The sequence below is a fragment of the Struthio camelus genome, chromosome 6 (assembly GCF_040807025.1).
Source record: "Struthio camelus isolate bStrCam1 chromosome 6, bStrCam1.hap1, whole genome shotgun sequence".
In the NCBI taxonomy this organism is placed as follows: Eukaryota; Metazoa; Chordata; class Aves; order Struthioniformes; family Struthionidae; genus Struthio; species Struthio camelus.
In genome coordinates, this window is record NC_090947.1 from 18,861,090 (window position 1) to 19,005,268 (window position 144,179).

General features: G+C 39.4%; 1 protein-coding gene across 2 annotated transcripts; it reads right to left on the reverse strand.

The window, feature by feature from the left end:
• Positions 1-4,412: 4,412 nt before the first annotated feature.
• On the reverse strand, positions 4,413-64,239 carry UBE2E3 (ubiquitin conjugating enzyme E2 E3). Of its 2 annotated transcripts, none has more exons than XM_068948390.1 (6): positions 63,986-64,239; positions 62,538-62,740; positions 60,317-60,367; positions 10,450-10,582; positions 8,475-8,622; positions 4,413-6,920 (listed from the first exon to the last, which is right to left on the reverse strand). In XM_068948390.1, exons 2-6 carry the CDS (start codon positions 62,729-62,731, stop codon positions 6,823-6,825), a joined length of 624 nt encoding a protein of 207 aa, XP_068804491.1. In that variant the 5' UTR covers positions 62,732-62,740; positions 63,986-64,239; the 3' UTR covers positions 4,413-6,822. The 2 variants fall into 2 exon arrangements, with proteins under 2 accessions (XP_068804491.1, XP_068804490.1); XM_068948389.1 differs by lacking the exon at positions 63,986-64,239 and adding an exon at positions 63,133-63,195.
• Positions 64,240-144,179: the final 79,940 nt, after the last annotated feature.

A 144,179-nucleotide genomic window follows, 5' to 3' on the forward strand; every position in this document is an offset into this window, starting at 1 on the left:
CTGCCAGGGTCGGGGTCGGTTACCTGTGAGTCCAGTGTGATGAAGCACAGCTCAGGGACTCCCATGGGAAACCCCTTCCAGTTGCCTTTACTCAAGATGAAGCAGTGAAAGTGGTTGAGTATCGTTCCAAGACAGGAATGGTTAGCAGTCTAGGGAGTCTTTAGAGAGCCAGAGAATAGCTAAGCATGCGAGGCAGTGCTCTGCTAAAAAACAGGCACCTGAAGATAGGAATGAATGGCTTGCAAATGCTAAGTAGGAACCTCCTGCATCACAGCTGCATTTTAAAAGCCCATTAAACTGAAAAATTCTCAAATATGTTATTTGACTATGCAACCTTCATGAAAATCCAGGAAATGAACCGAGCCAGAAAGATCAGCATTTGATTTGATTTGTCTTAACTTTTGGTTTTCTTCAGTGCAAAGTTTAGGGATTTTAGGTCGTTTTTCTGAACGACCACAGAACCTCATTTTTAAAATTTATTTTCCTCTGCTAGTGTATGAGTGCTTGGATCAAATATTATGCAGTAGGCAAAAAAATTGCGGTAAAGGTACGTGATTTACTAATATAAGGTACTGAACTAGGTAAAAGACATGCCAATAAACAGCATAATCTTCCTGAAGAACTACTGTGTATTTTTTTTTCACTTTGTTAGTTTAAGAAAGGTAATGCAAGTCATTTTACAGTAAAATATCAACTAAACCAATGAATGAAGCTTAAATGTTACCTTAATGTGTTTTGTTCTTCATTAAATCCATACTTGAGAAACAATTTAGCTAAGAGACCGGCAGCAATCAGAAATGAATAGAATGAAAAATGTTGCTTATATGTACTAACTAATCATTCCAACAGTGAAAAGACAGCATATGAGCTTCATAACTAACAAGGAAACACATGCAATAGCAGAAAAGAATAGAGCTTGTTAATATTTACATTCAGAAATTGACAACAAATTTAAAATAATTTGCCACTTTAGTTCCACTACCTCTAATTATGAACCGTAAGTAGTAGTATTTTATTTATTTAGCATGCAGTAAATACAGTCTCAGCTTGGTTCAAATTTTCACAAATGTAAACAGACTTAAAATGCTGGAATACATAAACACAGTCATAGACTTCTACAATTACAAGTAGCAGCCTTGCTCACTATAAGTAATACCATCACGCACCACTGTATTTTAACAGTTTCATTCAGCTTCCATTTATTGCCTCGGTATTTCCAGTCTTGTTATTGCTGACTGGCTCCTTGAATAAATGTTAAGACTGCTGATTTCTAACCCAACCATATGCTTCAGAGATATATCCAGTTGCTACATTCAGAAGAACAGCCTCCCACAGGATTTGAGATTCACCCCTGTCTGCCTATATGATATCCCAGAAAACTAATCTCTAGGATGACAGCTCATTCAGCACTCCGGGAAATGTACCCACATTGAGCTCCTCTTTAAATAATGACCTGACATTTGTTCTATAGAGGGAGACAAAGCCCAGACTGATGAAAACAGTTGGCAGCTGCTTTACTTTGTGCCATTCAGAAGCTGGATGATAATTTGTCCATCGGGACCCATCACTTCTTAGCAGGCAGACCTGTCCGGTGTACTGTGCTATTACTTTTGCTCCTGCCTCCTCCCCCTAGCAAAGACACGACATAGAGTCAATGATGAAGACAGCCAAAGCTAGAACTGACTGCGAAGAGTCATAAAGGATTTCATGATACTGAGAACTGGGAGATAAAACCACAGATGAAATTCAGTGATGACAAATACATAGCAATGGATTTAGGGAAAGAAAAATTCATTAGACTTACATAGAAGATCAACTCAGAACTAGCTATTATCACTCAGAAAAGAGATTTCAGCATTTCTGAATATAGCTCAATAAAAACATTAACTCAATATTAAGCAACGGTCAAAAAGGCAAACAGAGTATTAAGAATTACTAGGTAAACAGACTAAACCAGAAAACATGATTCCAGATGAATCATGAGTTCACCTTTTGCATACTGTGAGCAGCTCTTGTTCCCTTAAATTAGAGCAGAATTACAAAATGTACAGAGAAGGGTAACTGGGAGAGATTATATAGATGACAACTTTTTAGCCTGGAGAAAGAGATTACTGCGGGGCTGATAATAATAATAGCACATAGAATTATAAATGGGATCAAGGAGGAGAACATGCAATTATTCACTCTTTCTCAGAGTACAGAACTAAGAGGCATAATATGAAATGCTCACATAGCAGGTCAAATGAAATGATCACCTAACAAACAAGGAAGTACTTTTTCACACAGTTCATAATTAAACCGTAGAACTCACTGTCAAAGGATATTGTGGAGGGTAACAGTTTAGAATGGTTCAAAAAGATGTTTTATCTATCTTCAACAGTAAAGGTATAAAATGCTTCCTGGTACTTGGACACACTACATAAACAGACAGGACTGTCAACACACTACCCACAGGAGAACAGCAATAACAACAATGAAAGAGAGACAACTATATGTATTTCTTATCCATCCACATGGTCCCACAATATCTTACATCACTTCAGATGCAGAAACTGCACTCAGATGTAGTCACCATGAGATATATAGAGATATATAGATATATATATTCATAGTTATTCTACTTACTTTCCCCTTACTCTATTCTTAATGGGTACTTAACTTACCCATTACTCTATTCATGGCAGCTTTTATTTTTAAGGAGTCCCCCAAACTGTTGTTACTATGCTGGATGCATTCTGTGTTACTCAGCAATAGAGTTAGTCATGATAGCACTCCCCAGAGAGATGCACACAGCGAAGGGAGGGGAAGAGAAGCTGAAGCGAGTTTTCCTCTTTAAGGATAAAAAAGCCAAAAGCACCTAAGCGCTGCAAGAATTCTAGAAATTATCTACTCGTCTTCCAAGTGCATTATCTGCTTTTCCACAGGAGCTACATACAGTTGAACATGCCTACTTCTCATCAGCATTCCAGCAAGGTCAGGCTACCTGCCCAGTGGTACAAGGAACCACACTGTTGCCTCACACATGTTCTTTTTTATGATCTCTCCTGTTGTCTTGGGATCCTGTGCAACCACTTTCAGGCTAGGTGGTTAGCGAGGCAAAGGGGAGCTGCTGTTCTGGCTCAGAAGTTACAATGCGCTATAAATGCAAGGACGGCCACCACACGAAGGTTAGCGGGATAATATACACGAAGCAGTGCTGAGTTCTCTAATGCATCCGTTTCCCTGGCCATATCATGGCCTACAGAAACACAATGCTATTTTATAACTGAATCAAATCTTATTTTAGTCACGCTAGTGTCACTGCCCTTGAAGCTGTTTTATTTCAGGATGTCTGGATAGACCTTCCTTCTTTCCTATACATATCTAGTGCTGAGTTTTGCTGAAGAAAATGCAGCAAAGATGAAATTCACTCTTAAAACTGGAATCTAGCCGAAGGACTGAAAATAGCGTCATAGTTACAAACAAAAGCAGCTGCTTCATTACCCATACAGATGAAACCCTAGGGGCAGAATGTCAGTAGATTAATGCAGAAGTTGCTGTGATCTCTAGCTGCCTTCCCCACAGCTCTGCGGTGACTTAGGCAGTGCTATCAGGAAGCCACTATCCCACGTGGAGAGGACAATAGCCTGCCCTGTTGTGTGCCTCCCTGGGCCAGGGCGAGCAGGCACAAAGCCCTTTCTTGTTCCCCGGCTTGAGCTATGCAGTGCGCAGCTCACAGGACAGAGAAGAAAGAGGAAGAAGCTGCAGTGAGGCCACAAATCTGGCTCCCATGCACGAAGGTGAAGCAAGGGAGAGGCCTGATTCCACTTTCTGTAATACCTACTGCCACAAATAAGCCAATGCAGAGCAAGAACTAATGCACAGCAGAGCGGCACAGTTCCATTTTCCCCTCAAGGGAGGGAGGGAGCAGAGCATGGCCCCGAGTTGGATCAGTTCATGCTTTGTTTACGAGGCTGTGCAGATCCTTGCTATTAGTCAGGCTAGACTGCATTCTCACTGTCTCGCCCCGTACAACTTCCTTCCCTTCCCTGTAAGACTTCTAACAGTTGTTAGCCAATGTAGATCTGTAAGTGAAACCATCTCCATGTAAGGCACCCCATCCATCACTGACATCACAGAACATGAAGCAGCTCATCCAAGAACATCTGTAAATACAGAAATAAGGTTGATACATCTTTGCCTTTCCATTATATTTAAGATATTTATGTTTAATATATTTATGTTTAATATATTTATATTCACCCATCCCTTCTCATGTGATATCAGCAAGTATTTGCTCTGAATGTGCCCAGTATTCACCCTAGCATAGCCAGGAAAGAAATAATTAGAAAGCATCAGAGTCTCTTTGCAACTGGTATTTTGGACATATTTCCATCAGAGGTTTCTCCCTTCCCCATGAAAACAGACACACATTCTCATTTAACAACTAATTGATTTATTTAACAATACAAATTTCTTTCTACTGCATGGTTTAGCAGAGAGAACTTGAGAAACAAAATTAGCTTTTTTTTTAAAGTTTAAATGTTTACACAAAACAACCTTTACTTCAGGAAATATAAAATTTACACACAAAAAAAACTACATTAAAAAAGAACAGATTCATGACAAACAAACAAAAAAAAAGGATGGGAATTCAGTGTAAAGTATCCAATTGCAAGGAAGGCAAGATGGGGCAACACTAACAAGGCATCCCACTGGTACACCTAGGTATTTTAAGTTGTAGGTACAATACAAAAACAAAATACATTAAAATTAGGATTAAAATCTTTATTGTTATACCATAATATTTTATGATATAAATATCTGTAAATTCTGTAGGCAACATAGTTAACATGTGAAATACATAGTCTGCACTTCACTGGAAAGTCACTGGAGTGGTGTACGAGCACTGTGTGATATTGTAGTGCACTAACGGAGAGCAGTGAGCAGACTTTAGATGTCCAACATAGATGTGACGATAGCCTCGTTTCTTTGCCAATCTGTGCTATTTCTCACTATGTTCAATGACACAATGAGAAACTCTGGTCACCTTCAGCAGTGATTTCCAGCACTTCATCTCCTGGCATTAGACTGTTACCTGACTTAGGTGTATTCACCTGCCAGATCCCCTGTTTCTCATTCCCTTTTGCACTTTATAACCTGAACTCTAAAGCTATCTTGTAGCTATCAAGAGAGACTGGCTTCTAGGTTGAGATATTTGGGATACACAGTTCTTCAAGCCACCTTCAGCAATCTGTAGAAATATTTAAAGTAGGGCGGACAATTCATGCTCAAAGGTCATGTGATACAAAAAACCGGATCTATATAGTGATGGCTAATTTTAGATTAAAATCTTTTATCATTTTCTATTGCTTTAATATTTAAACTTAACATTCAGTTTTCATATATTAAATGCACAGAGCATCTTATTGATGGAAGTGCTACAGTATCTCCAGAAACACCAGGTGATAAGGGAGAGAGTAATGTTTAAAATTAGGCGTAATTTTAAAAATCGTTTAAAGTGATCAAAATTCTTCTGTATAATCAATATTGTGATTGGCAACCCACAAAAGTTTAAATTATAAAACTATTAGTGACTCTACTTTTTTAGCTGTATGTACTATAAAGCTGTACCTTTGTTACTTACAGATGTTACAAAATTTCCAAGGCAGAAAGGGAAAGGGGGGGAGGAAAAAGTAGTCTAAAAGTCTTACAGATTTCATTTTCACTAACAAAAGTTAATTTCCCCCACAATTGTTTTTATGTCATAAAAATCTGATTAAATTTATTCTACTCCTTTCTTTTCTGGACAGATGATACAGTGTTCAGTCATGCTTTGGAAGACCATTTTCAATGGACAATTGTAATTTTCCAGATTAGCGAGTCAGACTTGCTCTAATCAGAAACAAAAGCACCAGACTATCTATAACTTTGCCCTGGTCCTGCAGAAAAAGTTAGTAACAAAACTCAGGCAGTCCGTTATGAGAGCAGAATTGGGCCTGAGGCAACCAGCTACAATAACCTTAGGAGCAGGAATATGCGATGCTCTCGTTCCAATTTGAGAAAGAGCTGAACAGTATGAAATTTAAGGAAATAGTAAAAATGACATTTGTTCTGTAAAAGAAAACCAGAGAAAATTTAAACCATCCACAGGTGTGCATTAAACATTTAATAGCAAGCCTTTACTTATGTATATTAATTTAAAAATTACCCACAGGGATCTGTGATATAATGGCCCTACCTTGTTACTATAATTAAATTTATTCAAATATTAATTTAAAATAGGAAAACAAAGAAACTGCTCCTTGGGGAACATGTTTATTGTGTTTGAGATGATACACTGGGTGCTCTCTGAGCTACAAAGGGAAAAAGGAAATCCTTTCATTACAAACTGACAAAGGTAAAAGTTAAAACAGTTTTCACAACAGCATGTACCACATATTGGAAATAGATCTGGGTTTAATACAAATGACATAATTCCTAGTAATCTACAGCTACCTTTAATAACTTCATACAGATAATGAATTAGGCTAAAATGCACTATAATATTTGGTTGACTTCAGGAACAGTATCCTTAGTACATCACAAAATACATTTTGATATCCCAAAGAAGCAAGACTTGCAAGTAGGCATTTTAAACGTAACTAATCTACAGCTACAAATTTCTACTCTTGATAGCATTTACCTTTTTTGGGGGGCAGTATCCCAGTCTTCAAAAGGATAAAAGCAGAGTAGAATCAGTATAACATATACACAGAAGTCCGTATTGTAAAGGCTATAAAGATTTGTTGCACACTGTAAAGTTGCCTTCTGCACCTTCACACTGCACAGGTAGTTTGTCATTTATGTTGCATATCTCTTGGTCCACTGTCTGGCTATCCTGTCATGTTCTGCTCTGTTGGTCAGATACTGAGTGGCTATGCTTCCAACCAGAGGATCAGCTGTAAAAGACAGGAGAAGATACTTTAGAAACCATTCCCCAATAAAAAGGCATGATATAAAAAAAATCAAAGCTATTCCTAATATAATCTTTGTTAGGCCATCAAATGCTGTGAGATATAATGACGCTCTTATCCTACAAGACATTTCCAAGAGAAAACACACAGGGCACAATGAATAGGAAGAGATTTTAATCTGCTTTGGTAATCCGCATATTAGTATGTTAAAAGACAGGCAGATACCTATGTTCAAATGTTACAGATGCTCTTTTCAGCCAAAACTTGACAAAAAGCATGGTAAGTAGTTTTGTAAGATCACCAGCAATCCAGGCACCATTTTGTCAGGCATAATTTGCTCATGTTTTCAAACAACAGATGGTTTGAAGCTACAACTCTTCCCAAGAAGTCTTTTATTTTTTAAAGACCTAATCTGCTCAAGGAGGGTAAGCATCACCTGTACAGACAGACATGCTGCCAGCTGATGGTGATGAAACTACAGACAAGTACAATAATTCCCTTGTAAGCCGCCGCAGAAAAAAAGAACTAGTTAACTTCAAAGAAAACAAGTAGGCAGAGCCTACTTTCTAGGGCCAGCAAGCTCCACACACCTGACTCCAGGATATATCCACCAGCCACATCCTGCCTGGGGGAAACTGTACTGTAAGGTGCAGCATCTCAGTCTCAGTCCTCCTACTGTTCCCATCACAGAATACAATGAATCTTACTCAACCCTTCTTCCCAGCCAGGCACCCTGTTTTCCTCTGGAAGGACTACTAGGTGCATAGGACAACCTGGCATACTCCTGTCATGGTGCTGGGACAAGACTAGAGCACATTAGGGAGGAACAAACATTGAGAGCATCCCGGTTTTACTATATCAAGAGTCATCAACATTTTGTATCAAACGTGCCAATCTGTTCCCTCCCTGCTCCTTACCGTAAAGTCTTCTCCAAATGAATGCCATCTTAGCATTACCTCTCAGTTCCTATACTGACCATAGGCCATTAGCATTCATTGTATAATGACACTGGTCATACAGTTGCTGCTGTGAAACTTTACTGCTTCCAGTGAAGCTCCTCACCTCCCAGCAGGAATAAGGGGTTCTCTCTGAAAATGGCAAACATTGTCCCTCTCACATTTGCAAGATGAAACATTTCAATTGCTGTCTTCTTCAGAGAAGGGACTCCCTGCAGTCGCTTCCAACTTGAATGATTTATGACTCAGTGAAGTCAGAGAACTTTGTTGCATTCCTGGATATATCACTGGATATATCACTACAGCTCCTGGGATACAGACCTTCAATGGCAGCGATTTTATTTTTTCTCTTCCACACCTTGGAAAAAAATGGGCTCAACACTGTTTGCTTTCTGTTGTGCCTTTTCAGGAGTGAAAAGGGCCCTTAAATGTGGAACTGTATGCCAACACAGGAGCATTTCATCCCCAGTTCTAAAAATATTAACTTGGATTTAATCGAAATACAATCAAACATACACATTATATATCATGTCAAATAATCCAAACAAGTAAGAGGTGATGATGCTCAGGTGAAGTTCCTTACCAGGGTTGCAGTCTGTCAAAAGAGAACAAATAGACAGCAGAACCTTTGAGATAGTCAAAGCAGGGCTCCAGTTGTCTTTCAGAATATCCAGACAGATGACTCCCTGACTGTTGATGTTGCAGTGATAAATTCTGGTACGGAAAGTAACCTAGAATGACAGTGTAAGAGAGAGAACAGAAGTCATTACAAGTTGCCTTGGAATGCTGTCCCTATTCTCTGAGTAGCAGAAGTGTATGGGGCACCCTCAGTTCTGCAGAACTTCTGTGGAGGCAACTCCTCTCTGTTCATTTTCTAAAATAATTTCACTTAAAAGAAAAGTGCATATTTATTTTAGTCATGGTTACTTTTTAGGAGACCTACCACGGAAATCCTTGGTGCATAAATTACTTCCACACAGGCACTCTGTCTGGTACCCCCAGAAATTAGGACCTACTTTGTTGTTCTGTACACTATTAAATGAAGATATTGAACTGCATATCAAGAACCAGCTTACCACAAACAATACTTTATTGCATTTATTGAAGGTAAAGAAGTAGACAGAGTTAGTTCTGCATATTCAGTCTTAAAAACTGATCTTTTCCTTACTTCCAAAAGCCTGAATATAGACCCTGAGAAGTAATATTTAAAACTGGAATATCATGTTATTTTTGTTCAAATTAGCAACGAACTAAATCTTTGTAATACCTTTCATTAGGCAGGACTTATACATCTAAAACAATGGTATCATACTAACTGATGCCACCCTTGTTTTAAAATTATTTCAGACTAGTATTGGTAAACAATGAAAGTATAATTCTGCACAAATAAGAAGTCAGAAACATTTGAAGTGCCATAATTACATAAAGCAGAATAAGATGGGCAAAATTTTCTTTTTCATACTGGTGCACAGGGCAAAATATCCATGAAATGTTTTCTGAAACCACTGAAAGTTCAAAAATGGCCATGCTCTTAACCACGTGATTGCTCTAAGCCACGTGATTTTCATGGAAATTTTGTCTAAAATTCTCCATCACTTCATTGTAACAATCTTAACTCAGGGAACATTAAATTTTGTGAGTTTTGGAGGAGTGTGAAATATATAGAGGATATATCATTCTTTATGTTATAGTGCTTTAGGGAATGAAGAAAAAAGATATTGGATTTATAATAACAACACTATTGCTGCAACCACCACAAGTTGTAGGAAATATTGTGTGGTAGAACATATTTATTCTTTGTAAATGCCAGCAGTGTCCTTCTGGTGTCATGGACAAGATTTGTAATTTGGCATGGCTGCACGGGGAGGTGGGGTGGAGGGGGGGGAGGCTTAAGGAGGGAACAACCATTAGCTTCCTTGGCATCTGTTAGTAAATTATGATTTCCTAAATGTCCCTACTAATTCTGAGCCAGGAAATAAAATTTAATTTAAGATTGGTGTCATTTTATAGCTTTTGCTTAAAAATACTGTCAAACAAGGCTGCTGATCTAACCAGCTGCAAATACACTGACATTTTACAATAATGTATGTTAGCCAACTTGAAGTCACATATAACACCTTAGTTGTCTATCAAAATGAATTTATTTTTAGCCCTCTCTTATTTTGGTATCAATTACCTGAAAATATATAATACAGTATCTGGCTCATAGGAGAGAAAAGATTACTATACATATATTCTATCAGGTAGAATGAGAAGCAGCAGCCTAGAAGGTTTGTGATCTTTTCTATTAAAATTTGTTCTTTGAATCTTACTCATGATCAGAATTATCACCTCATTTATCACTTAGCAAAGCTTGGAAACCAGCACTGGTGGGGTAATCAAGAAATAAATTAGACACAGAATTTTTTTGAAATTGCTAGCCAAGATTTCAGGCCCTTTAGCTTTCAAAAGACTATAAACAAAATTGATTTTCAGAAAGTGCTGAGCACTCACCCTCTACAAGTAACATTCACTTACATGTAAAAAAATTAAAAACATAATAAAAACCTTACCCTTACCTTTGGTGGCTTGAATGGATAGTCAGATGAAAATGTGATATCCAAGAAAAAAACACCTCCTTCATATACAGAACCTGGAGGTCCAAGTATAGTAGATCTCCATTCATAAATGTTATCTCCTTTAGGACCAGCGCTGTGTAAAGAAGGAAAGAGAGAGCGAGAGAGTCAGATGCACCTTTGAGACAGGTATTTTATGGAGATATACATATACATATATACATATGTACATATGTACATATATATATACACATATTATATGTATATGTATATGTATATGTATATATTTGTTTTGTTTAACACTAACCACTTGCGTATCTTTAACATCTGCCTCATTTCCAACTGATTTCAATGGGCTCAGTCTTTTAAATAGGCATAAAAACTGGGCACTTTGCTGTCCGTGGCCTTCTATGCCTTTGAATGTATAGGAATGGAAATGATTTCCTATTGGACTGTCACTATCTGAACCATATCCCCAGCTCTGTTTTCTGGCGGATTTGGTTGCTTCTGAGCTTTGGCTGACCTGGAGCTCTGTGGTCCTCCCCCATGACACGGTTTCAATGCACAGCCGGGAGCTGCACATCGCAGCCACACTCACCTTCTCTGCACATTGCATAGATCATACCTCCATAAAAAATGTGGCCTACAAACACACTGATACACATTTATTGCCACTTTTTCATAGGCTGGAGAGTGAAATGTTAAACACTTACTCTGTGATTTCACATTTCCTGTCCACTACATGAACAGGAAAACTGGGGCTGGGAGAGACTGAACAAAGTAACCTGGAATTTTCTCAATTTCTGAGACATCATAATTAATGCTAATAGAACTCGGTGTCCGTCTATACCTCCTCACAAAAAAATCAAAGCAGAATCTTATTTCCATAAGCAAGTCTCAAGGTAAAAACTAAACTACCTTTCCACAAACTAAACTACCTTTCCACAAAAAAAGGTCCAGAATCCAAACCGCTCAGGTCCAAACTGACTGCTAGGGAAAATAGCACTGCTGAGCTCACGGAGGCACTGTGGATTCCCCACATCCCGCAGACGGCTCAGTAACCAGGCGCAGGGTAGAAGCGCCTTTCCGTCGTCCTCCACCTCAGCAGTCTCTCCAGCACTATGTACGACTTGCACACATGTGGTCCTCGCTTTTCTCCCTCTCCCTCTGTGGTCACAGGAGCTGGCACTGACGACTGTCACATCTCACTGCGTGCGAAACGGGTGACAGGGACGTACTACGCTGTAGCCAGGGAGCTTGTGGTTTCTGGCACTGCTCAGCACGCCTCAGAGCCTTCCTATAAGGCTTCCTAGTGTTAAGGCTCTTCCTATGTCATGCCACCTAATGTACTTGTCATGCATATGTCTCCAGTCTGTACCACAGCATGCTGGACGTTCACCCTTACTATGCAGCCAAACATGCGGAGACGTTCATCAGAGATGAGGAACACGAGCAGTCTGCGCTATGCATCTGCAATTCCCATGTCAAAAATTTGGCTATTTTTACACTATGGTCATATTCAAGAAACAACAAAAAGCTGATTTTCATTATGAATTCCCTTTCAGTTCATAATTTCCCAAAATGTTTTTTATTTTGTGACTCTTTCATGTACCAAGTGTTTAAACAGTTGCAGACCTTTCCTTAACAGGACAAGAATAATTATGAATTCTGGCTGACATCCTTTTTAATTAAAAACAAAAAAATTATTCGTGGAATGGCAGCTATTTTCCAAAATGAAAGTAGATAGCAGCAACGTGCTAGCCTCCAGAGAACAGCCAAAGAAGAAAAGTTAAAAGTGCTGTTAAATAAAGTTTGGGCCTAAAATCACTGCTTTTACCTTCCTATTGGCAATGCATGCACAAAAGGGGGAAGAAAAACTGCAGATAAATTTTAGAGAAATAAGGAAAATCCACAGGCAAGGAGGTCCATCTTTTATGACGCAATTAACTGTTTGTGCCCTCAGTCACGCCAGCAGGTAATTCTGCTCGTGCTCTCTAAAAGCAATTAGTGTAAGAACTGAAAATATCGAGGCAATAATGATAATATTTAAAACGCACACAGGCCACTGAAATGTTTTAATTAATTCTTGACATTCATCAAGCTTATAGCTAATTGGTATTAGGCTTGGAAACCAAATTTCTATGGAGCAATTCAATTTCAGCATTCGATGTCCTAATGACTGTTTTATAGTTTAATGCAGAGGTTAGTGTTCTTGCCTCATGTGGCAGCTACCTTTCTTTCATACACCTTTAACGGCTGGAGGCAATTCAATCAGATTAATGAAATAGCTGAATTAAATTAGTGACATATTTCAGCCCAGCGAATCAGTCACAACTAAGCGCGGCTATAGCATCTAGTCCTGCGCCAAACTATCTGGTAAGCACTCCCCAAGTCAGCACAAGGGCACCCATCAGTGAACGGCCAGCAGCTAGGTGCAATAACTCTCTGCCTGTTATTATCTACTAGCCTCTTCTATGCTACTGTTAGCAATACATAAAAGGATAAGGCTATAATGTGAGAAGGGGAATTCTTGTCCTTCTGAGAGGAAGAAAGTGTTGTGTTCAAAACGCCTGTTACCACTGAGAAAGGACTGCTGCAATATCAAAAGTAATATACAACTGTAATAATACACGCACTCAGGTAAAGGAGAAAATTGTTGAATCGAAAGGTCGGCTATTTCAGTACACCTGACGGAGGTTCGTGAAGTTACCTATTTTAACAGCTGAAGTGCTGTCTCACTTCCCAGTGGTGTAAGAGCTACCCCTGCTTCATTAACAACTTGAAAATGCCAGCAATTACCGTATTAGTGGTATGTGGAGACAAGAGATTAAAGAGCGGAGACAAGACATCACCCTCGGCTGTTACCACTGGCATATTTCCACTGCAGATCGTATTCAGCCAGCCATACCCTACTGTGTATTTTGTATACATACCAAGGCACTCTTTTTTGGAAGTAAACAAAACAGCACTTGTTTCTCTCAGAACCTCTCTAAGGCTCAGCAAAACAGATCTAGTCACGGCAGCTTCAGCTTCTGCAGTGCTTTCCACAAGGACAGGGCAGTGGGCTTGCACTGATTTGGGCAGCTGCAGAGAAGAGCAGAAAGAACAGTCCTGACTCAGCAAGCCCCGCAGTTAGGTGCCTACTGTAGCCTCGCTCAGGTCAGCGCCTGTGACTCTCCCCACCGCAGAGCACAGTGCAGGCGCTGCAGGGCGCCTCAGCGAGCGGACTGCCGCTCCTTCATGCCAACCCAGCTTGTCCGCTCCCGCGGAGGACCACGATACCCAGGGCTGAAAACCGGGAAGAGGGAAGCATTACTCTGTCTCATTTTCTATCTCATTGATGCGTTATATGCACAAATTCTACTCTTCTCATGCTGGGCGCTGAAGAGGTTGGCCCAGGAAGTGGTTCTCGAGACTGTATTTTCAAGGCTTATTCATAGAAGTTCTCCTGCTATTCAAGAGGATCACCCTCCTATTTAAAGTTGGGTGAGGACTTACATTTAAAGTGTCCTTAAATCCTTACAGTTGTGGTGAGTAACAGCCTATGAGTCTCTCTGTCTGCCACACTGGATGGAAGATCCTAGGCAGAGCACTCCCATGGGGAATGTCCAAAATTATTTTTCCTTTCCTTTGTCTTCATCATCAGAAGACCCAGCTCTTCCTGAGTTCCTTAAGGGAGTCTATGTGAAGAAAGAATCCTCCGCTATTCAATCCTTTAAAACAAAAAATCCTGACAGAGCAAAGGATCTAATGATTACTTAAATGTTCTGGCTACACAGCATATCTGTGCAGTTAATTGCGACTAGCCTGCCACTCTATTAGATTAGCTTACAAAATATCCCAAATTTAGTAAAGACACTATCTGTATAGTCTCAAAACAAGTGGAGTGGTTAATGTTTTTTAAATATGGGCTAAAAATATCTCAGACAAAATAATAAAGCAAGTCATTTGAAGTGACAAAAGTCTTCTCTACAAAATTAAGATGTTTTTACTTAATACATAAAACTGCATTGATTTTTTAAATAACCTGATAGAATAAAGCTAACTGGCTACATCTGCTTCCTAAGTAAATATTCATTATGCTGCTTCGCTGAGGGAGATATACCTGACCAAGATAAGACAAAGGACTTGCAACAGCATTCTGTCCAAGCTAGTCAGCTGAACAGATTTAATTTACAAGTGTGACTTCAGATGGCGAATTTGAGAAGACATGAGGTTAAACTCTAGGGGCCTACAGGGTCACATTAGGTTCTTTAAACCTAACACTACTGAATCCTGAGTCTCAGGTTTCATGAAGATGAAGGATGGCTTTTCCAGCACAGTGTTATAAGTGTTCACACGGAAGCAGTGGCATTTACACCACTAAGAAGTTTGACAGACTCTTGATACGGTTTGTTACAGAAATCAGAATTCAGCATTTGTTACGATCACTAAATCAAAATACATTAAAGCTGCCGTATGGAACCAGATGCAGGATGAGAAACTAGGACAAGAAATTTCCAGCCTACATGATGATAGTAGCCTGCTGCTTTCTGCACTCACTAAATACACTTCTGCTGTCAACAGCACTCATCTAAAACACAGTGCTCTAAATTCAGTGGCAGAACATAACTTCATAGTAGTGAGATTGTGATCATTAAAAAGAAAGAACGTGAAGGAAAATGTAAGTTAGCTAGATTTGATGTAAACTCTGTGTTATCCTTTATTATGAGACACAATTTGGGTCTGTGACAGGATATAACTGAGGGAAAAAATTGTATTTTTTCAGGAAGCTTCCTGACAGTGAAATCCCTCAGACTCTGAAATAATCTTATAAGAAATATGGCTGGTACCATAAAACTAAAAGTACTTGTCTACATCCCAAGATGACCATCAGGGATGCTAAATATTGACCTAAGTGTTGGGTTCCCAGAATGTGCAAATCCCAATGTATCAGAAAACTCCAACAGAGGAGTGAATGACCCCTAAATGACTAAATTCTGGACGACCAAATATTTTTCTAGGTTTTCCTTTCAAAGACCCCACCCTTAAGACTGATACTTCAGGCTCCCCAGCTAGATATCATAAAGACAGCAGCTAACAAACCACATGGGATACATGGAGTGAAAGCTATGCAGGAAAAACAGCCTCCCACCCTCTCTAAACGTTTATCTCAAGATTCAGCAAAAGTAAAATTCCCAAAGCTCTTCACAGACCACTCAACCACAATGACTCTGCCGCAATGGTTAATTATAATTTATACAGCAAAGTAAATAAAGGCAGTGCTTTACAAAAGCAGTAAGATAACTTTTTCTGTTTTTCTTAATTCAACTGTAGGTACTAAGGAAAGGAACAATTAATGTCTGCACTTAAATATGTTCCACAATTATATACTTGAAAAATCCGGATCATAAAGTTACATACCGAGTTTTGCAAAATCCGCAACACAGCTTCAGGAATCAAATTTTACAAATCCTGCTGTAAAAAAGGCACTCAGCACACTGCCAGCACGAAAGGCTTTGTTTTAGACAGTGAAGTCTCAGTTAATGTTCTTGGATGGTGTTCTAGGCTGGCATGATGTTCTAGGTTGTTCCAGGTTAGCCACTAGAGACTAACAGGGCTGCAACATATCCTATTAGCATATACAGCTCAGGAAAATACACAGATCCTATCTGCAATGAGTCTGCTACCTGCCTCATCACCCAAGCATTGATGAACTCATCTCTAGTGGAAGGAGAAAACTCCAGGCTCACATGCAGAGGGCTCTTCTGCATGGGGAAGTTGGTGCAGGGGCAGGGACTCACCACACCAACCATGCTGCGTACCTAGCGTGGATGTTGGTATTTGTATCGCAGACCTCCTAAAAAAATCAGTGTAAAGAGATCAGCAACTCTCTGAGGCCCAGTCAGCATCTAAATACTATTTCCAAGAAAATACTATTTTGAAGAAAATTTGACCTCTTTTTCCAGTTTTGGAGGCCCTCTCTTGTACTTTTGGTTCCAGTCCTCAAGAAACAAAATGAACATTAATTAAAAAAACATACTTTTGTGACTTTCAGCCCAGAGGCCTTGAAAAACAAACAATCATGGACAGTGATGTCCTTTTTCTTTATTTTTCAATGCCTAGTTTACATGGCTCTCTGGAGTACTTACTCTTGATATCCATATTATTAGTGCCAGTGCCTAAGTGTCTATACTTACACAATGTGAGTGGTAAGGTCTCCATACACAGAAAGTATACTGTTATCACTGGCAAAAGCCTCAAATGTAGCCCTAATTTTTGGATTATAGCATTTTCCTGGGGCAGGATACATGTGGGTTGTCTACAGCAATACATCAAGTTCATGCTGAAAATGCTTTTTGATAAGGTACTTGCTATTATTGAGGTTTCCAGGTTATGTGCAATTTCTTACAAGGAAGAAGTTTCAGCCTATTGTGTTCTTTATATAGCTATAACTGTTATTATTTTATCTGCCATCTGTTTGGTGAAAAAGAAAGGTTATTTACTGCTTCTAAAACATCCATAAAGGCTGTATGTAATTGAAGATACATGGAGTCTACAGACCTCTGCTTCTGTCACTTCCTTAAGTCTATCATGCCCTTAAGACTGAAATCTAGAAATTACTGTTGAAAAAAGCCTATTTTTAACTCATGGATCCCCTGATAATTCAGCCAGTTGTGAAGTGGTACAGGACTTGTGCCTGGGGCCATGGTTTGCTGCAACAGTAAATCCAGCTTGAATTCCTACTACTAGATCAAAAACAGCACGTCTGCTCAAAGCAAGTGCTGATCCAATATAAACCAACTTTGCTAAATCATACATGTTCCAAAAATGTCAATGAATTAGCTCTGTAACACCAGGCTTTATGCTTAATCAGGTACCGTTTTTCCTCTTGCAGCTAGCATAAAGAGGGCATAAGCTTCACATTGCATGGTCCAGCTTAGAAATGTAATCACGTGATCATATTTGATTCATGTCAAATTGTACCATTAGGGGTATCTAATAGTGTACAGATCCAGTATTAATCACCCTAAAACGAAAGATTCCAGACTGTAGTGTTTTAGACAATTAAAACCTCCAGGACTAAGCTTGTCTTCAGTAGAAGAATATACACTAAAGAAAGCTAGATAACTTAAATCATTTGATAATGCTGTAATATGTAGATACCCCAAGTAATGAATTTTGTAAAGCTGCTCTTTTTTCCACTGCCAAAAGCCCCATTAACTAAGTTTATTGCTACGATAGCTGAACTTTACTTTCCTATTTGTAGTCACATTAGTTCCTAGGACCTTTTTTGCTCTTGTTAGCAATTTCCGTCCATTTTCCAGAACAAACATACCCAATTCATGGAGGCGGAATTTCTGCATTTTTTTCTTTTGAAAAATAACTATCCCCAGAATGTAGTTTGGTAAACTGCAACACGAAATACTGAAGTTAAGCCGGATAAAAAAAACTTGTTAGATCAGATTTTGTCCATGCTCTTGACAGAGGAGTTGTAAATAAATATACACGACCCAGGCAATACACAGAAAGTTTACCAAACATGACTTGTTCTTGAAAAAAGAGAAATCACAGGACTCAAAGGCATGAATAAAGCTCTTGCTAAACACTAGATTTATTTTAAAATATCTTGAACTCTGCAATCAATTTCCTTCCACATGCAAACACTAAAAAAACTATCCTTTTACACGCTCCCTATTAAAAACCAACCAAACTACAGTAAAGTAAAGGAAAACACTTCCTGCTACTTCAACATGTGTTCACAATAACACATTCATAATTTAGGATAAAATAACAGACTAGTTCTTGTGTTTCCTTGTCATCACAACTGAAACACTAGTAGCACTAGTGGCAAAATGGCTGCTATTTTCTTGCTATCGGCATAAAGCTCAATTTGTACTAAGGCCAAATCACTTTGTCACTAAAAGAAATATGTCTGCCAGGTATACAGTTCACTTTTTCCTTCCACTCAAAATTGCTTATTGAGGTACCTGTACGTAGCAACCAGGCAAGTTCTGAATTTCCTTCCATGAGAGAGGATCCTTCTCAACTCGCTAACACAAAAAACTCATTTGGGATACACGCACATTTTTTTCCTTTGGTATGTTATATATTGATGGTAGCAATCCCTACTGGAAGAATCACGCAGTACCTGAGGAGGCATAGCTTAAGGTGCCTGCCTACAGCCCCACCATATCTTCCAAAGGCAAGGAGATGAGAGCACTGCCTGGTGTTGCTGTAAAGTGTTATAATTTGTGAGGACAATAATGGGACAATTCAAATCCATGCAGAAGAAAATATCTGGAGATCTATGGAATATCTAAAAGTTCATATAATTACCTCCACAGTACTTACAATTATCATTAATTTTATTCTGAAAACTATCTATGGTTCTTATTATTGTACACTCTGCTTGTTTTATATTCTTTAACAGGTGTGTCATCAAAACCTCTCTGATAAAATGAAATTACACCCGTTTTGCAGATGGAAAACTGAGACAGTCAGACACAGGATGGCTGTCTAATGAGTCAGACACAGGATGGCTGTCTAATGTCACGCTGAAAACCTGGGCCATAGAGCATGAGTAGAAGGTAACTCTCCCAAACCAAAGGCCATCAACCTACCCACTGGCCTGAGATTACACTATAAGTATCTCATTCAATAGTTCTGAGGCATCCACATATTTCACAATGTCCCTTTTTATGTCAACAAAGAAATCTATTATTCCCAAAGCCCTTTTACATATACACTAGAGATAGAGGAAGAAAGAACAGTTAAAACAATCAGTCTCACTAAATGCATCTAATTAACGTAAAAATACAACTGGCTTTACAAAAGTAGTTAACTTACGAAGATTCATGCCTATGAACAATAACTGGGCTCAAAATAATTCTGCCTAGAAAACAGTGTTTTTCAACACACAAAACCATTAGTTTATTAGAGAACCGCCACAGACCAACAATTCAAGCCTAAAGGCAGACTCAACGATTAAACTAGCACATGGTGTTAGTGTCATGGAGATGCTTTTCTCTTATGTCATAAAGGGAGAAAAGGCAATTTAGTGAACGCAGTTTATTCAGAGACTTCATGAAGGACCAAGAAAGACAGAATTGCTGGTAAGTCACTTTCACTAACAAGCAAGCACAGCCACCTGTCAAGGCGATGAACACCCAAAGCTCTTGGTGTTAGCGCAAAGGAACCTTTTCCTCCTGGGACGTCAAGGATTAGGTGTCTCTACTACTTCACAGGAATGTAGCTAAAAGTTGCCTTCCTCCCCCCCCCCCCCCCCCCCCCAAAAAAATCACCTTTTAACTTCAGCAATAAAGTTACAACTTGGCCACATGGAAAGAGAGAAAAAGTTAAGCTAAAATCAGCAAGTCAGGCAGCACTGCCTACATTGAAACACATTAATACTCTGAATGAGATGCATCCACTTAGGGATTTAATGGTCTTTAACACATGCATATTAGTTTCATGCTTTTACTTGTTACATACTAACTTCCTGAATGTCACCCTATAGCCGTACTCTTAAAATAGCAAGCACTGAGTATTTCACCCTCAAAAGAACTCCATATTTTCATCATTTAAGTCAATTCTCAGTTCAGTCTTCTTGGTCATCTAGAATACACTTTCTTTCAAATGTAATTCTATTATTCCTTTTAAATACTTCCTCCCTCTTGCCTCCATTCATTTCCACATCAAAGACTTAGCAGGGATACAGCCTAACAAAACAGAAAAGTCTCATGCCACAGTTCATTTTTTTGGATGGTTACCTTGAAGCCATAAAAGTCTGATGGAAATCTCTATAACTAGTAAAAGGCTAGATTTTTCAAAAATAGAATTTAAGTTTCCAGACATTCCCCACCTCCACCTATGCCTCAGTGGAGCTCATTAACTCAGTCTTTATAATGGTAAAAGAAGCTTAATTAATTGTTTCTGGAAGACTTTTTAGGGGTAAGAGCTCGTGCTTGTACAATGCAATCTTCACAAACAGATTGCGTAGGAATTCTGAAGAAAAGTCTTCCACCTTTTTTGTATCCACTTAAGTGCCAACTAGTTTAGCCGATACGCAAAGTGATGGGAATTTCATCAATGCCTGACCTCCGTACCATCAAAAATCTGCCTGTTACAGTTCTGCATTGCTGTTACAAGTCCCACATTGTATTTCATGAATGTTATTTGCGCAATTGCTGACTCCATAACTGATATTACCTTTTTTGAGAAGTAACAGGGCTTTTTTTCTCTACAATCTAAATCACCGTAGTCTACATAATTAGTCACTTTCTCCATCAAGAAAAAGGGAAAATAAAAATTATATGGCATCTACAGTGTCATGACACTTCTTTCTGCTTTCTCTTTAAATTTACTCTTGCCTTAATATTCTGACTGAACACATGCAGCTAACAAGTTCATTACAAACCTTGAGATGAAGAAATTCAATTCCAGATATTAGTATCCTTTTGCTTTTGGAGTACTATAAGTAGAACAGCTGCAAAGCAGACCTCCCTCATCTGCTAAGATTTTTACCCGCTGTTGCCCCAAGACTCCACTACCCCTGCTGAGACAGAAGAGGACAGGCCAGGACTACAATCTGGAGCCCCACAGAAGTGACAGCTGGGTTTGTTTAAATGTGCTGCTAGTTTCTCTACACTCTCAGTCTACCACTCTGGGGATGGAAATATGCAGAAGGGGACCCAAGCATTCCACAAACCACTGCAAGAAAAGTGAACCCTACTTTAATCATCCTAGCAACAGAGCAGCACGAATGTCTCCTTTAACATATAGGTTAAAATATGTTTGCATTCAGATTGAATTACGTTCAGAAGTTCAGGTTCAACTGCTATAGGTGACTAACTTGATGGAAGAAAAGAACATCAAAGGTGACGACAGAGAGGCTGAAGGCTGGCAAACATAACCATAGTATGTTTACAGCCTGGCTCATTCATGAAAATGACTGCACTATTTACACTAGGCACATCATTTGGGTGGATCTGGTCCACACAGCCATGCCACCAGCCTCTCAAATGATTCTGAGTGGCTTATAAAGCCACACTCCTGTGACTAGCTCACAATCCCAGCTCATGTTTCATTTCAGAGACACTGGTATTCAAGGAGGTTCTCCAGAATCTGCTACCAAGAAGATCGGACAGTCATAGCTTAAACAGTTACAAGAATTACTTTTTTGTTTGCAGCTCTTAAATGTTCTTAAATGAAAGAAGTGAGAGACTGCAGCTAGTTCTTGAATTAGAAAGGGCTATACTTGCTCACAGAAGCCTGAGTTACAGTCACTAAATGACAACCTCTTTAGGAAGACTTATAAAAACACCGAATCTGAGACTGAGCTCTCAGACTACCTCACTGTTTCTTGAAGTTCATTACCATCAAAACCAGATGCAGAAATGCCATGTCAAGTCAAACTCCATTTATGTGTTACACTGAAGCCTACGCCGAGAGCAGATCTTGGCTTTTAAATGTTCAGGTTGTTGGACTGACATTTCTCTCTAATATGAGAAACTCCCTCAGTCTTTGAGGCAAGACACTAAGCAAGAGCCTGAAGTAGCAGATACAGATGCTCTAAAGTGCCCTTTGTCACTTCAACACATTTTTTATGTTCTTCCTTTCAGAAAGCCAAAAAAATGGAGCGCTTGAGAGCTGTCAAAGCAGCAATAAATTTTAAAGTGAATTTAGTGTTTAAAGTGGGCAGATTGACAGTATTTGAAAAGGAAGTGTTCTGTTTCTCCATTTAAGACATACAGCATGAGTGTATTCGGCAGACTTCCTCCTCCTTAGCAGTTAGCCTGCTTTTACTACTGACCTTGTAGGGATGTAATCTCCAAAAGACTTTCAAATGTGCAAAGAAATAGGATTTCTATCACTTCCACTTATTCAGTATACAGCTGTAAGCAACAGAAGTTTTACTTCATGTCAGTAAGGATGACTTCTCAAGTCTGGCTCCCTTCAGAACATAGCTGTGATTGCCAGATGACTTTTGTCCCTAGCTACTTCGTCTGAATTGAAAAAAAATTAACTGCTTTGAAAAGGCATGAAACTGGTTACCCATAAAACAAGAACCCTGCTCTATGCAATGGTCTAATATTCAGAAGGCCTGTCTTTTATCTTGTTGCCACATTGGTTAATAAAACTTCCAATATTAAAGACTGATTAAATAAGATTTACACTTTTTCACAACAAGGCCTTATAGTTTGAAATGATCAGCACAGCCGTGGCTGCAGGCTTTACGCTATGTTTAAAGCAAAATAATGACAAGCCTTGCATTCAGAGCAGCACATGAGTTTATCACCAGTGACTATTTTTTATATTTCTTATCTAATATTAGATTGATTTTTTTACCTTTATATTTTTATCACTAAAGTAATTCTACAAATAAGCTTTTGCTTATAGGAATATATAAAGCAAATCTCTGCTCCAGCAGACCCAGCAGCAAGGTGACAGGTGCCGTTCCACGACCAATTCAGCCCAACACAATCAGCCCCATGCTTACTCTTACCCCTGCCCACACACTCCTGGCCCTCTCTGGACACCGGTAGTCATGCTTGTAAAATTGCAGATTAAATTGTTTTGTAGTACCGAGCAGGTTGAAAACTAACCAAGGAAAAGTGATTGCTTTTAGGCTGTCTCAGCTTCTTGAAGTAGTGTGCTGCAGACTTGCACAAATACCAGCACCAGCACAAAAAAGGGAGCAGGAAGTTGCAGGTGCAGCTCCAATTAGACTGGCTTAAAACATAGGGGAATTATACTCTTGAGAGTGCACTTCTTGATCAGCAGAGTCCCGTTTACATAACTAGAGGCACGGATAGTCTCTGTCTTTTTTCCCATTCTACTCTATCTATTTAGTACGTAAGATATATAGCTACCAAAGATTATGAGCACTGTTCCGTACCAGCTATAAGGCAGCCTTGATTTAGGTGCTAGAATATTATAGAGCTATTGCTAATGAAAACGTAAATACTCCTCCAACACTGCACCTTTCATTAGTTGAGTGTCATGATCTGGAGAGTTCAAAATACAAGCAGCTACGGAAAACAATGTGCTCTGCGTAATGCAGAACTTGAGACAACTGAAGCAACATATGATATAGCACATATATAAATGTAACTTGTGTATTAAAGCATTAAAAAGCCCTGTCAGTATAAGTTTTAATTCCAAAAGCATAGCAGTTCAAAGGAACTGAGAAGGCATTGGGCATAAAAGTACATGGAAATCCGTGTGTAATATTAAAGTTTTTTTACACTAAAAAGTGTACTAAATTGAAGAAAAATGTGAAAATAATCATCATTCCAGGAAAAAAAAAATCAATACACATCTTCTACTAAATGAAACAAATCTCACTCAGTAAAATTTGTTTAGTGAAAAACCAGCTCCATCCCAACTGTAACTCCCTCTAACAATGTTAATTTAATTTAACTCTTCCAAATGACTGTTCTTTGTGGAGGGAGCTGTAGCCTATCAAACAGAATTTGTCGGAGTTAGGCGTGGAAGCAGGGCTTTATAAACCTTCTCTAAGACAGCTGACAGCTAAAGCAGAGTAGTGAGGACGAGCTAGGAAATCCGTGATCTACACAGAGCTCAGCTATAGCCCTTGGGTAACTGGTACATATGGACCAAGGTGTGCTGCAGCTACATTCCCTGTTTTTCACTTCTTGGTGTTTGGAACCAGGATTAAAAAGAAATGTTAGTGCTCACTGCCCATACTGAGGTTGATCAAGGCAGCTGTTAAAACAGCAGCAGTTGGCTTCCTGCATGAGGGCAAAGCAACTCTGAACCTGGGCAAAGCAAGGAGCACAGGAACAGCCCAGCGTGCTAAACCCTGCTCCTCAACAGGTAAGGTTGCAGCACCAGTTGCACTACAGTCAGGTGTTAGATAATAGCTATAATGTGGACTGCCAAATGGAGGTAATTTCAAGAATAAAAGGTTCAGACTGTGCAGGTTTTTTATTTAAGACTATAAGCATGATTTGTTTTGTACTGCTGCAAAATTCATCAGGTTATATTCAAATTAAGTGTAATCTCTTCCAACATGTCTTAATACTTTATATTGATACATTACCCTGCTTCCTGAGTATTTTCAGTCAGTCACATAACATTATGTTGTGAATGTTACTAACCACACTTTTGCTTACATGTGCAATCTAGGAAAAACAATGTTCTTCTGATAACTCATCTAAAGTTCTCCTTTTGCTGAAAATGCCTAATTTTAAAGTTTGTGCAGCATTACTAGGAAAATTAACTTAAGACAGATTGCTTACTCTCTGTACTTAACAGATTTAGAGCTGAAAGGATAAAAATTTTTTACTAGTACTTAGCCTGCTGGGATTGGTTCCCAATTTTCAGATAATCAAATAAAAAAAAAAACAGTAAATATATCATTTTGATCTTAAACCTTTTCACTGTGTATCTCTAAGACAAGATCAATACTCTGTTTTACAGACAGAATAGCAAGCATAACAGAGAAATGACTTGCTAGAAGTTATTCTATAAATAAGGGACAGAACTGGGTACAGAAACAGTCTCCTGAGCCTCAGACATGTAACCAAGGCACCAGGTCACAGTGATTGCCACTTAATGATTGAAGGTTCATTAAAATCTCCTCCACTGCTCATATACTTGAGTTTCAAAAATCACACAAACACACATTATCTATAACCATGGTGTAGAATAAAACTATCTCCCCAAGAGACAATTAACAAAACAAATCCAAAAGGAAAGTTTTCTTTCTTGTTTGCATCTTCTTTATGTAATTTAAAAGTGCTGGAAAACAACAGTAGTAGAAGTAGTAGTAGTAATAACAATAATAATTATCAATAAAATTAACATGAATATGTTAATATTATTAATTATATAATTGTATAATATATTAAAAATAATAATAATTATATCTAATTCTGTAGCCTGGTTCTGCATTCTTTGTGCCCAAGAGCACTGCTGTACCTCCCCAGCTAATGTTACTTACGAGGTGTAGAGCTCTACCACCAGTCCCAAGCATCTCAGGCATTTTGGGCTGGGCAGGGGGAAGTAATTTCAGCCGGTTGCACTCCAGCAATTCCCAGCTGTCGTGCAGTCTGCAGGGACTGCAGGAGGCTGCTGCAGGTTCAAGTGGCAGAAGGGCTCAGAATAGGAAAGTCATAAACAGCTCCTTGACAGTTTGTTCCCTCTTTCCCACTTACTAAGCACATATCAGCAGAGGAGACAATACTGAAAATGGAAAGATGCTGGACAATTTTTTTTTTAAAGGAGGTAGTTTTCAACAGAGTACCCAAAGAATCTTCTATAGCCCATTGATAATTTGTGAACACAAAAATCTAGCTTTTCAGGGTTACGTTTCATCTCCCTCCTGCTCCTCCTCCAATTCAAGAAGCAGCAGTAGCCTTCACCGAGCAGAACTCCAGAGGAGCTGGAAGCTAATTGCCAGATATCTAGGAAATCTTTCCAATCTGCACAACTCCATCCAGTCTGCAATGCTTTACATCAGCTTTTTTGGAACCTTTTCATTCTTATTTTTGTGTAACAAATATTCAACAAACCAGGAGCACTTTAGTCTCTCCTAATAAAACAACCTAAAATGTTAACAGTTCAGCATGGAATTGATGAATTAAATGCACTTCTCTGAAGATCTGAGCAGAAAGAGTACAGGGATTTCCAGATTTATTCTTGAAACAGCGCTTTGGGCTACTTCTTTAAAATAACTTTAGAACTACAAAAATGAATACAAACAATGGTTGTAATTTATTTACATGTCTTGCCAAACATATGGCTGGTAAAAATGCTACACTTATTGAGGAAAATTTAAATGAAAATCTTAAAGGGAGCTGGGAAGGGTTCAGACCACCACAGAGGAAGGGAGGTAACATCTTCATCAGTAGAGCTGATTGAAAAGTGAGCGTCTGACAACGGGCTGACTGCTAAGCAAGGAAGGATGACTCTAAACTACCCCCGAGCCCCACGGTGCAGTCTTCAGCAGCCAAAGGATTGCTCTAATTTACATCTAATGATATTATGCCTACCAAGACTGACGCTGCCGTATGTCTGTGGTCTTGTTAGAACATGTCCTATGCCCAGGGCTGAAAGGAACTGGTGACACACAGCTTTTTGCTAGCTTTAAAGCATGACTCTCCCCTTTACCACCAAGCATTAGAACCTCTTTGGCTAAAAGAAACAAAGCAAGAACTTTCACGTAGGGCAAAACATCTAGACTGCTCGATTTCACATGCTCTGGAAAGATTTTGTCATGACCAAATCTGGAAGAAGTACCTTAGTTTTTTTTATTTTGTACAAATTCTGTCCTGTGGATGTTGCAGATTCTGTTATGTACAAGTATATACCCTTTTCAACGTTCGGTTTGACATGCGCGCCTTTTGGATAATAAGCCTAACGCACACTGCCCTTCCTGGCAGTTTCAGGTCATCTGCTACAGGCAGTATCTTTCCTAAGTAAATACTAAATTAAATAGCTAAAATATTGTTCTCTGCAGGGTATATTCACAAAAACAGTCAGAAGACATCAAGTTTATAGCAACTGCCACTCTCAGAGGAATCATATCTCCCAAACCAAATGACACTTAATGACAATCTTCATTTGAGCTGCTATTGCTAGCAAACTGCAGTATTAACTACAAAACCTCTTTTGCTGAAAAAAAGAGTGCAAACTTGTAATTAGTGAAAGGCAGAAAATATTGGAAATTACCTGGCTCTCTGAAAAGGTTTTAAAATTTATGGATTTTATATAATTTTAAGCACTTACTTTGGTTAAAAAAATCACAAAACATGATAAGACTGCATTTAGTAAAACAAATAATTAATGTGTAACGAAAAAACAAGGTAAATGCAGCTTTAAAGGTTCACCATTCATCTACAAGGACGGTTTTGTTTGCCTCTGTCACGTGAACATAAAAAGCCCAGAACTAGCTTAAAAAGGACTGGAACAACAACAACAACAACAACAGAAATTATAAGTAAGACATGCTTGGTTTTACTTAAAACTTCACACAGTTAAATAAACTACAAACACTTTCTAAGACTTCACTGCAGAGCTTCCTTTCAATAAGTTTTCCTCATTTTTTTCCGCACCAAAATACAAAAAAAACAGCAAGAGGAAACACAAGAAATGAGAGGGCTAAAGGAAGGAAATATTTGAGGAGAGAATGGATTTACATACTTTTCTTTCTTCCTATCTCTTTGCAGGAAAAAAGGAAGAACAAGAACTTTCCCAAAATTAAAAAAAAAACTTATTTCAACACCACACTGGGAGAATTTCCACTTTAAAAAATAAATCCCGAATTACAGCTGCAGAGCTAATTTTTCAGCAGGAAACATGCAGGACAAGGTTTGACTAGTTGAAGCTACTCATTCATGTCATGTTTTGATCATTTAATATGATCAAAAATGTTTCACCCCAATTAAAGGCCCTGGTGGCTGTTTCCCTCTGCAGCCTCCCTCGCCTCAGCCAGCTCTTTCTGCTGCTGAGCACACATCGCCAGGGCCCGTGACCGAGCAGTCCGCTCGACCAGTGCCCTTTCCTAGCCACAGCGCTGTGTATGCAGTCCTGAAAGCCCTGCCTCCTGCTATGCGTCCTGTTCGTTTGCTCGAAAGGTAGTCTCTTCTGTGCTGTCGCAGTCAGTGATGGTTACCTTGGCTTTCCCAGTATAAACCGACAGAATACTATTAAACTTTGGTCTTTGTTTGTGGAGACAAGCTACAGCCTAAATATCAACGCTGAAATATTCCAGGATTTAAATTAAGGAACACTACGTTTCTGATCCTCTGTGACTGCAGACGTGGGATTTTTTTTTTGCTCTTGTTCTAGCTATGAAAATTGGAGATTTGAACAAATTCTATTGTTCTGTGAGTATCACCTCGATTTGCTATATCTAAAAACCTGACTATTACTGACTATAGTGGTAAGGTACTTCTGATATCTTCTTTACGGTTCAGCTGACACAGTACTCGAATGTAAAAAGCTCAGTGAGTACATCCGTTTTGGAACAATGACCAATTCCAGTCACCTTTTAGAGACGGATATGGTTTCTTGCTATATTTTCTATATGAATCAATGTCATACATTAAACCAATTATGTTCTGAAGCTAGGATTCAAGTTCACTTTGTCAAAAAAGTGACCTGTTGTTGCTAAGGATAGCCTTTATACTTATTTATGTTCAGAAGAATCATTAGCTTAATTGCTTTAACTTGACTTCTGCAGAAGGCAAAGTCTATTTAAAAATCTTATTTCTATTTCATTACATATTTCCCTGGGAATTCCAAATGCCTCTGGATTGTATTCTGCAACACAAACCCTGTTCTCTGAAATGAGAAGTTAACCCAGCATATATCAGATGTCTAATAATGTTCGTTAAATGCTATCCTTGGTCTTTTTATTCTTTTTGACTATAACCTAAAATGTCACTGAACTGATCTACTGCTAAAATAGAAGCAAGATAAACGTAGTTACTACCGGCCAGTAAGTTACCATCTTATCACACATACAATGATCACCCCATATTACACTTCAGTCACCAACTATGTTAGGTTCAATATGATAGCTTCTTTTTGTTGCCCAAAAAGAAGCAGAAGGGAGACACATTAATTGAGTTGTTTTAACTATCCAAAATGCCACAATGCATCATTAACCGTAGGTACTTATGTGACAGTTTTCACATTACTAACGTTGTCTAAAATCCACTGCAAGGAACTGTTTTTTGACTAACTTCACAGGCTTCAAAATCAGGTCCAGAGGTAAAAGCATAAAGCCACTGGACTCTAAGATGACTTTTGCTGGGACTGAGGGACTGAAAGTACTCTTGAAATGGGACCTTGGCTCTGAAATAATTTGTACAGTTAAAAAGTCTCAAATGTGCTCCTACTGTGAAAGAGAGACATGACTGTGTTGACCTGGGGACAGATATGCCAGGGGATTATAGTTTCACGAAGCTCCCATTACAAGCCCTCAATTTGGCAGGCACCATATGACACAATCCTTCCATCATCAGCATGGCCAGATCTCTCGAAGAACAAAATTTAGTGAGAGAAGACTGGACAGCTCTAGCACATGTTACACTCCTTGTGCCTTCAGAAGAAAGGAAGCAAAAGGTAACATTTGTTAGAAGGAATTCAGGATATTAATCTAGAACAGTTACCCGCTTTTACAGAAGGAAAATTACACTACATGAAAGAAAGTGCCATTCCTGAGCTATGTAAATGTAGTGCACTTAAGGCCTTTGTGGAAATGCCACATATGAGCCAAAAATGTAATGTTAAAGCAGCAGAAGTGTTTTTCCAATCTGAGCAATAAACTATTCAAAATACAATTTAGGAAGGGAAATAATGCAAAATCTGGTGCCATTCTGCTACTGAGAATCTATGCTGAAGTGATGACACCACTGATTCCTATCTGACTATCTCCGTATGCTTTTCTTATATTCAATGGGAACAATCGCTGCTGTCAGCTCTAAGGAGCCCACCACAGTTTGCTTGCTTGCTTTTATTCTGCTGACCATTATATTTTATATGCTTGTCACAAACAAAATTGTTCTCCTGCCTCTTCCCTTTCTTTCAGCTACACAGTACAGTTACTATTCTGTAACTTGCAGCTAAATTAGGCACTTGTTGGTTCAAAGGTCTTGAGACAACAGGTATCAATTGTGTTAGTAGACTCACTGCTACAAAAACAATTATAATTAAAGAAAGGTATTCACAAAGGATTCTAACGCAGGAAGTATCTGGCTGTAACTCCCTCATCTTTGAGAACCTACATCTTTATTATATGGAACAAAAGGACTGACAACACGCCCTATATGAAAACTGTATTACTTTCAGATCAGAAGTACCCATTGGCGGGGAGGTTACAGATATCTTTGGTCAGTCTGACAGAAATACCTCAAACTTGCAAAGAACACAGCAACAAGAGAAACAAAGTCTGAAGTAATAACTCCATCATAACATTCAGCTTGCTCTCTGTATGTTGATACAATATTAACTTCTGAAGCCTAATTACGATCATTGAAATTTCAGTAAAATCACTCCACTGTTGAACAACAAACCAAAACATGTTATCATACAGGGATTTGTTCAGCGCAGCCAAGGATACGCTTGGCACTTCCCATTTTTCTGTTCATTTCAGTAGCGTTGTTCCAGAACAAACACACATTCAAAACATTTAAATAATCTGGAACAGCTGGATGCAATCTTGATTCTTACTTAGAAGAGCAATGTTCAAAAGCATGTCCAAAAATGAACAAAAGCCACACATTCAGGTCCCAACCAGACAGGGAAATTCACGTTACTGTTTAGAAGCTGTCAGTGGTGGGTTCCTGGAAACCACTTTCAATACATAACATTATCTCAAGGGCTTAAAGAGATGTATTTTATGTGGGCTGAAACAATTTCAGAACTACCTTATGTAAAATGTATTACAGGGTGATTTTCTGCTCTCCTCTTTTCTGAAGATTTACTTTGTCTTTACCTATTGATGTAAAGCCTGACAGATAAATACCTAAAACATTAGCTACCCTGGGTAATTTTGTAAAGAATTCCCACAAATGCCAGTACAATAAGGAAGTCACAAAGTATGTAAAATAGTTTAACTTTTATAACAGGAAATAACCCTGGAAGTCACCCAGATCGTCAACTATGCTACTGTTCTTACTGGTTTTAAGTCCTGGTTCTCCTGAAGCAACCAAGACCGGTGGTGACTTTCCACGACACTTGTCCTAGGCACGTCTAGCTGGCCAGGCACGACTACCCACGCAGCCAGCTGGAGTCCCGGGGAGGCTGAGCAGCCTGCGGGGCCCTCCCTCGCCTGCTCCCTCAGCACACTGCCTTAGGTACTGCATTTAAAACCAGTTGCACACCTTTGAGTTATGATGTCCTGAGAGCGATACCAGACAGATGCCACACTGGCCCTGTCACTCACGCAGGAGCTAGCAGTTGAAGGATGACAGGAAAAACAAGAGAGCTTGACGAGATCTCAAGAACACCAGGGGAATCTAGCAGGCACGGCTGGTTTCTCAGCTCCTTGCTGCTTTTGTCAGTCGGACAAGTAGGTATAGCTCTTGAGCTGTTAATAGCTTTTAGTTGCAAATCTCAGAAATGCAGGACAAGGAAGGAGAGAGGGCAGCAATGAAGACCAATGAAGTTCTATTGAAATGTTTTCAGGATAGAAGCTCCCCCACCCGTGTCTAGTGGTGGAGGTAGAAAAATTTGAAAATAAAAACGCAAACGAAGCTATTTTACTCTGTAACTTTTCACAGGACGTGCAGGATAGGAATCTTTTATACTGATATACCTATAGCTGGTATAGGAAATACTTTGCTAGCATTGGCTACGCACGGCATTATTAATCGTACATACATGTACTTAGTCCCTCTGACTAAACGCTGCTCTCAGCTAGTGTGGTCTGAAGCTTGACTAATTTAATCACTGAAGTTAATGGAGTTACTTTATCCCAACGCAATATTATATTTGGAGACATTAACAAGTGCTAGAAAGAGTTAATTTACTCAACTGAAAATTCATAAAAAGACAGCAACTTGTGCTTTTATCTGTAATCATATATATAAAGAATGCTTTAATGTATAGCTAATGAATTAAGAGATATTATAAAAAAGAGGCAATAAAACTGAAAAAGAAATAGAGCTGTAGTGGTTTAGATAAAAATTGATGATGCAGCCACATTTATTCAGACCTAGTATTTGTTTTACAGAAAAAATATATTTCTATGATCTCTTAGACTATGACACAAAAATTCTTCAGGTTAGTTCACTGTTTTATAGAGCAAGGACAAAAATTGCAATCTTATTATTTGGGTCTCTTGGTAAGCCACAGATGCAGCTACTATGTTACTTATATGTGTCACAGAGTCAATGGCATATCGCTCTAGCCATGCTCAAGCACACATTTCGCTACCAGTTAAATAATCTTTCCTGAAATAAACACATCCTTTCAGCTATCACATGCTATAAAACAGTTCGAGAGCCTTGCAATAATCTTTTCATTAGTTTGAGATGCTTAAGTGTTCCAATACTGAAACATCCCATATAAGCCTTAAGAGACGGGAAGAGTATAAATCCTACTCTCCCATTTCCTTAATGAGAATGCCTAATAAAAATGTAAACTAATTCTCTCAGCTGCCACTATCCTGTCTACTGAATGAAATCTTCCTTTTCACCCTCATACATTTATCTAACTTTAAAGCTATAATATCAGTATGGCTGTTAGAAGATTACTCATAATGTCACAAGCTGGCACTAGTTTCTTAACTTCCCTTACTTTTTGTGTGTGTGTTTGAGTGCAGATAGGATCAACTGCCCTGGGCAATCCATCCTCTTCATGTCAGTATGCTAACAGCCTCACCAGAGTTCATCCTCCATCAACATTCCTCCTCGTCCTCCTCATGCAAACAGACACCGACTGTGCTCCTTCCTCACTGCTCTCTGCTGTTATCAGCTCAGTGGCCACTTCTGTCTCCTGTGCTGCTTACTCAGAAGTCCTTGCTCGGCCCTTGCCCTGAGTCCCTTGGGTCTCTCATGGGAAGTGAGAGTTTCAGGCGAGCAACAATCTGATTGTCTAGCAGCAAAAGGAAGAGAGTGAAAATTTCAGTTCATTTTCATGCCTGACCTGGAAGCCAGCCAAGAATGCCAGACATACCTCTGGACAATTTGCAAAGCTATCAGAAAACGCTGGAACCTCCAGCTAAAAGCCAGGGTAATAAAAGAGGTCGCAGAAACACGAGGATGATGCAGAAAAGCAAGTTTTCGGGAGAATTGAGTCAGGAAATGAATGTAAGCAAGGACCTTTCTTGGATACAGCTGGCAATAACAGGTAACTACAGTCACACTGCCTGCACCTGGCTTCTTTCCACCACCGTTTGGCCAAACGCAGGCTCACAAGATGTATTTCAAGGTGAACAGGTACCATGGTGGAAGCTGCTAGGAAGATGATGCAGAAATTGATATTTTTGGAGAGGTGGGTTGCTTTTCACCATACAAAGCTGGAAATGAAAACCTGCTATTTTGGTCCTCATCAGTTGAAATTTGGTCCTATTCAGTTGAAATAGCTGTTAAACCTACAGCTAAGGAAGTATTTCTCCAAGTTCACTCCTGAAAGCACATATCTTGACAGGGACCCACACAGAACTGACAGGGAGATTGCAAGGAATTCTGAAAGGGGAAAGTGGATGAAGAAACCTATTTCAAAGTACAGAGTTTAGACAGAGAAGCCACAGCAAATTGTCCTGTGACCATTTAAGAAAGCTGTCTGTGCTTCCCTTCTGCTGTAGACTGTTGCTCTCACAGCACAGCTGGCAAGTGAAAAGAAGTGCTTGGGCCTCAGCTAGCCAAGGTACTCTTAGGGCACAACTGGATGAAAGACTTTTGCGTGTGCTGCTCTGCACTCTTGCTGGGTACATCCCTACTGCCCCATGTTTTCCAGATTACAGCTTTGGAATCAACTGGAAGGCGATCAAGCTTGTTTCAGGCTAGCTTGCCTAACGGTACACTGCCAGTAGATGTACCTTTTCCATGGAAACGGCAATCTTCCCTTTCCTTCTCTCAGATCCAGCAATTCCAACCCTGTCCAAAGAGCAGAATTCCATGGGAGAGAATAGCTGACAACTACAGTGGAGCAGTTGTGAATGTCCCCATCAAGAGAAACTGGGGACTAAACAGTACCACAGCTTTGTGGGCTTGCACAGCAGAGCTAAACCACTTAAGAGAAAGCCTCCAGCTCATTTGTTTAGTATAAGTAAGGTGCCAAACACATTTAAAGTTCATTAAAAGATGACCCAGACAGGCAGGGGGCTCTCCCCTTCAAAGTGCCTCTTATTTCAGACTGTGACCTAACCATTTGATGAAAAACAGACAGAAGAAAGGAACTGAGTATGTTTAGTACATGTAGTATAAGCAGGTCTGGTGGCATGCTGATGCTTTCCAGTCTCTAAGGACAGGATAACAGCTGGCTTGCTGCTTCAACCTCCTGCTCCTAGGTTGATTCATGCAGAGTCTAAGAAAAAGATTCGTTGCAATGCCTCTGAGCTGGGAGGACATACAGACAAGAGCCTCTCATGTAAACCTCATTACACAGCTTTCCACACAAAACATTTTATGGAAACCCAAACAAATCAAGTGTGTTACCTCTCAACAAACTCCAGTTAAACCTTTTGTTTTTCTAACATTTCGGTTGTATACAAAAAGATCATTTTTCTTTTCATGTCAGCTTTCTTGGAGCACTGAAAGATAAAAGGCAAGGGAAGTGCTTTTCCTGAGAAATGCTGTGCCAGTCTTCCTGTGCCAGGCCATTCCTGTCTTCTTCTCCACAGGGTGTGGAGATGGCCTCTTGCAGAAGTACTGGCTGTCTTGTCCCAGTTGCGTTGGTCTTCAGCATATGAAGACAGCTCCCCTCAGAATCCAGTGATAGTTCTGTACTGAGCAGGCAGCCTTCCAGACAAAGTTATGTCGGTTGGTCATTTTTTATTATATGCACTCCTCTGTGAAATTCTGCCTTTTGACAGTTCCTGTAGCATCTTTTGTCAGTCTCAGCAGCTCACCTGTATTTGGTGCTCCTCTGAGATTCTCTGAACAGCACAAAAAGGGGAGCTCTCAGCCACTTCCTCTGCCTGGTTTTGCATTTCCAATGCTGACAGCCATACCCCAATTTCAGCCACAGAGCAACTCGGAGAGAAGCAAATCAAGAAAGCAGTGCAACAGCTCTCCACACACCACTCTAGCAGCTGCATGGTGCCTACAAACCTTGTCTACGCTTTAAAAATATTCATTCTATTCCACGTAAGAATTTGCCATAGAGGACATCCCAGCAGTCCTGTCCACACCTGGGCTGAAGGGATTCTAGGCTCCCACTTTCAGGCACTTACATGTCTTTTTCCACATTCACAGAACAGATCCAATAAATATTATCCAAGCTTTTCTGTGAAACAACAATGAAGTGGGACCAAATTAACTGCAATTTCAGAGAAGTGTGTTTCAGCCACTACGGGCAAGCCAAAATTTTCTTAATGCAACTGACTGAAAGCAAGGCAGAGAAATTCACATTGCTGGCCCTGAGGGAAGAAATGAGAAACGCTGTATGAGATCTCTTGGAACACTGACATTGTGCCATGCCACTGAGCTTCAGGTAGAGGAAGACGACTTTTGCAGTGACGTCAGCAACTTGTGAAATAGATCCTCAAACCTGCTTCTCACAAGCACTACAAAATATCTGCCTGCTTCCATCTGACATTTTCCCCACCCTTCTGGGAACACAATGGTTTAACAGAAATTTGTTCTGAAAAGTTGTCCTTTGAAAACAAGAACATAATCCTGATTTCACTGACCACATAACCTCTAGAGGAGTAGCACTGCTCAGCACCCAGGCTAGCAGTCCCAGCCACGGATAGGCAGAGACACAAAGAGAAAAATCTACAGGAAGCTGGGCAGACATCACCCTTCAAGCATCACAAGACACTGCCTATTCCTGCTTGGTACCCAAAACAGACCAATCTTCTAGGGGCTGAAATAATCTAAACCTCTTCTTCTCTTGTCACCATGGATGCAGGAGCTGCATCTTGTCACCCATGTTCAAACAGGAGCTGCCAGGGAATAAGTGAATGAGGAAAATCTGCAGCAGTAGTTGCTAGGGGCTATAAGCTGCTCTTGCAATAGAAAGGGACAGCTCAGAAAGACATTCTCACTCCGCATCTGACTTATTTCACCATCCACCCACCCACCCAGATTACAGCCAAAATCATGCCATGCACCTTACCGCTCCCGCTGCCACATGGGCTGTTGCCCATTTATGCACACAGCTAATGAATGCAACAGCTGGATATCAGAGAGCACGCAGGCAAAAGAGTTTTTGAGATCTATGACTGTTTCATCTGGCTTACACCTGCATTTCCTGCACATGTGCACAAGATGCATCCAGATCACACTTTCTTCACCTTAGAGATAGTTACCATAGAAATTGCCCGTATCATGTGGAAATGACCTTAACTGACTTCTACCAAGGATCAACATCCTCTGCAAGGCACTATGAAAGGGGTGGTGCTACTTCCCTAAGCAAGGATAACCGCCTAAGCTCTATTTCCTGGCTACGTCTGACCTGGAGGTTATCAAGGCCCATCACGCAAGTCCTCCTTTTTAACCAAACAGCAAAACCAGTGGCTATAGCTGGCAAACTCTTTGGAGCGGAAATTGTCCTTCTGAATGTGTTTGTAGTGGGATTAGCACAGCAGGGCCCCCGACAGCTATTCTTGGTGGTACCAGAACACAAATAACAACTGTTAAAAAAAAAAGGGGGGGGGGGGGAGGCACTGGCAGCGTTGAGGAGGCCTGTACAAGCAGACAGTGAAAACGAACAAGAACCCATGTTACCTTTCAACCCCCTTACTTACTGGGTAGTGCTAGGGGTTGCCCACCCTTCTCCCACATTTGAGCCCAGAGACACTCCTGTTCTGAGCATTCAGCCCTTCAGCACTTACTGATGACAAAAGAAGGTGCAGATTACACTTACTTTTACAGCTCCATTAAAAGGTCACCTGCAAATAAAAAAAAAAATCAAGCACATTTAGTATTATGTGCTGAATGCCCCCAAATAAACAGGGTTAGATGAGCATTCAGACCTCATGTAAAAAACTAGGAGAAAAAACTGGCACCGAATGTGTACTTTGATTCTCGTTACTCTCATGATACAGAGTCTTTGCTACCAGCACTGTAGCGAGTGGGTTCCTGACGATTACTGCCTCTCATTGCTTCCAGAAGGCAGACTGACGATGGAGGAGCGGGAGAAATACGATTCCTTTCAACGGTGTATTTCTAAACATCCATAAGAAACCTGGCAAAAGCTAGGTACTGATGTGAGGAGGAAATGCAGGTAAGCCTCACTTCCACCTGCCTCCTCTCTCGTAGTCCTGCTTAGGCACAGAAGGCTATGTTCTTCAAATGCACTTAAGTGTCATAGTGCTAAACCCTAGTGAGAACCAGTGGTGGATCAGGTGGATGCTTTTTGAAGACAAGGCTCTGAAATCTTACAAAAATATTTACAGCATGCATTGCATAGCGTCAGGCAGAGCCTTCTCTTATGAAAGTCTTCCCACAGCACTTGAATGAAATAGCTATTTCCAATTCACAGTCACCATACTACTTTCCCCCCTTCCTTCTGCATATGGCCCTATTTAACTGACTCCGTTCCCTCTGACCCCTATTCAGGAAAGCATGTGTGCATGTGCTTAAAACTCCCTGACTTCAAAGGCAGATAAGCACATGCCACCACACAAGGGAAGGCTGTTAACTCTTATGTTCCAGAGCTCTTGAACAACATTGCTCCCTCCCAATTCTTACTTTGCCATTTCTCTAATATGAAGCTTCATAAAAAAATACATTAACCCATGGAAATACACCACAGTGTTGTTCCAAAAGTTGTTCAAATAAGGTCTAGCACTCAGTTGCAAATCTCTGAAGTAAACGGTAGCTTCGGTGACTTAGTCTCATCAAAATACATTATGGTACATGCTTAATTTTAAAAAAAATTGGCTTTTTCATTTCTCATTCTTTTGCAAAATCTGATACTTCCTTATAGGTCTCCAAGCTCTTAATGCAAATCAGCAACATTGTATTACAACTAAAACTCTACTATAAAAATGTTTTAAATACTGTTTTGTGAGTACAAGTGTTATAGCAACCAGAGGCATGCTCACTCTCTGCATCCTGATGCAGAACGTCTGGCAAAGGAAATGTATCGGTTGACATTAACAAGATTCATTATTTAAACTCAGAACAAAACAAGTGTGTTATATTAATTTCTGCTCATAACAGTTCTACACTTTTTAGTGGACTGCAATTGGTTAAGATATAATTAAAAATCATTCTCATTTTAAACTAAAAGTTCTGGTGAAAGAAGAGAAGGGGGGCAGATTATGCTGAATTCCCAATGACATTTTAGAAGAGACAGATGATGGAGTTGGACAAAAAGCAGTGCAAGACAGCTGCTTGGGTCCGTCATTTCCCCTTGCCATCCTTTCTGAATAAAGCCACCTATCTGGCGTCTTTCCACTTTCTGTTTAAATATGCTGCTGACGTTACAGACAAGGGTCCTCTTGCCTTGCCTGGGGAAAAGCATGTTAGAGAACTGTTAGCTGGCATGCTCATGCCCCAAAATGCAAGCATGGTGTTGTCATGCCAGTGCTCGACTCCGGAAGCACAACTGACTACTAACAAACCAGGAGAAACTAGCCAGAAAAAAATGCATGCTGTCTAACACACAAAATAAGCAAACAGAAAAGAATAACACTCTCTTTCCTCTGATATTGCCTGTTATAATAGTGGACACCATATTTTAGAAAAATACGTCTTTCAAGGAGTTTTCCATAAAGTAGGGCTGGCATGGCTTTTTGCTCTGTCTGATTTAGCATCTTCCAAACAACTGTTCCCCTAGTATTTTAGTATATGATTAAAAGAGGCTAATTGTGTCTATAAAGAGAATCAAGCATGAAATCGTGGCATGGGCTTAGTTTTCTAAAATGTACAGTGATGACTGCAATTACTTCTGCTTCCAAAATCTGAACAGGCCCCAAGTTTAAACCACTGACTAAAGGGCACCTCCTCCAACCTTAGTCCCTCAGCAAGCGACTGCAAGAAGTTTTCAAGGAAGCCAAGGAAGAGAGCAGAATCACAGCAGAAACTACAGCAGACCGCTCATCTAAAAGGTATACGTACAGGAATGACATTTAAATGACATGGTCTTTGTCCTGAGCAATTAGAAAGGTGACTTACTTAGAAGGAAGAAAACTAAGACATACACACTGAAAGATCAAAATATGTTGGAATTACTTTATTGACTTTAATTAATTTTAGCTATTTTCAAAAGAAAAAGACACACAGTTGTTAGACTACGAGGCAACGCCACCTAGTGAAGAGAGTTGAAAAAATCATGCCCCATGCTTTATTAAAAGGTTCATTTTTGCAGGAGGAAATCCTCATTAGTGGAACTACAGTTTCAAAAAGTGAAAAATCTTCAGTACCCATGATCATTTGCAAACGTACAGCGTTATTTAGGAAAGAGGACTGAACCACTTTATTTACTCTGAAGTAATTTGCAGAACTGACAAACCAGAAAAAGAGTTGGGTTAATCACATCAGAATTTAAACAAGCATACCGTGTAATCTTGAAATGATACAGGGATACAATGCAAAGCCCATGAAATTACTTTCCAATTAAGGGAACAGCTACAGATAGTATTTGTATGATAAAGTAATTTGCATATTTTTGGAAGATTTCTGTTTGTGTGTGTGAAATACTTGCTTGAAGAATTTAACCCCAGCTTTACAATCCCAAGGCGGGGTGGGGGCGGGGGGAAGGCCAGTGCAGGTTTAAACTCCTTGCTTACTTTACGAGGTGGAACTCCTCAGTCATCTGCTGGTGATAGCTGCTAGCTGTAATTAGTTTCTGGTGGAAACTGCTAGCAGACGCAACTAGAAGTTTACATCAATTGGCTCTGCTTCCTCCTTACAAGAAAAGTGGAGTTTCAGGGCTACATTCCAGAGCGATGCATCTAAGAAACCAAAGCCAATTTGACAAGAAAGGGAAGTGTCCCTTTTCATGGCCTACTTCAACCCTGAACACTCTGCATGTTCCTTGAGAGGACCTCTCATTTTTTTCTTTTTTTTTGAATTCCCAAAGAGAGTAACTACAAGTATACAACAAATATTCCACACGCAGAGGCAGTGTTCAAACCCAATTATTTTCATTTCACAGCTGTGAAGAAGGGAGTGGGACGGGCCAGGACGTGAAGTCAGAAACTGAGAATATTAAGAATAAAGGGAGTAAGCGTAACGGGACTTGCAAGGGGAAATGGAGCCTGGAGAGTGGAAAACCAAACGAAACCTGTAAGCGCAAGTAACTCGGTTTAGATTCACCCCAAATTCCACAAGCTCTGCATTTTGATAACACCATTCTGCACTTTTCATTAGTACTGCAGCAACTGCTGTACTCGTTTCCCCCTGCTCTGCTTCACACTGTGTTTTCCCAAATTTTCTGGGTTTGATCAGCATTTGCTTATTTTAACATTCAAGGGTTCATCAGCCTGTAGTGACATACAGGCTGTGCATTCTTGTGACCTTTCCTGATCTTGTCCTTCATCTAAACTGTGTTAAGCAGACAGTAGATGTTCAGCTGAGACAAGTAGCTGGCATCAGTGCTTTGCTAGTGCTGGACTTTGTGTAGGACAAACTTCAACTCCATACTCCTTAGTCTTGCTGTGATTTAACGTCCTTGTGCCTAATTCCTGGGGCTACCTGTAGACCTTAAATGGTCAAGAAACGCTTTACTTTCCCAAGGCTGCCATTAATTTGCAGTGAACACGTCTAACATGTAAACAATTGTTTTCAACATTATGGTATCTAAAATTGGGTGTTCTAACTACCCTTCAGAAATACCAACTTTTTATGAAATAACATTGAAATATATACATCGGGGGCTGTCTAAATTCTCTGCGTCAGCAGCATACATGCGCACCTGCCTCATCGAGCCAGAGGACATGCACATAATAAGAATTTTTGTCAAGCTACCTTTCAGCGCCAACTTAACTTGTATATTAAAAAACTTAGTTAATGATGTCTTCAGACCAGAAAGTAGAGTGACTTGAGAGATATAAGAAACTCAACGCTAGCATGCAAAGCACAAAATATAGTGCTTACATGAAAGCTTAGTGGAACAGGAAAGAGTTTAGTCAAGCGGAAACTCAGGCATGGGAAAGTGACCTTTTTTGACACTAGATGAACTGGTCACGTTATAAAACTACTGGAATTATGTAGATCCTTCTACAGTAAAGTGTTACTAGCAACTACTTTGATGCATTTCCTGAAAAGCCTCACAATGACAGCACAGAGCAGAACTGCCATAATCACTCACACCCCAGCTGCCCCATATATCCACAATTGTCTCCTAAATATGTTGTAATATTCACTTTGTTTCCCTACTCTCAGATGTCGACTTTTGAAAAAGGTACAGGGGGTATATTTATCAGAATTCTTCCAGCAGATGAACTAGAAAAAAATATACATACTCATGCTTGAGAATATTACACACACACACACACACACACACACTATTATGCTTCTCACAAAACAGGTTTAAGAGCATTCTAACAATGTAATATCCTTTTAGAAGGGCCTATTTTAATATCAAACCTCTAACAGAAGGCTAGATGGCTTTAGAAGGATGGGATATTTTCTCCTCCGACTAAGAAAGAAGAAAAATATTCTGTAGATCTAATCCTGCCTAGAGGCTATTTTTCCTCTCTTTTTTAAAATGCCAGCATTTAGTATTTAATTATAAATCTGGAGTTTTGCACAAAAATGGGATCTTTCTTAAGCTCTCTTTTGCTCTCTGTTCCTCTGACCTAAAATTGTAAAGCTCTTTCCTAAGACTTTTATCATTTCTTTTTTGTTACAAAGATAAATCCTGATTCTTCTTAAAGCACTGGAAAAGCAAAGTTTCTGCCAGAAATTTCTGCATAACCAAGAATGTTAGCTAATGTACATTCATAGCTTCCCCAACTAAATCAGTTTGCACCAGATAAGAATCTCACCCAGGAGCTGAAATTCTCCAAGACATACGCTCTTTTGAGAGAGAACAAGCATGAGATTAGTATCTCTGCAAGGATGAGCAGAGAAAACTCTTGGATTCATACTTAGTCCAAGGATTTCCCCACACACTTAAGCACTGTGGAGTGCTTAGCCCTCTAATATCCTGGTTTCACACCGTGTGGCTCCATCTCCCAGGCCGTTTGGGACTTCAAGACACAAATCAGAAGTTCAGCTCTGCCATGAGTAACATGAGCCTGAAGTCTTTCCTGATAGAAAGCAGACGGCTGCCAAACAGAACATGCTGCTTCCAATGACTATATCATTCTCCGCCTCTCGAAGACACCATTCACTCAAACACCAATGTAGTTTTTTCACCCAAAGTATCTGAGGAGGAATATAACCCATCGGCTTTGTTACTCCCTGTGAGATTTCAGTTCTGCTTCTATATACTTGCTCTCTATAAAGGGCAGAACAAAGAGAATATTTGCCTTGAAAAATGCTTCTGCAACTAAAAATGAGAAATTACATGCAAAGTGTACAGCTTTAATTACTTCTCTCAAGGGGACAGGATAGCATTTTTGCATCCCCATCTTATCTTCTCTTTGCTCTGGACATTCATGAGACTTATCTGAAGTACAAATAGTCATATTTGTAGGGAAAAAATGACCTACATTACATCTTCAACAGATCATCTAAATAACAGGAGGTAAACTCTCAGAGATTTAGTTTGCATTTGAAACATTTTCAAAATACTGTTTTAGCTGGGTACAATAGACCACCATAAGATGTGACACACAGCAAACGCAGGGCTTCAATTAAACAGCTGGCAAACAGCCAGGAAGAGATAAAGGCCCAGGCTGCCACTTGCTAGACAATATATATGGCTATTTTGGCAGCCAAAACTGAATGTGATAATTGAGCCATGACACATTAAAAAGGCATACAATTTTCAAGGAAAGAGTTCCTGAGAACTAAACAGACAGCGTATATAGTATGCCTATAGTGATCCAAGATTTAGGAGTAATGATGAGATCTGACTGACTACAATTCAGTGGCGCAAAGCCAACCTTGTTTAATGTTCGTGAGCAGCTATATACAACCAAATGCTAAAATAAATGTGTAAAGCCCATGAAGATGGTCAATAGTAGAAAAAATTGGAATCTGAAGAGTGTGAAGCATTGTCTTGATTTGTTTTTCTGTATTTTTCAATATCAGTAAGGATTTTATACAGTAGCATTCTCATCTCCAGAAATTATACAGCACCTTGATTTGATTTTCAAGGGAAAGAGCCCCAATCTACATACTTCAATTAAAAAAAAAACATATATAGTAAGATATGAAGAGTAAACAACCCTTCACGATCACACTTTTGCTGTAAAGAAGGATGACTACCATGTTTAAGACACAAAGAACATGATAACGCTGACAGCAATAGCTGTTTGGAAGACAAAGTCCATGAACTTTTCTAGGCAACTTGCAAAGACTACTGTTTCACCGCAGGTTTTATTAAATAACCCTAAGGACGCAACAATGAACAAATGTACCAAGCGAAAACATGGTTTTAAGTCAACACCCAACAGTTATACAAAGCCTCCTTATAATTGCACTCCCATCAAGTCAACATGCTGACACCAATTGGATTTCCTCCTGCCATAAAGAACTTGAAAGCCTATATATACATTGTCAACCCCCATCCATTCATCCACAAACCTCCCACAAAATGTAAGTATTTCATGATCTAAAATTACACATATATAGAACAGAAGCTAAATTTATGCTCCATAATAAGGAAATCTTTACAAGGAGCTTACTCCTTAATTTTATTCTAAACTTAACCACATTAACAACGTATTCAAATTATGAAATTGCTTGTGTACCTTCCCTAACCAAAAGATGCTGAATTGTTAAAAGAAATTAAAGGAACCCACTTTCAGTCCCACTAGCACCAGTCACATTAAGAAAACAGACGCGCAGGCCTTCATAATGTTAATACCAATGAAGCAGAACTGAATCCAGTAATACTGGGGAAACTTCTGGAGATGATCCTTTATACTAAGCATCAAAGGAAAAGACAAAAATACAGAGACAGGAATTAACAAGTGACCCATTAAATTTAACCTAATTTCTTGTCTCTCAAATCCTAAATATTAAGATGTTCTAAGACATGCAGGTTTCCTCCAGAACAAACTCCTTTCCTCCTCCAAAACTCAAATGCCCAAAGCACACTTCATATTGAACAACCAGAGCAAAGTTGCCATACGAAGCCGAAGGAACCAGCATCAGTACTCGACTTCATACTAGAAACAGAGTAGCTGTAGCAGCTGTAATAATTACATAATCTATATTTATAGTATATTATAAAATCATCTTTAATGGCTGTGATAGTAGCTTCATTAAGGGTCAGTAAAGGAAATGAAAAAGCTTGAAGATGAGGTCAGAACATGTACTTTCTGCCTGCTTCCTGAGAAGAGTATTAAGTATGTTACTTCTAGCTGAGGAACAGCAGACTTCTAAGGGTTTGTCATGTGCAGGAGCAAAAAGAAACATGAAATCAACGATATGAATTTTTCTGCCCCCAGATTAAAAGGAGCTTAAAGGGACAATTGCAAGGATAAATCAATCCAGTTGATCCACCTGAAAGATCCATATTATTGCAGGTGTTATGGCACATTATAATAGCTCAATACATTAAAGAAACATAGTCTTGCTTTTTTTGCCCCCTGGACAGTGGTGGACACGCATGCTTATTATTCTGTAGGCTGCGCTGAATGATGTTTAGTTTCAGTTGAAATAGGGCCAATCCATGCTCCCTTCAGAAAAGCATTTAAGCATACACTCACAAGTTTTCCTGAAAAAGGTGAGAAAGGTATGGTGTGCTTTTTCTGACTCAAGGCCAGAAACCAGAGAGGCAGTAACTAAAAGTGTATAAACAAAAGAGAAATGAAGAGAAATGAGTCCCCTTTCTATTACCATAGTTCATATACTTACTTCTTGCCCCCAAATCCTTTGAAATCTCAGTAAAAAGAGAAGAAAAACACTTTATTTCTCTTCTCACAGAATTTAGAGTTTATTTATATGTATGAACACCCCCCCCATATATATATATATATAAATATATATATATATGCTTATCCAGTTGTTCTATCTTATCTTAAAAATATATTTTAATCAAGATATCTGCATACCTGTAACATCAAGAAAATACAGAGGTATGACTGCAATTTTGGGCAAGCATTGGACATTAACCAAAACGAAAGATGCAAGTGACACAACCAGAGCTGAACGTCATTCTGGCCGCACTGAACTGAAGTAGCTTTCAGCCACACCAGGGTGCCAAACAGATCACGACAGTAAACACTCACCCTCTGAGAAGGGGAACAGTTAGGTTTGAGCACTGAGTCACATAAAATATGGAAAGGTAATCTACTGAATCTTGACTTTTGCAAGGAAGAAAGCTCTGATCTGTTGGCATTTAAATACCTGTAAGGAAAAAAGACTTAGACCTTGCACTGGAAAACAAAGTTTCTCAGCCATAGTCCAAGGCCCTAATGGGAAAGGACCAGTACTAACAGGGAGAATGCATAAATTGCAGGCTATTAAAGTAGTTTTACAGCTGCCAGAAAAATAAGTCTACAAGATGCAGAAATTACGCTTTTTCATGTATTTTGTATTCCAGCCTGACTGTGAACAACCAGTTATTAAAAGAGCACTCATGGAATTAAATGTCATCCAAAAAGTAAATTTTCATATAGATTAAGGGAAAGTATGATGGAAAACTGTTTTAGGACAAGAAACAAACATAAATAAATAAATAGCATTACAGAACGAGAACATTTGAGGACTGTGAACTGTGCCAGGCAGAAAAGGAAAAACTGAGTAACACAGATGAAGAGAAATACTAGAAGCAGAAGGTAGTTTATTTACATCTATCAGGGAATCAGGGAAGTATTTCTTGTTATAACTATGATAATTCAATTCGACCTTTGGGCATTAGTCACTGGCTGTAATTGCAAAAGAAACTTTGTCTATAAACACAAGGAATTATAGGTAAAAGTTTTTATCTGCTGCTTTACACAGTAGTGGCTGTAAAAAGGTGTGTCTTGGTATCACACAGGACACTAATCTTCACCGCAAAGTAGAATACCTTGGAGTAGATAACAACACACTTTGCAAAGTAAATCCTCCCTTTATTTATATTCTGGCACACTTTCCCAATGTTTACATTTATTCAACAAGCCAAAAAATTACTCAGACTTATTTTTTCCTTTACATTTTACATTTAGAAGAACAGCAAATCTCTGAACACCTGGACCATAATTAAATCTATAATTCATCCAGCAGCACAAAGACTAATACACAAATAAATTAACTCCACCTGCCAGAACAGGGAACAGCTTCTTGCAGACACCAACAATGAGAACAGGAATGTTCTACAGTAAAGCTTCTGTCTTTCAAATGACACTTAGGAAGATCTTTTCCCCCAAATTCCCATTTTAATGGTGGTGCAGACTCCAACACTAAAACTTCAACACAAGGCTAGGAAATCAGAGCAACTGTTAACACCCTTCCAGATCCGGAGGCACAGTTATTAGCTAGCACACTAGGAGCAGAGCACAGCTTCATGAGGAGCGCGCTGGGCCAACGCTGCTCCTCTCCCAGGGAAAAGATCCGCTTGGCGGGTGCTGTGCTGTGCCACATGTGTGGCTGGAACGTACCTGAGGCACTCCTCAAAAATGCTAGTTTCTAACTGAGATTTGAGCCAGTCGGGACCATTTGCAGTTGGTGTAATTTTAAACAGCCCTCAAGATACTATAATTTATACAGCCTACAATGGCCCAAGGACTGAAGAGTGCAAAGGTTTCTCTCTCCTGTTCTGCATGCAGACTCAATAAAATGCAGCGTCCAGCTTCCACCTAGCTTAAAGACAATAGTTAATCACTCCAGCAGCGCCGGGATGACTCACAGGGCTTTGTACTCTGCCAGCTTACTTTGTATTTAACAGAGATTTTGCATACGGAAAGCGTAAAGCAGTTACAGTACAGTGTATTACAGACCCTGCTTGTCAAGCATGCAGCGCTAATGACATCTGCTGCAAAACTAACCATACCAGATTCCTTGATTTTGTGATCAGTGACCAATTTTGCAAAAAGACCAATAAGTACTTCCACAAATAACATTCACTGTACTACACGCATTACTCACTAGATGATTTATTGTTCCGTTTTTCCTTCCTCTCAGACTTCAAAGGTTAATGGCTCTTTCAAAGTTAACAAACCTAGAACACTTCTGGGCACAAATGGTTTTGGACTAGGACCTAGGGCAGTCTGGTCTCTCAGAAGTATCTGTTTTCCTACATGGACTTTCAGTAAGTGGAAAATCAAAGTGGTATTTCTACTGGTGCGCTCATATTTTTTAAGCAACATTCTATCTCCTGGAGTTCTGAAACTAGCCACTACCGCAAAAGCGGGCATGTGTCACTTCAGCCGGGATGGCGTTCCAGGAGAATTTCACAGGGGAGGTGTCCAGCTTATTTCAGATGTAGAAAGAGATATGCTCACTGTCACTCCTGTCTTCTTACTCCCACATTTAAAAACAAAAAACAAAATAAAAGTGTAAGCAGAGCTGGGTCTGATAACCTCAGATCAGAGATTTTATTATTCAGAAGTGGCTTAGAAAACATTTACTCTTCAAGGGTCAGAATGTGAATAGAGGAGTAAAGAAATACTAAGCACACCAAATCTGTGCGTGATACTATTACTGCTGGTTAAAATTCAAAATCTGTTTTGGCTGAAAGTAGTGCATTTGTCAGAAAACAAAGCAGGAAGTTACTAAAACCTCTCTTAAAATCCTGCTTGAGAGAAAAGTAGCCAGTAGCCAGTTACAGTGTAAATATCAAGTACTGTCTGCTCCTCAGTTAACAACACAGTGAGCGCACACAGAGCTATTCACAGGAGGTACAAATGGCCTAAGTAACATCCAGAAGCATGAGCAGTCACATTCCTTTACTGAATGAAACAATCCCGTATTTACACAGTTTGCAGAACGTACAAATAGTCCGTTAGACTAGAATACAGATCTGCCAGTATATAAACCTAACCTGCTGTGAATTTCTCTCTTCTAGCATCAGTTTATTCCAGCAGGAAGTTCAGTGATGAGATGTGTCCATAATCAGGTGAACCAGGCACCAGGAATTTGAAACAAAATCTAGAGAGATCATAACTAAGTCTAACTCAGGGCATACTTTTACAGAACGAGAGAGAGAGAGAGAGAGAAAGAAAGAGAGAAAGAAAAAAAAAAGAAGGAAGGGTTCATGTGATTAGTGCAACTCACATGTGTTTAATCTCTTTCCCACTCCCACTCCCACTCCCACTTGCATCTTCATTAATTTCTAATAGGGCACACTTGTCATTTTATAGGAACTTTGCCCACAATGCCCTTTATATATAGGAGAACCATAACATGCTCAGACTGTGACAGTGATTTTTAATGTCAGTGGCTGCTTTGTCCTCTAAGTGGTAAGAGCTTGTTTTGTTTTTTGCTATTTGTGAACCAAAAAAACCCCAGCAAACCTACCAAAAAAAAATCAAAAATTAAAATCATACTAGCCTATGATGTTACCATGAAAAATGAATAGCTAACTGAAATACCTGAAAGAAAAATTCTTTTATAATATTTGTTCTCAGAGAATCTAAAGAGTAACTGATTTCTCAACACATTGATCTATTTAGAGTTTGGTACTGTATGATATCAAATGAATCACTGCTCTATTTTGGTAAGGCCCCTTTTACTTGCTCCTTATTTAAAAAATTGAGTTACTATGTGTTTAGTGTAAGTAAGTATACCAACTGTAACTCTGGCCTCTGGTTATACACAAAAATCAAGATTTCCTTATAACGTCTGTAGCTGATGTGGACTTAAAAGAGGTAACCAGGTTGCTATTTTAATTCTTTAAGTTACCACAGTAGTCCTAGCACTTTGTGATAGAAAAAGGAGGAATGCAGGGCCAGGCACTACCTAACTCTATACAGAATTTGTATGGATCTTACAAAATCTATTCCTGGCAAGCAAACACTTTTGCAGTCAGACTGTGTGTGTGTGTCAAAGAGTGTATCACGTGAAGATCGTTCTCTCAGACTTGCTTGCTCTTTAATCATGCTTGTGGAACTTTAGATTATATAATATTTTTTCCTTCTTGTATAAGAATTTTGATTAATCACTCAGACTACGCTTAATATGCTGTAATTCGTGCTATGTAACTTAGTTTACTTAAACATAAGTCCATGGGAATACAGTGTCTGTTACAAGCAGATGTGAGTCTCCTAAGACTTCTCCTTGTTTGCCTTTATATAGACTAGATATTAAATTAGATTGTGTTCTTTCAAGACTCCAGAGTCCAAAACTTTAAAAACAAACAACCCACAACTGTTTAAGTGGGATTTAGTATAGTGCATTTGGTTCTATGGGCCCTTGAAGTGTGCGTTGGGGGAGGTGTTAGTAAATCTTTATATTCCTTTACAGCTTCTGACACTGATGTTTACTGAAGTAGATACAGATATGCCCCAGGTGTCTATGAACAGCTTAGGACCAGCACCAATGCACATTGGTAACAGAACACAACGTGAAATAGCCACCCCTGTGCCACTTAACTTGTCCAGTGGATTCTTCCGCCTCGATGAGGTCTCTGATGCTGAGGTATCAGGCAGAAGGACAAAAGCAAGTTAAAAGTATGAGCGTACCCAGGGCAGCAACTGCACAGTAGACCTATCCTTTGTTAGAAAAGGTGGCGGGGGGAACCTAGCTGTCCATTGTCTGCTACAATAGCTGCTGCTTCACAGCAAGAATTGTCATCAGCTGAACATATCTCCTCTTGTGTAGCAACTAATCTATTGTAATGCTCTCTTTTTTCTTCCCTCCAAACTCTGCTCAGAGCATTTATAATCTAATTTTTTTATTTAAATTGCCAACAGAAACAGATTTCTGATGCTAGCTCTCCCTTACAGAAAGGAAAAAACAAATGTTTGTTTATCACTTGTTTTCCATTTGTCCCATGGAATCTGATCTGCTGACTTACACTATTTTCAATATTTTGGTGACTTTCTTGTCCAGGTTTTAACTCAGGTTAGCACTTCAGTATCAAGCCTAAACTGCCCCACTGCAGTTTTAGGCTCTATTGGGATTTTTTATTTGGGATGATTGAGAACCCATTGCGCAGTACCCTGCGATGCTAATCCAATCGGGGGGTTGCTTGAGTGGTGAGCATAGCTACCTTTGATCAAGCTATAGCACGGCTCAAGCATAGACAAGTCAAGCTGGCTTTGCAATGAAGATGTACTTTAATTTGCTTACTGATTTCCAGTTGTGCCACTACAGCTATGTGGAGGGTTTCTGGAGAGGAAAGAACCCACCTCAAAGGCAGTTGTGTTGTGAATCCTTGAGGCTGGCCTTTAGATTGCTGTCTGCACTTTGCCTTTGGCTACTTTCCCGGTGTCTGCACCCTTCTGCACGCCTCAGAGAGGAACTACTGAAGTTTATAGCAGCATTAACTCATCGGCTGGAAACATGCCAGGCTGCTTACATTTTCGCTACAATCTTCTGAGCCCTGATTCCACAGGGTGCTTAGACAGGATCCATGGACAGAAGCAGAATGCTATACAATTATTTTGTGATGTGCTTGATCCATTTGGGGTGTGCGTGCAGATGCATTAGAGCTTGCATATCTACTGCAAATCCCCTCTGTGAAGCAGGGGGAAAATGTCCCTTGCTTTTGTTTACTTCAGTATTAGAAAGACTTACATTTCTGGAACAAAAGCAGAGACTCCAAGCACAGAGCACATGACCCAACAGAAATCAGGATCTACTGCACAGTCGGTGCTATTAGTTTCTCACAGTGGTGATACAACCCTGGGGAACTGATGCTATGTTCCTAGCTTATTTCTAGTTATCAGCAGAACATGACAACTTTGTGCGAGGGAAGTAGGACTGGTCACAAAATGGAAAAAATGAAAGGAAAAAATTCCACTAGGAAAAAAGATAAAAGCAGATACTTAATAACTGACAACAGGAGAAAAACTATGCTTCTATTAACTTTTATTAATTGTTGTTACTTTTGTTGCTTGTGTATTTTCCAGGATGATTATACTACAAATCCTTGATTAAAATACTGTTCCTAAATGAGGGGAAAATCACTTCTTGATGAGTTCTCTTCTAGTGTTACCACTTAAATCCAGTATCACACACAACTTGGTAAAAATAGTCTTCAAGAAGTCACTTAGTTCACTTCCTGCCTAAAGACAGGATCAACTATATTTAAACTGTTCCTGATAATTATTTATCTAGCCTTTGTTCTTAAACTCCTGGTGATGCAGACTGACCACCTCCTTAGGCATACTGTCTTTAGAGTTCGTTATACCTAATGTCTAAACTAGATTTTCCTTAGAGTGATTTCAGCTGCTCTCCGTAACCACCACAGATGGGACTAGCAATAACGGGCTTTGCAGTAACTCTTCCTGCATCCAGAAATTGTAATATATTTCTTCAACTCTGGATTCTTTCCAGTTAGCCCATGTCACTTAAGAGTAGTGCTTAAAACTGGATAAGGTACCCCATGTGGACTGTACCAGTGCTGAACTGAATGGGTTTACTTTACCTACCATGTATTCAACTTTTCTAACATCTCACTATTGTGACTGCTGTTTTATTTATTTCTCTTGCTGTGGCTCAGTACTGCTGACTCTTGTAACAGCTCTGAGGATCTTGTGCTTACCAACTTTCCTGAAGAACTGCTCCTTATCTGGTCTTTTCTTTTCCCCATGGATTTGTGCTGCTGATTAAGCCTACTAAGTGCTGTGCCTTGCAGTTCTAATTATCAAATTACATGCTATTTTTAAGGTAACTACTTATTTGTCCAGGTCACTTTACACTCTAGTTCTGTTCTCCAAAGTGCCCACAGCCCCTTCCTCCTTGCTATTACCTGCATGTTTAATAGCTATTATGCTTTAGTCCAGTATCCAAGTCAATGAAAGCATCAGCTACTAACGAATGCAGGACATCCTCTGCATACCCTCTCTACAAAGCCTTCCAATCTGAATATAAGCTATTGGTAACCATAGTTCTCAGTGGCATTTCAACTGCATAATATCTTTACTCATTCGCTTTTGGAAGTGACACTTAAATACGGACATAGGACTCACAATAGTATTTTCACCACTGTCAACTAAGATCTGAATGATCTGTTTTACAATTAGTGGTATTAAAACTAACAACTGCTACCGTCACAGTTCTGAATGAGACAATAGTATAGTGCACTCTCTGCATGGGGACGCTCCAGAAAATTAATTCAAATTAATGCAAGCAGGTAAGCACTCATTCATTACTGGAAGTTACTGCCCCAAAAGATGGCATCCATTTACGGATAATAGTTCCTGGCTTGTTTGGTGGTATGTATGCATGCTCCTGTCCTGGATGGCAATTAAACATCCTTACTCCTGCCTACTTAACGCTAAACCCAAACGTGCTCAAGGAATTTTTCATGATGGCTCTGTCACCTGTTTCAATATGCTCCACAGATACGCAGATCCTAGTTACACCAGTTAAAGAATCTCCATGCATTTTTTTATATGAAGTAGCCAACTTTCTTTCAATGAAGAGTTTAACGTAGTTTTAACTGTTTCTCTTAGTTGTGCTTTGTTAATTTGGGTTAAAATTAAGTGTCCTGAGGCTGTAAAAGTAAAGATCAAATCAAAGAAAGGTAGCTGATGTACTCGGGCAAATCAGTCTGATGGAGAAGTGTTCAGGGTGCTGGGACGTTGCCCTACACACTGTTTGTTACAGAAAAAATGTGACAGATTGCCAATGTTGACCAGTTGTTCTACAGTTTGGCTGTAGAAAGAAATATATACATGGTGTATTTCAATCAGTATTGTCATAGTCTGAAGGGGCTTTGTACAAATGGATATTTGAAATGTAAATTTTCTTCTAGATCTAAGAACAAATTACTCTAAGTTCTTAGAAATTTCTGCACAACAATGTTTAAAGCATTGTTTAAGCAGGGTGGTCCTACTTGGACTCTTTCTAGTGTTTCTAAACAGAATTTGGACACAGTGAGTTTTCTGCCAGTTTTCTAACACTGGTAGTTGAGTGACATGTGTTTGAACTATTTAAACAACCCGGAGTAGATACAGGCTGTGAATCTCTCTTCAGTTTTGACAGTAATACTAATGAAGACTGGTGAAAGCTTTTATAAGGTCTTTTGACTAAAACACAGATGTATTTAAGAGCATGTATGAGAGCACTGTGGACCCTTCTTATGCAAGGGCCTAAATTACAAACCTGTAGGCATGAGAACTTACTCCAGTGAATAGATATGTTGACTTGTGTTACATAACCTTGTCTTCATTATACCAGAGATACCTACTTGTATGAGAAAATTCACTGTGTGGGGGTTGGTTTAGAAACTTTGGTATATAGCTTGCAAGATATTGATACTAGCACAGAAAGAAAGCTTAAGGCTTTTAAGTTAGTAGATCTGTCACCTACGCCCTACGGGGAAAAAAAAATTTAAATAGTCTTACAATTCAACATATCTAGGAGTTGCACAGTTTTCTACTCTTGCATTTGTTTTTAATAAAAGCTTATTTAATAACTAGCTATACTTAACACTTTTAGGTCTTGCTGAAATGCCTTTGTAAATTTGTTTCATCCGTACTCCTTAAGCACTTTTGCTGACTACTCGCAAATAAGGTAACGGGTGCTCTATGTGTATGAAGACGGCAAAAACAGGCTGTTACTTCAGATAGACAAAAATACCTGACTTCTGATTGCTGTACTGAACTATACTGCTTCTTGCTAGTTTGATCTAAACTGTGCTCCTTTTCTAGGAAAGACATAGCGAAGAACAGAAACTTGCTTGACAGAAATAGTGCTAGCTAAACTAAGTTTATCATCAGGTACAGATATCTTTACATCACTGCAAGCCATTGATTTATGTTCGGAGATTAACAGTGAAGGAACTGCTTCAGGAAGAACTGAAAGACTGTTCAGAGCTGGACAGAAATATAAAGTAATACGTGAATACTTAAAAAGCTAGCTTCAAATGTGATCTTATAGGATTTGTGAACCCTCTTAATTTGTACTTTAACTGCAAACTCTTGTAAAGGAAGTGTTTAAAAATGATTATGTGCATTTGTATTCTCTGAACCATTTTGCAAGCTCCAGATTTTTCTACGTTACATTCAGTGGTGAGCAAATGCTTGGGGGTAAGGCAGAATAAAAAACATAATGTAACTCCCAGAAGATACATTATCAAGTAGGGCTAGGGTGCTGTTTCTTAATGTTACTCATTCAACTTCAGCACAGGCATTTTTGCACATACTCTTATCTCTTACCTTGCTTAATCAGCTCCTTCTAGAGGGAACCATTTAATCACAATTGGGGTTTTCAGTGCAGAGGTGAAAAAAGGCTGTTGGTCTCTTGTTTTTATGAGACTAAGTATTGCTCAATATAAAGAGATTTACCCAGTAAGCAAATGAACAGAATAAATGCAAAACTGAGGGATGCTGTTACTCTAAAAACTCAGAAGCTTGAGTTGGGGGGGGGGAGGGAGGGAACTACATTTTAGGAAGATCAGTCACATGTCTGTGCTACTGTGCAGTGTTTGTGCTACTGTACAGGCACCTGGCATTTGACTGCATTCAAAATAGTCTTCCTCCTACAGATTTAAAAAGTAACCAAACTAATGCCTGGTTTTCTCAGAGCAGAGATGAGTTTAGTACATTTCAGAAACAAAGGAATGGATTGACTTATTAATATCCTGGTGTGTCTGGCAAAATGTTTTTTTGTGCACAATGCCTGCTCTGGGAGGGAGGAAAACCCAGCAGAGTTGATTTGAATCACCTATTTAAACCACACAAGCAAACTTCAGATGATACCTTCTCCCCCTGCCCTGGGGGAAGACTATGGAGTAATTGCATGAACCTGATGGGAATTGTTGCCTCCATGGCAGGACTGGAATGAATGGCAGCTGTGCAGTAACATCTTCAACAGGCACAACTGTTTGCAGAGTAAACACTTGCCCAGAACCTTACTACTGCAGATGGACTATGTTAACAGAAGGATTCCATCAGCTTATCTGTAGCACCTTTCTCAGAAAGGCAAGGCTGTGGAATGGTCCTTGAATCCAGAGCTACCTCTGCCTGTGGAAGAGGCTGTCCCTGCTCTGCCAGCACAACTCTTCACTGCTTCTTACATAACGTTACTGTACAGCTCAACTGAAAGCTTAAATGGCTGGCCTAGAATAACCTTCACAATATTGCTTTAAACATATGCAGCAATGCTTCCCCTGGGATAAGGTAATAACCTCCTCAAGTGAGACAAAAACATCTGGATTCATGGGTCCTTAACTAAGCCAGCAATGGCATTCCTCTACCAGGGGTTTACTAGGCATTTTGGCTTTGTGTCAAATACTCAACCACTGGGTAGGCTGGCAAAACTTTGCAGCATAGTATTGGCCCAAGATGCAGCAGGAATGAAAAGGACAAACAGTTCTTCAGAAACACAAAAATCCTGGCTAAAACAGAACACCCCGCCTGTATCTTGCTCCTATTGTGCACAGTACAAAATACAATGGAGTGGTATGTGTTTCATTTTTTTCCAAAATTAATATGGTTCAAAGCAACTCTGTGCATGAGACTCCATTTTTCAAGAAACAGGATAAACTATGCTCAAAAGGATGCAGTTATTAATACAGACATGCTATGCTCATACACATATTACTCTAATAGGCTAAACAGACTATATGAACATTTTCTTAAATGTGGTTTTTAAAATTTGGTTTTAAATTAGGTTAATTATGCATGCAATATAACTGAAAACAAGTGCAAAAGAGCTTACTTCAAGAAAGGTATAAGTAACGAAGCAATGGTAGCATGAATCAAAGAAAGCCTAACTAAGTTTAAATCTGCTCGTCACAACCTCAAAATAAGTAATTTAAAATGAACAACTCTTAAATTATCAGTCTACTTACAAGCCTGGGAAAGGATACAAATAGCAAAATCAACTGCTGCCTTTTGTAGTATTGCTCAGGAAATCACATTGGTAACTATTAGCATAAAGGCATGAAAATTAAACACAGATATTAATTTCTACTGAGAAAATCTTCCCAACAGAACTACTGGGTTCAGTCAGGTGCTCACTGGCTAGAGGATGAGACAGAAGGAGTCTTTGCAGTGGTCTAAGAATCTCTGTCTTGGTAAGAACTCACATTTCCTAGCAGCAGAAGGAAGAAAGTTACTTCTCTGACTGGGGGACTTTTTTTTTTTTTAAACTCACTTGCTTTCATATGTCTGATTTTTAACTTAAAAAAGATTAGAGACAACTGACCAAATAGAAGTTAAAATACTCAATTCCCACACTCGCAAGGGAAAAGTGCACTGCTTTAACTTGTCTCTTTTCAAACTGCCTGAACTAAGATCCCAGTGGATCCACTGATTTTGATATTTGCTCTCACTTCCTATGAAGCTTAAAACAAACTGGATTTGCTATAAATGGGGTTGTAAGCTATAAAAATAGGTTTGAATGGGTGTTTCTAAGTTCACTTAATATTGGGTTGAACTTCAAAAACATTCTTATGAAGATGAACAATTTTGGAATTCAAAGAAGAGGTAGGAGTGAGGAAAGATGACAAGGAATACATATTCCAACTACTGTGGACCAGCACAGCCAGGAGCAGCTAAAGGAAGCTGCTGTAAATCACCGTTCCTAGGAACGGCCCCATTTGTGCCAACCTGAAAAATCTAGGAAGTACGCGAGTGTCAGAGCCAGCTATGCCCTGGTCAACCCGAGCTGCAGCCTCTGAGTCGTGCAGGTCAGAGCAGCAGTCTCATATATAACCTTAACTATAGAGCAGTGACCTCTGCTCTAAACAGTTTTATGCCATGAACTGAAAATAGTTTTTCCAGATATGTCAAACCTATTTAAGAAAATCTCTGCAGCATGGATTTGCCATGCGTTATGTGAAAGATCCTTGCAAAATATTCAGAGAATGCATAACGGTGGGTTTTGGCATGTTTCCATACCTTGAAGCATGTATAAGCACTTGGCCATGGTTTGAAATTGAGCTGCCTAGCAGCAATAGGGCCAAACCTTTTTAGCTTTGCTTTAAACTATTAAAAGCACAAAAGAAATTAAATACAGCAGACTGCATCAAGTAGTATAGTTTTGAGTTAGGCCAGCAAAAGCAAGTAAATTCAGGATCAGATACCTATGTCCTTAGGTTTAACTGTCTGTCCTAGTGCTATGGTGCATGTTGCACAGTAAGTTGCTCATTTCAGGCTAATGTATTAGACAGGAGAGAATATGAAGACAAAGCAGTACTTAATTTCCTCCCTGTTATCTTTGGTGGCTTAAGACCAAATCTAATACTTTGTCTTCAATGCTCTATCTTCCTTGGGAATTGCACCAAATTCCACAGGAGTTTAGAGTGTGACTGTATGTTAGAGTAAAGCTATTAGCATTAAATATTTAACTTTTATACTTGGTACTCCCCAAGGATGCAATTTGTATTTGCACACTGACATGACAACATGATTTGTCTGCCAGGACGTTGTCCAGTCAACTGAAAAGAATCAGAAATGCAGGGCCAACATCTACTGTTGAGAAGCAGGCAAAAAAGTACTATTTAGACACTTCTAGTGTTTGTCATTCTGCTACACCAGTGCCTAAAACAGAACTTAATGTGCCATCCAGCCTTGTTCAGCACACCCAAGAACGGGAATCTCCCGGGGCCCTAGCATTTTTATAAAACAGATGTTATAGTAAATTTCCCACAGTCACATCTATTAACTGCTTGAAGAAGCCTCCTTCTCTCTTGCATATGAATTATGGTGCAACAGTTAGTGTCACTTTTAAGTAGCTAAATCAACTTTAGATCATTTTGACAGAATTGGATTAGGGAGCAACTCTACGTGCAGTTATACTGGCAGACGAGAAGTGGCACTACTGTGGCAGTAGCCATCAAAGTGTTTAACACAACAGAGGAGAGCTCAGTATAATCTTCAGTATTTTTGTTTAAAGGAACACTTACTATTTTGTATTTGCCTTTATCATATTAAAATCCTTGATTTTATCACTTATGTAACTGGATAACCAAAATGACTCACTGTCCAGGAAAATCATTTGCTAGTTGTATTCTGGCAAACCAGTCTAATCCTGCAGCATGTAGATTGCAAGTGACAAGGCTGTGTTCAAGAACTGGGGCGGGGGGAACTTGAAGAAATCTCTCTTGGAGAACTTATGACAGAGTTTATGAACATATGCCTAAGTCCTACAGACCTTTTCTTTTTAACCTTACAAAAAAGGTAAGCAGTAGTGTTCCGCACCTTGTTGCGTGAAGAGGCAATGAAGCCAAGATACGTCATATGTCTGCTCTCAGTTTGTTGCCTAATCTATGCTCCTGCAGCTTACAAGAAAGTGCATTACATGTCCTTTCCTTCAACTGCTCTGTATGCAACAGCTGCATTTACCTCCTGATACCAGAAAGGCCCCTTCTAAAAAAATGTAAATTCCAATGTAATGGTAATCCTTCAGGCAGTGAAACTCTGTTCAAACTGTTCATTCTGAAAACCTGTAACTGCTATTAAAGAAGCTGAGGTCTTGAAAATATTTTTGATTTTGCAGAAGGTAAAATTACATTCGTATATTTGATCTTGAGTGAAAGGGTTAAATTCCTCTTTAAAAATACTTCTGGCAACAGAAGCAAAGACTTCCTCATTGGCAAAAAATAATCTCTTCTCCTACACTCTGGAGAGAAACTCGAATTTTAGATGCATTGGTTGGGGGGGGGGGGGTTCATCATTCTCAACAGCACTCCTGGGCATCTGGTAGTACCAACTTGCAAGACAGGCTCTCTGCAACATTCTTTGTGCTGACACCAGAGAGGAGCATATTTTCCAAGTAGCTAAATATCGTGGTATTGGAGGGTGGGGGGGAAGGCTTCTCTTTCTAAAAGCCAAGCTGTAACTTACTGTACCCAAAACTGCTGCAATATTCCTTTTAGAAAGTACATAAGGCAAAGTGTTTATTTCCTTTCTCTCCTACCATGCCCCATTGGAGGGTCCAAACAAAGTGCAAGACAAACTGAAGAGCTATACCTTCAACACAGAACTGTATCCTGCTAATAAGATGACTTTTTAAGATAACATCTGCTCTCCCTGCAGAGTTTGCCCTACTGAAGAGGGGGAAGCACTGACCCTCCATGCAAACAGACTGCCGCAAGCAATCTACACTGCGGTCCTCAGGGTAAGACACCTTTACCACAGGTTCAATAGAACACAGCTCTGGTTTGTCCCTGCCTCTCTTTAAGTATAAAGAACTTGAATGCTACTGAATTAACAAGACACCTGTACCAAACCTTTTCAACTATTCACGCCAAACAACTCTAATAAAATCAGAAAGCATTTCCAGCATTTTTTTCACATGTGTACAATGCTGGCTGTACACGAGTTACTAAACTGAAGACACCTTGCAGTCAAAAATCTTACTGGAATGCAACAAACGAAAGCAACGTTATTTAAATGTTGTTTTACTGCAAATGTTAACAGTGGATGCTCACAGCTAATGAGAATTTTTACGCAACTTTTAAACAAAAGTTAAACATGTAAAACATTTAAATAAATTAGCTAGCTATGTTACTATTTAACTTTCTCATAGATCAAGTGCTCCCATTTCCTTCACTTTAAGTCTAAATCTCACAATCTTTCAAGCTTAAAACTTCAGTTTTTTTTTTTTTTTTTAAAGCGTCTCTCCATTTAGGAACTTCTTTAAAAATATCCCTTATCAAGAGACTACCAGAGCATTGAATGACAGGCATAAAACTCAAAGGTAATGCTTCCGCTTTTCTAACTATTAGACAACACACTAAGAAAAGATGTAAAATCACATGATTCTTTACCTAATTTCAGAATAAAGTAGTAACTCTAACACTCAAAAAGCCAGTTCAAACTGCAAACAGGCATTAAGTTGAAAGCTTCAGCATATGATGAAGTTGATATAATTAATATTTCACAAATGCAATGACCAGAAAATACATAGTAAAATTTCTTCAGTTTACGTTCATCACGAATGACTACACCTACAGCATGCAGATAAGATACTAAACTTCAGTTTTGAACGTTCCCTACACTTTCATTCTGCTGCATGCAATTTCTGTTTAATAGTCATCAGTTGTAAACACAAAAACGTTTCCCATTTGTTAGCCTGAGCACATTAAACTCCTACCACTGTCCACAATTTAAGAAGTTGTTGTTACATACCTGCAGTTAGGAGGAGGATCAAGGGTTATTTCAGCTAGCTCCTTCTGGATTCTGTTGGTGAAATGAGAACAGACACAAAGCATTTGAGATAGTCTATAGAATAAATCAGGGAATTACACTGCCCTCTACCACCATGCAGTTAAATGCAAGATTGGCTTTGCCTTCAGTAATGCTAACATGGCTGCTTCCTCTTTGTTCTCAGAGGCATAACCCAAATCCCACAGCAGAGAAACTTTGCAGCTTTTTTTCTGCTTAATACTGTAAATAAACAGCACGCTTACAACTGAGTTTGATAGGAATTTCCCACAAGTATACAGAAAAGTAACTATTTTTCATATCTGAACACTCCTTAGCAGAGAGATTTTCTTTTCAAGCTAATATGCAAATGAGGTGTGTGTGGGGGGGGAGAGGCTGTACAAGCATATTTAACAATGACTTTAAACCAGGGCTGCAGACCCGTGATTGCAGCTGAAGCAGCGAACTGTGCTGTAAGCAAATACGTTCTTTTGACAATGTTTTACCTGTTACTTTCCAGTAACATTTAAAAAGTAGATTTGCAGATCTGACAGGCTGCCTCGGTTACTGGAATAATCTCTCTGGATCAACTTTGCTCCTCTGTGCACCTTCTGCTGCCTTTCTTCCCTGAAGCTTATAATTTCGAAATAATCTGTGAGCTAGCTTTGCTCTCTATCCTGTAACAATCGTTCCTGAGCTGTTAAGGTCCGGAAGAGGAACACTGAAAACTTTTTGTCAATTTAATAGTTTGTTCAGATACAAGAGAGGTATAAAGTTAAAAGATGCATGGTAAATTCCTCTTTAAAATGTCAAATAAGATTTTTCTTCAAAAGAGGCCCATAAAAGCAAGACCGTTCTTTCCTTTAAATAGGAAGCATTAAAATATGAACTAATAGAAGCTGATCTGAAAGCCATTACACTAGTCATACTAAGTTCAATCAGACTACTCAGCTATTTGAGACTTATGGAATTAGACACACAACTAAGCAAAATGAAGGCAAGAGGGGAAAACTTAGTCTTGAGTTTCTACATGATGTATCGTGGGTTTTTCAAAAAAAGTAAGCAATAATAAATTACAAAATCTACACAGTGCTTCCAGAAATCTTCCTCCAGCCAGTCCTATTTCAAAGGTGTGTTTTTTTAAACGAGCACAGATGTCAAAGCCACCTACTAATGTTCTGCAGTAATATTAACGCATTTCAAGAAGTATTTATTCAACTTAAGTCCCAATGCAAAATTCTAAAACGTTCCTAAAAATTTGAACTGCAGTATTTGTGCTGAATAAGCAAAATTTGAAGCTGCTTAATAAAGAACTTGTATGCATTCTCATGGCTGATCTACAGCTCTTCTTGCTACAGGATAAACTCAGTATTTGTAAAGAAAAGGAACTGCGGAGAAAAGATTGGAAAGTTATGTTTCATCTCAAAAGACCACTGAAATCAAGGGATTTAAAGTTTGCTTGTTTCATAGAGCTGAACTTACAGAATAGGGTTAGCGTGCTTGTCTTGAGAGCTGGACTTCCAGAAATCTTATATGCAAATAAAAATGCACCAGATACAACCAAACAAGCTTTCTAAGGATTTTGGTGCTTAACAGTAGAGTCTACCTATAGAACTCCATGGTTTGAACCTGCAGATCCTAAGGCAAAAGATCCACTTAAATTTCTCCTGAACAAACTGCAGAAACTATTAGGTTAAGGCATGAAAGGCTGCACTGCATATTGACAAGAAAAGCTAGTCATATGGCCTGCAAAAGCCACTTTTTTTTCCTGACTTCTATAATTAAAGAGCATTTCCTGTCACTAGTCTACAGGCTACTAGTGTACACCAGGACACTGCCCTATAGCAGTAAGGGTGAGAAAACTAGCTCTGTGAAAGAGATACCTGGAGCTCACGCACATACTCTCTTGCACATTTTCACAAAGACAAAAAAAGCCAAAAAAAAACCTCCTACCACCCAGCCAGAAAGTTACCAAATTCTTAAGCAACTCTTCAGAAGAAATATGACAAGTTTGTCTGATTACTACCTCAATAAGACCTAGATTAATATTGCCTGACAGACTCCTGTATTTAAAATCTTCACTCTTTTACTTTACTTTCTCATATAGCTTTACAAGAATCCATCTGCCCTGAAAAGTGCAACTGCAAATAGTGAAACTCAAAACACCGTGCAAAAATACTACAGAATATTTTACTATCACTTTTACCTTTTAGCACTAGTAGATAGTTTAGCAGTAGTTTTGCTGGATAATTTGGTGTTCTTCTTCTGCTGGGTTGCAGAAGGTTTTCTTTCCTCTTGCTCTTCAGGTTCAGGTGCTGGTGGATCCCTCTGATCGGCATCTGAACTACCACTGCTGGTACTTGGACTCTCATCATCTGACCTCTGCCTATCACTGGACATCGTGGGGAACTTTTAGGGGGAAGGAGAAGAAAAGAGGCAGAGTTAATGTAAGAGTCAGGACTGTCTCTTGCCATTCCCCGAGTTCTAAAGAGCACTTTCAACTTGATGACAACTCTATTTCACTGAGAAATTAGCCAAAACGCGCCTCTTTGTCTCATCCTCAGCAAGGGCTGTAGTTTGACAGCTACGAAGCAATATTTACACTTCTGAAAATACAGATATTTCCAATTTTTGAACCCACTCACATTTTTTTCATACTTTAAACAATATGCCAATTGTCGACTTTGTTCTAAGCCATGAGACAGATTTAGCAGGGTACTTAGGCAAGGAACATTAATAACTTATGACACATTGTAAATAACAGACCTCACTGAAAATGTTTTTTAAAAAGTCACTAATACCCTGTAAATATTTACACTGGAGCAGAGCATTTTATTGGGTCCAAACAGCCAGATCCCCCCCCTCTCCCGGAGAAAATATATTGCCAGTAACACTCGGGTGGATTTCAGACTGAAATAGACACTTGCTCCGTCCCTGGGCGTTTAAAGGGCTGGGCGGCGGGGGAGGGGGGGGGTTTGTTTGTTTGTTTTTTTTAACCAAGACGCATTTAAATCGACTCGGAGAGCAGCGGCGTCGGTTATTTACAGGGCCAGCAGCACCGACTGCATCTGGCCGCCGCGGAGCTGCTGGGGGCGGGGGGGGGGAGGGGGGGAAGCGTAATTCAAACTGCCCCTTCCGCGAGGCTCCGCCACCGGCTCTCGCTCCGTTTCCACCGCGCAGACCGACATTTTTTAGCCAAAAGGCGGCGGCGGCGGCGGCGGCGGCGGGGGGGGGGGGGGGGGAGGGGGGCTGCCCCCGGAGGCCGGGGGGGCCGAGGAGGAGCGCGGCGCTGCCGCCGCCGCCGGCGCGGGGAGCTGCGGCGGGGCTGGAGGCGGCGGGGCTGGAGGGAGGAGGGAGGGAGGGAGGGAGGCAGCCGCCCGGCCGCGCTTTGTGGGGAGAGCCCGGCTCGGCGGCGGCTGGGGCGGCCCCGCAGCGCCCCGCACCGCGCCGCGCGTGGGCACCGAGCGAGGCGTGAACTCAGGCCGGCCGCGCCGCGCCGCGCCGCCCCGGCCGCCGCCAGGCAGCGGGCGCTGGGAACAAGAACAAAGCTCCTCTACCAGCTCCCCCCCCCGCTCCCCGCCGCCTCCTCCCCGCCTCCCCCCACCGAGCTCGCCCAGCCGCCTGCTGCAGCCACCTCACCCGCCGCTCCTTTACCTTCGCCGGCGTCCTGTCCCGCTGCTGGGTCGGAGGGGCGGGATGGCGGGGGGCAGGGCCGGGCCCGCGGCGCCCGAGGAGCGGACGGAGGCGGCCGGGGGGCTATAAAGCGGCGGCGGAGGCTCTGTGGCCGGGCAGTGTGGAACATTGAGAGCCGGAGCAGGGGGGAGACGGGGGGAGGTGCAGTGCGGCCGCGGGGCCGGCGGGTGGCGCTGGCGGGCCCCGCTCTGCGGCGCGGGCTCCCGCGGCGGGCCGGGGCGGGCGGGCGCGCGCCTGCCGCGGGCGGGGGGGGGGGGGGGCGCCGGCGGGCTCCTGCTGCCGCCGCCGCCGCCGCCCCCTGGTGCCGCCGCCGCGCCCGCGCTCGCCGCCGCGCCGTCAGCAAAGTTCTCCGAGCGAGCGGGGGAGGGGCGCGGGGGGCGCTCGCTCCCGCCTCTCGGCTGCCGGAGCGCGCCCCCCTCTGGGCTGGGGTGCGCGCAGGCGCTCTCCCGGCGTGGCCGAGGGCGCGCGTGCTGCGGGCCGGGCAAGGACAAAGCGTCGGCGCGGGGCAGCCGCCGCGCGGGCAGCGCCCGGCCCGGCCAACGGCCGCGGGCGGGGCCGCCCGGGGCGCGCCCCCAGCTGGGGCAGCGCCTCCCGCCGCGCTCCCGCCCGCCCCCCGCCCCGTGTCTGTGGGCTGGGTGCCACCAGCGTCCCGCGGGGCCCTCGACGGCCCCGGGCTGCGCCGCGTGGCGGGCCGAGCCCTCCCGCGGGCCCATCGGCGGCCCCCGGCTGCGCCGCGTGGCGCCCCTCTGGCCCGGAGCGGGGTGCGCGGGCCGAGCCCTCGACGGCCCCCGGCCGCCTCGACGGCCCCCGGCCGCCCCGCCGGCCCTCGCTCCTCACGTCCGGCGTCGGGCCGCGCCGGGCTGCCACACGCCGGCCACGGGCTCGGGAGCGGGTTCAGCAGTGCCGGAAACGAGCGGTTGGCCGCCCTGCCCTGACTTCCCTCCGCTTTTCCCCTTCTAAAAATCTCGACTCCTTAGCGCGTCTCGGGACGAAAAGCTCCCATTTGGCGTGTTGAGTCTGTAGGAGCCAGGACTCGTTTCGCCCTGAGGTCCGGTGCGCCGAGCGGGCCTTCGACCTCGAAGACAGCGCTGGCCCTGAGGCGCGCCGATGCGGCGGCTTGAGGAGGCCAAGTACACCAGGAGCTCCTGTGTCACGGACAAAGCGGTGGATCCCTACAGCAGCAGGGGTGGTACTATACAGCCGGGCTGCTTGTAGTGAGGGTGTTCGGCCTTACAGGCGGTGTTTTGAATTGTTCCATAAACAGCCCGAGTGCCAAATTCTGAATTTTTTTGGAAAAGGAAAGAGGATAATAGATAGCAATTGCAGTAGGTGTCAGTGGGAAGATCATTTCACAAGGGAGATAGTACAGGGTGGAGATTTAATTTCTCTTCTGGCCTGTCATGGATGTGCTGTTCTGGGGTGTACAGGAACAGCTATCCACACTAAACCTTTAGAGTACTCGGTGTGGTAAAAGCAAGCCAAGAATTGAAATAATATGAATATTCCGAACTTACCAAAGTGTCTGATCATCCTGATAATAAGATCTACTTGTACGTGTAAAACGCTATTTGTGAACACTAGACAAGGTTGTGTATAACCAACTTCGGCCGAGAAGGAATTAACAATTACTGTAAATGTTTGTACGAAGACAAAAGGCAGCAATCGACGTGAAATCTCTGGTGAACATTGCTGTCCAACGCAAGGGCTTTCACCTCAATGGCTTTTACCTCAAGGGCTTTCATTATCAACAGCCTAATGACTTAAAACTACTGTATTTTCTTAGGTTTAGTAGGATCAAGGGGTCAGAGAGTGTATACTGTGCTCTAGAGGGAATAAACAGTCGGTGTGTCAGGGATGACAGTTTTCTGGGTAGCTGAAGTTAACTCAGTTGAAAAGTATGCTAAAGATTTGGTGAGAGAGTTGAATGATGTGATGTGGAGAAATACTGGAGGTTTGTTTGTTAAAGTAGGCTAGAGAGAATTCCCAGATCACCACTACAGGCAATTTGCCCCTGAGGTATGCTGTAGAAAATTCCTAGCATAAACAGTATCTGGCATGATGAGCAATCTGGGCATAATTAGTAAAAGAGAAGCGTGGCAATATCAAAAACCTATCAGTCAGCACTGGGAGCTTTTTTTTTTGCTAGTCTGTTGAAGATGCTTAAGATGAGACTTGCTGGAGCTTTGAAAGTGTAAGTTTTCGGTTTTTTATTTTATTTCAGGTGAAGATTAGCACAGGCATCCAAAAAAAATGATTAGCAGGGTATGCGTCTGCAGAGTGAATGCAAGTAGACTGGTCAAGGGTTGCTCGCCACATCAGCTACTACGTGTTGGTTTCTGTGTGGCTTTTAGGATACAAAATAAAAATAAAGCCCATTTAACAGAGATTAATTGAAAAGCCGATGTAGATTATTTTTTCCCAGCCTGTTGTACTTTATTAAAACAGATTTACTAAAGCAACTTGTGGATATAAGAGATGTTCATTTGAAGATGTTCATTGAAGATGTTCATTAATTTGACATCAAGTCTCAAAGGATGACACTTTTCTTTTGTGAGGCTGTATTTTCCTTAGGTATGTTTGTTCTGTTGTCAACTGTATTAAAAGTAGTATATTGAGAGATATGGTATATTTTGAACTAAGGGGAGAAAGTGCTGATTTTAATAGCCATACTTTTAAAGCCACATATCCCAATCTTTGTGACTTTTCATATCGCTTGTGATTTTTCATCAGTGTAATTTTAACTGATGTACCTATCATGAATGCTCTTCTGCTGCCAATTTATTGGATCACTTGAACTGTGAAAATGCAGCCAGTATTGTGAAGTGCAGAGCCTTCTTAACGATCATTTAGACTGGTCCAAGCAGTTCTGGGCACTCAGGAGTGGGTGAGGCCTGCGTTTTTTCCCCAATCAGTGGCCTCTGTTTTTATCACAGGCCCTCCTCTCAAAAGCTGTTTGTGTTTTTTTCAGAAGCCACATGTCGCTTTGGGTATATCTCCGTCTCTATTTTGTCAGAGCACAGGTATGAAGGTACTGTCAATATATGGAGGCTTAACAACTGCTTTGGGCTGCACAGACATCTGATAATATTTTTCTAGGTTTAGGAATTCACAGTTCAGTCTCCTCCATCTGACATGAAATGCTGTGATAACGAACAACTCAATGCATGGCAGCAGAACTAGAGAAAAAGGCACTTTCTGCCTCTCTCAAGGAGACTGAGAGAGATGGAAAAATCATTGCTTGATCTCCTTGCCCCTAACATTTTAAGGGTATATAGATGGTAAAATAAGGCCAGCGTGCATTTTTCATGATTAGGAGCAGCTCAGTTGAAAATACTACTTAAATGTTTACAGTCATATACTACATCTTCTTTATCACAAAGTCATTGTTTCCTGACAGTAAATATATCTACCTAGCAATGCATCTTTCTGTCCTATGTGTGTTTCCATACCAGGCTGTGTCTTTTAAAGCACCTGTTGGAATTCTACTAGTGGTACAGCTAGAGATGCACAAACTGCAGAGTCAGGAAATGAAGGAAGTATTGTTTTAAGATAGATGTGATGTGATAAAATTGAGATTGTGCTTTTATTATTATTTCGTGTCTAGCAACTAGTGGCCCTTGTGAGGTAGACCCCATACAGATATCCAGTGAGTCTTTTCCCCAGATAATTGACAATGTAAGCAGAGAAACCTAGAAAAATATATTAGGCAAAAACCTTGGGCCAGGAAGAGAAAGAGAGAGTTACACAGGGGAGTGCAGGAAGCCTCTTACAGAGCCAGTAATTACAGCTCATCCTCTTGTGCCTTAAACTTAAAATCACTCTCATAAATAGAATTATTTTTACATTGTGATGCTATAGGTTTGTTTGGATTTATGAGTGAAAAATAACCCCTGAAATAACAGTGTTCTTACTATTTTTCTGTTAATTTGTATCCTCTAGAATTTACAAGAAAATTAGAGGTAATTTTTTGTGCACAAACTGAGAAGTAAAGTAAGCATGGCAGTGGGAGGAACCAACTGTTAGGAAACCACCTCCCTATCTCTTTGTCAGCTGGTGTTTAGCCCATCTGTTGGTTTTTTATTGCCACCTTACAAATCCTGGCACAGGAATATGGTGGAGGAAGGATGAGGAGGGAGGGCGGGAAAGGAGATAAAGGCATGAGCCAGAACGCTGCTGTGCTTCAGTTGTTCGTATTCAGAGATCAACTTTTTAGGGATGGTTATAGCTCAGCCATAATCCTGAGACTGCCCTAAGGTAGACCGTCGTGTAGGCCTAGAATTTAGGACACTTAAAGGAGTTTTCAGGATAGCTTTACTTTCTTTGGATCCTTATGTGCTTGAATAAAGCCAGGAAGAAAACCATATTTTAACACAGGAATCAGCTGAACTGCAGTGTCTAAATCCATAGAAGAATAAAAGTGCGTTAGAGCACTACAGACATTAATCGTTCTTCATAATAATCCTATGAGATAGATACTGAGTTGTACTATATGGTATGTATTGCATTTGATAAACATTTTATACACGCTAAAAGATTAAATGGTCAGTTTGGTACTAGCTTTTGTTTGGCACATTAGCTTTAAACACCTGAAAACATATCAGGTAAATCCATGTTTTTGGAACACACCGTCATGTAAAAAAGGTTTTTATTTCAGTTTTCCCACGGAGTTCTTGTATTCTATTGTGTCAGTTCTCTCCTTGTGTGTGGATTATTGATGCAAGGAAGAAACATAATAGCCCCTCTGGTGATCCTATATTCCTATAGTCATTCATATGAATCCATTGTCTGTGCATGACAAATTGAGTATCAGTGCTTAAAACATACTTAAAACAATTTTTTTTTTGGTTGAAAGCAGACTTGTATTATCCAGCTTTTAACCTCTGTAATTATCATTTCACTCAGTGTGCTGTGAGAAAAAGTAGATAAACTAAAGAGAGAAGCTTCAGGTAGGATTGGTGTATCACTTGGACGATAGTAATTTACGCTTCCTAAGGGCTTTTCTCCCTTTACACGTAAACATCATTTCAGTGAATATTCATCTGCAAGCAATATCATGAAGAGAATTTCTGCTTTATTTCATGAAATTTTAATGGAAAAAAGATGGCCTTGATGTATTTTAGTTGGTAGTTTTGGCTTATTTTAACACAAACTGGATTTGTAGTGCAGAATCATGAATGTTGGACTATGGGAGAGCATAATGCAAATACTGGCAGACTTTTTTACCTGTAGCAAAGTATGTGAATGATAGCTCTATAACCAACTTCATGAACTCCAGAAAACTATTTTTCAGTGTATATTCAACAGTATAGTGTGTCAACCATAAGCTAGAGAGAACCTGACTCTACAAATATAGCCCTATCAGACCAGCGTTCTCAAAAAACTTACAGTGTGAGAGTGTTAAAGACCCTGTGCCCCTTTTCAGCACAAAGGACATAGTAAAATAAAAGTTATAATTCTCAGTGCGTGATATTCTGCCGTGAACCTTGTAGCTGTTACAGCAAATAATGTTGAAGGTCTATTAAATTTCTCATTTCCCTATTACAAATAGAGATACTCCACTTTAAGCTGTCTCATATTAAATGATCTGTAGGTATACACATAAGCGTATGTACTGGTACTAGCTACAGACTGCTTAGATTGGAAACCTTTGGCTCCAAAAGACCAGCTTCTGCTGTTTGAGTGAAAGGAGAAAGTTAATAGGCTAGTAGTAATCGAGCTAATATCCTCTTTCATGCCAGCCACAAGAAGGCAAGATAATTACAAAGTCACACTCACTTGACCAAGTTGAGGTCAGAAGGAAACATGCACATGGGGCAGGGCATTATTCATAAGCTCATTGATGTTTTTTAAACAAAAAGATTAAAAAGTACGTGACTAAATTGGTCCATCCTGTGGAGTCATGAAAAAAATGGATCCTGGATGGTCCTTACTGCTTCAGTCTGGCTAACATATTTCTCTGAGATTAGGTGCAAAAAGATTACTTTCAGCACCTTTAGGGCTGGCAACAGTTGGTACAAACAGCTTTGTCTGGTTTACCTGATCAGCAGTTCAACACATTTACCCCCCAACAGGTTCTCCAGATCCTGATTTCTAACTTCCCATCAGAGGAGCGAACCAGTCAGCGTCTTAAAAAATCTAACAAATCCCTGAGAACAGTCACAGCCTTTTCTGATGAGTTGCAACGTGTCACATTTACCTGCCTGGAAAGCCTATGATCTTCTGAATGCACCCTAATAGTAGGGTAAGTTCCATACATATTTCCCGTTATCATGTCTGCACTGGATAGAAGGTCAGCTGGGCTGATTGCCTATTCTGCGATAAAGAAAAAGTATCTTTTTTAGAGTATAAAGATTGGGATTACCAAAGACTCCAGTGAAATAGCCTTGTGACATCTTACTTTTTGACTAAGAATATTACCATCTGCCATTTTCCACCCCCTTCCTGCTGTAGGAGCCCTAACCTCCCACAAAGGGACAGGAAGGACAGGTCCGAGCAGTATCGTGATAAATCAGCACTGCAAATCGGGCATAGGTGGTCTACCACAACCTGGACTCCTGAGCTCATTGGACAGTCTCTGCAATAGGAAAAGCTGTCACAACTCACAGCTGTCCTTCTTGTGCCCCTCCCAGTGGAAGCTTTTCCTATAGCAGCCATGGCAGGAGGAAACATGAGCCAGGAATGAATTTCCTTGTGGTGATGATGGGGCTGAGAATGGGGGATAGCACTGGCCGAAGAGCTTCCACGTATTTGTTTCTGTCACCTCCACTGCTGGAGCGGTCAAATCCAAGGAGGGAGCCTGAGGTGGTACTGTCTTAAATAACTGTAGCTAAAACCGTCAGATGTGCTTAAGTTGGAGCTTAGAGATACACTGGAAAAACTCAAGGATCAGAATAGATTGAATCCTGCAGGGTGGAAGAGGGTTTAAGTTTGTCATTGAATACGTTGAAAGGTTACTCTGAAGTCTGTGAGTGGCAAAACGGTGCAGACTGAAATGAGCTGGTTTTAGTGGCATGTTCATTCTTTATCACCCCCATCTGTGTGTTGCCAAGATGTGACTATCTTCAAATAGCTCCTTTAGTATCATCAGCTAGAAATCTTTGTTCAGGAAAGGAGTTGTGATTAGCAGTTGTGAGGTCAGTCTGATTTTTCTGTTGCCCGATGGTTTCAACAGCAAACTCTGGTTTCACCTTTCGATTCTTTTTATGATGAGCCAATCTATTTTACACTTACCCTGAGCAAAGTACTGCTTCCAAGTGAGAACTGACCCGGGCTCCCTCTGGTCTGATGACTCCTAGGCTGTCCATGTAGCAGCTGGTAAATGAGTTTCCTTCCCAGCCAGCTCCATGCAGTGTCTCCACTGCACTCTCCAAAACAATGAGACGTCAAGGGTGTTCACCATGCCTCTGCAGAGCACAGCTACACTGCGAAGTGTACTTGTCCCTCAGGCTGTTTTTGTCTCCAAGACCCACAGTGCCTATTCCCTACTTCCCTACTTTTATTCACTTGTATGTCAGTAGACTGAATGTTGGGTGTTTTCCAGTGCAGTAATCCCAGCTGCTACTAGAGACCTACTTCATAATGCAGCGTGGCGTTGCAGGGCATGCTTCTACTTATGATGTTTAGTAAATATGTAAATTAACCTGTCTCTTCAGGTAGGAGAATTGTATGACTGCACTTCTATATCACCAAATATGCTGTTCATGAGGAAGTTACAGTGTAGATGCGTGGTAGCTTGAGGTGGAAGTTGGAAATATAATTAGCACAGCAGAAGCCTCAGTTAAAGTCCGACTTTGAAATGTTTTAGTGTTCCAGCCTGACTTAAACTGAAATGATGCACCTTTGTAACACTGGTGAAGAAAACTAGGAAAAGCAAGCTACTCAAGCCACCTTTATTTGCATCTGTCTGACTATAGCATTGCCTATTCATATTTGAATTTCTAACAGTTATCTTTTACTTCCTCTTTACTATGTTCTCACTAATGTTTAACATGAATATTAATATACCATATTTTTAAGAGTGCTTTTTGGTTAAATAAAAATAAAGGAGACTGTACTATGCCAGAATAAATAAGAACTTGGTGCTAACTTCAAAACAGCAGAAAAATTATGCCAATGAAGCTGCTTCCACACATCTAACATCAAAAGATTACTTCACTTTGTACTGTATCCATGATTTTAAAGGCGACACAAAAAAAAACCACAACACCCTCTCATGAGTATTCTTATTCCTAAGTTACTTGAAGTTGTTTTAATTAATTTGCTAAGTGGAGATCATCATTCCTGAGGTCTGCTTATTTTTGTCCCTGTTTCGACTGTATGTGAGAATGAACTTTTGGCCTTTGCTGCCAGGCTGATCATGATTTTAAATAGTAATTTCCTTGCTAGTAGACTGTATTAATCCTACTAGTGGAAAAAAGAAATTACAAGATAGGAAACTTCTTGGCCTATAGAATCAAATTCATTTTAATTTAGAGTTGAACTGGGACACAGGTATGCAAGGTTAAGTGTCTAAATCAAGCACATAAACAGGTGGCCAGATTGTGTACAAAAAAAGCTAGTAGCTCCCGTCAGTATTTTTCATTGAATCTGTCCAGATATCCATCTGTATTGGATATAAGAATGTGATTTTACACATTCTTATGTCCCGTATAGATATCTGACATAATTATGTGATACTTTCCTATCTCTTAGCATCAAACCAAGCATAAAAGAGATGCAGAACCAAAGTGGTTCCAGTAGTTTGAATTGGTTAAAGCATACCCATTTAATAATGGACATTTTGCAATGTGCATTTTAAGTCTCCAGGGTACCTTTTTTTCCTACTTAATTATCTTTCTTAAGCTTACTTTGAAATAGTAGGGTGCCTATGGTATAATTCTGACTGAAATGCTTATGTGATACTTACTTTTCTCTATGAAGAAATGCAGTGACACTAAAATTTATTTCATCAAATTAATAGCTATTAAACTTTGGCAACATGGATAAGTGACTCAGAATGTGTGAAATCCTGAAGCAAACAAAAAGCTCTTTAACAATACTTTATTTTTCTTTGCTTTCTTGTGCCAAGGAAGCTGCAAAATCATTCTGTACGTTCCCTCTGTCTTTGTCAGAATCATATCCAACAAGTAGGCATGTATGTGAAAGGAGAAGTTCCAAAGTTCAGATCAATTTTTTGTTGCGTGTTCCTTAGCAGTTAATATGCCATTAATGGGATCATTCCGGAAAAGCACAGTTTTTACAAGTAATGTCCAGCAGAAAAGAAAAAGTCATTATGCTAGGACTCAGGGCTGTGTTGATAAGCTACGGTTCTGCTCCTGGAAAAAAAAGGAAATTGAGAAACAAGTGGGAGAAATAGCACCTCTCACTCCACAGTGTTCAGATGTAAAGATTTCCATTAGCATTGTCCTTCATTACATGTTGATGCAAAAATGTTACAGAGCTGATTAAATGTACTGTTCTCTTGAATAATTATAGGCAAATTGATTATGTTGGTTTCTTTATTTACGATATTAACAGAAAACTCATGCTGTTCAGTGTAAGATCAAAAACTGTTTCATTTTGACCTCAGGGCTGATTTAGAGCTCCACCCTAACCTGCGCTAACAAAACCAGATCAGATGATGCCAGGTAGCCAAACTCAGTCTGCTGGGCTGTTCAAAAAAAAAAAAAAAAAAAAAGGAGAGTAGGTATGCTGTGCTCTTCAGCCACAAATGCAAAAATGGTAGTAGTATCGTTTGAATGTACCTGCCCTCAAGCCAGCTTTCAGATCTCCCCGCAAGAGAGTTCCTAAGATAGGTGCTTGTACAGTTTACATGCTGGTGAAGCTCATTTTGTAAGCGACTTCAGTATTCATGCAGACTGGGCTCAGACATTCCCAAATCTTCTCCAGTCAGTCCCATGATTTTCATTCAGGTAATCAGCTTGGCACATGTAGGTCACATCACAAACTCAATTACAAACATAGGTGTGGCATGGAAAATAAAGTTGCTCACCTATCCTTGGTGTGTCTGCCCTTCAAATTGAAGAACTTGCATCTCAGATACCTTAAAATATCCACTACAGAGAAAATCTACTGGGATCTTCTGAGAACATAGGATCTAAAGGCCACTACCACTTATAGATTTATTTCATTCTTCACACTGTCTCCTTAGCTCACCTTCATTCTCTAACAGTGTTATCACATAAAACAGGAATAAAGAAATTTCGAATATAGTTTTCAGGTAATAGAATTGTTACAGATAAACTCTGTCACTGAGATTTCCACAGTCCTAAATCCTGCTCTCTCTAATATCTTCATGCTGAGATTAATTTCTCACACTGGCTTGAATAGAGTGCACTGTGGAAAAAGGACTGTACAGTAAGAAAACATGAATATACTTATCAGAACAGGTCAACTACCCCTCGGGGGACAGTAATCATGCAGCCAGCACAGGACTTAATAAGCTGCAAAGATGTCAGCAGGTTTCTGGAAAAAGGCACTCCCTAGAACTGTAGAATGAAACTAGTGCCTGCTTGTGATTTGGGGTGGTGCCCGTCCACTTTTGCTCCAAGATGCTCCAGCACCTGGCAGAACAGCTTGAAAAGACTGTCAGGGCCACATCTGAAGAAGAGAACCTGTGTTTTGTTCAGGAGTATGCTTGAGTTAGACCAGTTGTCCTGAAAGCATTTCCGCATGCCACAAATCTTCCAAATAACAAATAGTTCTTCTGTCAGATTACTAGAAGGGGGAGGTTTTTCCTTTTTCTTCAGGTGTACCTATTTACTAATACTTACCTTGCTGCCTGGGATCTAAGAGATTTGCTCCCATCTCTACACCAGCCCTCCACAGAATGTGAGTCAGTTTCAGAGCATCATTATTATTTTTAAAAACTTTTTCTTCTAAATCACTACCTAGAGCAGCTCATTTTCATTCAGTGTTCTCTTTTGTTGTCTGCATTACTTTAGGAACAGTGTTCCTCCTAACCTCAAGGGTAAGTCTCATGACAGTAGAAGACAAGGCTTTCTTGGCAACAAAGACTTCCAAACCCCTTGCTGAAACGGATAAGGATGATCACAGATTTCTTAGCCTTCAGGGTGAAGTATAACATGTTATTTTAGCCCCACTATCCCCATCATGTACACAGGGTAAAATAGCAATGACAAAAAGAGGACAGCAGAAAAAGCGCGAAAGAAGAGTGAGAAGAGGAAATAAGTTAGATAAACTCTGACTGGGGAAAGGAAAGACAGAATTTAGACTTGTGGCCTGTTGCAATTTTGGTTATTAATTCTTGAGAGAAGATCATATGCTGTGAGAAAGGGTAGAGAGCGACAGATGAGATAGATAGCGTTGCTACACTGTGAGCCCGGCAGTCACAAACCTGATCTGGGTCTGAGTTTCCTCATCTGTAAAACGAGAATTGTTCTTACTTACATTTCAGGGTGCCAGGAAGCATTCATTTGTGTTTATTATAAAACTCTTTGAGATCACTAGTTGGAAATACAGAATAACCTATGTCTTCTGGGCTGTCTTTTGCATCTCATTGTATTCTAGCCAAATTCATTTAAAAGTCAGGTACTGTCAGTTTGGAGTTTATTGGGAAATGATCATCTTAAAAAAATGAGAGAAAAGAAAGGTTGTTGTGAAATAAGTGTCTAATTTTAAAGCAAAGGAGCGCTGCTAATGCGCTCTCCACCCTATTTGCTGTGCTGCTGTGCTCCCCCCATTCACCTGAACCATGACCAGGCCTCAGAGACTGCTCCGTCTCCTGGTGGGAACATCCTCTGGAAACAAACTGACATTTTCTTCTGAAGGCAGGAGATCGTTTCTTAACAACAACTTAAAATGAGATGCCAACTTCACCTTTTCCCTTTGTACCACATACTTTTTGTACTACCATATGAGAGGATTGTTCAGCTAATGCTGTTGTAAGGAAGGCCAACCTGTGACCTTTCTTCCCTTATAAGCAGACCTGGGAGGAGGTGCAAGAGAGAGGTGGTGGTGTCTCACCTCTCTAGGCTTAGGTGATCCAACCAAAACTGTAGCTCTTGTCCTCCTTTCTAGATATCGCCCTTTTTGCAGTTGTGCAGGATGTGGTCTGCACCAATCTTGCAGTTCTTCTGAACTGTACGGTGCGCATGGGCAGTTCTAAAGAGGATTACCTTTTAAATCATTTTCAGCGCTACTCACAGATGCTCCTATTAGCAAGGAGAGTACCAGAGCCAATGAGACAGTCTGAGAATGTCAGGGAAGAATTAAAATCTTCTAGTTGCATTGCTAGGTTTTAAATTAGCTTTCATCCCACAATAAATTACTAAGTAAAACCAAAGACCTTTTCCTCCAAATCAGGTTAATTTTAATCTTCAAAATTGTTCCAATTTTTATAACATTTTCCAAACCAGTTAAGAGTGTCAGTGGCGATGTACAGTTACTCATTTTTAGTTACTCATTAGCTGTAATAGAGCTGTGTAACTTCTCTCACCATGACCTCTTTCCCAAGGCAATCCTGTAGCATGAGCTTTCTATTACTGAAGTCTATCTTCAAATATCATTCAAATATCTGTGCTAAGCAGCTTCTGATTCTTGCAGTTTATGGCATACAGCACTTTTTTTTTTGTTTGTTTTTTGCTTGCTCTGCTCCATCTTGGATAGTATCAATAGGATCCAGAGCCCATCTCTCATGCTACCTAAAATATGTAGATTTTTCCTTTTTGCCGCTTCCATTGCTTACATCGTTCCTCTCTCTGCTTCCAGCATTGATACTCTCCACAGGAGAGTTTTTCAAACTGTTGTCACAGCCCCCAACAAGCTGGATCACAGGAGCTATGGCTTGTTTAGACTCTTGAAGGAACAATGAACTACTTTGATTTGTTGGTAGCTTACACCTGTACCTGTTATATAAAGCTATTTTTCACTTCCTTGCCTTGAAAGGGCTGAGCAGATGGTGTTTATGCTGTTTCCTCAGAGAAGTGGAAGGACTTGAGTGGATAACATCCCCTCTGAGATGCCCTCCTCTTTTTCCCTGCATGATGTTCATGAAGATGAATGAATTTGTGCTTGCAAATAATTTGAGACAATGTCTTCCAGAGGGACTAACTGTCAAGTGGTATCAGTCTTTTCTCCCCCAAAAGGCAATTTTATTTTCCACACTCTGCTCTGTTCTCCTCTTCTCCTCCACTTATTCCTCCTTCTCTCCTCTGATTTTATTTCTTATCTTTATCCCTCCTCACATTTATCTGGTTTCATGCCTGTAACTTCTCATTTAGCAAGTTGGCCACCCACCTCACTGCCTCACTTGACCTTTCATTCTACATCATGTCTTCCCATTCTTTGAATGCCTGCTTGTTCAGTCTTGTCACCTGTCACCCTAGAAAAAAAACTGGTCCTTGTTAGTTTCCTTCATCCTGTTTTAGGCCTGGTTTCTTGAGGAAGCAAAATTTTTGTAATTACAGTGTATGAGTGCATATCCTTACCCTTTACCCTGAATAACTTACTAAATCTTTGGTAACATTTGGCAGAGGAGTAGGATTACATAAAGTGTCTTTTAAGTTTCATAGAAGAAGAGAAGAAAGAACAGAAGAAAAAGAATTTATGTCCCCCCTAAAGGAAAGAAAGTATTGTGATCTCCTTCTTACAAAACAATAGAAAATCTATACAGAGGACTGTGGAAAGCTCATTGTATTAGATACTACATTATTAGAAATTATATTATTAGAGCCTTAATCTGGATATCTCTCATCCGTGGAAACTCAAGGTGCAAATTCTCATTTCTCACAGTTGCAGCCTTCAAATTATTTCTCTCCTGTGTTTATTCTCTGCTATTCAATAACAGGTGAACTCATGGTGTATCATTAATCTTATTCAGTTACAAAGCCAGTCAATCACAACATGCAGTTCCAATGGAAAGTAGATTCTTACATAGATCCTCATGGATTCTGATATTCGCAGTACTAATATTTTCTAATACTTTGTTTTTAATCTGCTATCTGTGCATTGTCCATTTAGATCATAAACATTTGGGATAGGAATCATCTCTGATTTCCTGATGACTATATTGTATTGTAAAGAATAGTAAGCAATTATTATAGTTAGACAAATTGCTCCCATAGCTTTTAAACGTTTGTGTATGGTAAGTGTATTTTGGGGATATGAAAGAAAACACATGCATTCACTTGCGTTGTCTGTAGACAGTGGTAATTGAAGCCTCCTTAACACATGCTTGGAATATTTCAGTGTTAACTTGGTACTGTGGAATTCTTAATACAGTCTTTTTTTTTTTTTCAGAAATACAGAACTTATGAGCATGAAACAGACTGTAAGAAATAATGAGTGAACATAAGTAATAGCATCCTCACTGAAATCAAAGCAGGAAATAGCTAAATCATCTGAAGAGAAATAAATTACAGTAAAGTACCTGTATAATGATGAGTACTAGCAGCGTTCTGCAGTAGAATGGAATTGTCCTGTACCAGGCAAGCCCAAGTTGTAAAGGAGTGACAGGAAATCAGTCTTGGACAGAAATATAAAATCAGAAAATATCTGACTGTTTTTTGTAAAGAACATTTTCTGCAGTTATTCCTGGAAGAATCCTGGCACACCTCTGTAACTTACCATCTTTTATCCTGAATTCTGTAAGACTAATGAATATAGAGACACATTTTCACCAGGACCAAAAAAAATATACAAAAAAATCTGGAAATAGTTGGGTTTAACGACAGTTAAAAATGAATCTGAGTAAGAGTAGGGAAATTCTTGCATCCTGTGCAGTCTGTTGTACACTCTGTGTCCTGTGTGTAATTAATCATTTACACTTGTGCAGAATGTCATGATTCTTATTTGGTGCACTGGGATAAATAATACACAAGCTACAGGGTAAAGGTAAATAAATGGCTTTCCTTATTTACTTATTATCTTTATCCTCCACCTAGAATATATTAAACATGTTCCAGAGACCTGAGTTGGTTGCAAGCATGAGCAGGTTTTCGGTAGCAACAGCAGATACCTTAGTTGAAGGTGCAAAGAAAAGGAAGAACCACAAATTTTTTATTTCCAGTGCACCATTTTGATGCTTCAGCATGCTTCTGTCCCCTAGGAGTCATGTAAGTGATAAATGAGCACTTTTGACAACAAGCATATTTCTATATCACTTTCTCAGTAAGTCACCAGTTGTCAAATTTAATTGTTAACCATTCTCTGTTGTTTGTGTGTGTTTGATTACGTATCTGAAATAACATGACTTTAATTTTTTACCAAAAACCAGAAGATCTGCAAAACTTCTTGAAGATCATAAAATTTCATGGACGGGTTTGCAGGGGAGAAGGCTTCAGTAGATCCTGAGTTGGGCAAAATGCAATATATTCTGATACAATGTTAACTAAGTGATTGATGTAGTTGATTGCAAATATAGGCAGTTTGTTTAAACGCACCCTCCACACTGTCAGCCACCAACTTCAGTCAATAGATTGCTTTTCCCTTGAGAAGTCTCTTTCTGTGGGAAAACCTGGGTGAAATGTTTTGTGTGGAGAAATAAGCCACAGCATATTACTGTTTTTTGCTCCCAGTTGACTTCAGTGAGAGCTGAATCCCTAGGCCTTTTCATTTGAGCGAGGAAGCAAAGGTAATGATGATGCACCCCCATAAGCAACACCAGTGTGCGTAAGTCGCAACATAAAGGAGCTGTTAAGAATCCCAGGGTGGCTGTTACTGCCTGTCATCTTGCCACACTGTGGATAGCACTTAGACCAAGTGTTCTTATTGTGGGAAAGAAATGAGGAAGCTCATTTGAAACTGGTATAAAACCCAGAAAGACTCAATTCAGACACAGTTTTAGTAGCTGATTTCCATGGAGTTGCAATTACACAGCAGCAAGTCTAGATCTGGATACAAATTCTTTGCCAGAAGCTTTTGTATTTTTCAGAATTCTCTGATGCATTATGTGTCATCTGTGTCTTGTGCTTTGTCAGCTTTTGATGACTCTAAATTGGCAAATTACCTGAATGCAGAAACGTAGCTCTGTTTCGGGGATGTTCTAGCTTCTTTATTTCTCCAAACTATATTAATAGTGTTGCATGCTGTTTTCGTCCCTTTGGGCTGCTGAGACAATGAATGAATTTAGACCTTCAGCTACCACAACATCAATACCCTTATTGAAAATGAGATTGTGATCACTACTTTCCATATTCCTCCTACACTGATGTCTTTGATCGCATCCTCTCTATCCCAGCCACGTCTACCTTACTTTTTTCTTTGAGGACTGATGTGCAAATTGAGCTCTATTTCTGATGTAAAAACTTACTTCAGTCTGAGTCCCTTTCTGAAATCTCTTCTGGTCCACAACTGAACAGTTGCTGGCATGTATGTTCTCTGCATTTCTTATCCGTTGTTTGTCATGTTTAATCAGTATCCAAAGGTATGAAATATGGCTACAAGAAAGAGAAAATATTTGACCCATTAAATGTGGTCAGCTGTTCCTTAAGAAAAAAGTCAAGTGTTATGATAAACGACCTGCTTCACAGGGAAGAAACCTACTCCTTTGGTTAGTGTGTTTCTTCTCTGATTACACCAGAAACAGCTGTGTTTCTCTAACCTTAGGAAATGCAAAATTCCTAACTTGCCTAAAATGGGAAGCCAACCTTTTCTGTCAATTAATGCTAAGAAAATTGCATCTTTGCGAGGTGGATTCTGTAGGAATCAAGGAACTTGTGCCTTATGAATTTTTCAAGGAAATATTGAAAATATTCTAGTCTTTAGTGTCTGCTAGTGTGTATCTGCTGGGGGACTTTTTTGTAGGTTGTTCACTGCATATGGAAAACAAGTTTTTAGTTTTGTAAATAAAAACTATTCTTTTGCAATTGTTTCTTCAGCCTCTGATTTATATTATACAGAAATAAACAGATTTCATGAAAAATGCCTTTGTGAGATATATTGTATCCTATATACAGAGCTGAAAAAATGAGTAGTAGCAAATGAGATTTCATTGCAATTTGAACTTTCTTTTTCCCCAGAGGAATGTGTTTATTTCAACTAAAGGTTCACTAGTGAAAATATAAACTGCCTGTCTTTACAGAGTAGCACATTGAGGAGTGAAGATGTAGCTTCACAAGTCACCACATCATCATTCACACATCATCTGCTGGACATAGTACTTTATCTTCAAGCGATAAACTCAGTATAATTGCAGGAAGAGAGATGCATGCGAGGCATCAAGGAAAACTTCCTAGCTATAAGTGTACTGCAACAATGGGATAGGTTGTGTTTCGAGACTGTGGAATCACTGAAGATTTTTGAGAACAGGTTAGACAAAATATCCATCAGAAATGGCTTAATCCTGTTATGGAATAGGGAGATCAATTCCTTTAATTCCAGTCACAATTGTTTCCTCATGACCAGAACAGAATGATTCAACATAGGCTCAGAAATGAAAAACTTGAGGCATTTGCATTCTGTGGAAAACTGTGACTTTTCTCTTTTAACTAGAAATGAAAACACATGTCAGCTGTGAGAATGTCTGGTTTGTTTCACAGTCTTCTGGGGACACTTGTGGAAAAAAGAAATCAGAAGACTTTACTTAGAGTACTTTGCCTTGCCTAGAGGGTCTCTTCACAGTTGAAGGAATAGAAGAAAGCTGCTGCACAGATCTAGCTTCCTCTGAGAGCAGTCTGGCTCTCAAATGCCAGAGAGGAAAACCAGGTTCACTCTGTGGCCAAGAAGAGCTACAGAGTTGATGCATGGATGCTGTATACTGGTCCACAGGTGAAAGCTGTGGTTACTTTCGAGTGGAAACAACCTGTTGAAGGGAGAACTTCTCAAGGACAGATTTATAAGCCTTCTTGTCATCTACACTGCATTTCTGCCAAAGAGTAAATCTGGTGCTATGTTAGCATAAGGAATTGTACACACAAGTGGAGAAGCAGTTTCCCAAAATAACCTTGGCTTGTGCTTATTTAGCGGTGCGTGTTGCTGTGTATGCTGCTTACTATAATGGTTTAATATGTGCGCTGTTGAATATGTTAATCTCTGTGCTCAGGGCAGCATTACAGGTGTTGGGAGTATCATAATTTTTAATTTTCTGACCTAGGTTTATATAAACTTGCAGCCATACCCATGACATCAACATTTTTTGCTCTCCTTTTTTTTTTCACTGAACACTGCCTGGCCTTCTGAACATATTTCTTAATGCAAGAGGTATAATAACTGTATGCTCAAGCATCAAGCATGAGAATCCCCCTCCCAGGAAAACTTTTCAGAAGTTTTTGCTGTTAAGTTGACAGCAGACTTGAAATATTTTAGCTCAACCGGTGAGTATTTTAAAGCATTGTCAAAAGCTTTAAAAGTTACAAGCACCTGGGAAGCAAGGTTTAGAAAATGTCTTCTCAACCATAACTGTAGTGTTGCCATAGCAATGCTATAATAGTGCCCTATTAATAGCAAGGTACCTAAATATGCCTTACAAAATCTGTGCAAATTTATGCAATAATTTTATAATGCCAAATCTGGTAACAAGGATAAGAATCTGAAGACACTAGCCCCTTTGTTTTGGGGTGCTTTAATCCAGCATGGAATAATGTCATGCAATGGGGAAAGTATTGTAGATAGTAGACAAGGATAATTCTGTCTTCGATTCCCGTTTACCTGCAGGAATTTGTGCAAGCTGTATTCCCTGCTCTATACATCCTGTCCTGTGCACCATGTTCCTCAAATCATTTCGCTATGTTAAATTTTGCTTGGTTGTGTCCCCCTGTTAGAATTTCAATTGCAAAGTGATCTCTTGCCTCTGTGCCTTGTTTAGGTTTTTCTTTTAAATCCCAGTTGGATTCTGCTCCCTCCCAATGGATTAGAGGCTGTGACCCGGGAACTGGATTGGACCTACCGGTCAAACACAGTGGCATTCCACTGACTTTGGCTGAAGGATCTGTTTGTTTTCTCCATAGCATTTCCCGTTCTCATTACCAAATATAATAACGAACAACAATAGATAAGATGCAACGCTGCGTAAGAAGTCAATAAATTTTCATGCTCTTCAAAAAAACCTTGTGAATGCCCACCATTGCTCTGAAGTCATGCCCTTTAGGAGGGAAAAAGGCCCCTGTGACCAGAACAAAAGTTGGCCATTTGCCCTTAGAAATAGGTAACTCCATCCTCCACAAGGTTTTTATTCATAGGACTTATTACAATCTTGATTTTTGCTGTCCTGGCAATTAGAAGACAATACTTCATGAGCCAGCCTCCTGTTTCAGGATTTTGATTACTCCAGTGTTGCATACTCATTAGTGGTTTGCCTGTAAGAAGGTAAAGTAGAAAAAGTAGAAAAAAAGGAGAAAAAGTGATGAAGTCATCACTCACTGATTTTCACCCATTTATAAAGCTCGTTGATGAAAGGAAATACCATTTTTGCTTTCTATCTTGAAAACAGGCAGTCAGAGTGTTGATGATAGACTCATTGAGGCTACTCACTAATAAAAAAGTTAAGTACTGAATAAGATAAATGTATTTAATTTTGTCTTGCAAGATTTCACACATAAATCAGAATATATTTAAGTCTGTTCCTTGCAATAGGTCATATTTCCAAAAATGTCCTTCTAGCTGATCAGACTTCTTAAACATTGCCATTCTTTTAATTTTGTGCTTCATTCTTTCCACTACCTTTCTAAATGTTTTTGCTTAACAATTTGTAACTTAGCTTAAAATTCTTTCTCCTTCTGGCCAGGACATTTTCACATGGTTTCTGAAGATGATGATCACACATTACAAAACAAGCACACTGCTGCTGTCTAGAATAATTGTTTTCACATTCATGGCTTTCAAGTTACGATTCCAAATAATGATCACAAATGTTTAAGGTGTACATTTGTACCTTTGTGACTGAGGACTGATAGAGGGAAGGAGCAAGGATTTCTGTCTGGCAAATACTAAATGTCTTTTATGGTAATTTTTGTCACTTATTCTTTAATTTCCCTGTAATGTTCTTTTCACATTAAGTATTCCTGGACTATTAGTAGATTCTGGTTCAGATAAAACTCCTACGGCTCAGGGAATTGCTTTCCCATTTTCACAGATCCTTGTTCAGTTGTTTCTCTTCTTCCTCTTTCTCTAATCTCTGTACAGTTTCTTCATTTTTGGTAGGCTGGTGTTTTTTCGTAAAAGATTCTGGTTATATATTCATTAGTTTTCATCAATTTTCTGCTTTCTTTAGAAGCCTCAATTATTTTAGCTTGTGGTGAAATTCAGTTTGTCTCAATTTGCCTAACTTTTTCAGACTTGTATTCTGCTGCCTTGTGTACTTTATTTTTTCATTAAGTCTATTTTAGCTAATTTCCCCATGGAGTTAAGTAATATTTCATTAACTTGTTAATCGGAGGTTAGTCTTTACATTCAGTGTTATTTGTTCCTTCCTCTGGGGGCAATTTTCATATTTCTTTATGATTTTTCTTTTTATTTTGAAGTTCTGAGGATTAGAGCTAAAAAACAGTCCTTAATTATAGACTTACTTAATGAAGAATGCTAGGTATTCACTTTCATTTTTTTAGTCCTATCGTCATCCATATTTACATAATTTCTGAACATTTACTGAAATTTCACAAATTTCAGAAGATAAAACTATTCATCCAGAAATATGTATTCAGAAATTTATTTTTTTTTGATGTTTCATTTCTCAGTTATTTGGACATTCTAAGTCATACCTGAAGAGTGGAAATTTTGGGTTGTGAGCTAAATGATGAATTTGATGCTGTGAATGGTCAATGTGGACTATTCGCAAGCCGTACAAAGGATTGTGCTATGCTAACATAGAAGCAAGTTGGTGTATGCCTACAGAGAGAGAAAATCTGTTCGCAGAAGATTCAAGAACGGAAAAAGATGAAACTTACAGTAAATCTCATTTGCAATATATAATTTGACCCAATATACATGAAATCAAATTTTAGTTGACTTTTCTTCTTAGTCTTTTTGTCAGATTTAACATTCAAGCTTCCAGTAACGACAACAAAGTGGATTTTATGTTAGAGCCAAACCTTCATAAGCTGTTACCTTTTAACTGAATGACTGTTGTATCCAGCTGCATCCTGCATCTTCTTCACTCATGGTACATGCAATTCCTATCCTTTAATATAATTAACTCCTAATACAGTGTTATTTCAGCATCCTCTGCGTTTTCATTTCCAATCATCATGCAGCTAAATCCTGCAGCTGATTATATGCAAGGATCTAATGCAGCTGAAACTGTATGCCTAGACTGCACCAAGGACAGCAGAAGAGCGTAAGGACGGCGTAGGAGGACTCTGCATGTGTTTGCTGCTGGTGTGACAACTGTAGTTGCTCTCCGCTATAGCACAAAAATATTCTAATGCTAAGTGGCCACAGGGACCCACGTACATCTCTCTCAAGGGAGGCTAGTGTTCTGTATCTGCTTCTCCTTCCCTTAAAGAGTTGAGGATGTGGACAGCCTGGGATAAGTAGGCCATATATTCCCACTAACCTATGCACTTCTGTGGGGCCTAAATTTGTGACTGTATTTCCAGGGCAAATTTACTGAGGAAAACAGAATCAGAAAGATGATCACTTTCAGAGGCCAACTTTCAGAGATTCTAGCCTGGTCTGCAGCTTTGTTTTTATGTAGTTTGTTCTGTGACTGTCTAAAAACGCATCAAGGATGTTTTGATAATTGGGAGATAACACTGCAGGGAGCTGTTTGGGAGAGGAAATGGAATTTTCTAATAGCCAATAAAACACTCCTGTATGCTGGAAAATGACTGAATTTATTATGCCATAAATTAATAAGAAATGGTATATATATTAGAATTACTGAACTCAATATGAATATTAGTTTTTAAGTATCATAGCAATTATTATCTATCCTAGTAATTTTTTACATTAAAGAAAACCTACCATCAGTAGTAATTTTGCACAGATAAACAAAATGCATTTGAAACCGAAAGCATTTAGCATCTAGAAAAATTGCTGATTAGAACAGTATTTCTTTGTGTAGGATAATGTTACCAACTTGATTTGTTTGCCAATAGCTAGCATTTTCAGGACTTTTTTGTAATCGTACTTGACAAAAAGTGTTGGCAATGGCATTGCTGACTTCCAGATCTTTAAACACTGGCAAATGCAAACGCGGCCGTTGTTTTGTTGTGCTTATACAAGTGTGTACAAAAGAATGCTCTGTTCAACATGTATGTTGATAAACACTACGTTTATTCTGTGTGAATGATTTTTAAAGTGAAACAGGCAAACCCAGCAGCTATACACCCTCTGTAGCAAGTGCTGCTGCTACGAGGCAAAGAACAAACTTGTTGCATCTTACACTCACTTGTTACATGGGTGTCAGAAGAGAGGTGGACAGGAGGGAAGAGAAGATAAAAAATGCTTCCTTTCTCTTTTTTTATTTAAGCATTAATTATCTTCAAAACTTAAAAGGATTCATCTGGCAATACTTGCACAGGGTCCGGTGCCCTGACATGGCCTGACAATGGTACGTGAAATGCTTCTCCTGCGCCTCCTCAGTGCCTGTTACAGAACATCCTCAACAGAGTTAGAACATCCTCACTCAGTTAGAAGTCCTAATGCAACAGAGGGAACTTGCTATTATATACATATGCATACATACATGTGTGCCTATGAAGAATAGCCGTAGTGCCTCATTTCCTAGTAACAGAGCATCTCCGAGATGCCAGAAGCAAAAATACAGTTCTGATAAACAGTTATCATGCAGATGTCAAGTATTTGTTCAAAACCACTGCCTCTACACACTGTTTCTCAGCAACAGTTTGCAGTATCATATCAAAATCTAGAGGAATATAAATTTAAAATAATCAATACTCATTTATCATTAAATTTATTACTACTTTTTCAGATTCTGGAAGAGTGTTTAATATAATCAGCTGAAGATATATCAGGCTAATGTAGTACACTAATAGTAAGAGGCTCCAGTTGAAGCTCCAATTTCTATTTGGGCTTGATTATAGATCTGCAAAATATTTATTTCCAGCTACATTAATTTGTAATTTGGCAGAAAAAAAATTATAGCAAATTAACCTCTAATAACTATCTTTTACTAAATGTGTTAATATCTTCAGATTTCAGTACAAAGAATCTAAAAAGATCAGCGCACTAACCCTAGTCTGCAGAGGGTACCGCTGAGACTATACCAGTGGGACCACTGTCTGGAGCCTAACCTTGTGGCAGACTGTTGCATCCTCTGGTCAGTTATGTGGCTCAGTTATGTGGCTTCTTGACTTCAGCCAACTATACCATTCCTGAACCTAGCCTTTCACTTAGTTATTTGGCCTCTTCTAGACTCACCCCCACTCAGCTGGAAGAACTAGTTGGGAAGTTAAATGATGAGGTCACAGAATGAAATACACCTTTAGGAGTCAGGCACCAGCTGCACATATCTTTTGCTCAGTCTATGGAGTTTGATAGGTCTGAGTTCAAGAGTAGATCTGTGGATCCAAGGATTAGATAAGTTCTGCCAGATCCAGGGATCCATCTGGACCCAGTGAAGCCATGGAGTCTTGTCATGGTTCTGGCTTATTTCTTGCTGGACTGGGTATTTTTACTCTAGGATTCATCAGAGCTCCTGCCCATGCACACACTGATCTGCACATACACTGCAGCTTCATGTCTGAACTGGCCCTTATTGACAGTTACCCTCCTTTTATAGCATACTTAGCCCAGTGAATCCTCCTGGCTTGAATGAAACACCATCCCAGTTTTACTTAGTGACCTCTCCCATATTCAGAAGTTCATTCTACCCAAATGACCATATCAGGGTCAGCCTTTAGCCAAACTAGGTGTCTCCTGATTTCTGCCATAAGCCAAACTGTTTATGTTTTTCAGCTGAACATAAAGCTGAAGATAAAGCTGCGAGTTCAGCCTAAACCTACCCAGTTTGCCTATTCTAGGACTGGACTTGGTAATAGCACAACGGCTTGCAACAGATCCATCAAAATGAATGCTCTGGCTACTGGTGGCCCAAGCAGTATCATCTCTCTGCAGTCATATCCTCCAGTCACTTCTAGATCTAAACACTTCTTTTGAAAGATACATAAGGATGCATCGTAATCAGCCTCCGTGGTCTCAAGACCGTATGTTAACTGTAGTTTATGATCCCAGCCAAATCTGGACCATAAGCTGGCAAAGTGCCCTACAGGGCTAACAACTCCACAGAACTAGGCTAGAAAGTGTAGCCTCTTCTGGCCAGAACAGTTGCCTCCTGTCTAGTTTGAATCATAACCTCTGCGAGTCCTAAAATTTCCCTATTGGAGTCTGAAGACTAAAGAAGCAAGGCTAACCCCAAACCCATCTGAGAGTAATTTGTGGCAACCCAGCTTTAAATACAGGCAGGTGGCCTATTTTTGAGCCACCAATATTCTTAGCTCTTTAGTCCCTGCTGGCTCAAATTTTAACCTTGTCATGCGAGGAGAATGGTCTAGGGGCTATGGTATTGTCTTGGCAGTTGGGAGCCCTGTGCTGAACTTCCAGGCAAATATATTAGAGCCTATTTAGGCACTTATAAAATAGATTATGTCCTTGTCTGACTAAGGTTTCAATCTCTCTTTCCCCATTTTTCATACCTAACAATCTAGTTGAGCTGATTTTTGATGCATGCAGTTCTAAGATAGAGAAAAGCATTATCGTTTATAATAGATGATAACTTTTCAATAGTGTCAATTTCTTTATCGAAATCTCTATTTTTCCCGTCATTGTAGACAGATTCTCCTCATTTTTAGTAACCTAATCTGTCAGCAAAGTAATGTGGAGTACAAAAACTTCCAGTTTTGGATTTATCTTCCATTCAGGAGTTTTAATAGTTTGCAGCACAGTTTGTAGGAAGATGTGAAGATATCGTGGACAGAAATGTCCCTTCTTTACACAGAGATACATTATGTGATGAAGCCTTTGAACTCTGAAAGAGGAATGTCTAGCTGGGGCTTGTTTTCTGGATGTGCTTGTCACAGATAATGGACATAGGTAAAGTTGCTCTAATTCTCCTTTAGCATCTCTATGTAGCAGATGATGAAGAGTTGGAGAAAAGAGGGAAGAAGCTGGCATTTGCCCAGTTCTAGACATATAAAGAGAACAGTGTGAAGGCTGTGGCAACAGTCCACTTTCTTTTTTTAAGGAAAGAAATGTATTTCCTTGGAAAAGAATTTCAATTCTTATCGGTGCCAAAGGGTATATGAATGTGAATGTTTCTCCCTGGGGAGCTGGGATCCGATTTGTTCAAGGTATTCTGTCTAGAGCGTAGGTTGGAAGGGGCATGGCCTCATGAGTTCTTGTTAAGGGTGTTCTGTCAATTCATTCACAATAACGAGGCCCTTCTTGGAAAGAATAATCCCGTGTGTGAATGGGTCATAGGAGTTTATGAGGACATAGTACTGTGTATTTGACCAACAGATCAGTTCCCTCTGCAAGGCAGGTGTCAGTCTCTGACATCAGTGGAGGAGGAAGTTGTGTGCTCTTACATATGCTAGCCAGGGACGAGACATGTGAATGATCAGCTGTGTGTTTTGGGTAGATAGAGGGAGGAATGGGAATCAGTCTGGGGACTGAGTGATGGAGCAGACAGCAGAAGCCAGCTTCTGAGGGCTTGCTCATGGTTGGTACAGGGCCTTCACTGATAGACGATCATGAGATAGATAAATCAGACTCTGATTATGTTGCATGACTGTCTATTTTGAAATTTCACATGGCTTGAGAGATAAAGTCAGCTGCTGCTGTTCAAAGGCATGCACTCTGTAAGTGGAGTGGTTGAACTGACGTGACAGTAAGGGTAGATACCTTGTGTAATTAGTGGTTTCCCTTCTTGAAATCTTTGGTGACCCACAATTGATGAAGGGAAGAACAAATCATTTGGAATTTCACAAGAGAACTGAAGATGTGTCAAAAATCACTTTCCAGAGAAGACTTCAATCTGAACTGAAATGCTACAGCAGAGTAAAGCAGTAGAACTCCCTCCACAGATCAACAACAGTGGAAGATGTAGGAACCTTTGAGAAAATAATATATTGATAGTCACTCAACAAGCATTTTTAGTGCAGGAACACAGCTCTAACTGACTAACCTGAAGAAAGTGGTTAGTACTTAAAAGCTAATTCCTATTATCCTTGTGTGGTACATGCCCAGAGCAAATATTCAGTTCCCTGTGGGCTTTGGATGGACATTAAGAAAAAAAGTTTAGGACTATAGTTCTCCATCTAAGATACAATAAAAGTACCATTTCCCCCTCCCACTCTCGTCTTTTAATTTACATATAAAAGACAAGATCCCCAAAATGATCTGGCAAGAGGTGAGGGCCTGGTGGCTACTCTCCAACAGCTGGGACTGATTAAGGAAGAAAAGATGACCTTCACTATTCAATATTTGCCGGATGGTTACCGGATGAGATAAAGTAACAAAGATGCAGCTTAATTAGTCACATTCTTTGTATTGTTGAGGATCTTCTCACATGTCTGGGACAATGCGGTAGGTGATTGATAGTCCAGAGAAACAGCATCAGGGATATAGAAGAATAGGATCACAAGTGTATTAGCCAAGACTCTTCTTGGTAAGTTACAAAAAATAACCAATTTCTATGTAACATGTTAGACAAATTTATAAGCAAATAGCTATAGATGAGTGAGGTATTTACACAGTGCTGAGACATTACCGTCTAAGTTTAAAAAGTCTGGAGTGAAAAGTCAATTATTTTTATCTTGGCAGTTTATTATGTTTTGATTTTCCTACTCCCTGTCTAATTCAAGTTAATTCAATGTACAACGCGTAATTCACAACAGCTTTAAAGTACTTGTCTGTATCTCCTTTCATAATTGAATCTCGACTTTTTAATCTGCAGCATATATAGAGGTTTTCTATTATGCATGCTTGTAGTATCATATAGCATATTTGTTTTCCTAGATTTGATGGTATTTACACTGGAATTTGGAATATCTGAAGTGAATTTAACCGTTAAGGTAATCGTGAATAGTTACGTGACGATGTGCTAACCTGAGAACAACAGGGAAATACACTTATTTGCAGTATACAACAAACACTAGACTGACAGACCCATATCTCCAGGCTGTCCTTCTCAGGGATGTTTGGTGAACAATTTTCCCTGGGTGACAAGATTTGCTGAGTTGTTAATGTATCAAATTTTGTTAGAGATCTTTTGTGTTTTCATTGCTGGCAGTGTTTTTTTCATTAACTTTTGCCAATGGTGTAGCTAATTGATCTGGGTCTGCCAGTGCTTGAAATGAACTTTTTTGTTGGTCAGTTTTGATGAGTCAAACTTCCTTGTGTGATTGTTTTCCCTGGCTGAATAAGAATACTTTGCAGAACAAAGATTTTAGTGCAGCTAGCTTTACAAAAGATTCGATTTTAAATTTTTAATTGTGTTTTTTGGGGGGAGATTTTAAAAAAAACACCTTACTTGCTGCAAATATTTGACAATATTCACTGCTTTCTGAAATAGTTTGCTTGTACAGTTGGTAAGACCATCTATCAGGTCCACAAAAACAACTAGGAAGCATTAAGAATGTAAATGACTATACCTGCAAAAACACTTGCACTACTTATATTAGGTCTAATAATGAAAATTGATTACAGCAAAACCACTTCAATTCATACTAAAGTGATTCACCCTAAAGAAATATTTCTCTGGAAAAGATGAACAGAATCATCAGAAAGAAATTTCTAACAGCTAGAAAGACTGTGAGAAAAGCATACGTTGTGGCAGTAGAAAACAAATTGCCAGCTATTGTAAATCCTATTATTTTCTTGATGTGCCTAAATAGTGTACTACTAGGACTCCCACTGACATTACTAGCGTGGAAATAGAATATTATTGTGAACATATTTTCAAAATATTATAGAAGCCAATAGAGCCCACGTAATTGTCTATAGAATATGCAGTGTAAGCTATCAAACTCTCCCTTTCTTTTGATGTCAAGATACGTCTTCCTTTAGCTATGTCTTACACAGTGTGGGCCTGATTCTTGGTCAGGCCTCTGTTTTACCACAATAAATGTAAGTAAATGTGACTAGTGCATTCCCAAGTTTAGAAGATATTTTTACCACCTGGTTTTCATTTGGCTCATGCCATCTGCTACGCATTTGACATGTTTCAATTTCGTCACAAGACTTTTCATTCCATGAGGAAGGAAATGTGAGAAAATGTGATATGTCATGGCTGAGCATCGTATCCATCTCTTCATGCTCACACAGGAATGGTTGGAGAGGATTCCAAGTCAGTTATCTGGGATGCAAAACGGGTGATACTCAGTGCAGCAATGATGTTGAGCAAGCTCTTTCAGAAATATGTGCACAAAAATGGTGTTTTGCCCAAATATATTATATTTACTAAAAGTCTTTCCCCAAGCTAAAATAATGATTTATATATTAGTAGCTTCAAAAAGAAATGAGCATTTTTTTTTTAACATTCTGTTCCTCTCTTCTACTCTATAGTTACATTGAAGAAAGTTCAGTCATAATTCATAAGATAAAGAATTCGTTTTGTTGGTAATTCATTGAAGAAGATATGTAGACACACATAATCTATGTATCTATACTCTAGAGAACTAAGCATGCATTATAACATTTTGAAAAGTGATTTACAAGCTTTAATTGTCAAAAGAGTTTGAAGATTTACATTGTAAAGCATTCTGGAAAACAATGATTTTTTGCAATAAAAGGCAAAGCAGACTGAAAACACTGGCAAGTACATAGTAGATTTGGGTTTGCCAATATATTTGTAAATTCATTTTCTTTCAGCTCAGTTGTTTAGCTGTTGTATAACACCTCAGTGTAGATATTATCATTCCCCATGGGAGTTTCCACAATGTATTACCTGATATTATTTAAAAGCAAACAAACAACCCCTCCCCTCAAAAACCAGTTTGCTTCAAGCATGTGTAGTTCTTTAAAAATAACATTTAAAACCTGCTACTTAGAGTAAAATGTAAGTTATGTCTAATCCTGATAACGCTGTGATCTGGATTTCTTACATGATTCTAAAAGTTTAGATTTTCCTGCTTTTTAACTTAACTTGCCCTAGAAGCTGGATGGGAAAAGCAGACTCTCTAGATTCTTCTTTTGAATAGTCAGATAACGTGCTTGAAATATATGACTTTTAGCTAAATGGCTTTTCTTGGTTCAGATTCTTCAATCATTTCCAATGTAAAAACTTTGCTATTGTTGTTAAGGGATTAAAAAATAGACGTTTTCTGCAGTGGTGCCTGATTTTTATTTGGTCCATATGCATAAAGATTTGCATTTTCAATTCTTACTTCTAATTTTAACCTTAATAATTTATTCAAATGAGTTGAAGTCTTCCATGAGTATTTGCTATAGGGACCTGGGGCTGTATGAAAACACCATGCATTTTAAGATTTGTCAATTTTGAGAATTGGCAGTACTGTATTTGAAATTATAATTTTCACCATGCGTGCGGATAGTATGAATTTCCAGAATGACGTAGATTTATAAATCTGTCATCATGGACTAGATTGTCAAGCCCATAAAACATTGCTCACAGAAATGTACATGAAATCTTTTTTGTGAAATTGTATATCCATGTGGAATTTCATCCAGAATCATATGAAGATTTAGGGAAAAATCTTGCAACTATTGTAGGCAGTTAGAGTTTTGATAAAGTTCATAATATCTCCAAGATATTATTGTCCGTGTGTGCATCTTGGTCTTTGAGTTTGTTTACAGAGCACAGGCTTTTGCTACACCGCTACCTTCCTTTGCTTTGGCAAAATCTGATCTCCTTTGTACAATGACAACTTTCTGCAATACACATATTGAGAATATCCTGTGGGAGAGATAAGTGCCAGCCTCACAGTAAACTCAATGCAAATTTCTCATGGTGTAGCTCAGATTTCTCAGCATGCATATATAATTTAGAGCATTTACCACAGTTTCTACAGCATACCTGAGGGAAATGAAAATATTCACATGAATAGCAGCATGCATACAGTACAAACTTCATAATAGATAACAGATTTGTAATATGCGAAGTGTAATAAATTCTAACTTGCATGATAAAAATTTCACAGCCCATTCAACAAAGAGTACAGATTCAGTAGCATAAGTTTCATGTTGCATGCAAAATTTGTTGCAACCATGCACATGATTCAACTTTTACAGCAACTCTCACAACTTCTTTGTGTTACTGGAACATTATGAGTTAGGTTATGCACATTCCAAATCACGCGTTGCATGTTTCACAAAGTACACATTATATTGCTTCTATGAAGTTTTCATAGAGATGGACTGTTAAATCCCACAGTACAAACTTCAGAGGATCAGTATGAATTTCAGTGAGCAAGACAAGATTCATTATGTAATGTAGATGGGACCATACAGAATCTACAGCTGGGTGAAACTTTAGATGTATGTATGAATTGAAAACAAATGATGGAGTATGTCATACTAGCACTTCTAAGAATATCAAACAAGTTCCAGCAGTTTTCTCATATAACAGCTGCAAAGATTAATAGAGTTTACCTTCTTGCACATCCCATAGATGCACGTGCACGTCTGCTGACCTGCAATTTTTTTTTGATTGGGGAAAAAAAAGAGAAAGTCATAAAATCTCACAAATGCAGAGTCATTATTGGAAAGGTAACCAGTTTAGATGACAGTCAATTAGTGCTTGGAATAGGAAGGGAAAAGCCACTACTGTACATTTAAATACAGTTGTTAGACAGCTAATTCCAGCATGTTGGTAATGCTGGTAACAAACAATGCAAATTCATCAGCAAGTGCAATGAATAATTCAAAGCATATGCTTAATGCAAGCTTTCCCACACAATTTTCCAGCTTGACATAAATGCAAATTTTATAGCGTGTGCACAAGACAAGTTTCACAGCACACAAAACTCATATTCAATAAAATAAAATTATCTTGCATGGAGAATTTCAAAGCAATGTGGGTGCAAATGCAAACTGAGTTTCATGGGGCTTGCATGTGTAATTGCTCCAGGCATGGGTCATCCATAAAGTTTAAATCTTGACTATAATTCTCTGTTGGTACAATCTAATGAACAGCATCAACAGCTGTCTGCTGGAGAAGGATGTCACGTGTTCACTAACAGTTGTTTCACATGCATCCTGCTCCTCCTGAAGCTTCTACAGTCTTGGTAGAAAACAAATTTTGAAGATGATATGGTGAAACATGTGTTGCACAACATATTTGCAACTTATGTTGCACACATTTCTTCATGACTTAGTGGCCAATTTGTCATCAACACAGACAGACTAAATCAAGAGTTAAAAATAGAATTGCATGTGTTTATTGTATCTGGAATTCAGTTCAACTTTGGAGGGATAAAGCAATATTTTCAGTATATAATCTTGCCACCTGACATGTTAGCAGTTTTTTCTATCTGAATCCTAGTAATTCTGAAGGGGCAACAAGACATACCAAAGTGCATTTCCTCCTGTCAGCCAGCCAAAGGATTAGAGCTGGAACTGCTATTCACTAGTCAACCTTAGCATCAAAACAAGTGTTTTTTTTTTTTAACTACAGTTTGAATTTGCTAATGACAAAGGGAACTCCCAGTGGGTGTGACAATCATGAGATAATCAGCTTTAGAGGATTAGAGGACCCCAGGGGTGTGATTAGCTCAGGTTGGCCAAGCCCTCTGTCATGAATTAATTCTGAAATGAGTATTTCCGTTCCAACACTGCATCCTACTGGAACCAATTTCCAGCCTAAGAAACATTTTTTTTCTCTTCTTGTTTTATTTTTTATTTTATGAGAAACAATTCACATTGCACAAGACAATTGGCAGCTGTGGCTAATGAAATGTGAGATGATTAAGCAATAAGGATCTGAATTTTATGTGATTTACTTCTGCCAATGATCTTTCAGTGCAAAGAGTATGTTCATTGTTATTTTTAGTTGGTATTTTTCCTACGGTTTTGTTAAATGCTCTGTCGAATATTTTCAATTCATTTGATTCCATAGTTCACAATCAGATAACTTTTTCTTCCATAATTAGCAATTATCAACTGTACAAAAATATGGAGTGTTGTTGGGTTTGCATAATAAGCAGAAAGCAGAAGTGATGATAGCAACTTTGATGAACCGAAAATGTATCTTTTGTGCCCTTGACAACTATTTGGGAATTTGAAATGGTGCTACATACTTATGGATGCACTGGTGAAATGGCCTGTTTGTCTGACAGTTACATTCAATCCAAGTAGGCAAAATTGCAGTCTAACACAGAGTATTTGATGAAATAGGCCAGAGAAACACAATATGACAATGCAGCAGTAATTTAAATCTGTGTTATTGAATAAAGAAAGATAATTCTGTGCAATGAAAGAAACAGATACAGGTTTGTGTGGCTAACTTTTTGTTCGAAGAGTGTTCATTGTATGTACGTAGGATAATAGAAAAATAGCAGCCACGTGGACTGCTTAGTATGGCTTACATATGCGCTGTCTCTACTCTTTATATCCATTTGCCTGCTGGTTATACAATCTGTTCTTCGATGTTGGCAGCTTCTTCGGTACTTTTTTTGGTTTTTTGGTAATCTACTTCTTCTGATCATGTGTCTCAATTTCCAGGTCTGTAAAATGAAGATGATAGTGCCAATCTCTTTCTAGAAAGTGCTTTGAAATTTAGTTATAAAAAGTATTAAATAGCATCATTAAAAACAATTAATTTTGCTGGTGTCTTACCCTACTTACTTTTCTTTAAAGATATTTATTCTTCTCTTTTCGGAAAATTGAGAGTAATTCCGTTCTAGTACTGCCTGTGTACCTATCAGAAGTTACTATATTACTCATTTCTGACCTTTCTGCCTTATCAGTCCATTGTTCTGTCATATCTACCAAATCTGATTTCATCCACGGACAAAATGTTGCCCTTTGCTGTATTTTGTTAGATTTTTTCTGTAATATTCCCTCAGAGAAAACAATGATTTTTTGTTAATTGTCTATATTTTCTTATTAACTGCTTCAGAACACTCAGCAAAATCTGAACTTGTATTTCTCTGCCAGTCGTAGCAATAGGCATAGCTGTAGTCCTGATGGCAGAAATGTAGTAACATTGTCTAAGAGCCAATACTTAAGCCTCTTAGCCTGGGTATTAAATTGTCCTATACTATGCGGACCTGGAGAAAAGGAAGGTATAAAGATTGGCGTTGATGGGCTTTTACAAGCTTTGTTGAATTATTCCAAAATGTGAAGGTTAGTTACTTTGTACTTAATATCTGCATTGTTTCCTTAGAGAACATCTACACTTAATATCCTTTATTAATATTTAAAAACAAAATTTTAAAGGCATGTCCATGGTTCTGTATCCCCACTGAGCTTGTGCTCCCTTAAATCCCTACGTAACCTGTTTTTCTCTCTCCCCCATTAATCTCACCTTCAGTATGATTTTGAAGGCTACGCCTTTACAAACTGGAAGTCTACATGGAACAGTGCAAAGCTCTTATTGTTACATGCTGTCATAAAGAACTAAACATAAAATAAAGTAGACTTCTTGTGAGCAGTGGAGTCATTAACGTTTAGGTTATGAAAAAATTGTGGATATAATTCCCATTTGATTTCAGTGGGTGCCTAAATCCCATCATAATTCTGATCCTAAAAGTTTGCTGAAGAAACAGCTTTTAACTGTGGATGGTTTTACCTTATATAATAGAAAGCAATGAGCATTGATACCATTGCAATACTCCATTTCATCCATAGTCATTAGAGTACTTTGCCAACAAAATTATATTTGGTATTCATTCTAATAAATGCTAATAAGCCCACATCCTCCGTACGGGTACAGGACCTTCTGAAGGTACAGCTTACCAGTCTCTTCCCACCGTCAGCAGGAGAGAGCAGAGGAACGAATGTGCTCCTTCAATATGACTGCAGCCAAAACAGTCACTATGTGGAGTCATTGTTTTCCCTCCCAGCACCCATCAACAAAATCTGCAGAGCCACTGGCTGTCAGAGAATGGGCAGCTTGTGTGCACACCTGATCCAATAACATTGCTACACTGACACTGCTTTGCACACCTGGCTTTCTGCTCCTTCAGAACAGATCATGTTTTAACCTAGTCAGATCCAAGCAGACCTTTGATTTGACTAAGAAAGGCTGCAGAATCTGTGGAGTAAGAGGCTGTAAGAAGTAGCACTGTTTGCCATATTGGCTGTCTCTGTACTGGAAAATTATACTGGAAAAAAAGAAATAGATGCTTGGGACCAAAATGTAAAGACAGATGTGTCCAGCAAAACATTCATATGGACAGAAATGCAAGTTGAGTGTATGCTTGGGGACTTTTGAAATTCTACAAGGTACCTATCTGTATCTTCATGTGCTGCTCTATCTGAAAATTCTGGTCCTTAATATTTCCATTTCAGGTGTTAAAGTGTTTCAAAAGCTCAATTATTTTATAATTCTAATTCTTAAATGCTTATTTCCTTCATGTAAATTGAATAGATTTTGTTGCAATTCAACTTGTGTTATTCATAATATCCTACCATTTTCGTGTGATAAATAACCGTGCTACAATATAGCATGCATATTTTCCTTAAAAGGGTAAAGAAATCTTAAATATGTTTTAAGCTGAGTTTTACTGAGACAGAGAAAGGGTAGGTTGCATATAATCAAATAGCATGGATAGTAGGTCACTGGACTGCGTAGGCTCTTTCCAGGCCCCTAATGCTATGAAGAGCATGAATATGAAATTTCTGCTGTGCACATTACAGATAATGGATTTTCAACAGTCACTCAGAGAAATAAGCTTTCAGATGCTGCATTGTATTTACAAAAACAAATACCTGTTAGTCTTTCATCAGAATACAGTTGATGATACAATTTTATTAGGTTTACTCTGTAAACACCTTCCTAAGCTTTACTGGAAGGAGAGGTGGTGGTAATGCAACAAGTGTGACGGGGCCAGACGATCGGCCAAACTTTTTTTGTAACAGCCGCGTTTTAGCTGTACTGCTGTTTGACCACAAGGACTGTGGAAAGGGTCATATTCAGCACTCGCTAAAAGTACAAGAAATTCGGCTTCTGAACTAAGTTAGGCCTGAAGGTCAGGGAAGGATATAAAAATAACTTCAGGTCATTGGGGTGTTGTGGAGGAGGCAGAGACCAGCAGACTAAAATGCTGTCAGTCTGTGGAGAAGTACTAAGCCTAATCTGACTCTGTAAGTACAGTCCACATCTAGTTACTGTGGCTGGCTGTCATTTCTGCACCAGTCCTGTGTCACCCTGACCCGTCTATTGAAAAATTTCTATCTCATCTGGAGTTTCAGGGAGGAAGAGGGTAAGAAGAAGGATTGAAAAGACAGGTTTTTCTGAGCAATATAATAAAATATCTCTTAACCCCCTGCAGGACCCTGCAGCCTGATCCAAGGTGTAGAGTGTCTCAGGGAATATTTGTGGACAACCTGCAGCTCATAGGAGATGGATCTTAACTCTTTAATGCACAGTTTACTTGGCAACATCATGAGATTTTCTTTGATAATGCAGGATTTGACCAGGTTTGCTTCCTGGAAAAGTAACTGTCAATATGAAAACCCCTTTTAATGCTTCTGTTTTCAACAAGGGGGCTATAGAAGCAGAAAGAAAATGTCCTTGCTTAGCAATAATGGTAGGAAGGTCTTCCAAAGACTCTTTTTTAACTGTAAAAAGTTGCTAACTCTGTGTTTTATGAATTACTTTTTCACTGTTATTGTATTCATCCTTAAAGAGAATAATGATTGTGTAAGCATCATGAAGACGTACCAGTCAATCCAACATATCTGAAAGAATGCAGATTACTTGGAAGTGTTTTGTTGCCTTTCTGTCTCCAGGTGAAGGAATATGCATAGTCAGTGTTTGATGTTTCCAGAAGGTTTTGCTCAGGTAAAATTTAAGTGCAAGACAGTCTGCTATTCTGTATGTAAATACAAAGCTATAATTAATACATAATACATTTCAAACCTTGGATACAGGGTCAGTTTCCAGAAGGCACTCAGAGTATGTATTTATATGTTAGATTTGTTACGTGAATGTTCCCACAACAGAGCCCTCTAGAGAAAAATGTGTACTTGTTTTCACTCCTGTAAAATTTAAGCATGTCCAAATTGATGTTTAGCATGGAAACAGCTCTGCAGTGCGCAGTGCTGCCGTGTAATTATGAAGCATTTTAGAAAGTAGCTGCAATAGCTATTTTCCAGATATAAATATCCAGTCCCCCTCACAGCACCAAAAGTAATTATCCTTCCTTTAAGTAATAAGTGCTTGCTAACCTCTATTTTTCCCCCAAAATAGAATTTTTGGTTTAAGGACAAGAAAAAAAAGACTTTGCTTGGCGTTCTTTAATTTATTTCTAGAAAAATTTTACTGCAGTTCTATATATTTCTCAGAAGGATATTCGAATCTTTGCTTCAGTGATAAATTAAGCTTGTGAAAGTCTTCAAAATCTTAGAAATATGCTTAAGCTTAAACTATATGTGTTGTACTTCAGTGTGTTGTATTTCAATAGACTTCCTGTCCCTTCCCAATATAAGCCTTCCTTTTAACAGTATAACTCTTTGCAAATGTATGACCTAAGCTAAGATACTGCTGTCAGCCAACACTCACTTCAGGAAAGACCGGCAGATTCACTGGCTGGCAGCAAGGTTGAAAACTAGATTTGATCAAAAACTTTCAACAGAATGATTTAACTACAGGGTAAATGCTTATTTTTCAAGGCTAGACTTTCTCAGATTGTTCTACATTTATTTTCTTTGATTGACTTTCGTAAGGACAGCTCCATGTCTGCCCACTAGCAAAGTTTGAATCCATTCTGATTGCTTTTAGAAGGAGCAGAGTGGCTACTTAGCGGCAGGGAAAAAGTAGAGGCACAGGACTTTCTGCTCTCTGCTTTGCCTTTTTCAGACTGGGAGATGGTCAGCTTTGGATCGAAGAGGTGCATTTTCGTTCTTGCAGAGTAGAAGCTTTCAGGAAATTCCTTCCCCCAAGAAAAACAGTGATTTCAATTTTCTTCTTAGTCAGGGTTAAGTTTTCTCCAGAATCATAGAGATTACTGTTTATTTTCAAATATCTGTAATAAAAATTAAGGAACAGACCCAAACTTTGCAGGCTAGGCCTGTCTCTAATATACACTCATTGAAGGAGGAGTCCTTTTTAAATTCATTAAATACTTGGGGCTAAAAACGCTGAACAAGTGCTACATTCTGACACTGTCGAAGCTCCTGGAAGTTTTGTTAGTTACTTTAGATAAGCCAGGATTTTGCCATAGGACTACAACAGGATTTAAATGATACTGTGTAAACATAAAGCCTTGCTAGTAGTACTTTGTAATCCGCACGAGAGCTGTTTGTGATTTTCTGTGGGATTTTTGTTTGGTAAATGACAAGAGAAAAACTTAAGTTGGATCAAGTAATGTACTACAATGACTTGCTAGTGCAGCAAATTATTTGCCTAGATTTTGATGTAAAGAGGACAGGAAGTGAAAATGTGGAAGTCTTATGCAATTCATAAAAATACGTCTGAGAGGGGCAGAGAGGGAGATTTTTTGACAGAGAGCCAAAGGTGAGGTGAGATAAATGATACTGAGAATCTATATTGCAATTTAGAAATTCTGATGACCTCCTCTATTCCTAAAAGCATAGTTTAAACAAAAACATTGTTTATATATAGGTGGTCATCTGGTTAGGACTTAAAATATAAACTCCTTGGTGAGTTTCACAATTTGCACTATGTCTCAGGTAAGTTTTGGTGATAAGAAAAATAAATTATTACAATAGTATCACAATTTATTATTATCTTACTGATTTATACTCTTACCTTGAAAATAACTAGTGCTCTAACATCTACGAATGAAACTCAAACCTATTCGTATTAATGAGTTGTACAAAAGATGGTTTTATATCTTGCAGTTATTCATAAATTGGAGTAAAAAATATCTTCAGAACAAAATACGTATCATTAAAACAGAGAACATAATCCAAGGAGCTGAATGAAGAAACTGTCATCCTCTTGAGAGAATCCAGTCACAGCTCTGAGCACATCATCCTTGCTTCTGTGTGTCAGATGCTGCACGGAAGTTGGGGAACAGTTTCACTTTTCTTCTTAGTGACAATCTTGTTATTGGAATGAAGTCTGACTTTAAATGACTAAGTTCATACTGACTTTAATCTCACTATTTAAAAACAGCAACAACAACAGAAAAGAGCTTGCTAAAAGCAGCCAAATTAGCCTTCTTAAAAAAAACATGCAGAAGACCCTTAAAACCCAAATGAATTTGGATGTCACTCAGTGATTTTTAGATAAATCTGGCACCTGGATTGAACCACAGGTTTTTTTTTTTTTTTTTCCCCAAGTACTTTGCACATACAGCTTTGATTTGAAATGGTAAACTGTACTTAAAAAGAAATCTTTTTCTTTTCTTTCATAGCAAATCTGGGCTTAAAGCTTCTATTTCTAAAGGAAATGCAGATTCTTCTAGCACAGAAGTCTGCTAACAGACCATGGGTAATATTACGCACAGTGTCTTGTGGTCAGAAGTCAGAGCTTCCAGGGCTATGAGGTGGCTCTTCTAGAAAGCTGAACCACATGGAATTCTGCAGAGTCCATAACATGCAGGGCAACGTTACACCGACCTCCGTGTTTACCGGAGGGAGGGATGTTAAAGCATGAAATTGTTATTTTGTTTGATTTCAGACTGCTGAGATCATGAGCTTCACAGAAAAAACTGAACACAATACTGCTCTTGTAAGTGTGTGCGTTTAGCGGGTTGTGCTATGACAGTCAGAGAAAAAATGGGTACCCTGCTACCATCTAGTTATTTTTCACCAGCTATCCAGTTTGCTTAGGGATAGTGTTTGCTCTGAAATAGGAGATCACTATGGAAACCAGTTAGTGTGTATCATGTAGAGGAAACAAGCAAGTATGACAACCTTCTAGTTCATGTTATTACACAATAGGATTTCTGGATCTGTAGAATACTTCAGTTTCTCTCATTTAGCACAGTCATGTTTGTTTGATCAGCAAAGGATGTTATTTACTGACCATGAATCTTCATGTGATCCAGTGGTGTGTAGTACAGTGTGAGATGTATTGACTTGTATCTCAGATAAGAAAGTGAAGTATTAGTCAAACTCAGAGTATCTTCGAGTTAGGCCCCCAACCCTAACGTGCTGGAACAGGATGAAAAGGTATAAATATGAGTAAATTTAGAATTGAAGTTAGGGGAAAATGTTCCTAATTGTCGTAGCAATAAGATTCTGGAACAGCCTTCCATTAAAAAAAGGACAGTTTTAAATATAGAGCTCTGTATCTGTAGGGCATTTACATACAGTAGTGTTTCCATGTTGGAAGACTGGCCTTGAGGAACTAAGAGTTTCCTTCCCATGTTTCTACAGCCACTAATGTGTGGGTGTACATGTAATTTTACTCAACTATTGTACTAAATCAATGGGAGTGTTCACACAAGTACCGCTGTCAACAAGATTCAAGTGTCAGCAGGAGCAGGGCTTTAGTTTTCCACAATTTAGCAAAAGGATTTTAGGAGTCCAAAATGGTAAGTTTTAGAAAAAATACAAACAGCTTGACAAGTCTGCTGCAATACATGCAGAGAAAGCTGTAACAAAAGTCTTGAGGAATACCTTAGAGTATATTGGACTTCTCTTATTTGCTTCACATCCAAAAAAGAATGAGTAATCTTGTGAGTGAGTTAGAGCTGAGCGGCCTTTGTGTTTTCTTGACTTCCATACCTCACTTTCACACTTTCCATGTGACTACTAGTATCAAGGAATGGAGTGCATGCTTAGTAAGTGTCTTCAATCAAACTCAGATTTCACAAAGATGATTTAAAAGTACATCTCCAGCTACAATCATGCATTACTTTACATTAACACAGGTTTTAAGTCTAAACAGATTTTATGGTATAAAACAGCACCTACTTTATCTCTATGTGAGTCAAGTGAATAATTCTCCATGAATAATTTATAAGATGAATTGAGGTTCCTCTTTCATGTACCACCTACATGAAATTATTTCATTTATTTTACTTTTTTTTTTTTAATTCTGAGGTAATATGCATATCTAAAAGCTGAGCTTCCTTACCTATTTCTTGCTGGTCAAATAAGACCTATGTTTCTATTTCTTGACTCGATGAGCGGAATATAAATATATTGTGGTAACAAATGTTTTAATTACTGATTTTAAATCTGCTTTTGACAAACACTGCTGAATATGAAACACACTCTCAGAAGTTATTACCAGGGGTAACGTGAATGGGATAAGATAATTACATAAATCAAATAAAATAAGGTGATTAGAATCATCTCTCAGTTCACGTGCATATTTGCAAGTATTTTTATGGTGATTTCCGTTTTGGAATAGATATGCAGTAGGTATATTACCTATTTTAAAGGATCTAAAGTAACTATAAATACTCCTGAGGAATACTACAGTAAGTGCAGGCAGAGAGCATGCATTCTGACTGTGTGGTGCCTTTTAGAAAGGTCTCCAGAGGGAGCAGTATTATACAGCAGACAAAGCATGGCTTACGCAATAACATTATTCCCTGGGTACATCAAAGACTGTCTCCAGTATACAGGTTGGGGCAGTCTGAGTCCTATTTTAATATATGCCAATAGCTAAACCAACTCTCAGCCGTCTCAAAATAAAGGAAGTAGGAGCTACCTCCCTTCTATGTCTGTGCTAAGCTCTGCACCATCTCAGGATGAATCAGGCCTATATCTACTTTACGGAGAGTTTCAGACTCTTAATCCTATTTAAAATTTAATGTGAAGGCTTGTTATAGTTTCTATAATTTGAGGCATTGAAAGCAGATGAAGCATCTTTAATCATAAAAGCTTCATTGCTTTAATTTATGATACCTGCATTTTAAGGCCTACCATAAAGTGGATTGTGTTTGGGGGATGATAGTTCACAGTGAGGAAATATGATCCATCAGGAAACCTGTTTACATTAAAACATTTTGACAGCGGCAGTAATTAAACCTGTTTCCCAAGTGCAGAGCAATATTTTAAATGCCCCTCTGGCTACAATACCATCCAGGTTTGTCTGTCTGTCTCCCTTACCGTCTACTGCAAAAACAAGATAATGAGAAGAGGGTAAAATGTAGAGAGGGATGGACTAGCAATTAATAATTTAATTATATAATCAGAATGTTAAAATCTCAGTTTAGCTGATTTCTGTATTAGTTTGTAGAACAAGGAAAATTCTCTTGTGCCCTTCCATGTGCCTTGGAAATGCAGCAAATGGGAAATCATGGCACCAGTGCTTGCTGTTGTGGCAAGTTATTGCCTCACACAACCATTGCTGACTTTGAAACGTGAGTTGGCTTTAGAGCATAGTTACACAAACCTTTTTGTGCAGGCAGCATGTGATTTTCCTGTGAAGCTTTCTTAGAGTAAGAGTGCACAAAGAGTGCCAAATCCTAAAAACCTGATGAACTCATGCAAGCATAATTTGGGCACGTACGTGCTTGTGCCGTGAAGCTAAAGGTAAGATCTATTTAACTTACTCACAGCATAGATCAAATGCTGCTCTCTGTCATACTGCTAACATTCTTTTAACACCCCACACCCAGGCTAACTTACTACCTATCAGCCTCCTCCTTAAAATCTCTAAAATGACGGGTGAATTGGTATTTAACCACCCACTTATTGATATCTCCTGGGAGTAACCAGTCAGTCTCGCTCTCTTTATCCGCCAGAACTGCTGGCAGCAACACTGCATTGCCAAACCATGCATTTGAGATCTTTGGAAGTGAGGTCCAAAGACTTGACCATGGGACACCTTGTTTAACTCCTTTCTGTTTCTCACTACATTGCAAAGGCCACTATATCAAGAAAGGACAGGCCAGTCTGGGGAATTTGGTTATCTTGGAGGGGTGTGGTAACTCTTAGCAGTGGACTGAAGGCAGGAATAGCAACTCTTCTGTGAGAAGCATTGAGAGGGAGCAGGACAGTCATAGAAAGTCTGAAGAAGAAAGGTTTTAATAACACGGCATTTCACAGCCGGGTAAGTCTGCCCTTTCCAGTGCAATATTTTCTACAGCAGATGGATAGAAAATTATCACCATTTGTAAATGCTCGTGACTCTACGTATCATGTGCTCAACTGAAGTATTTATCCTTTAAGAACACCTTTAAAAATATCAGAAAGCCATAATTATCGAAATACTAAATGTCATCATTATTGTTCCTACACAGTTTATATGCAAATACATGCCGTTCCCTTGAGCTTAAATTTGCGGGAAATGAAATGGAACAGCTTTTTCCTCTTTCATGTATTTCTTTTCACGTTGCGAAATAAGGTATTGTGCAAAACTGGCATGTCAGTTGTACAGTCTATAGTCATCACAATAAAACCTACATCACTGAATTGGAAACCCTGGGAACATCTCCATATTCAGTGCTAATTCCAAGTATTTCTATGGCTGCTCACCAGCTCTTCCTGCGCTCTGGTCAGGGGGTTATTTAGAAATGTTAGTAGTGTGGGTCTGCACCTACTGTAATGAGACTCACTTCACAGCAAAAGTCATTTTTGAGTGTTTGCTACTTTTCAGTAAATATCTGATATACAAATACTCATTAGAAGCAAAAGCTGCTGTTCACCCTCTGTTTTACTGGTAATGGAAATGATCTGGTTTAGCATGGCAGTCGTGATGATGTTTTTAAATGTAGACTCCATAAGTTATTTCTTTAAAAAACACAATAAAGAAGATTGCTAGAGAAGTTGCTCATAGGAAGGAAAATATGGTCATTATTCGTATTGTCAGAGGGCATAAACGGGCATAGTGAGAACACTCTAGATACCCAACTTGTCTTAAGGCCTTTACATATGATTTAGCTGAAACACTGCCCAGTCATGTCTATGCAGGTTTCTAGGGCAAGAGGCTGCCAGACCACCAGAGGACTAGCAAGGCCTGTATCTTAAGAAGCACAAGAAATACCTGTTAGGAGTTATTGTAAAAGAGCTATACTGAAGGACAGATCATAGTGTGCAACAATAACCGATAGTAGCCTTACAAAACCACAGATCTGTGCAGCTCTGCGTATTGGTGCCTTATCTATTTAGTATTTATATATCTACAGTTAACGGGCTTATGCAGCCACAAAACTAGGTGATGTCCTGTCTTATTCATTTGGGAATTAATTGTACTTGTTTTAAAGTTAGCTGTTAAGGAGATGAGGAACATGAAGCATAGCAGTGTAGTCATGGTTGCATGGCAACGGAAAAGAACAGTAACATCTGGTATTCTTTATTTTTTTTAGAATCTGTAGATCTCAAAGTGCTTTGTGTCGTTGTATGAGTATTATTGCTTCTTCCTCTGTGCCCCATTTTCCCTGTTTGTTAGTCAATAAATGGTATCCCCAAAGTACTAGTTAACTCAAGGGCAAAATTAAACCTAACATTGGCTCTTGTGATGTAAAGTCTGTTTCCTAATTCTCAAGCACTACTAGCAGTAGGGGATATTCTCAAGAGGAAGCGTAGGGGGAAAAGTCTATCGCCATGTGAAAGACCATCTTTGAGGTTAGTCAGTCAGCGTTCTTAGCTACTTGTGAGTACAGTGTCTCTCCTGTCGGCTGAAATAATAGATCTATTTGAAACTATGTTTATTCTCCTCCCTCAGAGCCGTTTCTTTCTCGTTAGAAGGGCAGGAAGGCCTGGCCATTTGTCACAAGAATGAGATCCATATGAAAAACTGCATTAACTGCACTTTAACTCATCTTCCTTAATAACTTCACGACTCCTTCATATTTTATTTCTGACCAACAGAAGAGCCTTATTAAAACGGCAGTTTGCTTCATTCATTTTTGAAATAAAAATCCAGTAAGTGATGGGGAGTGAAGTCTAGCCAGGCCCTTTTTGTTCAACCATATTTAAGCATTTGGCATCACTCACCACCCCATGATTTTCATCAGCGGTTACTTTACAATAAAAGAGAATAAACAACAGAAGGACCTCTCTAAAGCTTCTGATAGGAGAACAGTGGGTATCAGGCAGATTCAGCCAGTACCCAGAGCAACACCGGGTGGCTGAATGGGCAGCGCAGAAGCCTTGCTGAGACTGAAGAGCAACGGCTGTGTTCAGGCTCTGCTGTTGTTAGGTCTTGGAAAGCCTCCCAGGCCTTGCAGCCACAGACACCGGGCTCTAGTTTAAGCTCTTCTTGCCTCTCTGCAGTGGTTCTGTAGGTGTAGGCACCAAAACTAGCCCATTTCTAGAGTAAAGCTGCTGATTTCATCAAGCAGTGGTGCTTTTGGGACCAAAAGCTGTAAGGTACAGTGGATGCACCCCGATCACAGCTCCAAGTGCCCTTGTTCTGTTCACTGGTGAACCTGCCCAACGCGAGACAGAAAATAAATACGAAAGAATTCCCTGTACCAAAGTACCTTTTTCACTCTGAACCCTTTGTTGAGAAATTCAAGCAGGGACCTGGAGTTCATGTACATACACCAGGAATCATTTTCCTTAGTCCGTGAACTTTGGGAATCCTCTCTGCATTTGCTTGCCTGTTATTATTCTTATCGTCTCTGAAGAAGCTGATGAGAGCATTCTGAAATAGCTGAACTCACCTATCAGAGACAATTATATAAATACAGAAAATTAATTTCTTATATTGAGTATACTAGCAGATTATATAGCCAATGAATAAAAAGTTCCCTCTTCACGTTCTGCCTTTAAGCCTTCATTTTATAAAACCATCTTTATAAAACCCTCTTGCGCTATTTCCTATTCCTTCTTTTGGTCACATATTTTTGAGAGTTAGCGCAGATTAGAATTCACTATCTCTAAAAAAAAAAAGAGATGCTAAAGGTATTGTTTTTCCAGTGTGCATCTCCAGCAGCATTCTGACAGGCTGTCAAGAAATATGTCTCTAAAAAGCCAGGTTAGATCCTCAGAGACAACCAGTGAGGCAGTTCTTAATAATGTACTAAAACCCAGTCAGAGTGCACCTTATTGTTGCTGTGTGCAGTGATGTGACATCTGAGTTATTTGTTTGCTATGCCTTAAGATAGCATTAGTGGATATAATGTGAACAGATCACTCATTCGTGGAAATATTTATGGTGCTGCTTTCGAAGGATCATTCAATTCACAAGCAGATGACAAAGCATGGATATTCATGGACTACTTCAAAAGCTATCTTAGGTAAAATGTTTTCATACAGAGTAGCTAAAGCATGTAACAATCTGATATTTTACAACACTTATTACTTAATGTTTACATATATTTACAATAAACCTTCATGAATGCTACTCAAGCAAGAATCTGCTACTTCCAATTTTTATAATAGTATCTCCCATGAGTTCTTTATTGCTCAAACCCCTGATTCTGCAAACACTTATTCATGAGTTTAACATCTCTCCAGTGAGTAGGCCCACTGAGTTCAATCAGACTAAGTTTTTGTAGCATGCCTAGCTCCATGAACATATGATGTGTTCAGATTTTCAAGTGTTTCGGGATTTGGGACCTCCAGCTTACAACAGCTAAAAGAAGTCTAGTTTTCAGAAGCGATGAAGGTGCTTGCTCAGAACAGCAGAATCCTTCCAAGGTGTTATGCTGGACATCTAGAAAACTAATCTCTTGTAAAAATGATAGCTGATGACTTTAACATTTCTGCGTATTTGAATTCAGCTAAATGTTAGTTAGCTGTTTAAAACAGATTGTTTAGTGTACTTCTCCCCTATTTGCCCAAAGCCCAGCTTTCCCTTGTTCAGTTTTTAGAAAAGATAGCGGCTAAAAGGCCATTAATTGTGTTCAGTTGGAGGCTTCGCCTTTTTCACAGAATAGGTGAATTTCTCAGCTTCCTGGCCAGATTCCATATCCCTTCATCTGGTACTCATCAGGCTGCCTCTTATTACTTTTCGTCATTCAGTGAACATTTGCACGCCCCTTCCATAGGGTGGGTTTAAAGACCTGTATGTGTTTCAGTGGCAATGTCCCAGAAGTCCTGTTACCCAATCCCACATGCTTAGGATAAAAAACAGAACAAAAGAAAACAGCAGAATTCATCTTAAAAATACTCCCCAAAATAAAACCACTCATGCAAGTCTAGTTTGTGTTTTGTTCTTCCTGATTTAATTAGTATTATCTCATTGTTCTCTTACTCTCAGTTGTCTTATATTTAAGATATGTCCACATTGCATTGTTGTACTTCTACCCTGGGCTTTGTCTGCCTTTCTTGAGGCTTGGCTGTGGGTTCACAGCTGGAGTGTGTTGGGTGTTATTGCCTCTCAGCTGTTTGTAATGAGTGTTGTGGTGGAGGCTGCTTGATTTGGGAGGAGGGGTCTAGGCAGGACCTCAGCTTGTGGTCTGGGGTTGCACCAAGAGCCTGAGGCTACAAATGGGAGCTGCTGGAGAAGGTGTGAGCAATTGTCAGCTTTCTTTGGGTCCCTTCTTACAGAAATGTAAGGTAAGTTATTGAAGTTTTTATGTTCTTGAGACCAGGCTCTAGAAGATGACTAACTTGCAAGAGAGGAGACAGAGATGAATTACTAGGGATACATTAAGGTACTGTAGCTGTTTCCCAAGTAAGTATCTTTGGAAGTGCTTGGCTTTAAATTTGCTGATTTGTTTTTTTGTAGTTATATTAATATGGAAGTATTGGACTTAGTATGGTTCAAGTTACTGGCTGTAGCCTGTTTTGTGTTTGGTAGTGGGGTTAACTAATTTAAAGCTTGCTGAGTTGTATGGACTGTAGCTGCAGTGGTGTAGGCTTATCTTTAGATGTCAAGGAGGGGTGTTTCTTACTGTTTGTACAAGGTCTAGTCTTGTGACTCATAGTGATGAAAATGAGTAAATACTCTGTTGCTCCACTCTCTATCCTGAGTGTAGTTACTTTGTGTTTTAAAAAAAAAATAAAATCTGTGACTGAACAGGGTCTCTGTGCCCACAATGGGCTGTCCTCATCCTCCTGTAATGCCATAAGGAAAGGAGTGTTGTTCTCCTTCCTGTCTTGCTTCTTTATTTTTCTATCTCTGTCTGTCTAGTGCCTCACAACACACTGTTCTCTTTATGCTGTTCTCCTTCTCCAGTCCTACAAATCAGGCTGTTGCTCAGCTAACAGTAAATACACTTGGTGGCATTGCAGAAGCAATAAACACCCTGGGAAAGATCTTACTATGAATAGTTCAAAGTCTTATGCAAGAGAATGTGTTTATATGCATATGTATGTAGTGTTTATTAAAGTGTATTTGAAGAGCTATAAGTAATGGATACAATGCTGATGTTTACTGTCTGTGTTCAAGGCACTGGTGAAGTCCGGTATATTCTGTAACTCTGACTAGTTCCCTGTTAAGCAATACCTAGATCACAAGCACTGGAGTGTACTTGCTTTCTAGCTGTGATCAGTTAAATCTGATCTAAACACATCTGAAGAAGATAAATGCTTTTCAGATGTATATTAATAGGTAAATGATTGTGTCCAACCACACTAGTTGCAGGATGAAGGCTGAAGCTGTTCTTCCTACACCAGATTTAATGGTTTTGTTATCTCTGCTTTAAAAAAAAAAAAAAATCCAGGTAGAACAGGCTTGTTATTTTCTATCTTTAATCACTTTGACTCAAAGTGCTGCTAATCCTTGTAAGAGAGCAAGCTGAAAATTTACATCCGGATTTCCTTCAGCTGAAGCCTACTGCCAGTGGTTAAGATGGTGGGCAGAGTTTTTACATCTATTATTTGGACTGAATTACTTAGATCAGGCTCTCATGAAGATAAACTGTTCTTCACGTTCTGTGATGGTTCGCATTATGAAGCTTGAAAAGTATGTCAGACTCCTCATCCTGCTTGGCGAAAGGAATAGCAAAAATAAGACTTGATAAAAACTTACTGACTCTGCACAACGTTCAGGCGTGTAGTCTGTAGTTGACCTTAAATTAAACAAGAACACAGGGGACCACACTTAAATACTACTCATCCCAAAATAACTTAACCTGCAGAATAATTGCTGTGCAAACACTATTATAATAGTACAGCAGAGCTGTCATTATGGTCAGTTTTTAGTCTCTGGCTGTTTCCATTATTAACACTTAAAGCACTTCATGAAAAGTGATTAAAAATACAAATATATAGCCTTTACTGAGCTCTGAGATCTCACAGGTGGTTGCACTACCACCTGTCACTTGCTGAGGTGGATGGCAAATGGTCCTGACTACTTTTACTTTGTGATCCAAATGGAAGCCCAGTAGGTGGGGTGTAGTGTTTCATATTGGGACTCTTTTCTTCCCTTTTTTTGCTTTATTTAGAAATTTAGATTGCACTGACTGGAAGGTGTGTCACAGGAACAGCCCAAACAAGGGAATATCAAATGAGAAATTAGTTGCAGAAAAAGCAGCTGCAGCTGTGCTGTTAAACATTGGTGTTAGTACCAGGTACTCCAAGAATTCCTTTCTGAAACATGGTTCTTGATGCATTGTGGAAAGAAGAAAAATAGCAGCAATTGTACTATATGTGTGTTTATATGTACACAATTTATAAAAATGTGTGTATATACACATGCTATATAAACAAAGTCTTGTGCATACATGGGAGAGGGAGAGAGTGTTGCTAAATTCAGGTGAGTTTCTGTGTGTGTGTGTATGTCTTTCTGTGGCTTTTATTTGCTTGTTTGCTGTGGTTTTTCTTTTCCCTCCTAGCTCCAGCAGAAGCCTAAGCGCTCTCTCTCCCTGCATTGCCATCGGGCTTTGGCTGGCTGCTCATCCAGGTGGCTGGGGTTGGATTGATGGTTATCATCTGTCTGAAGGTCTAAAATAGACTCTCTAGTCAACCTGACCATTGCATTGGTTTCTGACTGGATGGAGCAGTGAATCTTCAGCCTTTTCACATTGAACTACAGTAGCTGTGAGACTGGTGTGCCTATTGCATATTTTTATTAATGACTGGAGATGTAGATTAAGTAGTATAGTTCTGCAGTGGTGGGAGACAGCCTTGAATTTAGTGTAATTTCAAGGGCACCTGTGGTGGCACCTGGCCTGGGATAAGTATGTGTATTCTTGTCTTCCAGGCAAGGGCAGCAAGTAGGAGGGATGAGGCCAGTGATGCAAAGATCTCAGCACTTAAGCTTGCGGAAAGCTTTGTGGGAGAAGTGTTCCTTTCTCTGCCTCCTTTTGCTATTGCCTGTAAATGAAAAAGCATTAAAGCTATACTTATTGGTCACTCGACTTGCTTTGTTCTGGTCTGGAGCTTAAGTTTTGAATTGGGGAAAATCCTGATTGAAAGGATATGAAATGACTCATAATTGAATTTTAATTTTTACATTCCCTGTACCTCCATGTGAGTGTGTTGGCTGCTCTTTTTGGACAGATATGTTGCACATGACAAATGGCTTAACAGGGGGGTGACTAGACTTTGTGTCTTAAAGAAAATGTAATTTATCCCCAATGTTCTCCTCTTCCTCATGTTGTTTGAATGTGATGCAAACTATATGCAATTTCCCAAGTGCTAAACTTGTGTAATACAGCAGTGGTAAACTTGTATTATGTAGGTGTGTTTGGTATGACTTTCAGCTCAGTCTCCACACAACACTTGCATGTGAACAGTGCTGCATTCAAAGGGGAAAAGTAATTAGAATTTTTCCAGGTCTCAAACAAAAGAAATAAAATGAAATGTAAGGAATTTCCAAATGAACTTGCATTTTTAGGAATTTTTTTGTTTCATCTCAAGTTGCTTGTATATCCAGAATGCTGAGTTGCGTAGACATAATGTGGCCCAGGAGCATTTTTAGTGATGGCCCTGCTGTGTGAACTGACTAACCTCATGACAAATGGAGCCACCCTGGTTTTAAAACCCTTGTCATGAGGAACAGTAAGTATAGCCCTATGTTACAATGACAGATTGGACAATCCAGAGCTATTTTTTGTATGCTTTCAAACACCTGCCTTTAAATGCCCTGCCTCCTTGGTGTACTTATGCTGCCTGGTTGGTTGCATGTAGCTGCTATCCCTTATTTCTTGAGCTTTTGTCTCTGCGTATGTGTCAATAGCCTCTAAATCTACTGTAGAAATTGGTGTACTGCAATCCTGCAAGTCAGGACGATATACTTAAATTTACGCTGGAGCTGAGGAACAAGGGCAAGGGATTGATTTACTGAAAAGAGTGCTCTTTGGAAGAGCAAGTGTATAAGCTTGTTGCCTACTCATAGGTTCTTATTGTCCAGCTGCTTCTCACTCTTCATGTTCCTGCTCACATCCTTTTCTGTTCTCTTGTGGTTCTGGGCTGTCTGGTTCCTGTCTTAAATTGGAGCTTGCATAGGGTTGTTCCAACTAAAAGGGTTGCATGACTAGCCCTTTACTGTCCTGACAGTTATAAGCAAGCCTGTGCTCGTGGCTGATGGTAACTAAAAAAGGAAACTGAAGTTGAGGTGTGAAGCTGCTAGGGCAGAGGGGAATGTGAGGCCACTAGTTAAGCTCATGCAGCTCTCAAGGGTATATTAAGCGTGGGCTTCTTCATTTAGTACAACTATTAAAGATGATGTCCCTGAGGTATTCGTTTCTGGCACTTTTAGTAAAGTAATCCCTTAATTCCTCAGACTAAATTCTGATGGGGATTTACTGTGCATTATACCATGTAGTGGTAAGTATTTTGAGCACTTCCAAAACTTATTTTGGAGTGGTACGGTTGTGCTACTGTGACCTGCATCACAGCTGGTATACCTCAGCACTTGGGACTGATATTTAGGGCACAGCAGTGGCATCTCATGGCTGTATTCCCCTGTGTTAGAGATTTCTAATCCAACCATCACAATAGGATTATCCTCCAGGTGGTCAGGTTAACAGTTATCGACAAATATGCTGTAGTGCCATCTAGTGATTTACAGAGGGGAAACCATGTTGGCACACTTCCTTCTCATGAAATCTGGGCAGCTCTTTGGCCTGAGGCCTGGAGGCGGCAGTGCCCTGGGCCCTCCTTGGCAGCATGCAGTGCCCTGGTCTGGGCTGCCGGTCTTGGAGGCTGGACCTGTAATCACCAATAGCTGAAATATCAGTTATGAACTCTGCATGTACATGACTACTCAGTTTAATAGTACTTCTCTTTCTGAGCCTATGGGAAGAGAGCTTCTGCTTCAATTTTGGTCTCTGGTTGTTTTTGCTTAACCCTTGTCTCCAAATGCTCTGCTTTTCTCTTCTCTTGTGTCCTGTTCTGCTTTTCTTATTCTATTTCCTCTCTTCTTAGGATGAATATTCTTCCTGTTTTCTCCTTGCCCTTGGATCTTATCAAGCAATGAGATAAGCAATCTCCCTCACTTCCAGTTAAAACAATGTCCTATTACATCATGTTGTTACATATATCATAACCTTAGTGCTGCTTCCTCCATATGCAACATTTTGCATGCAATAGCATAATGATTTCTCACTATTAATGTACAAACTGAATGATCCTCACTCTGTTTGAAGAGGATGGCCTGTCTCTATGAAGATTGTGGGATGACCAGTGCTCTTCTACCTACTCTGCCTAGGTAGGTGTACAGGGCATTACTAGCTGGGTCTGGCTGGTAGGAATCAATTGTCTTGTCTAGCTCCCGTGGGAGCAAGTCCAAGATGCCCACAAGGTATTGCGACTCATGGTGAACATGATTTTAGTATTTTGTTAGATGACTCCTCTTATGGAGGAAACCCCTTTTCCAAGGAAATCGCTTTACTCTGATCACCAGGTCAGAGGTGTTAGGCTGCATTACAATGGAACTTAGTAGTCAGAAATATTATGCTGATATCTAAAATGAGCTGCTAAACTGAAAGTTTACGGAATGGCATATGAAACGGACAGTCTGTGTTATGAGAAGCAAATGGTAATCGGTGGTGGTAAAGTGGTTTGTTAGGTGCTCTAGAAACCTTTTTTTTTTAAGGAAAATTTCTCAGCCACAAAAATGTAGCAAGGTCTAAGAAGGACCTTTTGTTCCTTCTTCCTGGAATTGGGCTATATTGTAATTCTCATCTTTTAAGATGTCAGTGCTAATGACTGGAATGTCATAATGCAAAAATCTGGTGTCAGAGGTTTGTCCTTGGGTGGTAATAAACCAAAATCTGAAAGTACTGGAAGAGTGGAGCCATCCAGAAATGTAGACTTGCAGTGACTGCTTTGCTGCAGAAGGAAAAATGTTGATTAAGTACTACTGTGACCAATGCCAAGTTACTAAATAGTAACTTAAAGTATCATTTTTTAAATAAACTGGATCCTTTTGTCTTCCACTTCTCAGTATGTTGGCCATACTGGAGCTGGATAACACTGATCACTTCTTACATGAGAAGTTTGAATGTTTTATCTGTTTCCTCTCCATATTCCAATGAAATTATATTTGAAGTTTTGAATGCTCTCTAAAATACTTCAGGAAACTTTCTAATTTACTATTAGATAACTAATTTTAAAATGTACTTTGACTTATTTATATATACATACTGCATGTATATACTTTTATGCTATTTCTTGTTAGGAAGCAACTGTAGTCCCTGAGCAGCTCAATAGTCAAAAGGGGCTGGCTTGTTTTAATGGTAGAAACTCAAAGATATTGAAAGCAGCTGCTTTTTTGTTTAGAAAATAGTTTGATACTTTGATCTGGAAAGTAACGATGTGTCTCATTACAGCAAAAAAGGAAATATTTTGATCCAGAAAATAAGGTAAGAACTTTCAAGGAGTACTAAGTAGCAGCAGACACCCTTAATGCTTTTAAAAATAGACTATTTCATCTGAGCTGTAATCTGGCATGTCATTATAAGTACTAATAATGCCTGTGACACGACTTGATACAATGATGTGTTGTGTTGGATGTTATTACTGACCTACTTCATGAAATGTGAATAATAAATGCAAAATCAAATTTTAATAAAAATAATCATCCCTAAAAATACCATCTGGTTTCTGGAAAGTGTCTTGAAAGAACAGTGAAAACTCGATCAGTTTTTTTTAGTGATACAGCACATTCTGAATGAAAATGTGTATGTTCCTTCCAAAACCACACTGATGTGACTTCCTGTGGGAAGAATAAGGGCTGTTTATACTCAATAGCCAAAGCAAAGGGGGAATCTTACCCCTACAGGGGTCAACGGCATATTTCCTGTTGACTCCACTGGGGCTGGGATTTCAACTGAAGCTCTGCAAAGAGCTTCATGTGAGCGCTCCCTGTGGCCCTCTTGGAAGCATGTAGGAGCCCATGTTCCTCTGGTGCTTCTGCATGTGCCAGCCCATGGCAGAAGCCAAAGTCAGGAGGCTGGCCACAGAGTGAGAAAACCCTGTTGTGACTTCCCTTTTTCTGTTGCGACTCTGTCTTAATCCTTGTGCAGAGTATTGGTATGGAAACTAAAACCTGGCATATCTAAAATTGGAATGCTTATTTCTTACCTAGAAAGACAAGATATTTCTGTTATTTTTGAAGCTTAAGTGCAGGGGCTTTGAAGGGGAGGACAAGTTTGTCAAGTTCAGCCTTCAACAGCCTCATTTTCCATTTAGCTTATTGGGATCAAAGCACTGGGTTACTAGACCCTGATCAAGGCTTGATCATAGGCAAGTCTTTATTTGGTCTCTTTCAAGGTCTATGGTATTAAACTGCCTGTCAAATCACACTGTTTTTCTGGTGGTAAAACAGTAGCAGATCATCTATGTATCTTGGGGGAAAGAAGGGAAAATGCAAAGGGCAGTGTAATTACAACTTTATTTTAATTCATGTATACTAATATAACAGGATTGTTTGTCTTAGGTCCCCAAACAGCTCTTTCCTTACTACATAGGAGCACTGCAAGATCTATTAACTCTTTAAGACTGTCAAATATCAAACAGAGCCAGCAATGTTTTGGGGGGGTGGGTGGATTTTTGTTTTAAAATCCTGTATTTGTGTAAGGGGAAATGAGTTTCAGGTGAATCAAATGTGCCCAAGATCTTCTAAGAAGTATAGGGAAGAGCAAGCACTCTTGTGTCCTACTGGTGTCTTTGTTATAGGTGTTTGTTTTTACTTGGGAAAAAATTATAGCAGAGGTTTTTCTTTCTTGCTGCTTATTGCAGCAAAACAGATGCTTTTTAACGTACCACATGTAGTGATGTTCACCACATCCCCATCCAGGCTGCTTACATTTACACAGTTATTTTTCTGGTAGTCCTAAACTGTGGTGCAACTTACTACAAGCCCTTCTGCAACTTTTGTCTCAATGACGTCTCATTATTTTCAACAATTACAGTTGTTTATCTAACAGGCAGTGAAAAATGAGCACAATCATCACTACTAAAAGTAATGGAGAAATGCCACTCCAAGCTTCTGCCTAGAAGTTGCAATAGTTGTGGATCAATGTATTCCAAACTTTATAATTCCTATGATATTTATTTAAAGGGGATAATATTTCTGATCACTAGTTCTGTGGTGTCCATATCTCAGCTTGGATTTGTATTACCTTGCTAATCTGTGCACTAGGCTCATGCCTAAATAGTAATACTGCTGAGCAGTTGAAGCAACAGCTGTAATACTAATGTTATGTTCTCCAGGGTTTCTCTCACCCTGCTGCACTCTCCTATCATGAATTATTCACATGGCACTTACAAATACAGTCCTGAGAGGAGAGGCTTGCCCATAGCTGCAACTGGCTGCTCCAGAGTCTATTTAACGCTTTATCTTTCACAGATTACTCTCGGGCATGTACTGCCATGCAGATCTACTTATTCAGGACAGGGTAAAGATCAGGTATGATATTGTTCTGGTGAACAAATAGTCCATGTATGCAGTGGCAACTGAGTGTTCAGCAGCCTAAATTCAAGTTGCAGCTGTTGTTCTTATATGTTTACTAGTTTCAATATGTATTGTTTCACACAGCAGAAAGGAGACCATCTCTTTCTAATCATACACTTTAATTGGCTAACTTTGTCTGTGCTGTAAGTGGACATGCTAGAAGCACCGTGAATTCTTGATTATATATTTGTTAAATGCATTATTTGGCTGTTTCTGTATATTCACCTGTAGCATTCCACAGAAGTCTTGGATACCTTCATTAGGCATTTGATAGACTACAGATGTTTTGCATACTAGGCTGTTATCTGGCTGTTTATCAGACTTGCTCTCCAGTTCTGAACATGTCCTCTTACAGTAATTGGACTATACTCTTATCAGGTTTATGTAGCAATGGTAGGTCAGTTATTTATGCTTGGGAAAAGAAGAGGAGAATAAATATTTCCAATGTTATGGAGGAGTTGTGAGAATTGCTATACGTAAAATTCATTCATAGTCTTACCTGGCAGAGCTATAATAGTGCACCATGCTAGAAAGCCTAATGGGTATGACCTGACAAAATAGTAAGGGAGGGGGGAAAAAACACCCTCTATGTAGATTAAAAAAAATTAAGATGGAAAGGTGGATACCTCTGCTCTTATATCAAACTATAGATTTTTCCTGCCTTGTGGAAGTGTGTGAACAATCTGCTACTGTCTAACTATTGGGAGAAAGAGAAGCACAAAGATCAATTCATGAGCCTCTGAGGGGTGACACCATCTGCTAGATGGTAAAGTAGCTACTGGAATAGGTCAGTGCAGTTGGATTTTCCCCAAGGATCTGGGGTGGAAAACTTGGGCCAAACAAAAGCAGCCACTCCATGCTTGTTCCTCCATGTTCTAAATGTCTTGAAAACTGGATTTTAAGTTTCAGTCCCTGCAGCAGTTTTTGGTGCCATGTGGCAAAATGGCCAATCCATAATCTGGCTGCCTTCTGTGTTGATATTGTGGGAAAGTCAGTGCAGGGGGAAGGAGAAAGGCCCTTTGGGAACATCAGCATCAGTTATTTATGCAGCTGCCTACTGGTGGAAGTGGGGAAAAGCCTGGAAAATGGACATGGGAAGACAAACTGTATGCACATGCATGGTTTTCTTCCACACACACACCCTCACACCCTCCCCCCATAGAAAGACTTTCTTATTTTTGTCTAGAAATATAATTGCTAGTGTTTCATTGAATGCACTAAGAGATATGACACTTGAAGAAACAGGGTGAAATAATTCTAGGAGTGCTTACTAACTGAATAGGAGAGTAAGAGCAATACGAAACTACTATTGCCCTGCAAGATATGCATGTGAGGTCTCGGGCGCCTTGTTTGGCTTACTGGGTGCCCTCACTGCAGGGAGTTACTGTGTGTGACACATGCTCAGAATTAGTTGTATAGTTTTAATGATTTTGGGAAATAGACCATATATAGTTAGACACATGCTAGGTGTGAGAAGTCTAAAATGAATGTCCAATCCGTTATGTGAAAGATCGTGCTTGTTACAGTGAGTTTGAATAAACAGAATGGTGCTGATCTGGAAAACGTGACAGCCAAGACTACTCAGCTAAATGCCGCCTGGGCCGTGGGATTGGGCGCAACGCCTCTCCCTGCCGCGTCCTGTGGGTACAGCAGTGAAGCGCTAGCGTGTGCGCAGTCTGGCTGAGGGCGAGCGCTGACCTGCGCAGAGCCCCGAGCTGTGCTGGGAGGGCTTCGCGTGCTGCCTCTGGCCCTGGCTCTTGGGCTGTGTCCCGTAACTCTCCTGCTGTGGGGAGTCTGGCCATATTCTGCCCTCCCCACACATACTATGTTTCATAGGCAGCAGGCTAGGGTTATGCTTGTTCTGCCCAAAATGGGGCTCGCCGTCTAAGCGCATATAGCTTCCACTGGAAGAGACTTTTTTTTTAAAAACACCATTGAGTGATGTCTCCCCAAACCACTTTCTTATGTACAGTCCCTACTTAATAAAGGGCCTAGGATTGCCTCTTTGAGAGGATCTCTAGAAAAGCAGTGATGACTGGCCCTGTGCCGGAATAATTCAGTTTCTTTCCTTGCAACTTAGAGGAGAGACCCAGCTAACTGACTTGAATTTAGAAATACTTGTATTTAAGAATTAAATTGGCACTTGAAGGTTTTCCTTGCTTTTCATCAACACCACCTTGTCAAGTTGTTCTTATTTTGGGCTATATTTCATGTTTATTGACTGTTTTTCATCTGAAAGTGAGAAGCTAATTCATATGATAAGCTGAAAGGAGCTACGTGACGCCATTTTGTGTGTTGCAGTGCTAAGTGTAATATGAATCAAATGAGTTGGAAGGCCATAGGAGACTCTTTCAGAGCTAAAGAAGCATGAAATGCTGTTTTGGGGTTAAATCTTTTTTTTGCATTTTTAAAAACACTTTCTTGATGTAATGAAATGGCTGGACGAAACTAGAGAAACACAGATTTTTCAGACTCAATAGTACCAAATAGACAAATAGTTATCAAATATAAACAATTTTCTGCTGTTTCAATATATTTTTTCTTAATAAACTATTTTTTTGAGAATAACTGCTACTTTCCATATGGCACTTGAGATACAGAAAGGAATATAGTCAAGGTCTATGTTGCATTTGGATGGAATAAATCTAATTTTAGCTCTTGGTTGACTGAAATCACTTCACTGATGTAATTGACAACGAAATCTGCTTCAGCATTATCTGAAGCAAAAAATTACCCAGTGCCTAAAGAATTTCCTCTTTGAGGAAGGGCTTGGCTAAGTAAAATGCTAGAGGATTTCAGGATTTTCCCCCTCTCCCTTGGAAAATACTACTGTTTTTGATTCAGTTGTTACAGAATTTAATATTTTTCTTGAATTTTAAATTTTGAAAGGCTTCAGCTACTCTTAGCTGTCAAGTTACTACCCTCCTTTGCAAGGGCTTTGTAGTATAGCTCTGTATGATTGTTTTTCTTGCAGACATTTTTTTGGCTGCCTCTGAATACTATATTTGCTTTTCTGTATAGTTGAATCAAATTTGGTCCTCTCTATCAAAAATTCTATTAAGAATCTTCAAATAGTGAGACTTATGAACACTACTTATTGCAAAGCTTTTGTAATGAAATGGATCTAAATGCATTTAATTTTGAAATTAAACTAGTTCTCAAGTTCAAGTGTTCAGAAAACTACAGAGCAGACTATCTTTTCTAAGTTGGGTGTTTTGAAGTTAGCGGGTGAAATAGAAGAAAATACAGACAATGCTTACTAGCAGCCATTGATGGAGGATAGGAGGAAAGTTTTGGGTTTTTTGTGGTGTTTGCTTTAAATAACATCAAGTAAACCTTGGGGAGGGGAATACCTTCAAAATATCTGAAGAAAATGCTTCAAGAGATACTTAGAAGCAATGTAAACAACTTGTCCCTGTTTAATGTGGTCTGTGGAGTTATTGCTACAACTTTTTGAATTGCTGTTTGAATGATTATCATTCAGTCTTTATCTCTTTCAGTGGAAATGAACTCTCACACTCACCGAGGCAGGCACCATAGGTCTGCTGTCTGGTGTTAAGCTGGGTTCCTTTAGCAGCTGGCAGGAGGCTTTTCAGCATGTTCTATGCTATATGTTAATTGAATTATATGTAATGCAAAGAGTGCATTACTTTCCACCTATTTTAAATAAAATTTAATTATTTGTGTGACCTGAACTTAGTTCTCTGGTACATTTTTGTAGGTTTTGCAAATTACTCCTCTAGCCTACAAATAACACACTAGTGACCAGTAATTCAAGACTTCTCAACTCCTATACTTGCACATTTACCAAATGAGGTTATACAAAATCAGAACTCCCTTGAAAAGCTGTTAGTGTATTGCACAATATTGCTTTCAGTCCTGCAATACGTTATGGATTTTTGAGATCTAAACTCTAACTGCTGTATTCAGTGCAAGACTGACCAACTTTGAATAGGATGGGACAGACCTTTCAGCACAAAAGCTCAGAGTCCCAAATTACCTGAAAATAAACTGTACCATCAATTCTTCTGTTAAGCTTCTACAGTTATGTCTCATTGGGTATGCGTGCTGAACGTGATAGGTGTGCATTATTGTTTTCCTTCTTTCTGTTTGAAGCAGTACTTTGTAAGTATTTGCACAATATACTTACTAAATTGGTCATAAAGCTAACTGGTTTAAAATTGTTCTCATTCACTATACTACCCATTATTGCTGTTAGTGCTCTCTGAGGCTATGTTCATCTCTGCATAGGCTTCCTGAAGTAGCTACTTTATAGGTTCTGATTATATAACTTTCTTGCTATGAGATAAATCATCTGTTTTGGGCTGCCTTGCACTTTTTTTGCATAGATGTTACAGACTTCTTTACCCACAAGATCTAAGCAAGCTCTTTGGATAGACAAGAGGGCTGCTATAAGTAGTAGATTAACTAACAGAATGTGAAGGTAGCTGTCAAACATACAGTTTTGGCAACTTGGCTGTGTTCTGTTATTTCCTGGTAATCTGCTAAATTCCTTGAAGAAACACTTAGCAGTGCTGAAATGCTACTAACTGAAGGTTTAAAATATGAAGTACAAAATGGGGTAAAGTACTTTGGTTTCTGAGTATGTATTTCCACAATTTGGTTTCACAGTTCCAGACTGAGAGGTTTTTTGACTACAGTTCAGAGGCATCTGTCTTGTAAAAAGAGCACCAAAACTGATGCTAAAGGAGTTTTTGGAAGTCTGTCAAGTCTGAAGAAATGATATTTAAATAGAGAAGAACATAGGCTAGACCCAGTACGGGACCTACAGGTACTTCTTGGTTGTCATAATTCTGGTGACTCTATAGACAAGTTGAGGTAATTGAGTTTGCCTGGTGCCCGCTATGGGGGGAGGAAAAAATACAAAAAACTTGTGTTGGCAAAGAATTATCTAATGTTTGTTTTAAAACTGTAACGGATTAATTGAACCACTTGCATTTACTTCCATTTTCATTGGAAATCAGGTATTACTCTTTGTTTTTTAAAAAAGTACAGGATGTGGTTTCATTCATGTTTATTGGCTTTGTATTTCTTAAAGGTAGAGAACATTCTCTATATGACTGCTTACCCCTTAGATGTTTTAACGCCATGATGACATTTTTCCCTTCCCCATTTTTTTCCATCCAAGAGTAGAGCCAGTTCTGAGGGTTATACCTGTGTTTGAAATGAGGGTATAATTAAGTTTTTTGTTAAGGTTTAAATTTTTGTTAAGGTTTAAATGAGGACAGAGTTTGGCCAGAGCTCTGTTTTAGAACAGAAGTACTCCTGGATCACCAGGAAGTGATCCCATAAGATATATAACTTGTAAAAGACATTTGAGTTTGAATGCTGTCTTTTGAAACAAGTATTTAATTTAATTTTAGGAACCCAGTGAACTTTATCAGAGTTTGAGTAAGTTGATTAGCTGACCTTTGTAGAGAGCTACCTGATATTTCTTTCTCTGAAAGAGCTTCTGGATACCGAGACCTGTTTTCTAATTGATTAATAGATTGGCACCAGAAAATTGTTAAGAAAGAATGCAGACCAGAAATCACTATTTTGGTCCCTTCCTGGAAGGAGACTAGCTTAAGTATGAAAGTGGAAAGTATGAGTGCTAGAATCACAAGTATGCCAACTAGTTTGCTGCCACCACTCCTTCCCCTTTCTTGGCTACTGTACATCCTTTTTCTGTAATATTATTATTCCAGGATATTCTGTGACTCAAAACTTTCTCCTGAGTGAAAAGGCTTTGAGCAAGATAGAGGCATCTACTCATTCCCTTCTTAATAACCTATTATTTTTCCCCATAAAATCTATTGCCAGAAAAATTCAGTTTTCCATTGGAGAATTTTTTTAAAAAGCAGTTGAAAAACTTACAAGCTTCATCTTGCTTTTTCTACATAGACAAGTTTAAAATACACAGGATTCTTCTAGGTCAAGCTGCTTCCATTCTGGGACCACAAGGAGAACTGAAACCTGGAGTAACCAGAGCTATGCACTTCCTTCTCATGATCTGTAGAGGAGGCTCTTATCAAATTAAGATTCTTGTTTTGAGTGTTTGGGTTTTTTCACTTTCTGAGTAACTTTGGTTTTAGAAGAGCCTTACTGGCATGCTTTTAAAGTGACACATTCTTGGAAGTAATATAACACTCATAAGAAAATGAAGCACCTAAATGCAACTCTAGGTGTCAGCTACACCTATCACAGGTTTGGAGTTAGCCAGTAAGTAAAGCTGTTCCAGTGCAGCTCTTGGCTGGAACTGGTGAGGACAGCTGAATGCTGTGCCTTTGTGCCTCAGGGCAGCCAAGGGTGCTGACAATGTGCCAATCCCGGTTCCCTCCTCCTTCCTCTGCCAGAGGTAGGAGAGTAACTGCGAATGGCAGGAGATGCAGAGGGAGTACACTGTGTGGTGGTGACCAGGCAGCCTCACTAGACCCTTCTCAGACCACCAACTGCACAGAAACTTGCCAAGCTGGGACAGGCATGGTTTAAATAGTCCCTCAGCCTGGGTTTCTTGGCTGCCAGGTAGAAGGTGGTTGTACACAGCTGTTTCTGAATTTTAGTGTGTGTATTTTTTACCACCAGATCAAACATCTGAAGATTAGTATGGAGTATAGTTCTGGTCAGGAGGGGTGCCACAAACAATGGCTGTCCTGAGTTAGTGATGTTAGTCATAAACATTGATTATTTTTACTGTTCCCTCTTCCCCTTCATCTGGAAGCTGCCTCACACCCAAAACTACAGGAACAACTTGGAGAAACCTAATCTTCTGGTAGCTTCTTCAAATGCTTGTCTGCTCCCTTTCCCTAGTGTTCCTTGATTGGGTGGAACGAGGGAAAGGAAAGGAGGAAAGAATGGAATTCTCCTTTTCCTGGAGAAGGAGATAGGGGTGAACACCCTGAGCACTCCTTCCCAGTTTGAGATTCTTTCTCTAGAAAGTGTCATATCTTCTCACCATTGTATAATTCAATCTTGCATGCTGAGACCGGCTTTTTGTTGCTCACAGTGATAAAAACTTGCCTGAAGCGCTCATTCTTAAGCTGCTGACACATTCTCATGCTGCAGGCTATCTTCTAGGTGTTGAAGTACATGAAGTACCTGCCTTCAAAAGGAATGGGGTTTTTCCCTTTCTTGATCTTATCTGCCCTAAAAACAAATCTGTGACTAAGGGGAAGATTAGATGTGACTTCTGTTGCTTGCCATTTTATGACCTCAGTGGTACCAAGAAATACTTGATGATATATGACAATAGATTTTAAGCATTATAGAAGATACAGCACCTGCCAAGACTGGTCTAGTTATAGCATGTCTGGGATATGAAGATGCAGATAGAACCATTATTCCTCTGAATTAAGTGTTCCTGGGTAGCCCAATAGTCTCTTGATATAAGAGTCACCTTTCTCTCCCTGGAAATAGCTCCCCTTTCTGTGCTGGTATTAAGCATGTCTTTGAGTGCATTATGTGTCTATCTCTATTTGCCTGTGCCCAATGTGAATGCTCATCGGGTAATGCATTGCATGTATCCAGTTCAGTGAATATTGCTGCTCATTATTACAGTAGAGTTCCTTTCCACAGTTTTGTAAGCGTACTTCAGTAATTCCTGCTTCATACCTTGGGTCAAAGTGTTCTCCCATTTAAAGAAATAGGTATTAAATTACATTCCCTACTTAGCTTTCCAAGGTTTCTATTTCTGGCAAGCTGCCTGTTTGTGTAGCAATTCTGGAGTTCATGGCCTTCAGCCTCCCAGAAAACAGCTTTATGAGGGTAATTTAACAGAAGTCTAATGAGCACCTTGGAGCAATCCAAACTCTGAACAATCCAAGCACAGTTACCAAAACAAACAAGAAGTTCCCAACAGCAAGGTAACCTAGCTTAAAGGCAGACAGTTGTTCCTTACAAAGTACTTCTGGTAAAGTTATAACTTGAGAGGGAGTGCCACAAAACCCTGTAGCGCAGTTGACTGAAGTTCACTGCATGTCTTTTGTAGATAAGCAAGGTGACAATACTGTCATGATCATCTTACTACGAATGGTTCTTTAAGCCTTGCCTCATCCTGTGAGGGGGTGGTTCTCAGCCAGCCCTAAATGCTGTCACATGAAAGTTTCCCTTCCAGGCACTGCTAATTCTTCTGATGTGGAAATGCATCTGGTAAAAACTGGACTGGGACAGCTGGCCACATAAAACCAAGGAGAGTCTCTGCTGTTGGGACTGGAGTTAACTGGCAGCCTGCTAATGAAAAGCAGCTTTTCCATTGCTGATCCTGTACTTCATTACTAGTTCTCTATATATTCTCGCCTCTGAGATGGAAACTGATATTGCAACAGTAAAAAAAGAAAATATCTTTAGTAATGCATTATACATATTATGCTATAATAATTCAGGATATACATTTTTCTCATGATTGTTATTTTTATTAATTTTGATTTTGTCTTATTACAGCTTCAGCCACTGAGACTCTTAAATTGTTAAGAGCAAATAAACCTGATCATAAAACACCACATCAGTCTTTCTGTGATGCATATGTCCCAGCTCTGAATTGACAGGTGATAGGCTTGTATCTGTTAAATCTGTTGTAAAACAAATTGTTCTCTAATCTGGGTTTATATTCTTAGAAGCAAGAGCTACTTTGGCTAGTATTGCTGTTAATTTGAACACTTAACAGTTAGGAACCTGCCTCTGCCTCTTGCTCCCCTTTCATTTATGCATCTCAGCTTTCTTTGTAGTTTAAGAGGTCTACATTAGGCAAAATTTTCTTGCCTAACAGTTTCCTCTGTCCTGAGCTCACTTAAACTATGCAGTTGGAGTGTGAAGCCTCTAATATGAGCTTATATATATTTACTCAAAGGAACAAGATGTGCTTATTTTGTTCTGAAAAAATCTTAAGATTCTGGCACTTTGTGCTTCTGTTAGCTCTCACACATACCTTTACCCTTGTATTTGATACCTATTAGTTGATGTGCCACTGAAATTAAGGGTTAGGGCAGGGGGGAAATCTCTATCCCTGAGTTCATTCCCAGGCCAAGGCGAGAGATGCACCCTCCTACTCAAGAGGAAGGCCATGCTGTGCACTATGGAAAGAATATACTTTTGCTGTGTTACTTGGGTAATAACATCCATACAGTGAAAAACTACTGAAAAGAAAATCAACTTTTTATTTCATTCATAGCAGATAGTTTCAGTAAGTGCTTGCTTGGGTGAACACTGACACTGTTTCAGATGCACCCTGTTTCACTAAGTATGGAATTCTGATATCACTTCTGTATGGGATGAAATTAATTATATGGCTAACCTGCAGGTGTTTAAGGCCCCTGAATCCTGCTGTTCAGCAGCAGTACAGTTACTCTGTGTAATTCATATATATTAACTTAGTGAAGAATCCCCTGTTCTCTCACTGGTGTAGCCACTGCAAAGCTGCTGCAGATTTGCACAGGCTTTGTGGAGGTCCCTAAGCTCTGAACATGATGGACAGGCTGTGTGCATTGCAGTGGAGAGCAGTGCTTGCTTGGCCATGAAGACCTGTGGTGTTGAAGTGGTGGCTGAGGCTGAGCATGTTTAGGCTGCTAGTATTTATACGGTAGTTGAGGGATGCTCTAGTAACTGGTAGACTCCGAACAGAATACACCTCTAGTTTTAAATTTTGCATCACCTCTTTCTAAATTAGAGGAAAAATAACTGCTTTGGGTCTCATGTATTAGCTGAAATTCTGTGTAGAGAAGTTAGGCTGGTGTTAAAATGAGCAATAAATATCAGATATGAGAAGAGATTATTTTCATTGTCAGTTGTTTACTGAATTTGAGTGAATGGCATTCACTAACTTAAAATTTAAATGTTGGTGTCCCATTCTCTTTTCCCCCTCCTGCAGTCTTTTTATAGAGTCTTAAATTGAGTACAATTCTGTGGTAGCTTGACTTCTCTCTGGTTTGAGTTGGAGTAGCTGGCTTTGATTCACCAGTCATTATGTGGCACTGATCTGTGAATCTTGGTTGAATGACCTCACCTCAATCTTGCAATAACTTCTATTTATTACATGAAGGTCTTAATTTGAAAGATGCTATCACATGGTTCCTTTTACCCATAGATGAGTCAAACCAAGTTAGAGAAGTGGACAGTAAAGAGAAATTATTGGTTTTGGTGCTGTCATTTCATAACCCTCTGGACCTCACCTGTGGTGTATCATTCCTAGAATTGATCATCATAAAGCTTATCAGCTAAATGAAAACTTCTTTTATGTTCAGAAAAAATAGGTTCTCAGGCTTTGCACGCAGAGGTACAGACATACCGTTTTCTGCCTTGGATAGGCCTGATACTAAGTCAAGTAAAGTAAAAGGTGTCTTTTGATGTCTATGGTTTTCCACACTAGGGCTGTACAGTGGTGTGCTGGAGCGTGATTGCTAGGATAGACTTTCCATGCTAATATAACTTCTGGTGGTGAATATTCATGCAATCTCAAATTTAACTAATCTGATGTTTAACTCTGAAAACTCATGAGAGTCACTTTGCTCAAATATTTACAGATGGCAAAAAGGAGAAAAATATGAGCCCAGTTAAAGCAATATAATTTTTCAGCTGAATGAACTGTAGAAATGAGAACAGATGATGATGATAACACAGGTTGCTTCTCTTCCCATGAATTTTGTGACCCTGATGCTACTCTTGTGCAACATGTATGTTTTTTGTGATGATTCGCATCCAAGAACATATCTGTAATACGAATGGGCATAATGTGTAAGTAACTAATTTTCCAAAGTGTTCACAACTTCCCAAATTACTTATTATAAAAGGTGAATGTATGCCCCCTTCATGCTCTCTGTAAATTGTTCTTTCCTAGCAAAAGATTAGATCTAAACACTTATAGAAGAAGCTTATTTTCTTTTCCCTATACTTCTATCATATTTAGCCAAAAAAGCACAGACACTCTTTGATATGCTATAAAGTTAAAGTATATTTAAGATGACTAGAGATTATTTTATTACTGCTTCTTTGTCCTCTTGTAATTTTCCACCTGAACATCAGACATCTGTCAAGGGTGTTCTTAACTAAAGCTTTTTGTTACTCTGGGCAAGAAAAGAGCTTTGTGCCCTTTGAGCCAAGAGCTCCTTTCTTAGTCTATTTTCTTGTACAAATATTGCTGCCTTCTGAGGCCGTAGGCAAGTCACTCAGCCTCAGTATTACAGTTTTCTGCAGTGTAAAATGATGATAATAGTATTACTAATCTTAACTTCACAGTAGTATGGTAAGAACTGGCTAGTTACAGTTTGCAAGCTTCTTTTATGATACCATGTATTACTGGATCTGGTCCAGTCTTATTCTTGTTGAAAGTCATTTAAATGACTCCCACCCTAAAAAAAGAAAAATTCAGGAAAGGATGAAACTCTTAAGGAAACAGGAGGAGAAAAAACTAAGGAGCATTCTCTAAATCGTAGTCAGGCTTATAAGAGTTCTGACTAATGTCATCTTGCTCTTTTGTGAAATTTACAACCTTATTTCTATTAAAGTGTAATAAGAAGGTGATTTAGTTGTCTTCTGAGCTGTATAATTATACAGGGTAAACTAAGAATCTGGAAGACAGTGTGAGTTTAAATGAAATAATCTGTACTAAACTCTTCTGTGCAGCTTTCTGTAACTGTATGATTGCTTAACATGCTTCCTGTAGCAAACAGAATACACTAAGGATTTCCCTTCTGGCAAACCATAACCTGAACTGTATATATTCAGGTGATGATTTTGATAACCAATCCATAATCCCTCAGTAATAGCTCAGAATTATTTGCAAGTTAAAGTCTAAGTTGTTGCTCCCAAAACTGAGGGTAGTGAAAACAGGAAAGAATGCATCTTTCATTGTCTTGAGTGCCATTCCAGTTGGCTGCAGAATGATAAAAACTACTTTCTGTAACTTTGCATTGCTGTTTAATATCTATTGCCTTGCAGATGTAAGGTTAGAGTCTTGTTGCTGTTGCATCTGAGCTGAAAGCAGCTTTAGACTTTGAAGTGACATTTGTGATTGCAATAGTACTGGTGCCTGTCCCCATCCTGAACTGAGCAGAAGGTTGAGAGCATAGTTAATGCTCTCTGCTTATGCAGAGGCCTGTGTGCGAAGACTGTCAGCAGCAGGCATTTTATGAGCAAGACCTTTTTCCTTTAATTTATTTATTAAGTTATGAGATGCCTAGAATGCAGTCAGAGAAAAAAATTCAACAATATGTGCCTTTTCTCACCAGTGAAGAAAATGTATATTCTTGGCCAATATTTACTGGGTAAGTACCTAAATGTTATCCTAAACTGTGGTGAAGAGCAGGTGATAACACCCTGCAATGCAAAAAAGAATGGTTTCGCACAGAGCTTAAAATAAAAATACAGTCAATTACTTATAGGGTAGGGTACCAACTCATTAATAGAATTATATTTACCTGGTTATATCATCCAACACATACAAGACCATCTTGAATATCTGAAGTGGTCTTATCTGACACGATCTTAGCTGGTAGTGTGAAAAAGCTGCAGTGAGTTGTCAGGAGTGTTTTACCTTATGAATATATGCCACAGGATGATGATTGGTTTTATAGCTTCTTTTTCTCCCTGAAATAAAAAAAAACCTCCTCGGAACACTGCTCATTTGTGTTGAGTATCCTCTATGTTTGGAAGAGCACGTAATTACTGTCACCTAGCATCTTTGCCAAATAGAATTCTGTGTTGGACTATTCCATATACATTTTTCAAGCAAGTTAATGAAGTACTGATTATGTCTGAAAAAGAGCTATTAAACTGTAGTGGATGTCTTTGATCTGACTTCACTTTAGGAAAAAACCTAGGCAAGCTCTCCGTTATTGAAGTCTCTTTTGGTATTGGCTTGTGCCTTGGAGTTTGTCTCTAAAGTAGATAGATGTAGTGCCAATCAAGTCAGGACTGGATCCTACCTGTTGTAAACTAGTACAGTTTTATCAAAGGAGATGAGCTGACTTATCCTGGTTAAGGTGCTAACCCTCCATATTTTTAGGCCTTGAAGAGCCCTGTTTAGAGAGGTCTAAATGCATCAATGTTACAAGAAAGCTTGTACAATTCAAGAAGCTTTACAGAGTGGAATGTCAACAGCTTAGAAATCTGGCAGGTGAAATTTTATGCCCTTCAAATATTTACATCTGCAACCCAGGCGTATTTGGAGAGTGAAACAAATAGTGGAAGAATGTGCATTTTCCTCTAAATTGAGGTTTCTCTGGTTGCAGGTATGGTGAAGTATTATTGACATCTTGGTAAAGTGAATACTATTAAGGGTATGTAGCTTATGCAAAGCTGAGATAAGCAAAAATTGATTTGAATGTTATTGCAGGGAAAATGGAATTGTTGTGAAGCATTCAACCTTTCTAACTCTATAAGAACAGATACATTTTTGCAATTAAAACATCTCACTAGTGTTTAATATGCTCTAAAAAAGCTGAGCTGCTTCATTAGAGCTGACCCAGTGCAAGCCTGGCAATTGTGCTCAAGTCCTATCAATGTTTTCCCACAATTATTATATGCAGTGTGCATTATTGTTTCAGGTTAATTCAAACTACACTTCAGTACATGGAATGGATATTACCACATTCAACACTAAACATGTGATATAAGATGAAGTTCAAAAAGTTACAGCTTCTATGGGGATGATGATAGTTTTCTAAATGTGTGTGTGGTAAATCTCCTAACTTTGGTAGCAAAACATGAAAACCCTATCCCCTCTGGGTAAGGAAAAAAGAAATGTAGTATCCTAATTCTTGTTAATAATGTGACAGAAAACACCAGCTCTAACTGTTTTTTTCCCATCCAATTTATTTCAGTCCTGTGAAGCAGTGCATTTTCTCAGGTGTATCAAAGTGCAGTCTGAAAGACAGTGTCCATCTCACTTTCTCCACACAGTGAAATTAGGTACTCTGGCTGAGACCAGGGACTGAGCTGTAACGTGTTGCTTGGAGATATAAAAGGCGCATTATTTTGTGGTGTTGTAAATGGAATATGAACTCTCTCATTTGATGACCTTTCTGTTGTGAAGTACTGCTGTGCTACTCGAAGCAGCTGTCTTCAGAGTCTGGAAGCTGGAGATCAAAATAATCCTATACCTGTAAGATGTTAGCACAGCTTGCAGAAGATGGTCAGCTCTGGTTGCATTTATAAGTCTATCTTTAGAAAGGATCAACTGTAGGTGAAGAAAAGCTAGCTAGTGATGAATGAAGGAAGAGGTTATTCAAATGCTACAGAGAAGTTCTGGAGGTTTTTGGTTGCTGTCATGCCACCGATGTTAGTTTGTTCAGTTTATACGTTCAGAATGCTCCTTGATCCCCCGTTCACAGCTTTTCATAAACCAGTTCCTTCCGTTTCTCTCAATTAGCTAGAAGAATCCACCCTCTGTTTGTGAACAGTTATCTTAGCCTCTGTTTTATCAACATTTTCCTGTCTAGGTCTATTCAGGTGAGATTGCTTAGTAAGAATTGCTGATAAGCTGAAATTGTTATCATATTTTATGGAAGCAAAAGCTCAGTTGTGAAGAATCCAGGTGGTGGTTGAGTGCCCTCAGCTCTTGGTTGTTGGGGCTTGGGGGTTTCCAGAGTCTCCTGCTGCATGGTGGCAGTTTCAGCCTTCAAAACTAAGACGCTTCTCCTGAAGAAGAGCCAAAAGCCTTATCAGCAGAAAGAGGCTAATGCTCCTCTTTGTGGATTTGATCCTTGACATTTAAATACCCCCACCACCACCAGCTTCCAAATCTAAATTGCGTATAAATGGGCTAGCACAGAGAAGAACAGGTTGCTTAAATGCATTATAAGCAAGCATGATGTACCTATGCTCCCCAAGTGGTATTGATTGCCTGGTGACTATGGGATGGTACTTGCTGTGCTACTTCTGCCCTCTGGAAGTCCTAAATGACCTCCCCCAGTGTGTGCTGCTTGTTTCCTTGTTCAGCTTTGCTGCATCTGTTCTCCACAGAAGCTCACAGCCTGGGACTCCCGAGGTACGTGGGGCTGATGAGACTGCCTGTTCCTCTCCTAAACTCCTTGGTTTTTTTGTTTTGCAGCTCTTCCATCTGTCTCAAACAGCTTGGCAAATAGGATCTGAAGCTTCCCCTATCACGTGGATTATGCCTTTATGGAGTTCTAATAGGATTTCTTGTAGCTGAAATATAGCGTCATGAACAAATTCCTCTTAAAATAAGAGGTTTTGCTGTGTTTGGAGCCTAAGGGGGGCATTTTAAAACTATCTATACTGCCTTCTGTATCAGATGCGTTGTGAGGGTTGTAAGGGAAGGTCCTGTTATAACTTTACAAGTCTGGAGGCTGGACCCCCCCCCCCCCCTAATTACTTTCCAATGTATTTCTAACTTGACACAGAGACTTGATGAAGAAGGTACTCCACAAAATACCATTTCTCTGGGGCTGCTTTTCCAAGCAGAGCTGTATTTTACACTCCTGTGTATGAAGCCATACAGGGCTTGTATTTTTTGTTTTCCTGATTTTGCTGTATAGTAAGTAAGGTTGTTCACACATCATGGAATGATGTGATGTGTCACAAGGTCAGTGTTTTTCTTTCTAGGGATGAGAGTATGACTAACTTTATGTAAATAAAATGACACTTGGAAGCTGTATACAACACAGACTGTGATCCATAGCACTGGGGCAATTTCTCTATCACTAAAAATATCTTTTAGCTTAAATATTTATCTTATATTGGAAGGAAAATGTAATGAGGAAAAAGCCTTTTGACTTTTCTGATATGCAAAACAAATCTCTTCCAAGAGAACAAGCTCAGACTGGGACTGTTTTGCTAAGCAGCATACTTGTTGCTGCCTTCTGCTTCTGAAATTGGTGTAGTATCGGTATGTTTAATAGACCACTTCTACTGGTATTAGAATGCAATACTGCTTACAATAAGCATTGTTAAAGTCGATTCAAGATAATATCCTCGTGAGCATGTCTCAGCAGGGGAAGCCCAGCTCTCACAGATGGGCAGGACCTGAGAAAGCAGTACTAGGTAAGGGTCTGTGAGCTGGGCCCTTTGCACCTGAGTCTGCCCTGGTGCTTGCCCTGGCTCTTCACCAGAGCAGGGGCATGGTTCAAACTAGCACCTGTGCTCTGCACTGTGACTGAGACAAGAAATAAAATGGGAACCAATGCTGAGCCCTAAAAAGAAAGGAAGGTGTGTCATGCAGGTGACAATCTTCTAGGTTTTTGTGTTGCCCTGGGCTATGGAAACACTGATACAGATTTAAAAAAACAAATGGAAAAAACTGTGCTTTGACCATTTCTCATTAAAACTGCTTTTTTCTTTTTTCCCCTAAAGCCTCATTCTTGCATCTTTGTGTAGGGGAATGGAACTTATCTTAGGATTTTTTTTGCCTCTGTCCTGAGGGGGTATTGGCAGATTGTTTTAACTTGAAAATATATAAACTATGCTAAAAAGAAACCCTGATATTTGGGGAATGTAATTTTTTATGCGAGTTTGTCATTTCCAGACTTCCATTGATGGAAGGACAGGGAAGGAACAGAACAGATGAACTGGGCTGATTTCTTTAGTTTTTTGTAGTACCTGTAGGTTTTCTTGATTTCTCTTCCAGTAGGTTCCATTGTGAGTCATCTCTTCTCCTCCTCACCAGAAGGAACCCCACATCTGCTTAACTTTACAGTTCTGTCCTTCTTTGCATCTCTGTCGCTTTCACGTTCCATGCCAGGAAACATGATGCTTTATCTGTCATTAATCCTAGACAACATGTCCATCTGTCACCTGATTGCTGGCAATCCCAAAGGCAAAAACATTCCTTTGCCCATGCAGAGGGACTGTTACTGCTGTAACGCAATATTGAAATAAGACGTATCAGGATATCTTTGTAATAATTAAAGTCACTATTCCATCTTCATCAACCACAGCTCTGTGAAGTTTCCCAAGTGATGTCCCTGCTGTTGAGCAGCTATGTCTATCCCAATGGATGCAGCTAAACTATTTGCAGATATTACTTCTGGCTACTGCTAGCTTCAAGGTTGACTGAGTAAGGGATGTACAAGGGTGTTCTGTGCATCTCAGCCTTGCATTTCTACACTCTTGGTCTGCATTCCTCTGCATATGCCTCTTCTGCAAGGCCATAAAGCATAGTGGTAAGGTGTCTTAATGGTATTAATAATCAAGTGTTCTTTTTGCTGAACTTGCTCCAAAATGGTGAAAGGCTAAGAAGTACAGAGCAATTTTATATAGTTCTGCAAATAGTTTCTAATCCATTGTCTTGTTAGTTTAATTTGGTGGGGTAGCAGACAAAAATAACTCCAATGGTTTAAAATGATCAGGAAGGAGGATTTCATGGATGATGCAAGAGCTACGCTTGCTCAGTGGGACTTACTGAGTTATTTCTCACCTATAGGATGTGCAAGAGGCTTATAATTTGGCTTTATAGGCTGAAAAAGTGAGCTTAAGTTTGAATCATGCAATGAATGTAGCATGAACAGTCAACCCTGCAGCTCTGCATAGCTTGTTGTGGGGCTGGTGCTACTGGAATATGACTGACAGGTTGCAAGAATGAGGTATAGAATTGCAGATACAATGCCTCTGTAGCAATCTGAATAACCCAATGTCTTTGGAAAGCCTTTCCAAGTTTGGAGTGGAAGTAGGCTCTCGAGAGAAAGTAAGCACATGAATCTAGTCAAACTGCAAGAAACTTTCCTATGTTGTGTACTCACTCATTAACATAGTAATAAATATTTGGAGTGGACTGTGAATAACAAACTTAAGTTTTCTGTAATGTTTTTTAAAGAAATAGATGCTGTGCGAAATATACTTAAAATGGGAAACTAACCATTATTGCCCTCTCTGAAAAGCAATGCAGAAGACTCAGCCCTAATAATTATAAACAGTAAATTCTGCCCCCTCACCCCAGGAGCTGTCGGGGGTTGCCTTGCAGGGGGACAGGGTGGGGAGAAAACACAATAGTGTCTTTCTCTCCTATGGTTTTAGTTATGCTTCTTGGAGCAAAAATGTTTTGTCTCACTTGTTATATTTACTCGATATAGTATTTCACTTTGCATTGGTTCTCAAAATGCTCAAAAGCTTGATTAGTATGTGGTCAGTAAGAAAAATCATCAGCTTAGACACTTGGGTAAACACAGAACAGGAGAAAGGGCTTTGTAGTGCCTGAGTCACTGGCTCAAATTTTTAAACTACTTTGTCCCTTTGAATGCTAGCAATTGGGAATGCCGGAGACTTGAGGGATATACCTGAGCTACTGGGGATTCTTTCTGTTTGGCATCAATTTTCAGACAGCTAATGCTTGTTCATTTCACAAAAGTTGATGCCATCTATCTCTTGGACTGAAGCCAAGCAATTTCTTTCTTTAACCCTATCATGAAACCAGTCTGACTTGGATGGCAACAGAACAGGAGGCTAACAGCACTTCCATTTATTGTATTTTTATCAGGGTAACACAGAAATAGCGTTACTGCATAGAAATGTCTCGTCTCTTTTTTGCACTAGGACGATGTAGTAGACTTGTGAAGGCATTATTGGTAATTACCAAGCTAAAAAATAGGTACCTTGAGAAGAACCCCTGATTAAAATTCTCACTTCAAGTAGTTAAATGCTTGTGTTCATTATGTTTACAGACAGTCTAAAAGAGTCCAATAGTTAGAAGCTTCTGTAAAACACATTGCAAAAGCATATAAACAAGAACTTATACTCAGGATCAGTATTATGATCATTAAAGCAAATTAGAACTAGAAAGTGCATATTTCACCAAAAGAAATTGAAGTATAAATGTCTGAGTTTGGCAGAGCCAGGACAGAATTCTTACTGAAAGAAGTCTTGGTCACAGTAGTGTCAAGTTCTTGCCATGCTTGATATGGATGGTTTCAATAGCTGCCAATTCTTGAAATTTTTTTGCATGGGTTTAGGACTGACCCACTGGTTACAATAAGACACTCTAAATAATAAAATGTAAGGAAAAAAGTGAAATTAGGTTTGACCCCAGTAGGGTGTGAGCTAAATAATAAGAGCCTTAAAATCCTGACACAGAACAGTTTAGATGCTACCCCCCACGAAGTAAAAAACTAAAATTAAATGGGGATGTACAAAATGACACAGGAGCAGGAACTAATTCATCTTCATGCACTTAAAATAAGATTATTTGGCATGGGGATGTTACTGTGTGATGGGAACATGTGCACATGACTTAAGAGAAAGATGCTTGCCCCAAAGTGCTGCTCCTATAAACATTAACTGTTCAAAACTATAGACTAAAATGCATGAAGCCAATGTTATACCCAGCCCTGCAGGGTTAAGGTTGCCACAGCCCGCTATAGTGCTTCTGAAGCAGTGTAACGGAGCAGAAACCTTGCAAATGTTCTGGACTGTATTAATTCACCATAGGAAGGATGTGTATAGCTCTCTGGAGCAACCCTATCCAAGTGTGCCCCTCCGGCAGTGCTGGTCCAAGCTACGAGCAGGCACGTAACTGTCCAAGTTGTGAGAGAAGCTATTTCTAGCCCTGAGAACAGATGAGAGGTGGACAGAGTGGTGTGTGGGTGTTTTGTTTGTGTTTTAAATCTGTGCAGTCTGTCTTGGAAACTAATTTCAAACCTTTTGTAGTTTAAGACATGAGTGTATAAATACATATGAAAGACTTTTGAAAAGGGAAACTTCAAATACTCTTAAAATCCCAGAATATAATGGAATAATGGTTAATGTTTTCAGAAGTCTTACTCCATACAAGCTTGGGCACTGTATAATTATTTTATGTGATGGAGTGAGCTTCTCATCTGGATTTATTAGTGTGAATTTCTTATAGAAGAGCTCAAGTCTGTCTCAATGTTTAAACATTTGAATATGTAACTGAGGACAGACACTGAACACTTCCTAGCCTACTATAATTGGCCTTGCACTTTTTAAAAGGATTTTTTTTAGTGCTTATATCTAGATCAAAGGTAGAGGATTATGTAGCATGCCTAGTTTAAGAAATTGACATTGAAGAGGTTAAAATAAAACTACAAATACTCATACTTAAACCTAGAGTCCTATCTACTGTCTTTCTATATTAGTGTTTATAGCCAACTATGCCAAACCTCAGTGAGGTCAGATGAAGAAAGAATAAAGGAACCATTAAATTGTGGGTATTGTATTTTAAAGCAACAACCTAGGAGCAGCATCATTTTACTTGGCAGTTATGATTGCTTTATGTTCACAGGTTTGCAGTCTTGCATTGCTTTAAACAGTAAGATATTACACCTGTCAGCCCTATGACTGTGATTCAGGTGTGGAAAAAGTACATATATAGGATATCATCTGGCCCAGGTGTTGACAGTAAGTGATAACTGGGTTTTAATTGCAGACCAGCTGTTTACCTTTTCCCTTCATTTTCTTGTCTGTTGCATGTTGTGGCAGTCCCTGAGACCACAGAAATGAAAGATACCATGTTTGTGCTCCTGATAGTGTGACTTCTTGCTTGGGTGTTCTGTGTTTATAAAGATTTTAGCAAGTCAGAACTATCCAGCTTGAAATTCAGGTTTCACAGAGATTTTGAAAGGGCAGTAAACAGAACTTCTTTCCTGTTCCCAGAGCAATTTTAACCGCGCTATTGAGATTCAGATGATGGAGTGTAGTTATGCCATTCAAACAAACTCTCTCTTTAGAGTACAAGTACATTAACAGAAATTCCTTCTCTTCAGTCCTTTGATTCTCTGTAGTTATCTGTACTTCTTCAAGATTTATGGTGCCTTCTGTAATGAGAGCAATCTTATATAATGTATGTAGCCTTTGTAGTTTGCAGACTCAAGCCCTAGTCAGCTCTTAGTCCTTTGAAAAATGCCTTCACGTTTGTCTTCATCTTTCAGATCTCATACTTTCAAAGTGTAAAAACCTATACTTTTAGGAATCCTTGGCTGTATTTTCTCCTAATTGAGATCTGGTAAGCTTGAAAAGAGTTAATTGTGAATCAGATCCAGTCAGACCTGGTGGGCTAGGTGCGTTAAAAGATATGTGCACTCTTTTTTTTTAATGGTAGTATGGAAACTATGTAGGCAACTTACTACTGTATCAATAAGTGTACTATGGCATAAATAATACCTCTTAAATTTGGGATTATAGCTGATTAGTGCTCTCTATGATGATTCATAGAAGAATAGTGTCTTGGGCAACTTGGCATAATTGCCCTGTGTTTTCTTTAAGAAAATATAAAGCCTGACTTTGGCAACTGCCATAGAAATGCTGAACAGTTACATGTTTATGTAATGTGAAATAGAAATGATACCATGACACTTTCTTCTGTCTGACTGTCCTCCCAAGCAATCAGTTTCTCTGTTTTCCTAGATCACTTAAAATGAATTACTGCTTTCTATCATTGTATTGGTATGATATGTTTTGCTGATACTGCTCAGTTTGCTGTCCCACTGGGTTAGTGATTAAGACCTAGACCTGAGAGATTAAATGCTCTTATTGGGGTTCAGCGACTGCCTGGTTAACAGTGCATTAGATTTAAATGTCACAGAGACTTTTACAATGAAGTTGTGCTCCCGGGAATGGTAACTTTTAACACTTTTGAAAGAGGCCTTCTTTTTTTTCTGTTTTTAGATGACTAGCTTCACAAAATAGCTGACATAGTTGTTAATGGGGTGTGTGGGTGTAGCTTGTCATTGGGGGAGAGGGGGAGTTCCTTGCATTATGAGCATGCATAGAGATATTAATCATATTTTACAGGAAACTGAGGAGTAGATGAAGAATTAAAGCAGGCTTCCCACTCAGCTGAGTATTTTCTTAAAGATCTCCTTTGTTCTTCAGTCTCAGGAACTTTTTTTCATAGAACGTAGTCCACTTTTGTCTTGAGTAATTCAGGTTATAAACCTATATTGGGATAAAAATACTGTTATAGAACAAAGAAGGCTTCCTGTTATGTGACTCTTAAGTAGACTCTTCATTTTATACCTGGGTGTAGTGGACTGCATAGAAATTTAAAGTATGGAAATATGCTCACAGTGAGTAGTATGTGAGCTGAAAGACAAGATACACAGATAATGCAAGAATATTTTTGTATGTGGAGCATCTTGCTGACCAGGACATAGGTCCCAAAGGCGGGTTATAAGAAGGTTTTGAATGGAACACAGTAAGCTCTGCATAAGGCCAAAGTTGGAGCCACAATATTTGGTGAAAGACAAATACCACTGAAAATGTTTGAAAGCATGTTGTATCTGTGAAAAAGTTCTAGGCTCTACTGAGTCTTCAGCATTGCATTTAGTATCTAATTTGGGAATGCCATATGGCACATTGTGATAAAAGCTGATGATTTCTGCTAAATTCAGCAGTCTCTTTGGAAAATGATTTTTCACCAAGGCGGACTAAGGGAGCAAGAGGCAAAGCAGCTCTTTTTCCCAGCAGTTATAAGCGAAAATATTGGTTTGATATGGTTATCAAACATTTTCCTTGCTTAGTGCAGCGCCTTAATAATACCATCTGGTGAGCTGAAAGTGTGTTACAGCTTATCTGTATGTTTTGTTATATATCTTACATGCCTGTATTTGACAAGATGCCATATTTTGATCAGAGAGCTGAACCTTCCAAAATAGGATTGTGGTGTAATTGCTGAGATGCTGAGCCTCTATCTTGTTTCCTGGTCTTGCAAGGACAATATTAACACACTTTATAGCTGGAATTTTGGTGCTTAATTCAGTCCATTATATGCTGCTGATCCACTGGAAGGAGAATGATGGAGCTCTATTATGTTCTAAAAAAACTTGTTGCTGAATGACCTGTAGCAGACTCGTGCAGGATTTTTGGATTTGACTCTTACTAGACCAGCATCCTGAAATTGATTGTGTCTGAACCTCCAAACCTTCTGAGGGCTACCTCACTAGCTGATGCCCTTCTTCCTTTTTTCTTTCTCCCTTCCTCCTCCTCCCATTTTTTTGCCCTATGTATTTTAAATTGCATGTCAAATGTCCTACACTGATTCATGTCGTCATAATGTAAACTTGTTCAATGAATCTTCATCAGGCTCCATTCTAATCATTTCACACTGTGCCAAAAATCCCCATTAAAGTGTTTCTTCAGCAGCTATTGATGAATAGGGTTCTTAAACAGCGAAACAGCTCACCCAGACTGTCATTCTGGTCCTGTTCCAGCTTAAACATATTTTGGTTTTTAAATAAAATATGGTTATCCAACATCTTTTAAAAAGAAATGGGACCTGACCTGAGCCTGGCATTATTGCTATTACTCCAGTCTCTTTGAATTGTATCCAGCTTGAAACCAAGCAGCTAGGGAGGACATTGGCAAGCGCAAAAGATATCCAAACAATTAAACGTTATGCTCCTTTTTCCCTAATTATAATATTTCAGAATCCCACAGTACAAATTCTCAGGCTAATGAGTAATTGTTCATAATAAGTAGCCCAGTGGGGGGAAAAAAATGTTTCTTTTGTGCTAACAAAATGAGGGGAAGAAAACAAACCTCCTTGATTCTTATCTTGGGAGGAAAAATTGCATTTATGAAAATAAATTATATAAATTGATTTATAGCATTAACAAAGACATGCTTAAGAGCAAGGACAAATGTTGATAGCCCCAGCCTGCATGCTGACATTCTTGCAATCATTATTCCTTTGATAACGTAAACTCCTCTTATGAACAGGAGTGACCAGGTCCTTCTAGGAAGAATGCTTTGCAACTAGAAGAGAAAGGCAATGCATCTCCGGAGCTCCCTTGTGTGTAGTGACTAGAGGTAGAAGATGAGATCAGAGAATAAACACCTGCCCTCTAGAGGTGTCTCCTCTTATCTACTGTGGGGGCAGGGTAGGGGAGAGGATTGGTATAAATAAAGGGAGATGACTTTTCTATCCTTGATTTGAATAACCTCTTTTCAGTGTCTAGAGAATCTGACATGTGCCAGTTTCAAAGGGAATTAATTTTTGTTGGGCCTGAAGCTATCAAAGCTTACTGAACTTGCATTCTGACTTGTCCAGCAAGACATGCTCTTTTAAAACTGCTTGTTGTTCACCATTCAGTCAATGTAAGTTAATAAGTTCTAAATATTTTATTTTTTAAAAAATCCTATTAACTGTATTGGAACAGCTGGGTATATGAACATTTTATTTCCTCCACTTGTGAAGGAGGTGGGCACCCTAATTTGATCCCATTGTAGTATTAGCACTATGGGAAGGAAGGGGAGAAGGGCTGTAAATCAGGTTTAAGCCATAGCCCAATTGTAATATCTAAACAGGCAGCTGAGTACCTTATATTCTTCCCCTTTTAGACAACTTTTTTGTGTAATTTCATATTTTCTAATTCATTTTCTTTTAAAACTGGTCTTGATATTTTTCTGTTTGTTGAAACTAGGCTTGTAATTGTCAGGCTAACCACGCTTTCTGAGTTTTTGAGTTTTGTAGTACTTTTTTTTTTTTCCTGTAAAGAAAAAATATTTTTACTATTCCCCTCCTTCATAAATAAATTCATGAATTACCAAATGTGTGTATATAGTAGCTAATTACTTCAACAAACTGTAATGCATAATAGCTAGATCAATTATTTGCCTTACTTTTTTTCATTCATGTTTTGTCTCACTTTTCACAAGTGGTGCTTGCACAACTATCTGTATTCTTAATAAAAGCTGGTTAAGAATGCCTCCAGCTGGGAGATGCATTCACTGTTATGTTATGCCCCCTTTGGTAACACTGAGCTGCGCTTTTTGTATTAAAAAGGCAGACTGAACACCCAATTACATGACTGTAGAGAAGTACTTTATGCTGCCCTGTAACCTATTGCCCCTCCTTCAGCAAACACCTCTAACTCATCATCCCCTCTTCAATGGGGAGCAGGATCCCACCATATCAAAGAACTAGGAGCATCTACTCTTGCTTGTCCCACTGCAACTTGAAGCTGAGAGGGATTTCCCACTGTTAATGTGTTCTGAGGAAGGATCTGAGAAGGAAAATAGCATATGTAGTTACTCTTGCAGCTCTTTCCTCTTGTGTGTGGCTGAATTGAGTCAGTCACAAGGGTTAAAGACTCAGTGTTTACTTCATCTTTCTTAGACTGAAGTGAAAGGCAGAAGAGAGGGAGGTAATTCAAGTGGTACATTGTACTTACCCATCATGACTGTGAAGGTTTTTGTGGAGATGAAAGGGTCATTTCAGACCTTGGTAATACTCAATATATAAACATGAGTAATAGCTCTTTTGCTCAAATACTGTAGTGCACAATTTAGCAAAGGAAAAAACACTATACATGTCCATTACTGAAGCAGCAAGCAACAAAAATCTTTATTAAAGAAGCTTTTTCTAGATGTTTAAGTATATAGATGAGTATACTCAACACAGTTTATTTAGGTGGTTGGGAGAGGTCTAATTATATGGTAATGACTGCTATAGGAGGTGGTGTATCATGTATTCTTTAAGTAAAGTTACACTGAGCCAAGAGTATCTAAATGCAATGTTATATGCCCTCTGCTAAGTCATTTCCACCTACGTATCTGAGAGAAATCTGAAGAGGAGCTTCTGCTTGGGAGTACGCGTGCAAGACTGGC

What these genes read in the sequence shown, in the direction of transcription:
- UBE2E3 (XM_068948389.1), bottom strand. Translation starts at nt 63,162, where the DNA reads ATGCTCTGCTCCAGTGTAAATATTTACAGG. An exon ending in CTATCTACTAGTGCTAAAAG is followed by an intron (nt 60,368 to 62,537) that starts GTAAAAGTGATA and finishes TTTCACCAACAG; the next exon opens with AATCCAGAAGGAGCTAGCTG. An exon ending in ATCCATTCAAGCCACCAAAG is followed by an intron (nt 8,623 to 10,449) that starts GTAAGGGTAAGG and finishes CTGTCATTCTAG; the next exon opens with GTTACTTTCCGTACCAGAAT.